This window comes from Saccoglossus kowalevskii, chromosome 1 (genome assembly GCF_978046115.1).
Source record: "Saccoglossus kowalevskii chromosome 1, keSacKowa6.1, whole genome shotgun sequence".
Taxonomy (NCBI): Eukaryota; Metazoa; Hemichordata; class Enteropneusta; family Harrimaniidae; genus Saccoglossus; species Saccoglossus kowalevskii.
Genome location: NC_140641.1, coordinates 24714127 through 24839808, shown reverse-complemented (window position 1 = coordinate 24839808; position 125682 = coordinate 24714127). Strand labels below are relative to the sequence as shown.

The 125682-nt window shown below is 36.7% G+C and overlaps 2 protein-coding genes and 1 long non-coding RNA gene across 8 annotated transcripts; 1 reads left to right on the top strand and 2 right to left on the bottom strand.

The window, feature by feature from the left end:
* Positions 1-4475: 4475 nt before the first annotated feature.
* LOC102802858 (myotubularin-related protein 13-like) lies at positions 4476-74351 on the bottom strand. 6 transcript variants are annotated; one of them, XM_085499921.1, is made up of 42 exons: positions 74215-74351; positions 50812-50897; positions 49882-50136; positions 49135-49248; positions 48279-48384; positions 46830-46962; positions 46218-46326; positions 44983-45096; positions 44190-44381; positions 43911-44039; positions 41306-41404; positions 40889-41029; positions 35552-35731; positions 35072-35221; positions 34900-34968; positions 34427-34582; positions 33896-34191; positions 33278-33444; positions 32937-33010; positions 32652-32847; positions 32058-32191; positions 29870-30048; positions 29508-29707; positions 27361-27453; positions 25717-25794; positions 24247-24279; positions 23344-23548; positions 22876-23075; positions 22122-22382; positions 20174-20373; positions 14529-14705; positions 14329-14433; positions 13205-13390; positions 12511-12637; positions 11872-12032; positions 10191-10418; positions 9165-9341; positions 8884-9007; positions 8422-8592; positions 7563-7711; positions 7098-7229; positions 4476-6856 (listed from the first exon to the last, which is right to left on the bottom strand). In XM_085499921.1, exons 1-42 carry the CDS (start codon positions 74267-74269, stop codon positions 6767-6769), a joined length of 6231 nt encoding a protein of 2076 aa, XP_085356047.1. In that variant the 5' UTR covers positions 74270-74351; the 3' UTR covers positions 4476-6766. The 6 variants fall into 6 exon arrangements, with proteins under 6 accessions (XP_085356047.1, XP_085356062.1, XP_085356052.1 ...); XM_085499936.1 differs by having other exon boundaries at positions 20174-20274; XM_085499926.1 differs by lacking the exon at positions 24247-24279.
* Positions 74352-75176: 825 nt separating this feature from the next.
* LOC100377373 (uncharacterized) lies at positions 75177-83495 on the bottom strand. The gene is made up of 4 exons (XM_002734534.3): positions 83102-83495; positions 78053-78210; positions 77213-77338; positions 75177-76479 (listed from the first exon to the last, which is right to left on the bottom strand). Exons 1-4 carry the CDS (start codon positions 83412-83414, stop codon positions 76237-76239), a joined length of 840 nt encoding a protein of 279 aa, XP_002734580.2. The 5' UTR covers positions 83415-83495; the 3' UTR covers positions 75177-76236.
* A 32513-nt stretch (positions 83496-116008) lies between these two features.
* On the top strand, positions 116009-116856 carry LOC146750472 (uncharacterized). Its single transcript, XR_014931338.1, has 2 exons — positions 116009-116187; positions 116683-116856. It is a non-coding gene; the product is annotated as an uncharacterized LOC146750472 (long non-coding RNA).
* The last annotated feature ends 8826 nt before the right edge of the window (positions 116857-125682 follow it).

The window sequence follows — 125682 nt, the reverse complement described above, 5'->3', positions numbered from 1 at the left end:
CTCTTTGGTCAAGACTTGTAGCCAAAGGGAATTTATGTCTCTTTGGTCAAGACTTGTAGCCAATGGGAATTTATGTCTCTTTGGTCAAGACTTGTAGCCAATTGGATTTTATGTCTCTTTGGTCAAGACTTATAGTCAATTGGATTTTATGTCTCTTTGGTCAAGACTTGTAGCCAATGGGAATTTATGTCTCTTTGGTCAAGACTTGTAGCCAATGGGAATTTATGTCTCTTTGGTCAAGACTTGTAGCCAATGGGAATTTATGTCTCTTTGGTCAAGACTTGTAGCCAATGGGAATTTATGTCTCTTTGGTCAAGACTTGTAGCCAATGGGAATTTATGTCTCTTCGGTCAAGACTTATAGTCAATTGGATTTTATGTCTCTTTGGTCAAGACTTGTAGCCAATGGGAATTTATGTCTCTTTGGTCAAGACTTGTAGCCAATGGGAATTTATGTCTCTTTGGTCAAGACTTGTAGCCAATGGGAATTTATGTCTCTTTGGTCAAGACTTGTAGCCAATAGGAATTTATGTCTCTTCGGTCAAGACTTGTAGCCAATTGGATTTTATGTCTCTTTGGTCAAGACTTGTAGCCAAAGGGAATTTATGTCTCTTTGGTCAAGACTTGTAGCCAATGGGAATTTATGTCTTTTTGGTCAAGACTTGTAGCCAATGGGAATTTATGTCTCTTTGGTCAAGACTTGTAGCCAATGGGAATTTATGTCTCTTTGGTCAAGACTTGTAGCCAATGGGAATTTATGTCTCTTTGGTCAAGACTTGTAGCCAATGGGAATTTATGTCTCTTTTGTCAAGACTTATAGCCAATGGGAATTTATGTCTCTTTGGTCAAGACTTGTAGCCAATGGGAATTTATGTCTCTTTTGTCAAGACTTATAGCCAATGGGAATTTATGTCTCTTTGGTCAAGACTTGTAGCCAATGAGAATTTATGTCTCTTTCGTCAAGACTTGTAGCCAATGGGAATTTATGTCTCTTTCATCAAGACTTGTAGCCAATGAGATTTTGTGTCTCTTTCGTCAAGACTTGTAGCCAATGGGAATTTATGTCTCTTTCATCAAGACTTGTAGCCAATGGGAATTTGTGTCTCTCTGGGTCTAAATCACCTTAAAAATACATATGAACATTGCACCAACATTTAAGTGGAAAGAACCACATTATTTTTTTTTTATACATGTACCATGTGCAATAATGGATGCTGAAAACCCATGTACAAAATGGTGAATGTATTTGTCTACAAACCAAATCTACCATAAAGTAGATTACAGTTACAGCAGTGGTGGATCCAGGCATACACCTACTGGGTCCATGTGGTATTTCAGATTCACCAGGAAGTATCGAAAATGACATAACATTAGCAGAGTCAAAATCTAGTTATGTTACTGTTGAAAAGTTGTACTGCATAGAGATAAAGGAAGTGTGACATGGATTTACTCTCAGTGCAACAAAGGCATTCCATTCATGTTTATTATATATTTATAAATTTCACAATTCAATCTGAAATAAAGGGTTTTCATTAACTGATAGAATAACATTGGAATGTTTTCAAATGATGTTGCACACTGTGCTCATTCATTGGCTTGTTGTATTTAGCGTTGAAATTTATAAATATTTATAAAGATGAAGGGAATGCCTTTGTTGTGCTGAGACTACTTGCAATCATTTTCATTTTAAAATCACAAAAGTTTAACATGTTCTCAACTGATTTCTTTGAAACTTGGTATCAACATCAAACATGGTGGGTTACTGATGTAAGATGATTAGTTTCATGGCTTAATTCAAAATGGCTGACATGATTTAATTTCTCTGAATATATACTGCACCAATTTGAGACAAAGTCAATACATAATAGTTTTCATATATATGCCAGTTTGTCTTCTGTCTCGAGATTTTCTTGATACTGTTCCCCTGTTTGTGTTCAATTCAGCCATAGACCAACAGGGACTATGTCATTATATGGTATAATGCCTTGAAAGGTGCACTTTTCAAAGTACGAATTATATTGAAATATTAACTGAAAACAATGAAATATAGATAGTAAATACCTAAAATGTTTTTAAAGCCAAAACAACTGAAATACATTGTACTCTACTGCACATGTAATTTGAGATTTTGTTCTCAGTGAAGATTAGTAAAAAATGGATCAATCTTAATTTAGAATAATAGTTAATTTTTATCATATTTTGATGAAGTGTGCCTGGCAACGATTTTCGGCAATATTAGATGTAGTCAGTAACACCTGTAGTGTTTTTTCACTTTTGCAGCTGACATGAAAATATTCATTTTTGGTTTTGTCAAACTGACAAATTAATTGTAGTACATTGTAGTATTTGAGATATGGTGTTTTGTGAGTAATTTATGTACCTCCATTGGCAGTTTGCATTGATCCATTTTCATGAGCCAATGTCGCCTTATTCGGTTATCAGCTCACCATGTCTTGGCAGATCCTATTCAGCAAGTGTGTATCTAAGTGCGCCCTCTTTGGCGATTAGAAATTTTGTTATCATGCAATGTACTTTGCAAACCCCAATTTGGCACTTGTTTTACAAGCTTAACTAATCAGAATTATGTATTTTACCGAAATAAATTTCCGTGAGCGATCTCGGGGGGCGGAGAAGTTTACATGAAGTTCGGAAAACTGTGGGATTTGATGGATAATATTGGTTGGGCACCTCCAATGAAAATCTGTATTGCTGGTGCAGCACAAATGAAGATCTGTATTGCTTTCAATAGAAATACTTAATAATAACAAAATGGAAACGTATTAGAAAAATTATTCACTTTATGAATCAGAATTCCATATAAAAGCTCAGTTTAAATATTTTTTTTTATTAATCAATCAATTTGAGGGACACAAATTGATTGATCAGAGAATATTAAAAACATGTACGTTATTTTATAAAATCTTTTTAAAAAATTTGTGAAGTTCCATGCTTTGTTTTCATTCAAATTGAAATATAGTATTATGATTGGTTCATGTCAAGCCCAGAAATATAGAGAATAGTTGCTAAAACGTCTACACCACACCCTACACCAAAGTCATAGGCCCTATACTTATTTCATGTTGGGTGTTGTCATTGGAAAACAGAGAAATAAATTACATCACAAAATGTGTGAGCTGTAAATGTACCATGTAAAAAAATTGTATAGCTAACAAAATCAAGTATGACGACACCGGTTTAGGTCAAAGGTTACATTCATGAGTGGGTGATGTGGCTTCAAATACTAAAGATTCTGATTCAAACAAATGACTTGTATTTATAGAATCTAAGATATAAGAAATGAAGGTTCTTTTTATTAGTAACATGCCCAGAATAAAACATTTTTTTAAATTGTCTTGATAGATAACTTCTGTGTTCTGTGTCGACCTTGGGAAGCTTGATTGTTTATATATAGAGATGATGTTCACTTGTTTAAATTGTTAACGCCATCACTGGATTGCTCAATAAATATTCTAACTATTGTGAATTTATAATACATATGCAACATCAATACTTTTTTTTCATCACTATATTAGCTGTTCAGCGTTTTATTTAAAAAAAATGTTTATTTTCCTGTAATTTATGACAATTCTAAGACTACCAATTTGGATTTGTTAATTTCTTAAATACATGCATATTTATTAATAATTAATTATTGTATTCAAATTTGAGAAAATATGTCTTGATTATACCCATGATTGTTGTACCGTAGTTTCAATTCATATACATATATGTATTACTTTGTGTTGTCTTTTTAACCATTTGCCGTTTTAATTAAAAAACATTTGCCTCATCAATTGTTTACCAGCATAGAATTTTAGCAAAATCCAGCATTTCTGCCCCCGAAAAGGAATGTCGACATAGTGAACATAGTAGTTTAGGCATGTATGTGTATGTACAAAATTCGAGGGGGCCCTATGATGCCCATGTGCTCTCTTTGGCATTACTGTTGACAAAGGCTCAATTTGTTACAAGGAGCATAAACATTCCATTCCATCTAGCTGTGTCACTTTATCTAGACGTGTCCAATTGAGAATTACACACACACACCTCGATGTACAAACTTATCACGATGTTGGGTTTGATAATTGCATTTATCACTGTGAACATAGCCGACTCACTGCATTCATCCCAGTATGATCTGATGTGGTTTGAGTGCAAGTGTTCAAATAGTTTTACTACATTATGATTTCAATATCACTATGAATACTTATTGTTTAATATGGTATATTCCATCCTAGGTTGATAGTTCTTTTTTGTCCAATTAAGAACACAACCTAAAGTGAGTAAGAGTACTGATTACTTAATCAGCTGTTACCCGGAAAACCAATTAAATAAACCCAATTTTTCTATATTTGAATAATGGACGAATTCATAATTGGTGAAAAAACACTGTGTGCAATAAATTTGCAAGGTGCGGCTATGGAGTTGTGTATGTACATATCGTTGCAAGCACATAGTAGAAATAAAAACACTATATACAGAAAAAAATTAATATTTTAATATCTTTATGTAATGTTCCAAAAATGACCATGTGATTAAAAGAGCTCTGTGACTGGTTGTTGTTTTTAAAATACTAAGCAGGTCACATGACTTTGAAAAGCTACATGCCGATAATTTACATCCAGAATGAGGTCAAATAATAATTATTCAATGTCAAAGTTCACATGCACCAACGGGATTAAAATCACTTCCTGTAACCTGTGATGAAAATATTCAACCAACCAGTACTTCAAGGGTGACTTGTGTTTTGTTGAATAATAAAAAATACACAATACTGTACAAACTAACAATAAATATGTCAAATAGGGGTTCCTCAAATTTAGGGAGGATCCTAGAATTTTATACAAAATTTACAAACTGCACAAAATTGAAAACTACAGAATGCACATGTAATCTAGTGACATTATCCAAAACGACAACTGCTCATCTAACACTATAGAAAATGTAATTTAATTTAAAAAAAAAAAAAAAGAATCCTAACAAGGACAACCAACCAGCCTCAGGGGAAATACTCTCTTGTGATAAACAAACACTGAGTTTTAAAAAGAATAAAATATTGTTTCTTTCTTATAACTATCCCCAATTGTTTTATTCTGCTGTAAAATTAATTATTAACGACATGCACCAGTCCCTGGATTAAGAGACTTGCAAATAAATTCATCACAGAGAAAATGCATATTTTCCAAGCTCTGGCACAACCAGTTCACTAGAAATGAGTTGCATGTCCATTGAGCTTAAATATACTAAATTAATTTATTCACGATTGCAGGTTGTGGTTTAAAAAAAAAAAAAAGTTCAGTAACTTAAAATATTAACAATTGCAGGCTACGACTGAAATTAATACAATTTGAACTTACTACACTGATTTCATTATGGCAAATTTGATTTTTTTCAAATGGAAAATACTGGGTCAAAAAAACCCATACTGCGTTGACAAATTGTTAAGCTATCTAGAAATATTAAAAGAAAACATTGCACATGAGATTCAGCCGTGGCATAGGGTATAGGCATTTTTTTTTAAATAAAATTCTCGTAAAATATAACGGCAAGCAAGTGTGTGAAATTTCGGCATTATGTGTGACACCAATGATATACCACTACGTTTCCATAATGTAGTTAAAACCGACTGACGTTGTTACCTGACGATATGATGTCAAGGCGAGATAATCCAAAGGTGCATTTCACTTTATCTTGTCGTGATGAACTTTGAACTACGTCAAATATTATGTAAATGTCAGTGATGTGATATTAATGTGATTGTCAAATGCAATGTAACAAACTTCTATAACGCAAAGATGTGTAATCTGATTATAAATATAAACTGTATAAACTAACAGTATGAACCATGTATCCATGCTGGTTGCCTTCATTAGTACCTGTGTGCGCGTGATAATCAACACGTCTTTGACCTTACGCAGTAGAGATGGGTTGGTGATAGACGAAATTGTGGCGTTCATACTACAGTTAGATCAAGTTTAAGAAGTCGAGAAAGTGAAGCCGGTTGTGATACAGTTCGTGTTGTGATAATCCCAGGCAACCAGGAGATGATACATATATTGAAACATCATATGTAAATAAGCGTCGTTGTTTGCATATAAATGCATTTAAACTCAAACCATGGAGTGTGTAGTGTAAACAATTGGAAAGTTAAAATCATTGTTCATTTCATAACCACGTTCATATTTGTGTATAATGTTGTAATCTAAATGTAATCATCATCAGAATGCACTGCAGCCCTTTGGATTATCCAACCCTTGATGTGGTTAAAAAAATCAATAAATAAGCAAAACAAGTGTTGTTCAATTTCCCCCCACAGTTGGGAATATCGCTCTTGTAGGTTAAAATATCCTCCCTGTATCTAGGCAGCCTGATTGGTATAAGGATAATATCTAAAGATATGAATGGGGTAAGTATGATGTGTATCAAGGGCTGATGACAAGACTTTTCTGTCAGTATGTGAGTACCAACCACGATACCCAGGGGAGGCTCAACAGTCTAAAATAACAAATTCACTGGAGAGTAAAGTAATCTAATGATTCCAGCTGTAGGGGGTCAGGGCGTCAAAGGTCAAACATCACGTGTGAGGTCAAAGGTTTGCTGCACCTCCATTTTCAGGAAACATGATACACATAATAAAATTTATGTAATTAATAGTTATATTAAATATGTACATAAGTTGTGGCGAATTAACCCTGAAAATGGAAGATTCCCCCGTGATACTGAATTTGTGTTGATATCAAGGCCTTGCAAGCAATAGCGCCGTACATTCAGAGGCATTCTTGAATCTTGTTGATCCATTCATCCGCAGCGTCTTTGGAGTCTGCTAGAAAATTGTAAACTCTTCTGATGGTTTTAAGCTGCAGGATAAGACAAGAAGAAGGGTATACATTCAATATGGGAACAATGTTTACTCAGCTTTCTCTCAAAGAAAACATACAGCAAATCTTGATTGCTTCATCTTACAACATATCTAAATCTCGCACAGTTAACAATTGGAACGCCGAGCATGGCAAGGACAGACGTACTACACTCGTGTACGTTAATACACTATGTACAAGGTTAAATGAATGATATAAGGAACGGGAGAAGGATACTTACATCAAAGAATGCTGAATTGTCTGCTTTCTTGGGTGCTCCAGGTAACGACGTGGCAGGTTGTAATGATTCAATTTCTGATAAATCTATGAAGCCTTTACAATGTGTGTCTTCTTTGGATTCATAGTAACGCAGCTGAAGACAAACAATAGTGACTATAAGTCTACGGACTTCACATACTGCAAAACCATTTATTTTCACTGACATTTATTTTTACTATTTTGTTGTTTTGAGCATATTTAATGTGTTTTAATTTCACGAATTTGTCAAGGAAACAGTTTTATTGTTATTTTACATGTTCACATAGATTTAATTCAGCATATTTTACTTATCAGCGAAAATAGCAAAATTAAAACCCAGTGAATGAATAATTAATGCATTTACAGTACAATATAATAGATCAGTAAAAATTTTATTTTGAGTGCTAAATTACAGTGACGCAAGACTTGGTGGTTTATACTAACTAACCTGGTGTTTTGTAGAATCCAGTACAAACCATCTCTGCTTCCATCCCTTCAACAGAGCACCTCGTTTGAAGAGATATCCTTCATGTGTCCTAGTTTCGGCCACACGAGCTGAATGCCAGGACTGGTCATAATAGCCCGTGCCTGTCTGACCTGTATGAGTGGAAATAAAATTTTAATGTCAAGGCAGAATATTTAACAGATTTATTTTACTTTACCAAGGTATGAACCCCTTTTGTGATGTGCCGTTATGACTGTTCAAGTGATATATTGTATTATAGGATTGCGGAAGAATGTATCTGCCATGGGAGAGTGTATCTGTCATGAGAGAGTGCATCTGTCACGGGAGAGTATCTGTCATGAGAGAGTGTATCTGTCATGGGAGTGTATCTGCCATGGGAGAGTGTATCTGTCATGGGAGAGTGTATCTACCACGGGAGAGTGTATCTACCATGGGAGAGTGTATCTACCACGGGAGAGTGTAGCTACCATAGGAGAGTGTATCTACCACAGGAGAGTGTATCTACCATAGGAGAGTGAATCTACCATGGGAGAGTGTATCTACCATGGGAGAGTGTATCTACCATGGGAGAGTGTATCTACCATAGGCGAGTGTATCTACCATAAGAGAGTGTATCTGGCCCCCATGCCTCACAATTTACATACAGTTTGTCACGTGTTGATTCCTCATGTCCTTCTACATGTACATACCGGTACTAATCAATGTGAAATGGAAAGTTTATCTTAAAGTTGCATTGTTGGAAATATGTGTCATATAAATGACTAGGTTTATCTGATAAAGATTGAAATCATCAATCAAGAAATATACTATCTTTATACTATCTGTATAAAGATCTACTTACCTCCTGATAACATTGGCGTGTTTTGCGGTGTCACCCTGATGACCTCTTCCATTGATGTTTGTGATTGCCTGAAAGAAGACTCTCGACTCATTTTAACCTTGCCGCATTGCTTTGGTACAAGGTGCTGGCATTTGTCATGGCAGTTGTAGCCACACTCGCGGCAATTCATACCTGGATGAAAACAAAGCAGAGAACTCTTAAAATCAACAACCTGAATTTATTGGAAAAAAATATTATAGAAGAAAAAAAAAAAAAAACAGGTTTAGGTTTCCCTGCTAGAAATTTCCCCGACTTCATGATACTCAGTGATACCCAAGTAAAATTTTAACTGCTACAAATTGACCAATTTTAACAAAAAATGTGTGTCACAAAACTACAGCTGTTTACAGTATCAAAATTTTAATCATTGTTCAGACATTTTCTGAGTTGTGTTTCTTTGACAGCCAACTCATGACCTCTCACCTTTATATCCTTGTTTGACGATGCCCCATAGTATTCGTTGGCAGTAATCACAGTACGTTGGGGTGACATAACTATGAGGCTCAAAATTATGTGGCTGTGTGTGGGATTTTCCACCTTCTTTTGCCTGTGAGTAAAACAAAAAACAAATTTGTTAAAGCTCATTTGAAAAAGTCTCATTTAACCAAATAAGTATCCATGGCAACCAAAATATATGTGAAATTTTTAGTATAAACACACATAAATTTTGAACAATGTACAACAGTATAAGAGGTCGTCATTACCTTTGTAAGTATTTCAATAGTCGATTTCTTGTGTATAGCCGCTCCGTGCTGTTTGACGAGCTCCGTAGCTAAGGAAGCTCTCCGGTTCTGCATTTCTGCAGGACTCTCCAGTTTATCCCACACAAACTTCCACCTGTTTGGGAGGTGACCCAGGTCAGATTCCAAGTGGCTCATTTCCTGTTGGATAAAACAGTTGGAAACTTGTTATTAAAATTGGATCATCATAAATTGAATTACGTTTCCTTAATTAACCAGCTTTAAGGTAGCGAGGGTGTTATTTGCATACATACATTCATCTTATGATTGCGACTAAATGGCAACGAAAAGACCCAGTAAATTATTTATTTTTCATCTGTATTTGTGACACATGATACGCTGACATAAAATATTCCTTCTTCCAAAAACAAAAAAGCATTTTTTCATACATTTCCTGGTAGTTTAGTAGTCTCAATTCAGTTGTATAAATTCGCCATGTTTTTAGAAGTAGTATGCTGAATTCTAAGATTCAGTTTTAGTCGCATTGAACCCAACTAAACTATCACACATTGAAAAATAATCAATGAAATAGTTTGCCTGAATGCATTCAAGTTCCTCTCAATGTCACTTTAAAGCTGTGTAAATTTGGTTTTAATCTGACGGCACTAAAGCATACGTTATTTTATTACTCCTAGAAAATGTTGATGAAGTTACAGCAATGATTTTCAAGCCTGTTTATCGATGCCAGCGGGTTGTTTTCATGTGAAAATCTGTACAGGCATCAAAAGACAGAAAGCTATTGGAAACAAGTGAATTAAAGGAATGGGCTAGCTATAATTTGGTTAAATTTGCAGATGAAAATGCCAAAATCGCTCGTTTCCATAGTGGTATTGATATGCAATTGAGTGATCAAAGGAACATTTCAAGCAGAGGGTTACCTCACTCTAAGTTAAATATCTAACTTTTGGCCATAAATCACAAATTATGCTCATTTAGATGAGATTAGATTTGGATTAAACTGGAACTTTAAACTAGAATAAAGTAGCATACCTCCAAGAGCCATTGGAACATGTCCAGCTGAGCTTCAGGAATGTTGTCATAACAGACGTTCAGTATTCTCCTGTCTGATGGTAAAAGTGGTCCTTCTTCATTCTCCTCATTGGGTTCTGTCGCCTTGATGACAACCTCCCTGTCGTAAGTCGATCCAGTCCTCAAGTCCTCGCTAATATAGTACTCCCATATCCGGAGACTGGCAATGTTAGAGTAAGGTCTCAACACCTGCAGTAAAGTAGAAACACAAATATTAAAAACAAGAGTGGGTACATGCTTAAGTTTAAGATGAAGCATAGGAGGAAGACCTTCACACTCCAGGGCCTTGCACATGTTGAAAAAATAAGAAATATTGTATTTGCACTTTAGATGTACATTTCCAATAAAAGCACACATCAACTAAAAATTGCATTTATTTTTATGCTGGGTCTTCAATCGAAATACAACCCATTTTGACAATAGACACACCTCTGTTATTTAAGTAAGTGTCTGTGTTTAATAGGGAGATACTCAAAATCAACCTGCTTTGAGGAGCTACTTCGTCATCTGGTGAGCTTTGAGGAGCTCTGTGCTATATGTGAATTGTCTGCAAGAATACTCATGAGCTGAAAATTCAATGCGGTACCTCCTTATTGTCTGCAGACTAGAGTGATGGAAAACACATTGTTTTAGTTCAATAAAATGTAAATTGCTGTTAAATAGGACAACTTAAACACAAATAAAAAATTCCTGGAAGCGCAAGGGTTTAGCACGACCTACATATAATTCTTGGCATCGTGTAAATAACGTGTTTGCTTATTCATCAATCAATGTGTTGTTCCCCAATAAAAGCTTACTATAGTGGATCACACTAAAATAAGAAATCATACTTTGCTGACAAACTACTATGCAACTGTATATCATCTAGGTCAGAAGATTAAATATGTGTCAGTGACATTTTCCCAATCACGTAATAACAAACTGTTTTAATGAACGCCTTTGCGTAGATTTCACAAAAGTAAAACATTGGCCAACAAAACAGAACTACCATGTCCCACTTACGTGTAAATCTAAGTCAGAAATTCAAATTACGTGAATATTATTATAGTCACAAGATGTGTTCACTGACTTTGACGCACTGGCATTAAAACAAATGGAAAATGGCTCCTTGAACTTTGAACAAATTTCCCTTAATGCCTTGTGTCTGGTACATGTAGTTACTCTTTCTATAAATTGATCAGTTGAACTTGTTTGTTATCCAGCGGACCTCATTAAGGGCTAATTAGTGAAATCAGTGGAGCTCTTCTGAGCCTTGTTCTCCTGATCACATACCTTACTCGGAGAACAAATAAGATATACAAGAGCCTGTGCATATATTACATGAAACAATAAAAAAACATTACGTCATTGCAGTATCATAACACTTCTGATGCATCATGTTTGATATGGTATTTGTATCGATATTCAGCGAATATAGCAGTAAAATAAGTTGTTTTGATAATGCAAGATTTGAACATGCATGATTGCCATTGACAAGTCATTTTACTATGATGATAAGAGAACAAAGAGATCTACTTGTCTTGGCTGGTCACCTATTCCTGTGACAAAATGCGCAACATTTCCATAATATTTCCATCAACTGAAACCTCTAAGAGAAAATTATTCTTTTAATCCAAGTTTATGGACAATGTCAATCACGTACCGAATCTCGGACCGGTGCATACTGGAAGTTGTAGAACAGCGGAGATTTTGAATGGATTCGGTCAATGTATTCCCATAGCGATTTGATCTGAGTTGGTTTTGTACCGCTATTACCAACACAACCCTCGTCCAGCTTCACTGATTTGGTCCTATCATTTATTCCTACAAAAGAATGATCCACTGTATTACATCACTGACACACATACACGAATACATGTGGCTTTGAAAATAAAAAATCAATAAAAACAATAGGCAATATTTAATTTCAAAGTACAACCTGTGAGGGCACCCTTCAAACATTAGTTCAATGTTCAGTAGTGTCATGCTTATGGATCAATAATTCAATACACAATGTATGTAACATGAAATTATAATTTAACAGAATCCACGCATGGTGAATAGAATACGCACACCAAATAAAAAAACAAAAAAACATTTTATCAAGGTTAGGTCTGCATGAGTGGTAGTAATTTTGTTACATTCTATATTATCCCTGCGTCCAATGATTACAATGAAACTTTCAAAAATAATGTAAAATTTAACACACTATCCAACACATCCAAATGCATCCCTAAAACTTTCAAACATGGTTAAAATCTATTGTACTCACTTTCATATAATACGATTACAATTCACTTACCGTGTTCAAATCTTTCACATTCTGAGTCTAAGATAAAAGTGCGAAATCTAGCAGAGGTGTAATGATATGCAATAAATTTTAAGAAGTATTGGTTGAACTCAAAGGAGAGTGGAAACTGACTGTGAACCTAAAAAAAAAATGAATAGAATGAATATTGAATTCAGCTTGTTTACTGCTAAACATTGTCGTCTTCTTGGCAAATATGATTAATGAGAGCAAGAGCAACTAACAATGGATTTCTGAAATCAGTTGGCAAAAAAAAATGGAGATGCTGATTTGTTTGAGTAACACATTTAAAACAACAAATTACAAAGATGAACATGCCCACATTTTGCAAAAACTACACCCAAATTGTAACTCAGTGTTCAATTACCACTTAACAGAAATTCAAGTTAAGGGCATATACATTTTTGTTTAGATGAAAGTCCACATTTATTAACTCGAACTTTAATTAATTAACAGTTGACCGAATTTAAAGTCATCAGCAGCATAAATTTTTTGTTTTGTTTAATGTTCAAAATTAGTAACCCGAACTTTAACTAACAATTAATTGAACTTTGAGTACGGGCAACATACAACGTTAAACCCCCTCCAAAAAACGTTGCCCTTCAAATCCATGTTCGGTCAACTTTAAAATAAAGGCTTGAGTTTCAAAATTTTGTTAACAGTTAATTAATTCTTAACATGAAGTTACCTGATGAACGGCGTCTAAAAACTGTAAAAATATTGGCGCAAATCCACTTCCTTGATGAGCTACCGTGTGATTGCTACGATGTGTAAATCGATGACCAAATGCTAACCACTCTTTCTCAACCAGCACATGAAATCCTTCTATCGTCCTGTAATGGGGATCAAGTAAGATCTGCACCAAAGAGATCACCTGAAATTTACAAAGTCAGATATTAGCTATAATTAGAAAATTTATGTAATAAAATGATGGTTGGTCGCTATGAAAATCAAAGAAAGATTAGAAAGAACTCTTGTGTACTGAAGGTATTGGAGGCATGAAGTACGAATACGGAATACTGTGTTTTAGAGCAAATACAGCATTTAAAAATATAACTGCAAGCAATGATCAGGTTGCTTCAAGTTGCTATGGTTCAACAGTTATAAATATTTAATGAAATAATGACCATATATGATGACTTGATACATTGGTCGCATGTCTTGTCAGACAACAAAACATACCACTAGTTGCAACAGTACTTAAGATATTTCTATCAGAATGGAGGGACTGACTGGAATAAATTTGTAGAACTAAAGAACAGCTTTTTGAAAGATCTTTTCAAGGTCCAGATATTATACCAAAGGGGGGTGAGGGTAAATGTATTCAGCAAACTCAAATCCATGTTAATTTTTTTACAGATTCAAGTGTGAATTTTGTGGTTGTTGACAACTTTTGTGATATTGATCAAATTTTTCCTCAGAATTACAATACATAAAGTCATTTGTTACTTTGTGAAAATAGTAATTAGTGACAGCAGATGTGCTGCAGATTAACATGGAAAATCTCAATAACAGAAATAGAATAAGGGGGAAGTTCCAGACACAAAATTAGCTACTCATTTCGACAAGGATGCTTTGACTTTTTACATGCACTGAAGACAGGAACAGCAGACTGGACCGACAATTTTATGCTGCCTCCTACTGAATGCCAGACTCGCAACCTTGACAATTTTGACAATATGTATTGTTTTTCGGCTGAGAAGGGCAGCTGAACCTAAAACCTCTCTGATGTTTGGCAGCCACACTAACCACTAAGAACCACATGCACATCAGGTCTTAAAACACTAAATAGAGAGATAAAGAGCAAGATACCTGTGTGGTAAAATCACCTCCATCTTCCATACTAATCATCACAGAGGAACCTTGAATGTCCATCAAATCCACAGCAGCACCCGCCAACTGCATAATATTCTGAATCTGAATGGTAGAAAAAATTGAGTTAATATTCATTCATTAAACACACTCACACAAACACACACTCACTCTGGACTCGCTTGTTCACATTTTCTCACCTGCGGAAGCCACTCTGCATCTTCCACTAACTTGTGAAACGAGACTTCAGGATCAGTCAACGTTGTACTCGGAACGCACGCTCTCATCAACTTCTTCAGACTAGCCTTGGCATGCCTCACTTCGTAGAATTCAAAAGGGATGAAATCACATTTCGGAAAGTTGTCGCTCTTTATGGCCTGAAGGGAACAAGAAATGAAATCTATAATCAGATTGTGCAAGTTATAATCACTATTAAAGTAATCAGAAAGATACCACACATTAGTTGCATTCCAGTCTTTCCAAGCTTTATTCATTGAATATGGATAAAATGTTTTGAGCAATGATCCAGGTTCACTAGATAGTGAGAACAGCTTTTTAAATTTGAGGTTAAAATATCACCCCAAAAATATCATGTAATCATGTATCTAAATCAAGTACTGTGAAACAAGTGGTACCACTCTCACAACTCACTTCAGTAAATCCAACGAATGGTACCACCATCATGACCCACACTCACTTCAGAAAACCCAACAAGTGACACCACCATCACAACTCACCCTGTCCCACTCCCTTTAGGAAACCCAACCAGTGACACCGCCAACACAACCCATGCACTCACTTCAGAAAACCCAACCAGTGACACCACCATCACAACCCATACACTCATTTCAAGAACCCAAACAGTGACACCACCATCACAACCCATGCACTCACTTCAGGAAACCTAACCAGTGACACCACCATCACAACCCATGCACTCACTTCAGGAAACCTAATATGTGACACCACTATCACAACCCACTCACACCCTTCAGGAAACCCAACCACTGACACCACAATCACAACCCATGCACTCACTTCAGGAACCCAAACAGTAACATCACCATCACAACCCACTCACTCTCTTCAGGAAACCCAACCAATGGGCCACCACCATAACTCATGCATTTACTTCAGGAAACCCAACCAGTGGCACCACCATTACAACCCATGCACTCACTTCAGGAAACCCAACCACTGATACCACCATCATAACCCATGCACTTACTTCAGAAAACTCAACCAGTGACACCACCATCACAACCCATACACTCATTTCAAGAACCCAAACAGTGACACCACCATCACAACCCATGCACTCACTTCAGGAAACCTAACCAGTGACACCACCATCACAACCCATGCACTCACTTCAGGAAACCTAATATGTGACACCACTATCACAACCCACTCACACCCTTCAGGAAACCCAACCACTGACACCACAATCACAACCCATGCACTCACTTCAGGAACCCAAACAGTAACATCACCATCACAACCCACTCACTCTCTTCAGGAAACCCAACCAATGGGCCATCACCATAACTCATGCATTTACTTCAGGAAACCCAACCAGTGGCACCACCATTACAACCCATGCACTCACTTCAGGAAACCCAACCACTGATACCACCATCATAACCCATGCACTTACTTCAGAAAATTCAACCAGTGACACCACCATCACAACCCATGCACTCACTTCAAAAAACCCAACCAGCGACACCACCATCACAACCCATGCACTCACTTCAGAAAACCCAACCAGTGACACCACCATCACAACCCAATCACTCACTTCAGAAAACCCAACCAGTGACACCACCATCATAACCCATGCACTCACTTCAGGAAACCCAAACAGTGACACCACCATCATAACCCATGCACTCACTTCAGGAACCCAAACAGTGACACCACCATCACAACCCATGCACACCCTTCAGGAAACCCAACCAGTGACACCACCATCATAACCCATGCACTCACTTCAGGAAACCCAAACAGTGACACCACCATCATAACCCATTCACTCACTTCAGGAACCCAAACAGTGACACCACCATCACAACCAATGCACTCACTTCAGGAAACCCAAACAGTGACACCACCATCACAACCCATGCACACCCTTCAGGAAACCCAACCAGTGACACCACCATCATAACCCATGCACTCACTTCAGGAAACCCAAACAGTGACACCACCATCATAACCCATGCACTCACTTCAGGAACCCAAACAGTGACACCACCATCACAACCCATGCACACCCTTCAGGAAACCCAACCAGTGACACCACCATCACAACCAATGCACTCACTTCAGGAAACCCAACCAGTGGCACCACCATTACAACCCATGCACTCACTTCAGGAAACCCAACCACTGATACCACCATCATAGCCCGTGCACTTACTTCAGAAAACTCAACCAGTGACACCACCATCACAACCAATGCACTCACTTCAGGAAACCCAACCACTGATACCACCATCATAACCCATGCACTCACTTCAGAAAACCCAACCAGTGACACCACCATCACAACCCATGCACACCCTTCAGGAAACCCAACCAGTGACACCACCATCATAACCCATGCACTCACTTCAGGAAACCCAAACAGTGACACCACCATCATAACCCATGCACTCACTTCAGGAACCCAAACAGTGACACCACCATCACAACCCATGCACACCCTTCAGGAAACCCAACCAGTGACACCACCATCACAACCAATGCACTCACTTCAGGAAACCCAACCAGTGGCACCACCATTACAACCAATGCACTCACTTCAGGAAACCCAACCACTGATACCACCATCATAACCCATGCACTCACTTCAGAAAACCCAACCAGTGACAGCACCATCATAACCAATGCACTCACTTCAGGAAACCCAAAAAGTGACACCACCATCATAACCCATGCACTCACTTCAGGAACCCAAACAGTGACACCACCATCACAACCCATGCACACCCTTCAGGAAACCCAACCAGTGACACCACCATCACAACCAATGCACTCACTTCAGGAAACCCAAAGTGACACTACCATCACAACCCACTCACTCCCTTCAGGAAACCCAACCACTGATACCACCATCATAACCCATGCACTCACTTCAGAAAACCCAACCAGTGACAGCACCATCACAACCCATACACTCATTTCAAGAACCCAAACAGTGACACCACCATCATAACCCATGCATTTACTTCAGGAAACCCAACCAGTGTTACCACTATTATAACCCATGCACTCACTTCAGGAAACCTAACCAGTGTTACCACTATTATAACCCATGCACTCACTTCAGGAAACCTAACCAATGGGCCACCATCATAACCATGGACTCACTTCAGGAAACCCAACAAATGACAACACCATCACAAACCATGTTCTAACTTCAGGAACCCAAACAGTGACACCACCATCACAACCCACTCATTCCTTTCAGGAAACCTAACATGTGACACCACCATCACAACCCACTCACTCCCTTCAGGAAACCCAACCAGAGACACCACAACCCATGCACACCCTTCAGGAAACCCAACCAGTGACACCACCATCACAACACATGCACTCACTTCAAGAAACCGAAACAGTGACACCACCATCACAACCCATGCACTCACTTCAGGAAACCTAATCAATGGGCCACCATCATAACCCATGCATTTACTTCAGGAAACCCAACCAGTGACACCACCATCACAGCCCATGAACTCACTTCAGGAAACCCAAACAGTGACACCACCATCATAACCCATTCACTCACTTCAGGAACCCAAACAGTGACACCACCATCACAACCCATGAACTCACTTTAGGAAACCCAAACAGTGACACCACCATCACAACCCACTCATTCCTTTCAGGAAACCTAACATGTGACACCACCATCACAACCCACACACTCACTTCAGGAAACCCAACCACTGATAACCCCATCATAACCATGCACTCACTTCAGGAAATCCAACCACTGATAACACCATCACAACCCACATATTCACTTCTGAAAACCAAACTACTGATACCACCATCATAACCACTCACTCACTTCAGGAAATCCAACCAGTGACACCACCATCACAACCAATGCACTCACTTCAGGAAACCCAAACAGTGACACTACCATCACAACCCACACACTCACTTCAGGAAACCCAACCAGTGACACCACCATCACAACCCACTCACTCACTTCAGGAAACCCAACCAGTGACACCACCATCACAACCCACTCACTCCCTTCAGGAAACCCAACCACTGATACCACCATCATAACCCATGCACTCACTTCAGAAAACCCAACCAGTGACAGCACCATCACAACCCATACACTCATTTCAAGAACCCAAACAGTGACACCACCATCATAACCCATGCATTTACTTCAGGAAACCCAACCAGTGTTACCACTATTATAACCCATGCACTCACTTCAGGAAACCTAACCAATGGGCCACCATCGTAACCATGGACTCACTTCAGGAAACCCAACAAATGACAACACCATCACAAACCATGTTCTAACTTCAGGAACCCAAACAGTGACACCACCATCACAACCCACTCACTCCTTTCAGGAAACCTAAAACATGTGACACCACTATAACAACCCACTCACTCCCTTCAGGAAACCCAACCACTGATACCACCATCATAACAATGCACTCACTTCAGGAACCCAAACAGTGACACCAGAACCCAAACAGTGACACCACCATCACAACCCACACACTCACTTCAGAAAACCAAACCAGAGACACCACAACCCATGCACACCCTTCAGGAAACCCAACCAGTGACACCACCATCACAACCCATGCACTCACTTCAAGAAACCCAAACAGTGACACCACCATCACAACCCATGCACTCACTTCAGGAAACCTAATCAATGGGCCACCATCATAACCCATGCATTTACTTCAGGAAACCCAACCAGTGTTACCACCATTATAACCTATGCACTCACTTCAGGAAACCCAAACAGTGACACCACCATCACAACCCGCACACTCACTTACTTCAGGAACCCAAACAGTGACACCACCATCACAACCCATGCACTCACTTCAGGAAACCTAACATGTGACACCACCATCACAACCCACACACTCACTTCAGGAAATCCAACCACTGATAACACCATCACAACCCACATACTCACTTCTGAAAACCAAACTACTGATACCACCATAATAACCACTCACTCACTTCAGGAAATCCAACCACTGATAACACCATCACAACCCACATACTCACTTCTGGAAACCCCAACTACTGATACCACCATCATAACCACTCACTCGCTTCAGGAAACCCAACCACTGATACCACAATCATAACCATGCACTCACTTCAGGAATTCCAACCAGTGACACCACCATCATAACCCACACACTCACTTCAGGAAATCCAACCACTGATACCACCATCATAACCCACACACTCACTTCAGGAAATCCAACCACTGATACCACCATCACAACCCACACACTCACTTCAGGAAATCCAACCAGTGACACTACCATCACAACCCACACACTCACTTCAGGAAATCCAACCAGTGACACCACCATCACAACCCATGCACTCACTCCAGGAAACCCAACCAGTGACACCACAATGACAACCCACACACTCACTACAGGAAACCCAACCAGTGACACCACCATTATAACCCATGCACTCACTTCATGAAACCCAACAAATGACACCACCATCACAACTCACTTCAGGAATCCAGTGCCTCAATGTTTCATCAATGAAAATCTTTTGTTTTTATTTATTTTAATTGTTTCATGATACATACCTTCATCTGTGACTTCTCTCCAAAGACATAGAGTGCTGCTTTCCTGGCTGCTATTGGTATGAGACCACCATCCTTGCTATCTGCTCCGTTTTCTCCGGCTCCTATTTTTTGTGCGAGACGAGCACCAACATCGGTATTTAAAGTTCCACTATTCATTTGGCCGCTACTTGAGATCCTCAAGCTGCCCCATTTAGTGAAACCTACATATGTAATATGGTGCGAAAACAAAATACACCAAAGCAGCCCAAGTCAACCATTGCGGGAGGGTAAAAATAAAAGTGAAAAGGAAAGAAAGAAAATAAAAAAACACACACATAACAAATTTTAAACTTAAAAATTAATTGAGTGCATTCAGGCATGACCAATACAACTTTAATACCAGATACAAAAATCGACAAAAGAATTATTGAAACTTTCTATTTGAACATTAGACAGGTCAAAATACAGGAATGAAACACTGAATTCAGTTTAATTTGATAAAATGACAAATATTGTAAATAGAGAGAATAGTTAACTATTATTGATTTTCAATGAAACAAACCTTCTCTTTTCATCAAATTTTTAGTTTTCTTTAAATTTATTCAATTTAATGTTGATTTGAAGAACAAAACACAGAGTATGTAAGATTCTGACTGAAGAATTGAAAATTTTGATTATATGTTTCATTGTAATAGGGACTTTTGGTGAAAGGTTACTTAGATTGGGAAGAGTAGTGAAGAAGTTAGAAAAATTAATTACGTAATCCTTGGATATTGTTTTGCACTAACAACAAATGTAAATTTTGAGTTATAAATAAACATCCCAAATTTTAGGTATACTATGCAGGTGTCAGACTTCAAATTGAATGTCAAATACTATTTCCATGAACCACATTACAGTTTAAATTCACCCAGGAAAAAAAAGATATTTCTAAAGGGAACATAAACAAAATACACACAAAAATAAAAAAAAACAATAGATAGCATAAGACAAGACAAAGCAAAGAATAGTTGCGAAATATCATGCAAGGAATTGAATCTTTACCACCAGAGTCAAAGCAGAGCGGTTGCTATGGTGTAGGCCAGTGTCAGCCATTTTGTTTTCATTTTCATAAGGTAATAGAAATTGGATCACCTGAGAAAGTTTCGGAGGTTCCACATAAGGTTAGTGCACATACTACATATAGGAGGTTTCAATGGGTCAGCTGGCTACTCTTAAATATGTTAATCAGAACCATGCATATTTATGACCTTCATGCAAATCTGGCTATGTCGCTACATAGTAACAAAGCACTCTCCTGTCTGGGATGTTCATTACAACTCAGGGTATTTATATGTACAAATTGCACAGTTGGGAGAATCCACAATATTCCTTTCAATTCTGAGTCCATAGAGCATGTTATTATCAAATTATTTCATATAATGAACATCCCAGTGACAGAAACTTCGCTTAGATTTTAAAGATTTATAAATGCAAAGCAATCCATAATAGTAAGGTTTGCAATATAAAAGTAAGTTCTACATGAGTTAGTAGACTCAGCAAAGATAATCAGCATTGCATTGAAATTCCCAATTCTGTTAAGTATGATCATTTTTACCTCCCCAGCCTCACTCTATTTTAGTAAATTTGGGCATTCAGACAATACCATGTGAATCATGGAAAAGCAAGGAAAATGGTCTTAAATACCTCACCCCAAAAAAAAATGAAATCAACATTATAACCATTTTTTGTGTGTATTTTCATCAATTTTTAGAGAAACACGCTACACTGAGTCAAAGTAACAAGAACCAGATTTGCATGGTCAAAGGTCATGTAAAAAGAAGTCTGCTATAAAGTCACTATCACTGCAGAAAGGAAGAGGTGTATTTTAACATAGAAATAATAATAGTTACTACATATTCATCAGTGTAAATAAATAAAGGGGTTGCCTTTACAGTTTTCTTTCTTGCAATATTGGGGAAAATGTTACCTTTGAGCGTATTTCCAGCTTTCCCACCACTCCCTCTAATTCCAGTCATTGCTCGGTAGATGGCATTCGGACCATGATGCACTCTGCGCGGGCTCTCATGACCTTGTGGCGGTGAGCCCGATGTCTCGGATGTAGGAGTAAGGACGGAATTTAAACTAACCAATGAATCGGTGTTGTGGTGGCTACCGACTGGTGTATTGGCTACCACAGCATGGAAGAACTTCTCTTGTTCAACGCTGCGGCTGGTTTCAGTTGAAGTGCCTATTGGAGGGGACAGGAGAAGAATGCTCAGATTGTAATAGAAATATAAGTAGTCAAATTTTAGAAGTAAAATCAAGAATTCACTATGTTCACGTAAATACCATCATTTAGGAAAGGGTTCAGTACATTTAAAAGATAGGCCTCTCGGAATTCGTTTCTTGAAAAAGGAAACTGGAAACTTTACTCATGAGTATGACATTAAACCAGGGCACCGGCGTTGCATCTTAATGCATGGAGATTTTTTCTACAATATACAATCATGAATATATACAGAATATGCTTTAAATGTTAGTTTACAAGTAGGGCAAAATTTATGAGGTAATTCTGATTTAAAAGTTGACAGAAGGCATGTTTTAAATAGCTATGAGAAAGATAAAAACAACTGTCAATCCAAACTGCAAGATCTTAGCACACAAGATTTACACCTTGGGTTTGCATGCATAGCAATACCCCTCAATAAAATGGCATGACCCAGGAAACCAGTGAAATATACCTGTAGATGTGTTTTGTACAGATGACTTCATCATTCCCATCACTCCTTTGCCATGGAAACCACTACACCTTAGTAACAAGGCTTTTGTTCTTGGGTGTCTCCAGCAAATTGCCGGGAATCGGTTTTGACGGTGACACTTCGCCAACTTGCGTATACTATCATCGGTCATATTCGATGGCACAACAATCAGAGCCGGGTAACTGGGAAAGAATTGCATATTGTGATAAAAAGCTGAATCAAACAATCCAATCAATGCATGAAATAGACAAGAAAAGATATGTACTTGAACATCAGTTTATATAAAAGTAGTGTTCTCTCTTTATAATTAATAAACTGACACATGAAATGTAACATTAGATACTTATATGGCAATCGCAGATTATAACAATAAACTGTACATATGCAGGTTGTTCTGGACAGATTATCGAAGAATATGGAAGTGGTGGAATGACTGAAATTAGACCTCACCTTCTACACACTGCATATTTTAGATTGATATCAGAAATCCGGAACGGTTCAGTCGTTTTTTGTCTGCTTCCGGCTCCCGGAGTTCCTAAACCAAGCCTCTGATAATCTTGAACATAAGGCCGATCCATCATTTTATCGGCAGTCATCTGGTCTGGTGGTTTCAACGTGTTTGTCTGGATCTCAATTTCAGATTCATCTATGGCAGCTACAAATGAAGAACGTACACTAGATTTACTTGTCAATATACCAACAGATTTGATGTATGCTGACTGATAGACGTTGATTTCAATTTTGACGCATTCTGTGAGTAATTTAAAGACAGCAGATTTCTTCAGACAAAGCAATGTTTTAAATAATCATTTTCACAAAACAATTCAATGCTATAAATGAATTAAGATCAGGTTCAAGACACACAACATTCAGCATGGGATAAAAAATGTGCTTTTACATCAATGTTTGATGCATGGATGTACTTAAACAATGTGTCAATTACAGGAAATACACTACGACCAGATGCAAACAATTATAGACTTGACAGAAAGGGGAGGGAAAGGGGGGCTGGGGAAACAGACTGGCAACGATGCAACACAGACTTTTAATTTTTAAACACTGATATGATTAGCTGCACATTTCACTCTAGATATATATGAGCTGGGAAAACCAGAAACTGAAAATATTTTCAGAATTTCACAAGTTTCCTATACATATGGCATGCTAAAACATTAATTAGAAAACAGTGTTCTGAGCAGATCCGACCTCTATGTTCTAGAGTACTCCAATTAAATTTGATTAAAAATTGATCTATCATTTGAATAATTGGCTGTTAATTTATTGCTTGCATAATAATGATGACAATGGAGGTGATGTGAACAGAGTTTAAGGTTAATTGGAACAATAGTCAACCTTCTGGCGGCGGTAGAGTTGCATATCCTAGATCTGGTGAGGAGGAAAATGGATTAAAGCAAAAAATAACAAGAAATTAGTATGTTAGTTTTTTAGTACGGGATATTTAGGATCGCTTTAAGAGAGGAGACTGCGATCGCTGCAAAACGGCATACTAGTTAGCAACACAACTTCCAAGCACCTCCCTATAATACAGTCAGTGCATTCTTTAATTAAGAGATGACAGATTGACAAGGTATGAACTAATTATTTAGAATAAAGTACTACATGCGAGTTGCAATTGACACGATTCCTGGAAGAAAATAGACAATATGATTTTAGACGACAGTTTGTATACCTACACCAGGTCAATGTAAACAAGTAGTCGACACTCGCTAATCGCACACCTTCAAAATGCAAGATGAAGTAATCTACAACCACATCATCTGTGGGGTTGGAATGATTTTCATTAATTATGAAACACCATGCGAGAGATTGAAATAAAAAATTTGGTATACGGTATATATATTTTATTAAACCCATAGTGATTAGTAATTTGAATAATAACGATAATATACATCACCCACCAGCTTGCACTGAAGTGCCCAAAACAAATAAAAAATAAACAAACTTACAACATAAGTTTGATCAATGCAGGTCAAAATTGCATTGACTATACTAAATTTCCTTTTTATTTAATACACGTCCTTTTTGGGGTGAAGTGAACATGAAAAAAAATACATGTAATACACTATGTTTTTCATGATCACTACACCCTTTTACGATCAGTCCACCACTTTTATTTTTTATATTTTTGAAAATGGCGACTTGTAAGAAAGTCTAATCAATTTTAGTTCAACCAACATGTGATTTGGAAGTTCATTTTTTTTCTCAATTACAGCAAATAATTTTACATTTGTGTGTATTTCAAAATTAGTGTTTAATGATATACCAGTACTGCTAAATTAAAGTGCTAATTTAGTAGTTCCATGCAAATTTTTAAAACACAACGAAACGAGCGGAAAAATTCATTGAATAACAATGAAGACACGAGAATGATCGGATACGTTATGATATTAAAGTACTATACCCTGATCCAAACAACGTACTACTTTTGGCATCTATGAAACCATGCATAATTAAGATGAAACATCACAGCAAAACTTACAAACCACACTCTATATGTACCGGTATGTTCAAATTAGTTTTAACACCAGTAAACACCTAATCCACAGAATGTGACAACGATGCCGAAGACGCTTCTAAAAAGTAGGAACCTCCTTAAAAAAAGCGACTGCTTTAAATCTTGAAATGTGTTCATGTTCTTTATAAATCAAAATTGGAATGGGATCAGTTAAACTAGGCCTTCCACATGCAAACTAAAAATTATCAAGCAGATACAAAAAACACCCCCCAAAAAACCCATGCAATGTGTGTTTTTAATAATAATAATAATAATAACTAAACTCAGGAAAAAGATAAAATACCGACCTCTCTTGCTGTTCGCTTTCATAGTTGGGAGAGTATGAGTCAGGGTTAAATCAGTGAAATCAAAATGGACGACAGGAGCTAAGAAGTACGGGAGGAAAGAAAACAAAATAAAAACAGAAAAAGAAGGATCTAAAATTAGACAGCAATAAAAACAAATTCACAGTGCTATGAATGCAATGATGGTGGATTCTAATATTCGAACAGTCAGTTAGCAAAATGACTTGCAACTTTGCAAAACACTTTGGTCTTTGCCCAATCTAGACTTGTCCGTGCCACTTGATTGACGGGCGCGTGGTTTAGGATTGCTATTTCAGAGGGGTTGTCGGCAAGGTGAATTTGCGTCCATGTATCCCTGACGTACTCTCCTACCTCAGAATAAAATTTGAATGTGATAGATAATGCACCAGTAATGTAAAAACAACTTTTAGTTTAGCTCAAAACTGTTCAGCGCGTCCAATGCTAAGAAACTTCACTTTGAGCCTTTCCGCCAACGACGAGCTCATTAATACCAGGGGTTACTCAACACTCAGGAGTTGTTTGGTAAATTGCGCTATGTCAGGTGGACTCAGCTGGTTATAACAATTTAAAATAACACTTTGAATGCATACAACATATAACCTGTTAATGTATGGTAACTAGCACGTGTTGTTTTGAAAACAGCGTTTTACCCGCATCTAACAAGATAATGGAATGACCACAACTGTGGGCGTGCCAATACAACAGCGCGATCAAGTCTAGATTGGAAAAGACCAACGTGTTTTGCAAAGTTCCAAGATATATTGCTAACTGACTGTCCGAATAATCCTCAGAACGGCTGTAAAACCACCAATTACAGGGTGGTTTCAAGGGAGGTTCTCAATATTTCATGAAGGATAAAATCAGAAGTCTGATGGTTCCAATCGAAAAAAAACAAACAGATTTAAATCTACCAACACACTGCGCACAGTATTAAATTCTCTATACACCTGCTAAGAAGTTGAAGATGGTGAAGGAGAAAAATAAGAACTAAACCGAGGTCATCATGCGTTGCAATCTCATTGCTAAAACAACACAAACCATGCAATAAATAAAAGTAAGAATTATGATAAGAATGAGAAAACCATGCTGTTACGGATACATCTAATTTCATCAAACGTTTTACAATGTTCCAAGTGTATGTGGCATCAGTGTATAACTGAATGCAATAGAATGAAGACAAGATCAAGGGTAAACATACTATTTCTTTCTACTAAACAGGCCAGCACTGACTGAGGAAGAAATGCTTCAAGTACATTGATTAGTAAATGATGTTAAACATTAATAAGGAAGAGAGAGCAATAATTTTATCTGTTAAAACAAGGACAGTATATAATGCAACTTGTGCAAATCTATTTTGTTAAAATTACTGCTTCAGCATGTATATGGCAATGTGGCAAGAGATGAGATGTTGTTATCTGTCACTATAACCAATTAGAAAAGAAACAGTGTTAGTAAACAGAGGTACCTTCAGTAGTGTCAAGTTGAATATGTGTGGGAGCGGAGAGTGAAATTGACAAACATTTCAAGACATTCGGTTTTGTTACAATTAGATTCTGGGATGGGTGTGTGGCATTCAAGCATGACAATACTGTTGGGCAGTCGGTGTATATAATGCGGTATAAGCACCTGGCCTTTCATCATAGTCGGATATGATTCTTCTTCTGCCAAACGTTGGAGTATTAAGACTTGGAGTGGAACCGGAAGGAAAGTCTATCATACCTACAAGATAAAGTCTTGTTAGTATTAGCGAAGAGTTTTTGTATTAGGGTTTTCTTTTCACTGCTGTCAGTTTTTGCTGGAAATTGTTGGGATCTTTGAGCTTTTTGTTCAAGGTTTTGAGCTGCCTCAGACACCAGAGAGAACTTGCATAAAGGATGGGGCTAGAGGTGGCAAACTGTTGACTTTTAAATTTTCAAGAGATAATAATGGAGCAAAAGTTGATTACAAGGATTTTTTACTATAAAATATTCAAAATGAAAACGCTTTTTAGTGAATTAGATAACATTTCCTAATACTTAAACGATAAATATGATTGACAATTTGGTTAAAAACTGACTGGAGTGAAAGGGTAAAAAGTATGAATATGTAAAACCTTAATAACAACCACCTTTTAATTTGTGATATTACAAGGAACAAAGAAAGAGAATAGAGTTTCATCGTTCAAGAGTATATGGATGATAAAAACCTAAAATAAATAGAATATGAGTAAAAAATGGAAGATTATGGACTTTGCGGGTGTATGTTGTATATAGACATGATAGAATCACATGCACATGGAAAATTCACCGTCTGGATCAGATGCCTGAAATGTATACCAGGGTAAAAGATAGGCATGTCATGTGATCAGAGAGTTCATGTGCAAATAAAGAACTGACACTAACGCCTTTACATGTACAGAAGTACTGACACATACACAAAATGTGCACAGAAAATACCAACATATGCAGTTCATGTGCACAGAAAATACTAACATATGCATGTCATGTGCACAAAAAGTACTGACATATGCATTTCATGTGCACAAAAAGTACTGACATATGCATGTCATGTGCACAAAAAGTACTGACATATGCATTTCATGTGCACAGAAAGTAGTGATATATGCATGTCATGTGCACAAAAAGTACTGACATATGCATGTCATGTGCACAGAAAGTACTGGCATATGCATTTCATGCAAAGAAAATGCTGACAATACCGGAAAAGTAATTTTGCTACCAGTGACAGCTTTCTATCATGAAATATACACTGAAAGTACATACTTTGATGTGCACAAAAAGTATGGACATGCACATACAAAGGCTAATATTCATATTTTAAAATTTCCTTAGCACCCCGAATTTGCAAACAAAATGACTGAACATATGATGCTATGTAAAGCAAGCATGTGTACACCACAACAAATGATAGTGTCTACGTACACGCTGCATTTATAAGACCACATTCGTTGTACACCATACTGCATTCAGACTCCACTGTTTACATTTCAAACAAAGCAAAAACAAGGACAAAAAAATAAATGAATGCCGAGCAGAGTGACACAAAAATGTGGAGATACCAAAGTTAGGAGGTGAACAGTTGTGGCAGTAGATAACACAAGTTTCTTGAAGACATTTACAATGACTTTTGAAAATAGTTTACGATGTAATGAGACAAGGCTGCTGTATACAAACAGAGAGAGACACAGGTAGTAGTTGATTTATTTTACACAACAAAACATGGTGAACTGGTATAAAAGCATGTTGTATTTGGCACGGTGAACAAGGTGAGATAACTAATGGATATATACATTGTTTTACATAATATATTGTCGATGTGTCAATTTTGAAACCCTATCACATGCCAGAGATATCAGTATTTACAACATAATGTAATGTAGAGTTTTTAATCTAAACACAAAAACAATGTGATATGTAACACAATTTTGTATGGTTATAATCATTAGGAATGGGTGCAGACACATTATTAAAGACATTTTAATTCAGTCATGTTTAGGGTGAGGTTACAATGAAAACAACTCGACTGTCGGGCATACTGGACCTTGTGTATTTAGGTGTAACACTGTGTAAGGTCAAAGAATGAAACAAAATCAGACACTGTTTGTCGAAACAATATCCTTGAATTGCAAAACACAGGATCTAAACTAATAGTTCCTGTTCCGTGGTAACAAAAAGCATTTAATACACATATCAATTTGTAACTATGACAACAGTGGCTGTTTTAAAGTGGATAGTTGCTATCTTAGAATGCTTAGGTCAAGTGAAATAACTCACTTATATCATCATCATCTTCATATAGCAAACTGTTAGGGCGACTATCACCCTGAGTGCCATCTATTGGCTTGGGCAATGTGGCTCTCCTCGGCACAAGGGGCTCCACTGGCAAGACATATTTCTGTTTCCTTGTGAGTTGCTTGTTTTTCACTCCAGGTTTTCGTGAGGCTGGTCGGAGGAAAGTTTTGGATGCCAGCTTCCTGTGAAACAAAAAATAAGAGATTTCATTTCAAAACAGACTTTTAATTATCAGCAGATACATGCTCTTTAAGTTGCTGAAAATAAACATGTGTGTATTGGTCACTTAGATCAAGATATTAGCGAATTTGATAGCAAACAAAAATTTTATAATACTCACTCACCTTAGAGTGGCAGTTTTATCTTTTTGTTTATGTGTTTGTAACATTGTCGCCGTTGCCACGATGCCATTAAATGCAAACATGTGAAAGATGGACTGTGGATATCGATACTTATTACACATTTTTCGGAACATTTCAATCCTTTCCTGATTGACTTCTTCATCAAATGCAATCTTCATCAACTGTTGACAAAATGTAATACATAAATACATCTTTTTTTAGTGTTTTATCGCATTAAAGACAAATAATACAGCACATTAGTACATAACATAATAGACTGACACAGACTTGTTGTTGTAAAGTATTACAGATGAAATCATTTATGTCAATCCACATTGCTGTCCGAACAATACATTATTGATAACAATTATTGATTGATTCTACTTAGGCCAAGATAAAAAAATAAATCAGGGTTCTCCCCAGAAAAAATGCATAGCGCCGGGGCTAATTTGCATAATAATTTGCATATCATTTACATATCTTTCCTTCATTGATTAACAGAACTTATTTACAATTATGAATATTAGTGAGCTCAGTCACAGGGCAAATATTTTTTTTAATGGAATCAACACATTATGTTTCACAATTTAGAAGAGTTTGAAACATTCTCGAAATACAAATGCTGCAGACTAAAAACAAACACAAAATAAATTATTGTTGCAATTTAATTGTTTTGTAAAACGTTGAAGGAAACGCATTCAAAATGTTAAGCCAGATTTATGTTCACGAATCTCATAATTTTATTCACTCCAAAAACATTCTCCTTCAAAAAATCGATCACGTAATTAATTGACGTATTGTTGTAATTTATTATTCGTACCATCAACTTCTAAAACGTTTACAGTTACAGTAATGAGCGAACAAATAAAGCTTCAAAACGATCATCAAAGTTACGACGTGACATAACTTACTTGGCCATGTTATACACCAGTTATAGCAATAATTCCTCAACAAATTTTACTTTTTTTTTTTTTTTTTTGATATGAAATGTAAGTAAAATCAGACTTATTTTTATCGGGAGCGATTATTTTTGATCACTTGATCGCTTCGGTAAAAAAAACCAGACCCGCCATGATGTTTGTGAAACATTAGCATGTGTCCTTTGACCCGATGGGTCAAGAATGCCATTAACCAATCAAAATGCCGCATGGTAATGCCGGTAGAACCCGAAGTTTTCCGAATGGTAGTGATCATAAAGATTACATTGCGGAAGTAAAGCGATGTCGTAGCACGGTGTGTTGGCATCGATTTCAATTGACAACTGCATGATAGCTTTCGAAATAGGTGATTTGCAGTTTTTAAAAGGTAAATTAAGTCTTGAAAGAAGAGTTTTTACATGATTCGCAATGATAACAGTTCGAATGTATTTTACCAAATTACGCAATAAACACGTTGTTTTTTTCTTGAGTAGCGTGAACTGATCGTGAACTCCGATTTGACCATGTTATATCGAGGTGGAATTGATTTTGAAATAATTTTAGCTTTCAATCTAAAGACTGTGTCTATCGCAGAAAGTATTTACTTACAAACAAAGAGGTGCTAATTCCACAAACTTGACTAGCCGCTACCATGGAGGTAATATCTCTTTTCTACCTCCATGCCGCTACGTATCGTGCAACTAGGTCTATTGTTTATAAATTATAATCCACGACTGACAGGATGCGTGTCGGTCGGTACGTAATTATACTAACAATCAGACAATAGTCCTCGTCGGAAGCATTTCCGTGGTGGTCACTAATTTTGAGTGACGGTCGGGGCCGACCGACGTGGCGAACAAAGATTTTTCACATCTGATATTGGCATGTCAAATATGAAATCAAGCGCCGAGGTGGGAACACATAGCGCCGAGGTCCCAAGTGAAGCGCCGAGATTCACAGGTATAGCGCCGTGGACCTCGGCGCTAAAAAGCCCTGGGGAGAACCCTGTAAATAGATGAAATTGTTTTCTAAAAATCAATGTGGAAGATTGTTTTTTTTATCTCTATTATAAAATTGGGCTTTAATTTTTCATGAAAACTGGATTTTTCTTCTTTTTTTTTTTAAACACAAAAACCTAAAAGAACAGATGCAATGCACATGAATATTTATTTTATCAAACGTATTTCAAATCTTGTTCAACTGACTGCAAATTAAGCTAGAAGTGAATTGTGAACAGCTTTCTAGAAGGTAACACGGTCTTCAACATATCTCACCTGAAACGTGGCTGCTCTTAACTGCAACGCCTCAGATAGATATTGCTCTATGTGTGGCATGCTACTAATACTAACTTTCTTCTCTTTGATCAATGAGGCGATTGGAAAGCTACGAATCACCACCTGCTCACAAGCTGTGAAAACAGAAACCACAAAATAGAAGTATTAATATCGAGTATAATACATTTGTATTTACACTCAAAAGATATTGCCATGACGTTTGTGCAAGGTAAGATCAATTCTTGAGTCCTTGAATTACGACAAAACCCTGAGTCATTTGAGAATGTTGAAACATAAATTTTTACGTTTTGAGGTTTTTATGGCATTTAAGGACAAAATGTCATATACGCCACTGACACTTTGTGTCTTAGGACCACAGAGAAATTATCACTCTTACTCGCAAAATTCATGAAAATGTTTCTCATGAAATTTACATTAAAATAACATTTAAATTTACAGTAATTATTTGTATATCCAGCATCAACATCAACAAATTTTTATTTGCATTTATTCAAAATGATTTAAATTTGTCTCTTGTTCCAGATTATTTTTGTAAAGAGACAGAAAAACATGCGAAGTTGAATAAATGTGTACCTTGTATATCGCATGGTGTGCCTTTAAAGACAACTCTATATGTTGTGAGAAAAAGAGCGCCCTCTGCAGGTAGAAGTTGCGGACCCCCTAAGTTGATGCCACTTCCTTCTTCTCTGCCATCTTGTATGAGGTAACCTCTCAGGCCATCTAGAACCAGCTCCTCTCCTGGCAGCAATGATGGTTTTAAGATCTTCGGCTGAGAAAGAAGTGAAAGAAAAATAAAGTAAGATAGTATACAGACACATAGTACAAATTTATCTTAACTTGAAATTAATCATCACATACCTTCTTGATCGGTGGCAGTCGTTTGCTTTCTTTGTTCACGGCTTCTAATGTTTCAATGTGCATAGCAACAACACCTATGAGGTAAACGAAAACAAAAATTAAACCCACAAACAGCAAAATGCTGCACATGCCACCAACTATATACAAGTCACACAGCTTGAGTGAAATCAGCCCAGGGAATGATCAAGAACAGATTTTGGATTTTGAACAAACCGGCTTCCAGTCAAACATACACTGTTGTATATTAAATCATATTAAATCATAAAACCAAATACAAAACGACATGCATTTGCTATCTACTGCATACAACAGTTCATGGGTATAAGTTTATATTTTTTTACCTGGTATCATTTGATGAAGTGATTTCTGATGTTCCGGCGTGACTTCGCCTTCACTGCATACTTTATCTACAAACTTTGATATGAAGCGCACTACACTACCAGCTGGGTCGGTATTATCCCCTTCTTCAAAACCGCTCTCTCCTTCCAGACTGTCGCTGCCACCAATACTTTAAATCAGAATCAACGTTGAAAATTTAGAGAGCAATCACACAATATCATGTGGGTAACGTGGTATACATAATAAAAATACACAACTGTTGCTTAGAGTCCATGCTTCACTCCGCCACCATACACCCCTGCATGTCACTAGCGCCCCAAAACAAAGCTAGTAATATCTCATTATCCATTCAGATTTATGCAAACGACATGCAGATGTCTATGGCGATCTTGGGAAATAAAGTATTTGTTGCACAGATGATTGATTGACAATTTTATGTTACTGGAATTTTCAACAACCAATCAAATTCATGATCTACAGCTGCCCGTGATGAGATATTCCTAGCATTGTACCTCGGCATTAGTGGATTGGCGAATAGTAAGTGAAACATCGCGTACGATCTCAGCTTACAGAAAGTGGAGAGATATAAATAAATGTCCCAACCTCTTGAATGATCTTACCTATGTGACACATTACTGCTGCCACTCTCCCCTTCGTGGCTGAACATGTTTTTAAGTCCTTTACTTATATCGAGCGGTACTCTCATGAACACCATTCTATTTGCATAGTGTATGGCTTGACTATAAACCGTGCTTTCTTCATTACTTATCATCTCAAGCTTTTTACTCTTGGGTTGATTAGGCCACTGCCTGATCTGCTCGGCTGCGATCTCCAATGCCGACTTTTCCAGTGAAACATAACCCTCTGTTGTTTTCCGCGACGACTCCGGACTTGCAGTAAATGCTTCGTCTAAATCCTAATAATGTATAAGCAGTAGACACAATGTTTGAATTGCATTCACATTTCATACCATGAATTGGGTCTGTGGAATATAGTTGTACAGAAAGTATCTTTCCAACAGCACTGGAATTTATTGTCAATGCAACAAAACCTTGTTTTAGTAATGATCAATTCACTATCAGAATCTTATTTAATATATACAAATATTCTGAAAACAATATCATATGATGAACAGACTAATTTTCACATACCAAGTTTTCTTTATGTTCATCGTGAGGTACATACAGGGACCGAATGTCTTTCTGTACATCAGAGTAGAATGTGGCCTGCCAGAACTGCATACTGGCCCAGACAGGATGGTCTTGCACACATGTGTAGGCAAACTGTATTACTCCAGTACATAATTTCTGTAAAGTAAAAAACAGAAAGTTTTAGTAACCAATGGCACTATAATAAACATACCAATGTGCACCTGTAGTCCATTATGACTTGTCTGTGTACCAACTTCGAACAAAACTAGTCTAGGCCCCAGGAATGATGTCAGATGCATACACGCAGACAGACAGACAGACATGGACAGACGGAATCCAAAACACAAGTCCTTGGGAGATTTAAAAAAAAACAGTCTCAAAAAATATGTACACACATTTATCAGCTTGAGCGAAGCAGTCGTCTCGTAGAGAGACAATATTTCATTTGCATAATGTGATGAACGTTAACTTACTCGGCAAAATGATCCTGTGAGCGGCAGCAAGGCAGTAGAAACGGAGTGTTCTTCAGTACATGCGTCCTCCTACAAGAATATGGAAATACAAAAATGGAATTTATAGCAGTATGAAATTTAAAATTACTTTTAGAGAACAGTTTTCAAGGACATGGCCTTTGTTCTTACTCACCTGTAAAGCGCAATTCATGAGTCTTACGATCAGGTCGAACTGTTGACTCTCAAGCATGGCTCGGTTCTGTGACGCATGTAAGGTCAACTCTTTGGTCAGAGCATTGCGTACAACTCGACTCTTGAGAGACCTCAGAACCGCCGGGAATGTCTGTGAATTAAAAAAATACAGAGCAAATAACTGCTTATTAATATTACATGGGAAGTTTAATCTATGTTGTTTTGTTTTTGCTAATTAGTGTGAAACATTGAACTATGAAACATATCCCAATAACATTGCGAATATAATCGATAAAGCCTACAAGATCATCTATTTGAGCAACTCAAAAAAAGCAGCAGTTGTCACGGCTGTGTGTGTTCAAAGATTGAGTAAATAAATGAATTTGACTTGTACATACTATGTGTAGTATGGGACCCATATCAAACACACAGGGTTGTCATGACCACCATACTGTAATATTTTCAATGAAATTGCACTTACCTTTCTTGCATCAAGTATTTTATTTTCAAATATATTTGTAACACACGTCCTCAGGACTTCCAGTCTCCGTGCGTTGTTATTGATTATGTTCATCTTAGCTGTAAGGTTTCCAGGCGAGGGCCCATGTGGTACAAATTGTGGTTTTGGTTGTCGCATATTCTGCAGCTGGGCTTTTAAATTCTGGTTGAGTAGAGAAAATAAAGTTCACTTCACAGATTTTTGAAATAAATACCAATGTATGCATATATGAATTGAAACAATATGCAGAGTTACAGTTTTCATCGTACTCTCATGCATACAACACCTGCGGTTAAGCAACTCCTGATAGAGTTATGGTTTTCCAACATACTATCACGCATATGTACACTTACTGACTTAACAACTCGCTATGGAGCTAGGATGTTTGCCATACTATCACACATACAACACTTACTGACTTATCAACTCTCTATGGAGCTAAGATGTTTGCCATACTATCACACATACAACACTTACTGTCTTATCAACTCTCTATGGAGCTAGGATTTTTGCCATACTATCACACATACAACACTTACTGACTTATCAACTCTCTATGGAGCTAGGATGTTTGCCATACTATCACACATACAACACTTACTGACTTATCAACTCTCTATGGAGCTAGGATGTTTGCCATACTGTCACACATACAACACTTACTGACTTATCAACTCTCTATGGAGCTACAGTACAGTTCTCGCGGAAGCTTTGGTTTTTGTGGCATCATTGTCGCCTACGCATGGCTTCATTGTCGCCTCAGCATCGCATCATTGTGGCATCAGCTTCGCGTCATTGAAAATTGAAGCTGTGTTCGCCTCGCTATTTTGTGGCATCATCGTGGCCTCAGCTTCGCAGTCTCATGGCATCAACATGGCATCAGCTTCAACTTATTGTGACATGAGTATGACCTCATTATTTGCACGCAGAAGGGCAGTAGACAGAACATGTACAGAAGTTCGATATGTAATCGATTTGAAATTCAAGGCGAATAAAATAATATGATCAAGAGTAAAATGACATTTTAAAAAGATATCTTGTTTAATTATTTTAGTGTTGCGAGTATTGGGCACCAAAAACTTTGCCAAGTACATTACAATCGGCAAGGTGACGAGTTTCATATTGACTGGAAGGAAAATCGTGATAAATTCAAATCACACGATGGAATCGTCGTTCTGATACAACACAATTTGCTGTATACGAAGTGAAACTGTTCTTGTTATAAAATTTACCTTTTTTCGCTCATTTTATTTGCTGCTAGAAGAGCAGATTCCTCATTTCAGTGGTATTTTTCTGTGTTTCGTTTAGTTTTAGCCGAGTACGACCCATGCCCGGACTACTAAAACATGCAATACACACGTACGCCGCCTGGTGCGTCGGCGCCAGTCATCTTGATACAAAGTTCCAAAACAAGTGCGTACATTTCCAACATATGATTGGATGGTTGTGGTGGCGTCGGTCTGGTAAAATTTGACAACCAATTCTCAAAATTATGTCACGATCAGTGATCTGAGCTCGATCTATACGTACTTTAAAATTATTCTCACAAACATATTTTCGAATGAAAACGAGCCACATGCCCTGTAAAAAATCGAATAGTGCTTGACATGCAGAAATAATTTATTGGGCTTCAGAAAAAAAACGTGTCCATTTAGTGTGGCCGTAAATATTTGGTCACCAGCCGATGAACAATTTGAAAATCATGATTCACACGGAAGTCCTTCGATACTGAAAATCATCGACCCCAGTCTGGTTTACCTTATTTCCCAACTTGCAAAACTGATTTGTATCTCAGCCCTGTTTTTTATTCTTTCTTTTTTTGAACTGAGGTAAAATCCCATCAGTTTGTTAAAATATACCGATGTTTTTCAGTGAATAATTGCGAAGCCTGTCACAGCACAAAAAAAACTTTGTGAATCGACGATGGAGATTGGATGGTACGACGACCCTTCAATTTGCGTTAAATATGTTTTGTTACAACATCATTGATTGGCTGAGAGTCACCTGATCGGAGCACGACCTGGGTCACAGAACCATATTAGTCCGTATTATCAACGGGACTTTGCGAGAAAACCACACCCACATTTTCAACCATTTTAGCGCGGAAGTTGCCAACAAATGTCGAAAACTCGTGAATTTTATGAATTCAAATAAAATAAAACTAGCGATTCGTAAGACTGGTTAATAATATATCCCCCGATGCTCTTCGATTTTTTTATTTCAAGGTGAGAAATGGATACTAGTAGTTGAAGTTCCATCGATTTCAAGGCGACTATTTAACCGCGACAACTCTACGCTCTGTTGTTGTTTCGCGAGGTAAAACAAAAATACAATAAATAGTACTTGTTTAATTATTTGGTTGTACAGCCCGCAGATTACGGGACATGATCCCCATGAATTGCGATAAATAAATGCTGATTGTGTTGAATGACGGACGTCGGGACCGTTTGAAGAAACAAATTACGGTCGGTAGACATTTTAAACAAATGAAATTATTAACGAAAGACGAGATTTTTCTAGGTATTTACGATCATACGGTCATACCAAATATATACAAAATTGACAAATACACAAAGAGGTGTAATAGTACCGGTAGGTCATTTTTATTTTAGCCTTAGAAATATTTTCTTTCACTCAGTCCACGTCCATGCGTGGGAATTCTATTTAGCTTCATGGTCCTTCAGCTTGTCTTCTGCTTGGGGGGAAATAACAATAATTATACAAATCGTAAACTCAACACAATCAGGAAAAGAAACCCAGACAACCATGTTGTACTTCTGTTGAATACATTTTGTAGCAGTGTGTCACGTCGGAATATTGTCTAAAATAAAATATTCAATCCCAGCCAAATCTAGGTCAAAGGGTCAGATTGCGTGCATATAATTATAGATAGTTAAAACAAAAAGTATTTGAACTTTTGAGGTTGTTCAACATCTATGCACGGTTACTAAACTAGTAACCGTGATCTATGAAAACCAGAAAATTTTTAGTAGTCCGAATTGTTGCACGGTCGAAAATAAAACGGAAATTGACCAGTCAAAAGCGGTAGCGGTCAAGAAGTTTGGGGGAAATGAATACAGTACTTCTTTGTTTGATGAAGCGATGCTGATGCCACATTGTCGCCATAATGAGGCCACAATGAAGCGAAGCGATAATCGCCTAACTTTTTAATGTCGCGACATTGAAGCGATGCTGAAGCCATAACAATGCCATAATGATGCGATGCTGGAGCGAAGCTGACGCTGAAGTGAAGCCAAAGCTTCCGCGAGAACTGTACTGTAGGATGTTTGCCTAACTATCACACATACAACACTTACTGACTTATCAACTCTCTATGGAGCTAGGATGTTTGCCTAACTATCACACATACAACACTTACTGACTTATCAACTCCCTATGGAGCTAGGATGTTTGCCATACTATCACACATACAACACTTACTGACTTATCAACTCTCTATGGAGCTAGGATGTTTGCCATACTATCACACATACAACACTTACTGACTTATCAACTCTCTATGGAGCTAAGATTTTTGCCATACTATCACACATACAACACTTACTGACTTATCAACTCTATGGAGCTAGGATGTTTGCCATACTATCACACATACAACACTTACTGACTTATCAACTCTCTATGGAGCTAGGATGTTTGCCTAACTATCACACATACAACACTTACTGACTTATCAACTCTCTATGGAGCTAGGATGTTTGCCATACTGTCACACATACAACACTTACTGGCTTATCAACTCTCTATGGAGCTAGGATGTTTGCCTAACTATCACACATACAACACTTACTGACTTATCAACTCTCTATGGAGCTAGGATGTTTGCCTAACTATCACACACACAACACTTACTGACTTATCAACTCTCTATGGAGCTAGGATTTTTGCCATACTATCACACATACAACACTTACTGACTTATCAACTCTCTATGGAGCTAGGATGTTTGCCATACTATCACACATACAACACTTACTGACTTATCAACTCTCTAGGGAGCTAGGATGTTTGCCATACTATCACACATACAACACTTACTGACTTATCAACTCTATGGAGCTAAGATTTTTGCCATACTACTGTAAAATGACTAATTTTCACTGGGTTTAAATTTCACTGATTTACCATTTCAGGCATATTCAGTGGGTTTTAAATTCACGGTTTCATCATTTAGATAATGTGTTCTATGCTAAATTTTACATATTCACTGTGTTTTAATTTAGCGCATTTTTCCAGTCAGCGAAATAAGCTAAATTAAAACCCAGTGAATAATTAACCCCTTTACAGTATCACACATACAACACTTACTGACTTATCAACTCCCTATGGAGCTAGGATTTTTGCCATACTATCACACATACAACACTTACTGACTTATCAACTCTATGGAGCTAGGATGTTTGCCATACTATCACACATACAACACTTACTGACTTATCAACTCTCTATGGAGCTAGGATGTTTGCCACACTATCACACATACAACACTTACTGACTTATCAACTCTCTATGGAGCTAGGATTTTTGCCGTACTATCACGCATACAACACTTACTGACTTATCAACTCTCTATGGAGCTAGAATGTTTGCCTAACTATCCCACATACAACACTTACTGACTTATCAACTCTCTATGGAGCTAGGATTTTTGCCATACTATCACACATACAACACTTACTGACTTATCAACTCTCTATGGAGCTAGGATTTTTGCCATACTATCACACATACAACACTTACTGACTTATCAACTCTCTATGGAGCTAGGATGTTTGCCATACTATCACACATACAACACTTACTGACTTATCAACTCTCTATGGAGCTAAGATGTTTGCCATACTATCACACATACAACACTTACTGACTTATCAACTCTCTATGGAGCTAGGATGTTTGCCATACTATCACACATACAACACTTACTGACTTATCAACTCTCTATGGAGCTAGGATTTTTGCCATACTATTACACATACAACACTTACTGACTTATCAACTCTCTATGGAGCTAGGATGTTTGCCATACTATCACACATACAACACTTACTGACTTATCAACTCTCTATGGAGCTAGGATGTTTGCCATACTATCACACATACAACACTTACTGACTTATCAACTCTCTATGGAGCTAGGATGTTTGCCATACTATCACACATACAACACTTACTGACTTATCAACTCTCTATGGAGCTAGGATGTTTGCCATACTATCACACATACAACACTTACTGACTTATCAACTCTCTATGGAGCTAGGATGTTTGCCATACTATCACACATACAACACTTACCGCTTTAGCGACTCCTTCATTGATCTTCTCCTTCACCCTGACAGGATCTAATCCACGGAATACTGGGATATGGATTCTGGAATAAGCACCGTCACAGGGTTTGGGAATTTTCTGACTGTATGGCTGTGAATTGGGATTTTCCTAAAGCACAAAACAAATAAATGAAACATTAAAAGTAACAATACACTGCTAGCTTATCCTTCTAAGATCAATCATTCCCACTCCTACCCCCACCAGACATGTGTATAAAAAAAAAGAAAAAAAAAATTTTTTTTGAAAGCGAAAAATGTAGTTAAAACCCTGGGTCCAAGACTGAACTACTCTACTGTAAAAATTGTTACTGCTTTTAGCTCATCTTTTAAGCTATTATAAAGTACATTACTTATTATTCAGAACAAACATGTAAAACTCGCTTACATTTATGTACATGTGTTTGGCTATTTCCTGGATACTGTGCAACATTCGATCTGGTTTTCTATTTTCTTGTAGCAGTGTTTCCTGGATATTTGCTGACACCTGAATCGCATGAAATGGTAAATAAAACAATGATACCGTTAAAGTCCTAATATAAACCGCATACGTAATAGTAACCGCACCCCAATTCCGGCTTCGGGGTTAAAGAGTTCTCAACAAAAATTGAAAACTTGAAAAGTACCTATTACTAACCGCACCCCCAATTCAACAAGACCGTGACTGACTTCATTGTTTCAACCAGCTGTTCCAAAACGGCATTGTTCCTAATCCTATTCATTTGTTTCGACAACATGCCTAAAAATATTCACACCTATTTATTGTTCAGCGGTGATAAGATGTCAGACCACAGGCGGTCAGACAGGCAATGAAACTGCTTTTGTTCTGGCGGCGACCTCTGTCAATACTCTTTCTGAATACGCCTGTGTTTCGTAAGTTTTAGACAATGAGCTTTTATCAGCGTAAAAGTGTTAAACTGAGCATTGAAGAATAATTTATCTTTCGAAAACAAATAATTTCTTGATTTAAAAAAAAAAATCATGCCGTTTTCCCATGGAAATCAAAGGCAAAAGGTCGCGCTACATTATCGGTAAATCTCTTCCGTGTTGCGTTCACCATGAAGTCGCTGAACTGTCATTAACATATTCAAATGAGCTATGTAATTTAGACACGTGGGCACCCTCCAGCATTTTGATTGGTTTATTAGCGACTTGACCTATCCGGTCAATAATACGTCACGTGAGCATTCAAAAACATGCTGGATATCGTATCGGCTGTTTACATGTGACTGAAATCATTCGCTTACGGGGAAACTAAGTTGAATTTTACTTGCATTTTATAAAAATTCAACAAATTTATTATTCGTGCGTTATTGTAATCACTACTAAATAATAATCACCAATATCTACACTTCGAAAACAAGTAAGTTATTCACTTGTGACCCGCAGCATGGCCGGATCGAGCTACCGTTATGTGATCATTTGCTACTACCGTAAGCAGTGCATTTGTGTTTTTATTTGAAACTTCTGTTAGAATATACTTTTTGTTACCAAGAAAATTAAAAATGCATATTACATTAAAAATACTGAGTATTTTTTGTATCATGTGGAATTTTTTTTTGATTGACTGTAATTTTTCAACATTTCGTAACGCCTATTTTAGAACCAAAATAAGGCCTTTCACTCTTCCCCGACGCCTATTCAAGAGATTGTACGGTGTATTGTTTGTTTTGTGCATGTGTTGTGGACAAAAAATGACCACGCCCATTTAGTGATTGCAATATGTACGTAATAGAAACCGCACCCCGAACTTGAGCTTTTCATCCCAATTTTTAAATTGATACATTGTAATATAAACCGCGGTTTATAATAGGACTTTAACGGTAATAACAAATGCAGGTCTTTTGTCCAGCAATGTACTATTTACTTCGTTTATCCTGTGATTAAAATTAAATTACCGGATTCCGCCGTAAATTCGCCCAGGGCCGTTAAAACGGCAGTTCGGGTTTTTAAAAATATAAAATGGGACCAAGAAACCACCCAGGGAGATTTTTCTGCAGTTTTTTAAGGTGTTATTTTAATCTTTTCTGATGCCTAAAAGTTTCGCCTATTCAAGAGTATTGATGTTTATTGGGTTAGCTCCGTTTCGACAATGAGCTGTTATCACTGTAAACAATGTTAAATTATTTTTCAAATGCTTAATTTATCTTTTGAAAACAACTAATTTTTTTATTTAAAAAACAAATCATGGCGCTTTCCCATCAAAATCCAAGCCAAAAGATCATGCAACAACATTGGCAAATCACTTCTGTGCTGCGTTCAATAACATTAACATATTTAAATGAGCTATGGTAATTTGAACATGTTGGCATCATCCATCGTTTTCATTGGTTAATTATTGATTTGACCTATTAGGTCAAAGAACACCATTTCACGTCAAAACATGGCAGATATTCATTTCTACAGAATCGAGCGTTGAAAATGCAATTGGAATCATTCGCTTACAATGAAATAAGTTGAAATTTATTTGCATTTTATAACAATTCAACGAATTTATTTTTTGTATGTTATTATAATCATTACTAGGTAATAATCAACAATTGTGAAACGCAGCATGACCGGATTGCGCTACTGCGATCATTTGCTACTAAGCAATGCAGTTGTGTTTGTTGTTATATGAAACTTTTTTTAGAATATACTTTCGTTACTAATAAAATGAAACAAAATAATTGTATTTGGCGCACGAGGTTCGTTAATGTGATTTTTTTAGAGAAAGATGCACGGTCTACTTTTCAATCCAGCTAGAAAAAAATGTATACAATTTTAGATTAGCTTCTGCAATAATTTCATTCGTTTTGGGTGGTCCAACTGCCGATGTTGAAAATCGGCGTAGGTGGATTTTTCAATGAAAATATAAGCCCCCTAAAAATATTTGATGATAATTTTTTGAAAATTTTAACCCCAATAAGGGCCCACCAGCCGTGAAACCGTGATTTTTCAGATGGGCGAATTTACGGCAGAATCCGGTACTAACTGGTAATTCAAAAGCTCACCTCGTCAAAGATGTCGCAAATCCTGAATGGCGGCCCCCTCTCTTGTACAAAGGTATTAAATGACATGCCGCTCAATACCTTTTGTAGAAGATCATCTCCTGCCAGGCCTCGCTCGAAGAGAAAAAGTCCCTATTAAAGTAGCAGCAATGAAGAAGAGAAGAATCAATTATTAGTAAATAAGAAAAAATAGAAATTGACCAACAAATTTGTTTCCGGTCAAGATCTTTAGTTTGTTGTTACTCTTAATCTAGATAAAGTCAAGGTGTGAAGTAAAAATACCTTATGAAATGTGATCACTGGCTCGGGATGGATTCGAATGATTGTCAAACACGACCTGTAACCCATGAATAATTCGGCAAACAATCGAACAAAAATGGCGCGTATTTCCTTATCTAGCATTTGTTGAATTGATTGTGACTGCGATGGCGGTGGGAAAGCGTGGTCTGCATTCTGCAGGTCTGGACTCAATACCTTTGTGGGAGTGAATAAGTTTGTTTGGTTAATATGTCTCCTGGCATAGAAAAACTTAAGTATGTAATACTAAAGCTACAAAAAGTGATCAGAATTGAAATTAGACCATACAATGAACAGTTTGTATAAATCATAGATGTGTTTTCAGTTCCAAGTATGTTTCCTGGTAGCCATGTTAATGAGCGTTCGCAACAGAAATGGAATCAATTTTATAAATGGTCATCCAGGAGGTTTGTTTCAGTTTTTAACAAATTTAACAGACATGCTTGTATGTATTCTCCAGAATAACTTACAAAAGTAGGTATGGATTCCAAGACATTGTAAATGTCATTTTTTGTCTTTGCATTGTGTGTGTGTATGAATGTAAAACATGTTTTCTAGAATATATGAAAAGTTTGTAAATTTTCAAAGGTAACGTGGATCAGAATTGAAATTAGCCTACAAAAAAGAATCAAAATGTTCAGAACAAAATCGAAGGTAAATCACATATGCTTATTACATAATTTGAAAAAGTTCACAGGGATACAAAGCTCGCAAACGTCACAGTATCAAATTGTTTTCTCAGACTCAAAAAAAACATTTGTCTTTCATTAAAACTTACCATTGTTAGCTCTTGATGTACTCGATTATAAATATGATCTGGCAGCAGCGGAAGGTTCTGATGTTCTGGTATAGATATATATCCACCATCAAGATCAGCCACGATCACATCCAACTTTAAAAAAAAAAAATAAAAAAAAAAATAAAAAAAAAATTATCATTAGCATAGACATTTGCTATTTGGATAAAAAAAATTTGCGAATACAAGTCTTGGAGTGAATGAATAAATTTGGATTTGGTTGAGGCACATCTTTGTTGATGACATGGGAACTAAAAAACAGGTCAAGTTAAAGAAAGTAATACAAACAAGCAAAATTACTCGGTAATAAATTCCTGTGTTATTTAACATCCTCTAGATGCATTCACCATGGTTTGTATGTATTAAACAGAGGATCTGGCAGGTTTTTTTTCATTTAAACAAAATAGGCATTTCACTCCAGTACTTGCATGCTTCAAAGCATGAATACTATTACTCAGTGAAATATTGGAAGACATTATGCGCCATGTGATTACTATATTATTGAGCACAAAACAAGTCTCTGAACTCAAAACTGTACTGTATGGGAAATATAATTTGAATGTCCCGCCAATTGTTAGCTATGTTTTACCTGATATTTTAATAGAACATGTATATGCTAACATCTTATGTTCACCATTGTCTGCCTTGAAAGAATACATTGTCAGTTTGAATTAATAAACCAGTGATTGACAGACAATTTGAAGCATTTCATGTCTGTTTAAAAATGCCTTCTCATCAACTTTTAAATGAGAATCACACCTAATTAAACAAACGACAAAGCCATACTCTACAAATATACATGATTGTAAGTGATTGTATAAAAAACGCATTCTGATAATCGAAAAGATAGATTTCACCGAGAACTTCGACCAGACGCACCACAATCCAGTGTGATTTGCATACTGAAATTTGGTCGCCATCTTTGCTTTTATACATGTCGTAGTATGCTACTATCTAATTATGGTTTGTGCTGCGTCCAACTTTAAATTAGGCAAAGAATGGAAATAAAATGTAGTTATCAAAACCTGATATGCTCAGTTCAGTTATTCCATGAAAAGCTTTTTTAGAATCAACCATCAAATCTTGCTTCACATGTCTAAGCATAGACAGATTTCGTAAAATACACCAGGGCCAGTGGATAGTGTAAACCACCTGATAACTTGATGACATCACAGACCACTCAAATGTGGCAAAATCATGTGAATAATATTACTCACCAATTCTTGTATTTCACTTTTATTTGAGGAATGAACACCCATGATAAATGGTGTTGGCGTACTTAATACTTCCAACAAAGCATTTGGCAGTACAGGAATATATACATAACTGTGTGAGAAAAAAGAATCCTATGTATCAGTCTGAAAGAACGATAATAACTGTATTTGAACTTCTAGTACTGAATGACAGAGGTGTGTCTATGGGCAAACTAAGTCACATATTAAATGATTCAGTTTGCAGTAAATGCAATGTTTTGTTAATGCATGCTTCTATTCCACACACACTTCTAATACTCTATAAGCAAATACGGTATTATGAAAAAGACAATATATGATTTAGGATATTTAAATTAGGTATAATAATTAAATTGTCACTTTGATTGGTTATTAGCCAATTACCGTAAAATCTGTATTAGAAGTCGCATTTTTAATAGAAGTCACACACATTCTTTTTGAACAATTGTATGTGTAGATGCTCTAATAGAAGCTGCATCCCTTCCGATGCCTTGTACCATTTTAATAGTATCCACGGCTTTCAATACAGATTTTACAGTAATTGACAATACTGACAAAGTTCGCATTACATTCAATACTACCGTATAATTTACATACCTATACTTCAATGGAAATAAGATTGCCAACAACGCTGTACTAGCATCTGTGAGTCTGGAGTAACTACTTGATAGAAATAAAACCTTGCTGTCTGTCATTGCTGCACAGAATAGACATAGCACATTGTGGATACCTGCAATCAAACAGACAAATCAACTTCACAGGAAAAAGATGTACCGGTAATATCACCACCTTCCATTTGCTCATAAATCTACAATAGTGACATTCAATGTATAGAAATGCCACCTCGTGCAAAAATTTTTTTTAGGCAATAAACTAATTTGTTGAACTTTCAACTTTGTTTTGTGTTCAATAGTAATGACATATATAATTTTTATTGTTAAAATGGCAGTGCAACTTTTTTTTTTATTCTGACTGAACGAAATCTTGGTCACATTACCAGGAATTGGATGAACAAAAGTAATTGTTAATGACACAGTCCCCGTTCAAAATTTTGTGATCTGACATATCAATTTGATGCTGATGAAGTCATTGAGATTAGATTGAAACCATTAATAGGAGATGGATTTGTGAAAAAAAATATTATTTAGTGCTTTTACATGAGAATTGGACATTGGGCAGTCATTTTGAATAATGTTCATGTTGATGTATCTATTGGTATACTATCTTTGTACAAAATTTAAAGAGAAACATTCATTGCATTCAAGAGAAAGTTGCATGGGTATCATGAAAAACAAAATGTCTGCCAGTCAGTCATATTTGTTCGAATCACGAAAAAAATATGACATGCACCTATAACCCAATATGTATGATCAACACATCAACTTTGATCTAAATTGGCCTAGTCATCTCTGAGAAACAGCTCCAGACATGTAAAATATGACGATTTAACACTTTTACAGGAAATTTGGGCATCAGCCAGCCATATCGAATCAAATCACAAAAATAATAATGGTGTAGTTGTAATTCTTGGTATACTATATTTGTACAAAATTTAAACAGAAATGTTCATGGCATTCAAGATAAAGTAGCATGGGTACCATGAAAAACAAGATGGCCACCAGTCGACCATATTTGTTTGAATCGTGTGAAAATATGACGTGCACCTATAACCCAATATGTATGATCATCATACCAACTTTGATCCAAATCAGCACAGTCATCTCCGAGATACTGCTGGGGACACGTTTAGGTATCAGAAATAGCAAATTTTACATCCAAAATGGTCGCCAGTTGGCCATTTTTTTCTCCGATCATAAAGTAGCTTGACGCGCATATGTAAGACATTATGCATTGTCTCCATGTAAAGTTTGAATAAAATTCATCAATAGGTGGCCGAGATATAGCTCCGGACGCACGCACGTACGTACGGACGGACTGGTCCGACAGAACAAACCCAAATTAATAGTCCCTGTTTTCGAACTTCGTCCGAACGGGAACTAATAATACATATACTTCAGAGTATAACCTAAGTTTGTAATTTCTTACCTAATTGCTTAAATAACATTGCTACAGTACTTCTTGATATGGGCATGGTGGCACAAAGAGGAGGCTGTAAACTCTGTCGGTCACCCGCACCAATGGAAAAACGAACCTAAGAAATGGGAAAATAAAAACAAATGTACAAAGGGCTAAAATGTAAACTGTATTGATGCAATTCATACTGTGAAGTGGATGACAATACAATGAAGAGAACCAGGTGGGACTGCGTATGATCATAATAGGTTACACCAGAGGTTCATTACTTGGGGTTTGCAACGCGCACAGTACTGTATGGTGACATCATGTCAAGATCCCATTCAAGTCTCATCTCGTAGATAGCGAGACTGATGTTACAACCTTCTGACATGACATATATCAATGTTCAAGGTTTGTAATAAAACAATAAAACATGTCTCACCACTATCATAGTGAAAAAATATAATACATCGAAAGTGTACAGAACATATAGTTATCGTAATCCGTCATATTATGTGCAGCTATTTTGATCCACTTCAACTTCCCAGTATCCGAGTTACCTTGGGTATGCGCATTGAGTCGGGAAAGCATATGCGAGAGTGAGATTGAAACGGAATCTTGGTATCATGTCACGCTACTTGCAAACCCAAAGTAATGTACCTCTGGTTACACGTATAATACATGGCAGGCACACTCACAATACTCAAGTATGACGTGCAAGAACATGTGTGCATGCAATATTCAGGATTGATCTCTGATTTAACAATCATTTGATGTAACAGAATAGTGAGCGTTATTTCTGCAATGGCTCACTAAACACATAGCATTGTGACTTGGAATCAATTTAGATGTGTAGGCTTAATTATACAAATGAGAGTAAACTTACCTGTGGCCCTCCCGGTGGAGGCACATATACACTGCCTAATATATTAGCAACTAAGGTTTCAATTTCTACGTTCATTGATTCTATATACACAGTATAAATTATTCCTAAACAATTCTGTAAAAAAAAGAAATCAAAATATTTAAATATTCTTCTATAGATGGAGGCATGATAAATAATTTTGATACTTTTTTATTTATTAGAAGTGTATCTTGGGGTTCTATTGTGTGCATGAAGTCATTAACTTAAAGACAGTTTGAGTCAAATTCAATTTTGAATTGTATGCTAATAATAGGTTAAAGCGTGGTGGTCATCGCCCACGCATGTGCAAGATGTCTCATATAAACAAAGATGGCGACTTTGACTGTTGCGCACACCAACAAGTACAAACTGAACAGTTACCAAGCTTCAATTAGGTAATCTTTTTTGGTAATTGGAAGGTATCGAAAAAGTCGCCGGCGGTAATTAGTACAAGTGACGCCCAGGTCAAAACTCGTACTCAAGATTTCATTAGAAAAGCACATTGGATTGTGGAAAAATCAATGTTTATTAACACAAATGTTGCACACATGCGGCGCTACAACTACCACCCTTTAATGATGATGTACAACACGAATATCAGGACGTTCATAACTAACGTTGGAACAGTGAAAATGGTAAATATCAGTACAATGTGTCAATAACATTTCTGCACAAATTCTGATCAAGGTTGTTGCACTTATCGATTAATCACGGATTTCATATCCTTACCCTAAAATGTTCAAAGTAATCTAATCTTGAAATTAATGCTATACTCTTGGGTTGAAACATCAACGTATGCTGCACGAGTGCTCCATCTTCCTCAGACTCCACGTCGTCTGGTTTCTTGGGTGTCATGCTAACAGTCTCGTGGAAAGTGAGACAAGCGCAATAATGTCTATCAGCCTCAATGTCCGTAAGAACAGATACAAAGAATGTCGGTTGTGTCCGCTGTGATGATAGGTCCCAACCTCCCGGTTGACAAAACTGAAAAATGAAAATGATGGTCAGCTGATAACACAGTATGTAGTACGTACATGTACGGTGTTCATAATGATTTGAAATTCAGGAGAATGTGCATAAGCTTGAACACTACAAGTTTTCCTGTCAATTTGTTGGTGCAGCATTTTGCACATTTTTACCAAAATTTCTATAATGCCATACTTGGTCTATTAAAAGCACATATAAAGAATATAAACATGAAAGAATTGAGTTGCATATTGAATAATTAACATACAATTTATTTTCCACTACGAACACACCTGTAATGAACATAAAACATGTGCACTACTAATTGAGCAAATACAGTAGACATAATTTTTCATAACATGTACCAGTCTTGACCAAAGTTTTTTTTGGAAAAAATTCGTAAAAAAATTGTACATATTTATTTTGAGAAAGATGACAAAAATTAACTATGGCATTCTGATAAAGTGATAAACCAGTGCTGATCTTAAAACCAAAAACAGATCAATAATACTGTCAGTTACTGATCGCAGTTTCTCCATACCACATATGCAGAAACTATTGTCAGTAGCTTTTTACATACATGTAGATGCCTTCCCATTCTAAGATAGATTACCAATATAAACACGACCAAATGCTGAATTTAAAGTTGTCGGATTTAAGCTGTTTATAACGGCTCACATTAAACACACTTACCAATTCCAAGCCTTGGTGGAATGGTACATCTTCCCAGTCTTTCTCTGGAAATCTCTGTAGTATTTTACCATTACCAGAACCACTCCCTGGAGGAGAAAAAGAGACAAACAACAATGATTAAATAAGTACCACAGCATACAACAGGACACCTGTAGATTTTAAACTTAAGGTTTCCCTCAAAAGTCTCATTCATATGAAGTGACTGAATGTTGACCTGTGACATATTAACTCAACCCCCTAGAAGGTGTGCAGCCACAGGTAGAATTTGAATTTACTAATGAGTGACTGGGTTGGTACAACTACCACAATGCTACCAGTGATTCTGAGTCACCATCATTCTGATTTTGTAAATGTACATGCAGCCAGCCAATCACCAAAGTAAATGTACATGTAGCCAGCCAATCACCAATGTAGCCAGCCAATCACCAACGTACATGTACATGTAGCCAGCCAATCACCAATGTAGCCAGCCAATCACCAACGTACATGTACATGTAGCCAGCTAATCACCAATGTAGCCAGCTAATCACCAATGTAGCCAGCCAATCACCAACGTACATGTAGCCAGCTAATCACCAATGTAGCCAGCCAATCACCAATGTAGCCAGCCAATCACCAATGTAGCCAGCCAATCACCAATGTAGCCAGCCAATCACCAATGTAGCCAGCCAATCACCAATGCAGCCAGCCAATCACCAAAGTAAATGTGCATGTACATGTAGCCATCCAATCACCAATGCAGCCATCCAATCACCAATGTAGCCAGCTAATCACCAATGTAGCCAGCCAATCACCAATGTAGCCAGCCAATCACCAATGTAGCCAGCCAATCACCAATGTAGCCAGCCAATCACCAATGTAGCCAGCCAATCACCAATGTAGCCAGCCAATCACCAATGCAGCCAGCCAATCACCAAAGTAAATGTGCATGTACATGTAGCCATCCAATCACCAATGCAGCCATCCAATCACCAATGTAGCCAGCCAATCACCAATGTAGCCAGCCAATCGCCAATGTAGCCAGCCAATCACCAATGTAGCCAGCCAATCACCAATGTAGCCAGCCAATCACCAATGTAGCCAGCCAATCACCAATGTAGCCAGCCAATCACCAATGTAGCCAGCCAATCACCAATGTAGCCAGCCAATCACCAATGTAGCCAGCCAACATTTTCTGCTTTCAAAAATCACTATTTCTAGTTACGTCATTTGAAATCTTCTTGCGTCAGTGACATATCAAAATTGTTTAGAAGGCAGACTGTTGCTCTGTTAGTAGTACATAATACGCTTATATAAATGTCAGAGGTGTGCTAATGGTTAAACTAATCTTAAGATAAATTTTAATAATTCAGTATAAGTTCATAAAATGAGTTTATGTCTACTTCTATTACAGATCTTGTGCTTCAAATAGAGTATAAACTTTGAAAAAAGTATAAATACTCAATAATAAAAATATATATTTAATCCGAATTTTGAAACAAGTATTAATTTAATTTACAACTGTGACTATCATAGTACTGATTGTATGACTAATTTATAGTGGTTACTTGCACCTGTGTTTCAAGATTTCTTTAAAAAGCAATGGTAGATAAACTACCTTTAGTTAATTATTTATAATAAACAGACTTGCTATATTTATGTAAAGATTTTCAAACATTAGCAGACTGTGTGTTAGTACCCTGAATTTGAATTGCCATGCCTCAACGCCCTCCAGCCATGCACTGCCAGTGAAAGTTCCATGGTGAATCGCAAATACTACAGACAATTTACCAATCAACAAGGGGTGGGTGGGAGAGTTGGATGTGATGTGGGGAGGGTTGGGTTGTAAATGGTTACTCATAAGAAAAAATATATTACAGATAGGATAGGATTTTTATTGAATTTCTCGATAAAAATAATGTGTATGATGACAATCAAACTAGACGTGAATATTATATGAAATAAATGCAGCATTGTACTTCAGTTTACTGTTGAGTACAGCTACTTTTTCAAAATCAAAGAAGCTATAAATCAAGAAGGAATGCGTACAGGAATGTATTGGCAATAAACCAATAAGTAGGTCACCTGTGCAATGAATGGAATGGCACTTCACACTGTATAGTGAGATTGAACTATTATGGCTGTCTACTTAAAGGTTAAAAGTAATTTAAAGCTTTAATTTAATACAGTTGAAAAGCCAGCTATGGAGAATCAAGTCACAGTGATATACAAGATTGTAACTGATTGGCTACACAACATTATCACCCTAAACCAATCAGAAAGCTGCTTGTTTGTTGACAGTTTTTTTCAATTAATATCTTGTAAGTTTCGACTCAACTTGCTATAAACAGTGTAGCTTGTCATACTAAAACCATGTCAAACCTCTCAGGGTAGAGGTAAATTTCAAATAGTTGATAGTATGGATTGGACAATATCAAAATTTGAATACTGAAAGTTTGACTACATCAAGGGTGATGTACTTCACTGAGGCATCTAAGGCAATAGGTGAATTTTTACAGTGCGACATCTTACATAATTAACGCATTGTCAAGGTAACACAAAATGACAAAAATTGTACTCAATAGCCGGCCAGAACAAAAGATTTTATTTTAATCACATTGGGGTGCTCTATTTCTTTTTGTAATTTATTTGATTCAAGGTTTCACTGAGCAAAACGGTAATGCTTTTAAAATTGCCAGCATTTTTACTAGTTAGTACATGTAAAATACATCCTTAAAGATCCAGTTGATCAATCAATTTGAGATACCAAAGCAACGGATTAAGACATGTGCAAGTAATAGCTACCAGGAAGCCAATGAAAGATGCAACATTGATGTACCAATTACACCAACTATTCAAACAGCATAACAAGTCACCCCTGGGAATGAATTTAGGAAATTGAAACAATTCCGCAATCGTCAATCAAATCGAAGTATGCTGAGCACTTACATGGGGTCAAAGAGATATTTCTTGCCTTCAAATCATGTGCTAGACGAGCCAAGCAGCAGTGTACTTTTCTATGGTGACTCGCTAGGTCTAAAACGTTATGCAGAAGTGGGGAGGGTAGTTCTTATTTTCGCCTTAACAGCATGATTTTAAATTAAAACACAATACTGTCGAATATACTTTATTTTCGCTACTTACGCTGAAAGAATGATTCAGTGAAAATAATATTATAGTTTTCTGAAGAGAATATCAAAATAATTTCATGTAACTAACACTAATTTAATAAATTGAACCAACACAGTACACATGTACCACAAATCAGTTAACAACAAATTCTGCCTTCTGAACAAGTACATTTGCCAACCACAATTTTTCACACAATCTGGCATTCGGCTGTGATAGAGAAACAAACAATGAATTCACTATTTCTCAACATTTTATTACGACTCACAGCTAACTACGTATATGTACACTGAAAAACAAACATAACCAAACGCTGAATGGAACGGTTCATCACACAAGGCAGTCTGGGTTACAGTGTGGTTGCTATTCACAGGTTATGGTTGTGCATATGCACAATACGAGATTACGAGATCTTACTAAAAATAAAAAAAATTACGTAATGATAGAATGCAGAACAGCGTGTGAAACAGATCATAGCGTGGACAATATGCGTAAGCGCTAACAACATTTTCAACGCCAACTGCGTTATTTGAATGTGACTTTTCTATGATTTGTAATTAATCCAAAGGTAGTCTTATTGTTTTTCTAAAGCCCAAATTTGTCTCAGATGCCTTCATGCGTAATTAATTTTATTACCTTATGATGTCATTTGAAGCAAACACTATTACAGATATAAACTAATTTTATTCCACTTCCTTAATTTTGTCCTTGACATTTTCCAATACATATACAATGTAGCTTGTTGACCCTCACTGGACAGCACCAAAACACGATATTAGACATATAATGTAGTACTGCACTTGACACTAGTCAGTAGGCAGACTTTTGTTCACCGACATAAAGATGACTCCCCAGATGTACATACATGTTTACAGTATACTGTAGAATACTTTATTTTCGCTGAAGGGATGATTCCGTGAAAATAGAATCCAGCGAATATACTTTTGTTCCTATATTTCACATTAAACTCATCAAAAATCAGTGAAAATAAATTCCATACAAAACGCCCAAAAAGGTTTTTCAGCGATAATGAATTCCAGTGAAAATAAAGTATTCCACAGTAACACAAATACATGCACAAAGCATGGCAGCCATGACAGCGAGGAAAAAAAAATGACAAATATGACCACATGTACATTACATGTATTAATATTTAAACGCATGGGAAATTGAATACTGTGGAATACTTTATTTTTGCTGGAATTAATTTTCGCTGAAAAGGCTTTTTGGGCATTTTGTATGGAATTTATTTTCACTGATTTTTGATGAGTTTAATGTGAAATATAGGAAAAAAAGTATATTTGCTGGATTTTATTTTCACGGAATCATCCTTTGAGCGAAAATAGCGAAAATAAATTCCAAGCGAAAATAAAGTATTCTACAGTACTCCAAGATAGGAGATAATTTTAGGGTTTACACATGTAGAATGTAATCTATAATTCAAAACATGGCACTGCGGGTCAGAGGTGAACAATTTTGAGAAAGAATCAAGAATTAAGTTTCCATGGTGACAAGCATTTAATTTCAGTGTCACCACACGTCCATTGTATGCTATATTTGTCTGCAGGTTTTGAAATGTACTGGTAAATGTAGTACACCAAACCCATACTGTGTTGATTTATTTATTTGTTCACATGACTTTATACAGTTTATTACAGTTTAACGACCTGTACTATAAGTCTTTCCTTTGATGACAGCCAATATTGCGAACATACATGCACATAAATCTGTTCTCACTCAACTGTTTTTGTATGAGAATATTTACATCAATGGTAATCTCAAACATTGTTGGCATGTGTTCATGTACATCACTATCATTATATGTCAAACCATGTTTAACAAGCCATGCATGGCACAGTCCCCGTTAGTTATCAAATTCTTAGATATATAGTTTTGTTTATAGTAATATAGCTGGAATATAACTATGTCAGGAATATGATTTTGATGATTTTTTAGCACAAAAATGGCCACCATTCGGCCATTTTTAATAGAATCGTCAAACCAATATATCTGTATATCTATGACATGATCTATAATGAATATTTAAAATTTGAACATAATCAGTCAAAGCAAGTCAGAGATATGGCACTAGAACCACATTCATTAAAACAAAATGGCCACCAGTCGACCATTTTGAATCTTATCTGAAAAACAAAATGATGTGCATCAAGGTCCTATAATGTGTAACGTATATACCAATTTTGAACAAAATCCATCTGTAAACAGCCGAAAAATGCTTGATTTCGATGATTTTTAGCACAAAAATGGCCGCCATTAGGCCATCTTGAATCAGGTCGAGAAACAAATTGACATGCATACGTATAATATCATGTATGATGTATGTGTAAAGTTTGATTGTGATTGGTCCAGGCATTTCTAAGATACAGGTCCGGACGCACGCACGGACATATGCGTGCATGCACAGACACACAGAGGTCAAAACATAAGTCCCCGTTTTCGGACTGCGAAATGAGGATAGGGATTAATGGGCAGGACAGCACAGTACAGACATTTCTTTAGAGGTCAATGAATTACTATATTTATATTTACAAACAGGAATTTCATATTAAAATTGTAATGTAACCCCCTCCCTCCTCACCCAGTAATTAACCTCTCCTGAAAGTGATGTAGTTTGTTTAATCGGTGATGAAAATAAACACACTCAAACATTTAATATAGAGTATAATAATATGTACTAAATCTTAAAATGTATTAAAATCAATTAAAATTAATGAGATGTAATACATTTTCAAGAGAGGAAAAATTAAGCACTAACATAAATTTTACTGGCATTCATTTACAGTGACAGTAAAAAAAAAAAAAAAATGAAATCTACATGTATCTAAAGTGATCCCATTTTCAACTTCATCACTGTACACTCTTATAAATAGAACAAGCCTTAAATAAAACAAAATATTCTCAGTGCTTTTGGCACACTGCTAGCTACATGTATACAATCTCTATAGATTTATATATACATGGAGGAATGATTTGTGCGTATATGTACGTTCAACATGTACCTCGCCAGGACAGACAGACAGACATGTGCTCAGTCAGCCATGCACTTAACATAAATATTGGGTTAGTGATTGTTACACATAATATGGAAAAAAATACCAAACAAGTGTTGGGATCAGATCTGTATCTTACTTTACTATAGAACAAACTATTCAAAGAAGCTAGAATGTAAATAGACCTTCTCGTACCTAGATGACATTATTTTAGTTTAAACCAGGGTTTTACCAAGATATCATAGGAGTACGAGCAGTATATACGGGTAGTACAGTTCAAAACTTGATTACAAAATGGTAGCCTTGCATTAATGTACGTTTGCACATGGAGCTAAAATAAGCTCCATGGTTTGCACAATACTAGCTCAGCTTAACACAAGGCTAGCAATTGTTAGCGCACAGCAAACAAGTCAGGGCATTAGAATATTCAGCGTTAATTGCCATGACTTTGAATCTATTGTTCATATTCAAATTAGTTTCACAGTGCTCTACAACAGTCATATTTTTGAGATTTTGTACAGTATGTTTAAAAATATTATGTTAAAAACAGTTTCAGGAACGCTGCAGAAAAAGTTACACAAGTAAGCTGCATATATGTACCAAACTGAACATGTATCAGTATTCTTCTAGGGTGGGCCACAGCTTTTAACAATCCTTATTGGACAGAAAAATAAACCACTCCACCCCTTTTTTTCGTAAGCATGCTTGGACCATGATTTGAATTTTGTGTTGTATTGTTTTATTCAGATGGCTCCCAATGTTATAGTTCAAAACACAATACGTATACGTGTACAAGTATATATAAACAAATACTGTAAAGGGAGTAATTATTCACTGGGTTTTAATTTAGCTTATTTCGCTGACTGGAAAACTGAATGCGCTAAATTAAAACCCAGTGAATATGTAAAATTTAGCATAGAACACATTGTCTAAATAATAAAACAGTGAATTTAAAACCCACTGAATATGCCTGAAATGGTAAATCAGCGAAATTTTAACCCAGTGAAAATTAGTCATTTTACAGTATATAGTGTACATGTACATTTGAAAGGACACAAACTTAGGTCATATCCAGGAAACAACCAATTAATTTAGCATAATAATTAACATGTGCTTCCATACCATAATTTTCTTGTTACATTGAAATATTTTCTGGCTGAACACTACTGGAGAGGAGTTTCGATACAGTTGGAGGAATTGTTGTATACCGGTATATGGTATGTACATGTATAGCACAGATAAAGAGATAATTCTCATCTTAACCTTTTCCCCACCAGTATACCTAAATTTGTCTGCACTATTTTGATATATTCTTCAATATTTCCTTGTGGCATGTTGATCAAAATAGACTTTACATATTTTTTAGAATTATTCTCTGAAATTTCAGAGCTCTATCATAAATGGAACATGCTTGAAACAGCTTTTAAAATTAACAACCAGCATTGTTGTAATGACTAAGTTTGCATGTATTTAAAATACCAGTAATTAATAAATCATCATGCAGTCAGGTATGAAATAATTTTGAAACATCTTTAGATTCTTTTTAATCATCTACAGTTCATTTCATTTCAAATGAACAAAACAAACAATCTTTGTGAAAAATCAAATAATTTAAAAAACATTTAAAAGAAAAAAAAAAGTCGCTGTTCTGTTGTGTTTTATTCTACATTTTTCAAACAAAATTAATTGGTATTCTTTTTATTTCTTCAGAGTACTCATTTGTATCTCCAATGATGGATTTATGTACTTAGCAGTCAGCTGACCACATGAAGGTTGCATCTAACCACGGTTTTAGAAACTGTGATCTAACGTAACATCAATTTTTATTTAGTGTTTTCATAAAATATATAAGTTTTATATGGTTTAAGCGAATTTTTTATGAAAATAATCAGTGTGAATTTTACTTCCTGAAAACATCTACTTTATCCTTAACAGGTAAAACGAGTAAAAAACTAATCTAGTAAAAGAAAAAAAAAGCAGGCAATGAATAAGCCAGCGGCAGCAAGCCTACTGTAATGTAAAATTACTTTGAAGCGATAGTGACAACGATTAAAAATAATACTGAAATGTCTGCATTCAGTGAATGTAGAGATGTCTTGTAAAGTAATCAATAACAACCCTGGCAAGCATACAGCCATACAAATCAGAACAATATGAAGGGCGTTCCAGACGCTTTCTCATTACAGATAGATTGTACATTGAAGATTATTGTAAAGATTTTCTTTTTATCCAAATAGTTTGAAAAATGCAAGTCTTGTAAATTTTTGCTCAGAGAATAAATCTTTTCCACTTCACATACACATTTTTTATTGATGAACAAAACGGAAATGTATTTTAAAATTGTATTTTAAAAATTTTACTAGCACCAAACTGCTATGTAGTGTAGGTAGTTTTTTCAGGTGACAAACATGCATGACAACATGTAGCTATTGTCATCACGAAAGAATAGGGCATGCATCCACAATCTAACACTACCTAATACTTTGTGATCCAAGACAATATGGGTGACGAGATATACAGTTTATATCTTTCTGTGGACGGCATAGAGAATTATACAAGCTGTGCTGGACATGTTGAATGATTAGAATACACATGGTACTTATAGTAATACTAGGCTATTTCATGACAATTATTTATGTTATACTATTGACGCAGTCAATGTGAAAACAACATCAATATTATTCAATACATTGCAAAATAAAATCTGGTTATCATCCTTTCAGAAACAAAACAAAAAACAATAAATTATGTACATATAGTACTTTCAAATAATCTGACAAATATCAATCACGGAACCAGCACACCTAATTTAGACACTGCCTATTCCTAGGAGTGGAGCTGTACATCACAGATCCCACTACATTGCTAAGGATATGCACCACTGTACCGTCTTATTTCTATGGGCTCTGTATGAGCTGCTGTGGAACACTGGCTGAAGAGTCAGTGAAAACAGCTAAAGTCAAGCAACAAGACAAACTCAACTTGAAGTAATTCTGAGCAACCAAATGTATAAATGTTGTACATGCAGGGCTAGCGTAATCTTGTTACACCAACAAGTACAGTTTTCTGAGTTTTCGGCCTTTGTTTTCAAAATACCTCAAGAGGCAAGATGGTATATACATGTACTCTATACTGAATAGGCTATTTTGCAATGACACACAATTCACACTTCGTTCAAATGTAAGAGCTTAGAAATAAAAACAAATATCAATAAATTTCTTATGGACATATTCGGTGAATGGTCTTTTAACAAATGCTACGTTCACGTTATGGGATTTCGACAAGTCGTGAAATTGTTAATCATTTGTGTTTGCAGAGGGATTACAGCAGTTGCGCTCGTGTTAGTCGAAGACCACTTAGAATCCACTCGGCTTGTGACGAAATCATGCGCTCATTCTTAGAACTGTTATTCGACCCAAACATAGAAAACGATATGCATAAGATGATAATAATAATTGCTATATTGAAATTATATCCATTTGCTTTTATGGTATTTATTACGAGTCACCGTGCACATGAATGGCAAAGAAGATTCGGAAAACAATTATTTTTTCGTGTCGATGTAGCATTGAAAGAAAAAAATCAGTACATAAATATGCGTCGCTGATGACGGTTTGTATTCATTTCATTCATTACTCCAGCAACCGACCACATCTAGCACATCAAACTTCTCTCCATGGTCATGTCATACTAGTATAAATCAGTATATGTTCTCTTAAATTCCTCACAAGGATTTGATTTCTGTTTGTGCCGCGCATTCAGGCAGCAAATCTTGGCACGTGTTGACTCGGTCTCGACCATTCACACACAAACACACATTTCGCCACTATCTCTAAGGTGAACACCACTATACTTACACATAATGAGAAAAATAGTGAGATCAAAAGATGGATTCATTGTCAATAATATTTTAAGATGTCACGAACGATAAAGTTTATCCTTATAATTATCACAGTTTAATGTTTTGTTATTAGCTACAGGCTACTTTGTTCATAGTTAACATTCCTTGACCAGGAGAAGATGTACTGTACCGTGCAGGGTTTGTGCTAGTGTCTTGGCAAGACGAGTCCCACTTACAAAATTTTAAGAAATAGAAATTTGACCTTGGATAACTTTATTAGAGATTGGACCCCAGCTTGCCTAAAAACTGGGTCCCTCTTCAATAATTGGAGTCCGGGAAGCAAAATATGGGGTTAACGTAATCCCTGGCTTATGAATACATTAATTCAAATGAAATCAAATCATTCTAGTGTATGTACGATATACCTATACCGATATACTGACATACCTAGTCAGCTACACTGTACTGGCATATTATTTCTGAGTACTGCCAAAGAAACAGATACCAAGGTCAGACAAATTCCCATGGAAACCAACCAGGATACAATCATCTGCTTTTCATCAATACCATTTAAACCCCCTAGTAAAGTGATGGATGTTAAAGTCATCATCCTTACAGACAAGACATTCCAATAAATCATAGAATGGACCAACAAGCTGTCCTATTTTTAGGTCAATGAAAAAAAAAAAGGCAGTCTGCTTATTTTTAAATGGGCGAGATATGGGTCTCATATCAACAGAGATGGCAACTTTGACTGACCATGCAAAAGTTACCAAGCATTTAATATGATGATTTTATTTTATTTTAGGTGATTGTTAGGTATTGAAGGAGTCACCAGCAGTAATTAGTACATGTCATGTCCAGATCAAAACTCATACCTGTGACTTCTATTAGAAGAGCGCATTGGATTGTGGGAAAATCAATGTTTCTTATTTAACACAAATGTTACACAAGCTTTCAATGGCAACATTCATATTTTAAAATTTGCAACCTTCCCTGCATCCCTTATTGTTTACTATTGGTATTACTGCACTATAATACATGTACAAAAAACAAACATGTACTTTTATTAATTTTAACTGTTTATTTTTAATGACTCCCTATTAATGTTTGGCAAAATATGATAATGGGCTGGTCTTTATTCAAGTTTATTGACATTCACAGTAGGGAGCATCCATTATGGAGAATGATAGAGCTTGACCTCAATATTGAGGTGAAACCAGAGACTACAAGAACAGTACAATATATCCATGACAGCTGTGTCAATGACAGGCAGGCGGCCTCACAAGACATTCCAGTGACTTACACTGAACTGAAGACATTTTATTTTACTACCAGTATTTGTTTACATCAAGGAACACCTACCCTTGTTGTGATGAATTTAAGGCTATGTAATTACACTTGTGTATGCATATTCATAGGGGGTAAACCACTTTCCCAGCGATAGCCATATCTCAGTGTTTAGTTTGGGTCACTAAAAATATCAATTGCAGAAGACAGAATTGAAACTGCTGCTCAGAACCCAGAGAGGATGTACAAGGTCAACTAGGTCACCAAAGAGCGAAGCTACTATTTGATTACATGGGAACATGTTACCTCTTAGTACTATTACAGATATTGTAGAATGAAATGTGTCAACACACAGAGAAGCCACTCCTACCTAAATAGTCGTAATAAAGATTCTGTTGAGACTTATACTCGGTAATACCTAAAATACTACCAGTGAAAATTGTACTCCAGTCTATCAGGCTCAGTGTTTACCATTTTGATAGTACATAGTGCAGTAGCCATTGCATGAATGTATATATAAATATACATGTATATATATATATATATATATATATAACTTGTCAAATAGAAGCAATGATTGGTTAAATAACATCCATTGTTATACACCATATGATGTGATTTTCTGTGACTGGAATGACTAATTAGGGAATGGGACAAGAAAGCAGGGTTGTTTTTAAATTGGGTATGTATGTGTACATTGTAATAGGATAATTGTGTGTCACAGGCCTTCTCTTTGTACTACTCCATAGTTTATCGTACTCTAGTTGCCGAGTTGAATGAGACTGGTTCGATAACGCACCAGCAGGGATGATGGCCAATTAATTGTAGAGTAGGGTTCAGTTAGGGCACTCTCAGCGCAAGCTTTCATTGAAGTGATATGTTTTGATGTCATTTCTTAAGCAGAAATACACTACAGAAACCTAGCAAGCATGACGAGGAAGATGATTCTCCATGGAAGAAAGAGATTCCCTTAGTAGTATATCATACAGGTGATACATTTCCCTATTTTGCCTGATACATATTAAGGTGGTCTATTGAAAAAAAGAGGAAATAACTGTGCCATACCTCGTAACCTGTCTCTGAGAAATGTTTATGCACGTGTTCAATTGTTAGATATTATAGTAATGTTTAACCTGAATAGACCATTATGGGCAGACAGACATTATTAAAAAAAAGTTTGATTGAAATAGACCGAGTCATCTTTGAGAAGTGGTTGCATATTAGGAGCTAGCAAATTTGACTACAACCCATCAAAATATCCAAGCAACTTTAACATTAGGAATTGTCTACCACATTATCTGTCTACAAAGGTTACTGTGCTAACTTCAAACAAAGAAGATGGCAAAACGAAACGAGAAAAGACTCTTTAGTTTAGATGGTAAGCGGCTTATGGAGGACACATATCACTAGCACAATAGACTTAATTCATTCGGTGAATACCACCCCTCCGGCATAAATTATACAGATGTATGAGTCATCAGTAGCTAAACCTACCAGATGCTACAACACAATAAATAACGTGACAAAAGTAACAGTGGAAAATGGATACTCCCAGGAAAAAAATGCCGGTACTATGAGCTAAACAGCTTGTTTCAGCTCTAATACCAGTAAATGTTGAACCCAGACAAATAAATGGCCACGTATTGAATGATAAGTACTTGAGTCATTCAATGTAACAGCAAGGCAACATTTCAACTAACTACATTAAAGCTGCGATGTGGAACAATTAATAGTTTCATTTACACACATAAAATGATAATATGTGTCAATCAGATGTGAGTGCCCCAGAGAGAGAGAGAGATAGATGGCCCATATGAGTTTCAGTGCAACCACAGATGACAGATTACACTAACCTTGTCTATTACTATCTCACTCCTTGAGTTGTTAGTGTTCCATTCATGTGATTATTGACATGTAGGAGATAGAGAATACTATAAAGTATAGAATGTACATGTTGTAAGTGCATCTACATTACCATGTACCGTATTTGCTCTATTAGTAGCACTTTATGTACCTGTACATATATGTTGACAGAGATGCACATGTCCACTGTCAATCTACTGTAAAATACTTTATTTTAGCTAGAATTAATTTTTGCTGAAAAGACTTTTTGGGTGTTTTTTACGACATTTATCTTCCCTGATTTTTGAAAAGTTGAATGTACAATATAGGAAAAAGGCTATATTCGCTGGACTTTATTTTTTACTGATTTATTCATTTTGCAAAAAAAAAATAGCGAAAAATAATTCCAAGCGAAAAAAAAAGTATTTTACAGTAAGTTAAATTATTACAATAATCCATACATGTTATGTTTGGTGCTTCTGTTTGGAGACACATGTATGCATGAAATAGAGCAAAGTCAGTACTGGACTTCCGCTGTAGGTCAATACATATACCGGTACATGCTAAAATAGTAGTTATTATAACACAGCATATTCAGATTCTGTGCCATGATTGGTTAATACATGGTCACATGGAGTTAAATAGAATTACGCTATCGCTCGGACAACATGAACTAAATTAAAATTATGTCATTTTGGGGATGAGTTTGAAGGACAACATGTATATTTTAAGATGGGAATAAATAACAAATATTTTCAGTTTTGAGTCATGTGATCACAAAACTAGCACCACATAGATGATCACTATGTCCATGCAGTGGTGGGCGCAATGAGCAATTGGTAAAAGTGGTCACTGACACTAACACAGGTCCACCTAGTATAAGGTAAATAAATGTGATAGCATAATGTTTTACACATAAGCATTGGACACAGACAACTTTAGAGATTAAAGCGTGGTAGTCGTCAATAAACAATGTATTTTACACGCGTTGTATACGTCGCTATGAGTCCCATATCGAACGGGACGCGGCACGACGACTGCCACCCTTTAATCTACTATAACCTGAATGCATATCGGTATACAAAGAGAAGTCGTCAGGAAACGAACCTGTAATCTTGATACGGCTAACAGAACTATCTTCAATTGAAATAATTATCTATTCCTAGCATACGTGTGCAGTCGAATGTCAATTATCCAAACACTGATTATTCAGAATACACTGCCGTTCAGTAATTAATCGATTAATTGTGATTGATTATCTGCACCATTAAATATTCAAAAGAATATAGCAGTGTCCGTAGATGTCAGATAACTGAGGCTCAACCGTATACACGAATGTAAAAACCGTTAACATTAAAACAATGAATCTGTTAATAAAATATTCACACTATTGCCAGAAAATAACATTTTTCATTAACAGTAACAAGTCATGTCAAGGAAATGTACACAGATATGAATTCTATTATCTATGCAAATTTACCCACTTATTCTAGCAGTCCCTGCAGTGTTTATTTCAATTGGTGAGCCTTGGTTGTGTATGGCATGTTTAGAAGCCCAGCTTTTAACAGAATGATAATCAACACTACGTTTATACACTGCTTGTAATGATATTACAAAGATGCCCCCTAGGTGAAGAGTGAGTTGTATATTCTGTATACCGTGACGCATGTCTCCACTACTGAATAATGCAGGACTGATACCTTTCATATGTATGAAGTAACGTCTGACCTAAAAAAGCTTGTACAAGGGAATACCCAAATAGCTTTGTATTTCAAATAAATGAATCTATTGGTCCCTTATGATCACATGGATACAATAGACGTAGACAAACAGCTCAACTGACACTACATGTATACAATCACAGGTACGAAGGCTAGAGAGTGATGCCAAGCTCTGAAAATAATCAGGAATTATATACATACTGTATACATATATTGTACAAAAGATGTGCACACACACACATGTACAATAATTCGTCTATTTAATAAACACAATGACATCCCTCATTTTTCACCTTTATTGCACTCTTGCATGTACCAAATCTATAACAGTTCGCATCCTGAGACACATGGAGGACCACGCTGGACAATAAAGGCATTTAAGCACACTTGATTGTGTTGTCACTATAAACAGAACCCTATCTACTGATTTGTCCATATAAAATTATACCTTTTACAAATACAATGTATTGCATCAAGTAACATCTTGATTATTCATTTCTACAAGCGTATGCATTCAGGAGACAGACCTTAATATTTTACATGCACGCAGCGTACTTGCCCGAAAGTGCATGGATTGTTGCAAGTTGTAGCGATACATGTGAAGTTAAATTGGATGTGTCTGAAAAAGACATCTAGTATCGCTCTACTGCAATGTTGTTAATGATAGTCTTTCTTAAGCAAACTCCTTATCAGGCCTCTAGCAGAAATCTAAACCATTAATATAATACAAGGAGTGTCTAGCCACATCTCACTGTCAAAACAATACATTAGAGGTCATCCATCCATCCATCACTCAGTTTGCATGAATTTACTGTAACATAACAGCAACATTTTTTTTAGAGTCAATTCTTGCCATGGTAACATCATTATTGGTTCTTAAAACTGAAAACCATTTTCATCAAACAACTAACTGTGACATCAATATAAACTAAATCAATATACGAGAAAAAAATCATAATTTTTTTCATACATGTACATCATTACATGTATCAAATTAATCAGCAATACACAACATATACATGTATGTACAATAACTAACAGAGATGAGACTGAGCTGGAAGAGATGAGACTGAGCTGGAAGAGAGGTGAGTGAGCATAGGGACTATTTTAAGAACAGTTAATAGGGCAACTAGGCAGATGAGACACTTGACCTGTAGGATCAACGCTACCGAGATCGGATGAAATTCAATCTAATTTAAAGGAGAATTCCAAACATTTTTACTTGGCAGTAAACAGAAATATTCTCTGTTCAGACTGTAAGAATCACACAAAGGACTAGTGACAATCATGCCAACCAACCAGTAGTGACTTGTGGTTATTTTCTTATCCAGGTGTAAAATTTATGTCATTGAACACTGACATGCAATCCTCCTCCAACACTTTGTACCAGGACCAGCCCATACCGGTACATTGCATCTTCACTCCCACCTTCCAAACCTTTCACTTTCACCTATCTTACCAAACTGAATGCCCTTACCCCCTTCTCCATAAGTAAACTCTAAAGTATCAATTAAAATTCCTCTCATTTTTATTATCTGGTTTGTCTTGTTCTTAACTTACATACTGAGAGCAGCTGTTCTATAAATATTAGGGTTACTGTGTGCTATTGCTAACACAAAATAAACACATTTAAAATCTCTGCTTTCATACATGTATGTTTATATAAAGTGCTAAGTTCATGTACATACACCTGGTTGGACCAGGTTAGTTCTATGGTACATTATGAAACCATCATTGAACCAGGTTTTCTATATATATACATCTGGTTCTATGGTACGGTGTGTAACCATCATTGGACCGGGTTAACCATACACCAGAACATACAACTGGTTCCAAGGTATGGTGAGTCATACATGAAGGAGCAGGTTAATCATGTATCGGTACATACATCTGGTTCTGTGGTACGGTGTGTAACCATCATTAGACCAGGTTAGCTGTATACATACTTCTTGTTCTATGTTCCAGTATGTAACACACAATGGACCAGGTTGGTCATAAATCGGTACATACATCTGGTTCTATGTTACCGTGTGTAACCATCATTGTACATGGTTTATAAAACGAACTACTAGTACCATACTACTACTTTGTAAGTAGACAATGAAATAAAACAGCATAGCACTAAAGCAATGATTAACAATCCTAATTAGTGGCACATGTGAGCATGCCTGCTGGTGTGTTGATAGGTTTGAGTGTGCACAGTGTGCATGCAATTTAGACAACACATACAATTACAACAACTAAAACATGCACAGGAGCCACATCATCTACTTTGATAATTTTACTGTTCTACAAAATTAAAACCACTCGGATCAAAACAAATAAACATTTTATTACATTACAGTATTTAAAAACATTGAAATGTAATGTACATCATGTCATTGATGGGGAGGGGGGGGGTCTCACAAATTTGACGAGAGACATTAATTACCAGTGTTATATAGTGGCTATTAGAAACAGACAGACAGACTGTTGATTGGTTTACATCTATGTACTATGAAACAATTATTCACAGAGGCACTGTAATAGGCATTCTAAAAACACATACAAACAATTCTATTATTAGTATTTCATGCTATGGCATGGCATGCACATGAGACAAGCTACACTCTGAGTAGCTGTTTGTGGGAAATATGCAGAACATTTTTTGGGAAAGGTACTATGAAAAACGCTTTAATTCTCAAAAGACAAGTCGTGGTAACTTCATGTAATTAATGAATTTCATTGGATTATAATTACGAACATTTCAGGCAGCAACATAACGTTTTTATGTAAATATCATTCAAGATGCCTCTCCACCCCCCCACCCCCACCCCACACACACACACACGAGCTGAAAAAAAAAATTATCATCCAAGGTATGGGTTGCTGATAAGCCCTATCTCTGGAAGGCACTTCAAATCGAGTACTGGTCATTTCCTCAGTTATATATATCTACAGTATAGAGTGAATAGATAAACCAATGACACACAGAGACAGGATTGCTATGGTAACTACATACTAATAAGGTGCCACAAATGTTACAGTTATAATGTCAAAGTCAAAGAAGCCATTTTATTTTTCGTTTTTTTTTTTTTTTTGAGCGCTCAAGCAGCAAAGACATTGCATGCCATCAATGAGTTCAGCGACTGGGTAATAAATCGAGTCAAATTTACGAGCATCTGAAGTCCCATATTAGAAAAAGCGTATATACATAAGAGGAAATGCAGAGACAATAACGTAAACTACAGTGACCTCAAGTGAACTTTCACCTTTCACAGTGACCTCTAAGCATCTCTGAAGATGTACAGCTAATAAATAAGCATCAACACCATATACATGTACACTGGAAAAATGCTTAATTTGAAATTGAGTACATTCCGCTCGTTGACTTTAAAGGTTTGGTAAATCATGCTAAGCCCAATTAGCATCGCAAGTTTGCTAATCATATGTTTTCACGATCACTGGAGTGGAGTTTCGAAATGTTGGGAGTCCTGCCTGGGGGTGCCAGTCTGTAAACCTGGGGCGCTGGTCTGTCAATGTCTTCCTAGTCTTCATTATTTTCTTTTATGCATTCTGCACACAAAATTGCTAGGTTTGCAAAAAGTCAGATTGAATAATACCCATTGAAAATGCCAGGGGGTTTGCAGTCCAACGTCAGATTTCGTAGCACACTATCAAATACCTGTATACAGGGCAAATGACACAAGCCCACAACATCTATGTATGTACACTGTGGCTAGCTGCTACAACAGACGCAGAGTGCTGCTGATAACGTGTATAAATAAAATGGATATTCAGGGAGGATACTTGGCAACCGCTACATGTATCATTGTGAGAGGTCAGGAGAAGGACAGGCACTGACAAACAAACAGTACAGGGTGTGGCGTGAACACAACCTACAATGTATATGTACAGTACTTCCTGCTCCGACACCATAAAAAGTATACGTTGTAGATTATGATTCATTGCAACATACATCGCGAATCTCAAAACATAAATTTACAACATAACGAGTGAATACCGAGGCAGATATGCGAACATTTTAAATATTACTGTTAGGTGTTATTTATTATAATTATACATTCCCTCACTGGACTATATAAAATATAAAACACAACACTCCCAATGGGAATATGTCAATGCACTACATGTATTTATGTTTTTAATTTATTCATTACTATTTTTTCCTTGATATTTTAAAGTCATGAAGAATGCTGACAATTAATGTTGTGTGTCATCCATGTCACATTTTTAGATGATTATACACATGGTTGGCTGAGGTATTTATGAGCCAGGACACATGGTGCAAATACATTGAAATTAGTGAATGGGGATATCACACATGCCTCACCACCATTAGAAATGTTTAATTCACCCAGATCAAAATTACTGTGTTTGCTCTACTAGAAGCATATCTTCAATAGAAGCACATGTAAATTAAAAATCCATTTGTTGTATATTGAAACAATTGAATCATTAAACTATTACTTATGTTTACCATGATAAAAACAACTCAGTAATTTACCTAAGCATTACAAATAATGCAGTATTGATGAAATACCATGCCAAACATAAATTGATCAGTATCGTTTTGGAATTGTTGACAACGACAAATGTAACAGGAAATTACCAAGTACATATGTTTCTGTAGAAGAATGGTTTCCTTGTTACCGTGGCCAATTCAAATACCTTGAGGAAACCACCTTGGACCTGCGCATTTCACAGTTTACCAGCCCTAGCTGTAAGCACATGTAAGCAGTGGCATGTGTGAAATACTGCAGCTACCTGCAGGACTGTTACTGCGTTGTTGTAGAGGTCAGATGACTTTATTCCCCTCACAATTTGCTTGTTTTAAAACCCTAATTCAACATCACCACCCTCAATGTCCATAATTCTTTCTCCTATTTACTCATGGTAGAACACATAATCCTCAACCCTTAACATTACAACAGCTGTGATGAAGCTAAATGGATACCAAGGACTGTTTCAAAGTGAATAAATCAACACACATGAACTGTTCCTTATTGATGACACTGACAATTACTTCTGGCAAGTTTTAGCTTCAGGCACAATATAGATCATGGATACAGACAGCTGTATTCAATTATTGCGAAAACCAACCGTAACAATTCAATATTTGTAGCCTTTGGGTGTTTCATTTTGCCTCAAAGCATCCAGAAAAAAAATCCACTACAGACAAACGTGCCAATTAGCACTAAATTACACGCCTGATAAACATATTTTGTTTAACCCGTTAAAACTAGACGTATCGCTCACCAAATTTTTTTTAAATGTTGCACCAAGACCTAAACTCAATGGGAAATTATAGAAAAATAAATAAAAATGCCTGTAATTTTGCATCAAGTTTATCGCATTCTGAGGATTCTAAATTATACGGCAAATATGCGGATGTTTTGGATAGGTCCACCAAACAAAAGAATCATGACCCACAGGAATTCAGGATGTAACTTGTAAGTGTGTTTCTGGGTAGATGTGTGTATGTGCCATTTATTAAAATAAAACTATGTTAATAATCTTCCCATCATCAAACTGGCAAGCATTAAAAATTAATACAATATCAAAACACAATGAATATAAATAGAAAATGAAAATGACAGCAAAAATGAATGAATCTGTTCTTGTGTACTTTTATTTTTGACTGCGTTTATGAAGGGGATCTCAGTTGAAATAACCCAGCCATACTCTAATTTGTTTGTTGATAAAAACAGTGGGTATATTTAGTGGGAATTAATTATTCATGACATCAATGTCAACTAGTCCAATCAGAATAATAAAAACCATTAGGTGATGAGCAAATTTACATAACACTATAAATCATTTGCATAATATTCAATCAGATATTTTTAACGCAACTGTTCTGGTGCGAAGGTGAGAGCAAGACTGTCCTTTCATCGAGCACCCTTAACGAAAGGTACTGCTTTCTACGTTCTAGCAAGTAGACAACAGAAGATGAAACGACTTGAAATAATTCATTAACTGAAGCTTTTCCCAGAATTCTCATTGTATTATATCCGCCACAATAGATTCATTACAATATACACGATATCAGTCAATGACCTTTTTACAGCGTACATGTAGCTATTAATGTACCCATGATCTCATCCGTCTGCATTGTTGATATTCATATTTATTGGAATAGTATGATCATATTGGCAGGTTTTCCTGGAGATACGATGTCATGACGATATTTAAATCTATATGTATTGAGTTATTTTTGTTGCTATACGCAGCAGCTAGCATTGATGCATTCCAAGATGTTATCCCACCCAGGAATTGTTGTTGTTGGAAACTCTGGTTTGTGAATAAAGTAATAGAGGTAAATATTGCCTTGGTTCATTACAGAATAGAACCCTGGCTTGACAGGAATAGTTTGGAGTTCACTTGTTGCCACGTTACGAAGTGTGTACCAGGACAGAAAAGGGTGAGGTGATTTTATAACCAGTCATTCAAAAAGTTGCCTCAGTTTTTCACAAGTTGAATAGACATAAGGGCATGTTGCTTTTAAAAAATATCTTACTAAAATAAGTATGAATGTTATAAATTAGATTTCGCCCAACTTCATTGTTCATATTTTCAATAAATTTATGAACATTTCATGAACTTTCAAAAGATAATATTAACACCTACGTGTACAATATGAATCAACATGTTTGGTATAAAAAGTGAAACTGGTTTTTTACACATGTAGTATTGTAAAATACCTAGTACAGAATTTAAATTAAGTTTAGGAATAAAATAGCAAACATACTTTATGTTATACGACCTGCATATAAAAAGATCATGCTTGTATTAAATTACAATATTTCAATGTAGCCCATAGAAAGGTACAATGTAACTGATATCATCAATTCAAAGAAATTCTATCAATTTATAAATGGCCCAATGTGAAATTGCTTTAATTGGTAACAATTATATAATTAACATTACATGTACTACAATGCGAAAACAAAATTAAAAGACAGGAAATATAAATTTTGAATTTTATCGTGTGTTGCATTTTTTGGGAGGTGGGGGGTGGGGGGTGGGGGTGGGGGGTGGTGGTGGGTTATCAGTGCCAGATAAAATTGATACTAGTATTACATAAGTGTGACAGTGAGATAACCCGTGTATGTCAGTCTAAGTAGTGTTAACAAAATGTAGTCAAGTTATTATTAATGCCAGTATGATATCTCATTCTGTAATCTATGACTGTCACAATATATGACTTTCAGATAAAGCAAAAGATAATAGCAGCTTTACTGAGACAATTAATTCTAGAGAAAATATCAAAACCGTACTGAGTATGTATGTCTGAAAACGTCAATTGTCTTCGCGCACAAATTACAATTCGTAATCATCTTGACATCAATGGTCAGAAAGTTCTATAAATAGCCTTCAAGGCCACCTTCATATAATAAATCCCTGTGTTGTTAAAAGCTATGGACATTCAAGTTATCATTTGCTGGGTGGTTTAATAATTCCTTTTTATGGATTCAGTTCACTGCATACCATTCTCAAATAAAGCATATGGCTTCTGATTCTGACGTCTGCGAAATCATACGTATCTTGCTATCAAATAATACTTCTATTTTAATGAATCAAAACAAAATATAGAAATGACTGTGAAAACTTTAATTTCACATAGAATTTTTTTTTACAGATTTCACTGGGATCCTTAAATAGAAGCAGTCAATCTCAGGGATTTCACCATCGGAATATCCAGGGATCATTGTTCATGCTCTATTTTTGTTTTTAGTTGTTAATTTAACCTAGTGAGTAAATTTTAGCAAAAAAACATGCACAATACAATGGTATGGCATGGCACTATACCAGTAATGATCTGTTCTTCCTCTGAGATTAAGAGTTGTTATATATAATAATCAAAACTTCCTAAATATTTTATTAACGTTCTTATTTATTTATCTCCTTATTTATTTACGGTCTTAGGTGAATGACTTCCTCTATATTCTGTATTGGGAGGTAACCTTTAATGTGTGTTGTATTGTTTTAGAAAACAAAACGACGTGGGTTTTTTTGTGTTTCCTGGATATTTACTAGCTTCCCAAACCCAAACAATTACAACAATGACACGCGACAGTCTGTCCTTACCCGCCCGACCTTTAAAATGTCATCAGTCAATTTCAGTAGGTACAATAGTTGAAATGTTGGGAAGGGTGAGTAGTATTCAATAATTGGTAGACTTTATGGAAGATCCAGTAAATTTTATGATGAGCAAAATATATAGAGAGTGCTACTACTGCCGTCTGTACCGGTTAGATCTAACAATGACACCACGACCAACCACGGAACCAGCTGATTTCAACGACAGTAATAGGGGCCGGGGGAATTTTACGTGCTGTTCTCGGTGTGTTATTATGAATATAAATCGTCCTCGGAACACAATATCAACTCTACGAGATGCATACTACACTTGGCACGATGCGCACAGAGATATCGGGAATTGGACACCCGCAATGTGGTGATACTGGTCAATGTGATGTTATTCTAAACCAAACGATAGAATGACTGCGAGTCCGAGGAGGGGCCTCAAAACATTCTAGAAAACAAGCAAACATACTGTAGGATCTGTTGAATAACCTATACTCACGTTCTTTGTCGTGGTCATATCCCACAATAACGAAGTAGTCTGCCAGGCGGGACATCTTAATACCGTATATTTCCACAGGACATTTTCTAACGAGTTTCAATTCCTACATTTTACACGGCCGCCATTTTGGATTCCAGGATATCCTCAACTGCGCAGTGTTGTGCGCATATCCCGACCTGCTTCACGCCTCAAAAACTTTTCCCATACTTGATAATTGTATTTGTTGACTACATAAGTCTGATGTAAGCAGCATTGAGACAATAACACAGTATTTTATTATATATTCACGGAAATGAGCCTTTTCGAGGATTACATCAACCAGTTAGCAAATGCCTTTAGACGACGTGACGCATTCTTTGAGCCGCCCCACTGAGCGAGCTGACAACAATGCTCCGTCGTGTTAGTACTACTGAGACTAGCGGACAAAGCAATATTGAAGAACGATAGAGATTCACGTAGCAGCGTTTTGCAGAGGTATGTCGTACTTCATATTTTAGTGATACCTCGCGAATATTTACCAAGATCAACTCAATATGTTAAAAAAACGATATTTTAAAAATAAAATAAAGTAGTCTAGTTTTTTTTTTTTTTTCATATACTATGTTTGTATTCATTTTACATCTCTGTTTGAATTGAATTAACTTTATTTTAATATAGCGTAATAAAGGTATTATTTTTAATTATTTGTTGGTATGATATATGTCCTCGCATGTATTTCAATATTTTGTTCCCACCCGGATATAATGACGCTTCTTTTATTTCCCCGTATAGATGTATACGTAATAGTTTCTATAAAACCGGATTTCAAAGAGGTCACACATGCCATAAAAGTACACTCTTCACTCTATCATAATGCATCAGATGTATCCACAACATTGAAGATATAAATAACAACAAATTCACAATTGTATCAACTTACATCATATCTATATAGCTAACATGTAAAGAAGATACAAATCCACTTTTACAAATTTAATATTTATATTGACGTTAAATAATAATAATAAATAATAATAATAATAATAATAATAATAATAATAATAATAATAATAATAATAATAAGCATATCATCACATGACACTGTAAAGTAAATAAACAATAAGTTGTACTATTACATTTCACAACGAAACAGGCAGCCGATCGACTGGTGTAAACACTTTGAGGTATTGTGCAGTTCTATTTGTTTTATTTTATATATTTTTATGTTTACGATATTTTCAATTACATTTATTTTTTTGTTTTATAACTAATATATATATATAATAATTAAACACATATTTCAATAATAAACAAAATAAAAATGTTTGGTTTATATTTGAATCAACTTATCGATCAACAAATATCGATTTAGTTGCCAAGAATTTATAATAATATAAAAGACTTAATTTTAATCAATTTGTTTATATCATATAATGTGATTTTTCTTTCATGAATTCCTGGTTTAAACCATAGACCTTAAAAATACATATGTATTATGCTTAAACCTCGTGCAATACCAAAATTTACTTTACTTGAGCCATTGATTCACAAGCGATACCGATACAGAAAGAGCTAAAAATGAACTGAAACTGATGAAATAGACAATAGATCAGTGAATTCAAACCTAGTGAATGTCCTTGCAATATCAAATCCGTTAATAGTAAACCTAGTGAATATTTCACTCTTTAGTAGTGCGATGTGGCCTACATTATGGCGCATCTCAGACCATGGAAAGGTACTAACGTTAGCACCTTCCATGCTCAGACTTAGTAATATTTTGTTAATCCCCTAATTGTCTGAGTGTGTATCAAATACAATATTACGAAATAAACAATAGATCAGTGAAGCCAAACCTAGTTAATATTCCTGCAATATCAAATCCGTTAATAGTAAACAAAGTGATTATTTCACTCTTCAGTAGTGCGATTTGGTCTACATTATGACGTATCTCAGGCTTATCTACTTGTCTGAGTGCGTATCAAATACCATATTATAAAATAAATATTTTCGTCCATATTGAACTTTTAATAAATACACAACATTTTATAACACTTCTTTTGTTTCCATCATCATTGAAAGCGTTACGGTGTGCTCCGTGTTTTCTGATTCTTCGGAGGGGTTCTCACAGTCCATGTTATCGTCAATGTTCGGGATCGAATTCAGATTTTCGTAAGTTGTTCCGGCAGATAGGCGCCCTCTGTTGGAGCACGACAAGAAAGGACGAACAGCCGGTGAGGGCGGTAGTAACGGAAAGGAACTGTAAAGCGGCTGCAGAAACGACGCACTCTGAAATGTACAATTGAAATAGACACATGTTTCGTGGTTAATACAAAAGTGCAGCTACCCACCACATTCAGATGAAAGTGTAACAAATATTCAGTAGAATATGAAAAAATCATTCTGTTTAAGATCTAAATCAAGGCATATTGCACTTTCTATATAAATGACAAGGAAAATTTCATATCGTTTTGTGTGGGATTTGAATTCATGACATTCAGTATACGGGACTGGCAATGGAGCAAACCGGGATGCATGCGAAGACTACATAGTCATTGTACTCTCGTGCATACACATTGTTATATCCTGCCTGCCACGACCCTAGATGGCGTACTTGGCGCCTTTCCGATGTCCCGTTGGATAACACAACTAACGAATTACTAGTATGCAAATTACTCCAATAGAAATAAATTTAGCATCTATGTGAGTGACAAATGACATATTTCAAGTCACCCAGTGTATTTTTATAACAATGTAATTTGCAGTTTAACGTAAGCAGTACGTGAATAGGTCACGTGGCATCGTGCTTAAACTAAAATAAGGTGTTATATACTGCAAGACATTATTTTACCTGAACGTGTCATTGGAGCTAATTTAGATGTAGCTAAGTCAGCGAAACTGTCAGCGAAACACTATACAGGGCAACCCAAACAACCCCCCCCCACCTCGACTCAGCGATCTTAGTCTGACCACTAACGAGATAGTGCTAAATATAACATATATAAATGGTGTACTTATATACCGGTATGAGAGTAGGTGTATGCAAGCCTGTTGGTAAATAAGGGTATGATTTCCCCTGACACTCGAGCAGATAGTGGAAGTGCTGTTCCTTCTTTCGCCATTTTGCTCGACGGTTCTGGAACCAAACCTGCAACAAGAATCGAATATTTGAGGTTGTCTTATTATCATGTCACGTGATTAAATTGGAAGTGTGGTAAGGCTCAAAGAGAAATTTAGAATATCATATTAAATTCGAATCATTCACTGGGTATCTGGGAGGTAGATAAATAGTGTGCAAATATTGGTCAGCACAATTTTACAAGTGAGCAGAATCAATTAAGGAATAAATCTTATACTTAGGTGAACAAAGTTTACCTTTGAAATAGATTAGGGCACACACTTTGAATTAAATAAGTGTGGATAGGAAAATTGAACTATTATTTAATATAATATTTAAGAGTCAGTGACCTGCCAATGAAATACACATTACGCTATATTGAAACAAACAACAATTTCCGGATACATGTGTACGGGCAAAAGACTCCCTCTGGATTTTAAATGGTCAAACCTTTTGCCCATAGGATTCCATACATGATGTTGTAAGCAAAATTTGGCTCGGTGAATTTTGCTCATTACATATCAAACCTCGTATATGTCCTAACCCATGCGCACAGGGCTGTGAGCCCGTACATTGATGGATAAATATCTTATTTGTGGCGATGTTTCATGTGACATAAACAAAAGGTTGTATTTTATAGTCACTATATCTATAGGATGATAGGGTGAGCCAAGCGCTAACACGTGTCGAGATGGGTTTCAACTGCCATAGTCACTCGGTGATTGGTTACAGCGCGCAACATACCTGTACACGTGATTCCGGTAAGCCAATCCGACGAGCCAATCGTTCACGCGTGAACATGTCGGGATAATGAGTACGACGAAACGCCCTCTCCAGTTCTTGTAGTTGGCGACTAGAGAAAGTTGTTCTGCTTCTTTTAGGTTTACCTTTCTTGTGCTCTTCTAATAAAAACAAACAGATGAAACGTTTTCGTGATAGAGGGCGAAAGATCAAATGTTTACCAAGGACACCATCGATGTATCTTTGCAATAAACGAAGAGCTTTGTGACGGAGACGCAAATGAACGAGAAAAGCGTGTGGTTTCAACTACATTGCTTACATCAAACTACTCATTTTTGACGTCATTTCGCCACTAAAGGGCACGTCCAATAGGAAATGTGTATTTTCATCATTGTGGTGCACACTTTGGGTTTTTAGTTCATAACCAACTAACCCCACAACGACTTCCTATATAATACGATGTTTAGTAAATTCTTGGTCATTCCAGAATGAATCAATAATTTTGATTAGGTTGACGTCATTATTTAAAAAAAAAAACATAATTTTTTTAATCATGCTTGTTTTATGCCTGCGTTTTCATAAAATTTTACAAAATGACTAAAATATGAGTGAGAAATTACTATTTACATGCCGCTAGCTGAAAACTACAAATTGTTTTGAAGACATGAATATTTATACATGGCATGATTCTTGTGATTGTCAATCGTGATCAATCAAGATCTTATTAAGTAATCATTATCCTGATTGGACACGACAAACGCGCCCGGTGCTATGACTACCACACATTGGAACAAACTCACAGTTACCACCACCCACAGTAGAGAGTTTAAGATTTGCGTACGTAACGGGAACGTAACGTGTTGTTCTAATTTCGTTTGCGTTACGTTCTCAGGTGTCAGAAAACGATTAAGTACAAGCGCCCACGACGGGACCGTAACTGAAACAAAACCACGTCAATCCGTCTGTCACTGGGCAACCATAATATTATAACTATCCAATAAAATTTGTTAAGTCATTTCACGTCCGGAATCTGAATTAGTAGTTAGTTCCCAGACATTTGGCAGAGCTCTCGCTAATAGAGACAATAGAGAGTTTAAGATTTGCGTACGTAACGGGAACGTAACGTGATGTTCTAATTTCGTTTGCGTTACGTTCTCGGGTGTCAGAAAACGATTAAGTACAAGCGCCCATAACGGGAACGTAACTGAAACCAGAACCATGTCAATCCGTCTCATTGGGCAACAATAACTACCTAATAACATTTGTTATGTCATTTCTCATCCGGAATCTGAATTAGTAGTTAGTTCACAGACATTTGACAGAGCTCTCGCTATTTCCATCCACTCTGCTGAGGTCCCAGGCCTGTTTGCCGAATCCTCTTTCAGCAGATCAATATCATGCGTTTTCAGTGGGTATAAATGTCAGTTAAATGCATCCAATATTTCTTATTTCATCATAAATATTCAAAAACACTCTAATATAAAACGTTTTATCAATGTCAATGAAAATTATTCAAAATTGACAGCGAGAAAAGCTCTCGGAAATCAACTACGAGTCAGTCACCTTGATCACGTTCAAAACGACTGCCGAACGACCAGGCAACCGATGACGTCATTGGTTCGCGCGGAGGTCATGCACAAAGCAGTGACGTATCCGTTCTCGTTCCGTTCTCGTATGCGCATCTTAATGTCTCTATTAAGATGCGCATACGAGAACGGAACGAGAACGGACACGTCACTGCTTTGTGCATGACCTCCGCGCGAACCAATGACGTCATCGGTTGCCTGGTCGTTCGGCAGTCGTTTTGAACGTGATCAAGGTGGCTGACTCGTAGTTGATTTCCGAGAGCTTTTCTCGTTGTCAATTTTGAATAATTTTCATTGACATTGATAAAACGTTTTATATTAGAGTGTTTTTGAATATTTATGATGAAATAAGAAATATTGGATGCATTTTAGCTGACATTTATACCTACTGAAAACGCATGACATTGATCTGCTGAAAGAGGATTCGGCAAACAGGCCTAGGACCTCAGCAGAGTGGATGGAAATAGTGAGAGCTCTGTCAAATGTCTGTGAACTAATTACTAATTCTGACTCCGAACGTGAAATGACATAACAAATTTTATTAGGTAGTTATTGTTGCCCAATGAGAGACTGATTGACATGGTTCTGGTTTCAGTTACGTTCCCGTTGTGGGCGCTTGTACTTAATCGTTTTCTGACACCCGAGAACGTAACGCAAACGCAATTAGAACATCACGTTACGTTCCCGTTACGTACGCAAATCTTAAACTCTCTATTTCCATCCACTCTGCTGAGGTCCCAGGCCTGTTTGCCGAATCCTCTTTCAGCAAATCAATGTCATGCGTTTTCAGTGGGTATAAATATCAGCTAAAATGCATCCAATATTTGTTATTTCATCATAAATATACAAAATCAATCTAATATAAAACATGTTATCAATGTCAGTGAAAATTAATCAAAATTGACAGCGAGAAAAGCTCTCGGAAATCAACTACGAGACAGTCACCTTCATTACGTTCAAAACGAATGCCGTACGACCAGGCAACCGATGACGTCATTGGTTCACGCGGAGGTCATGCACAAAGCAGTGACGTATCCGTTCTCGTTCCGTTCTCGTATGCGCATCTTAATGTCTCTAGTATATAGAAGATATATATGCAAATATGCCTAATTCTAGAAAGTTGTACTCATCTGCTTTTCAAATGAGAGTTGGCGACTGAGACACAATAGTAGTGTTTTCTAGGGATCTCATCATCAGCCGCGAGATCTTCTTTCATGCGTCACTGATTTTCACTAACCACGCCCTCTATAGTTGAAACTGCACTCAAGTTGTAATAATCCTTCAGAATACAAAGTACGTTTATGTATAGGCCCTATAATCTAATGTAACCTGGTTTATACTACATGTGTGTATGCCACGGAAATTAATTACTAGTATTTACATCATGTATTGTTAACCGTAGCTATAAAAACTCTTCCCATTGTTTGGACAACCAACTGACAAATCAAACGCTATTGCGCATGCGCTTCGAAGTATTAGTAGTCTAGTTAGTCGTTTTTATTTTATGATAAATCATTCCCTTCTGTAACATCAAACACAAATATTTAAATATGGGCAACAATAGTTAAAATTAACCACGTAGTACCTTTTTTCAATTACCTCCGTCCCACTATCTATATCTTATCTATACTCGTACATATATAATGGGAAAAATCGAACTTAAAACAATAAAGATACCATTCTGCATTTTGCATGGGGGCGAGATCTACTCACCATCCTTCTGAATCGTTATTTCCTGCATTTTGAGGTGTAAATTTTGCTGACACAAAGGGTTCCAACTTGATTGGGGGGGCGAACTCCCCCCCCCCCACATGTTTTCGGGGCGCCCCGGTGCCGCCGCTATTGTTCAGGTTTTGTTTTGTTGTTTTGTTAACAGACATTCAAAGTAAGAGTACGAGTAAAGCTATCTTTTCATAGTCCCACTATTATACTTGACTTACTAAAGTGATAACGAGATGGCTGGGACATGTTGTAAGAATGGCTGGTGACAGAATACCTAAGGTTGCCCTGAGATGAACACCACCGGGAAAGAGAAATCGGGGAAGACCAAAGACAACCTGGTGTAGGACTGTCAGAGCTGTATCGGAGGAGATGGGTCTCTCAAAGGGCGAAGCACAGACCAAAAGCTAAGGACACAATACAGTGGCAAGGTTTTATTGCAACCTTATAACCCACCGGGGATGCACAGATTTGAAGTGAAGCGAAAGAGATAATATATCAGGACGACATACCAGTATGAAGATGATTGTGTTGGGGCCCAAGGCGAGATAATGTATTAGATTTAACTGATCAAATATGAATATGATTTTCGATCAGACATTTAAAAAATGTTGGCGTCAGATGCAATCCGATCGTGCAAAAATACACTGTCTGTTACTAGTCAGATTTTCGAAAAATCGAACGTGTTCAATTTCACAGTTAATAGGATCAGATTATACGTCCGCATAGCAAAGATTGTAATAACAAGAAATAGGTTGATTTATACTACAGTGTACTAGTACAACTCGTGTATATGAATTGTTATAGCAAACTGATATATAATTTTAGTCCCGAGTCACGTGTTGTTTACTACGTGAACACGTGGTTATGTATTACACATATATGTGACCCAATCTAATGAGAAAAGAAAGTCTGATTTAACACCTTCTATAGTCGTACATAGAAGGCAACAAACAATACACACCCGAACACGTCAGTTGGAAACAGTAATCACTGAAACATTGTAAGTCACGTGAATCAATTGTCTTGATCGTGAATATATTTCTGTAACTTTAGAAAGTGCGTAAACGCGCAAAAGGCAATTATCTTAAATGGCTAAAATATCAGAGATTTTCTGCACTTAAGAGCATATGCAACAAATGTCGCGAGTTGTGGCAATCATGCAGTAGAATTACAAGTTTGCAAAATACGGATAAATTTAAGTTATGGTATGAATGCTCATCATGGAAAGATACAGGTAGATATTTTGCTTCTGAGATCGTAATACCGTGTGACATACGAAGCAAAAATTATAATTCGTTCTCAACCAAGCCAAAATTACAAAGTTTACATATTCTCATATTCTTCGGGATATGGAACTTCCGATCCGATTTAAACCCGAAGGTTGTGTGATGATGATCTCAACTGACAAAGTATAGGCATTAGTATATCGTTTTCAATCAGAGATATTTTTTCACATGATTGTGTTGATTATTTTGCCACATTGTATGTACTCTCGGTTACTAGAAGCGTGGTATGATATGCAAATGAACATGTTTCAGTAGCATCAATTCAGCGAAGTAGCGATTTATTTCGCGTTTTTGTCGGCTTGTTGTTGCGTAATTCGTCACTCGCAACGATAGTAACCATGATATTTTACAGCAACAAACAAGACCACCAAATTAAGTTGTGATGTTACACTGAAACACATAGTTACTCGTGCGATTGGATACAATTTTTTTTCTGAATAAACATACTAGTATCTTACCATTCAATGTGTTCATGGCGGTCGGATTAACTTCATTGACTTCATTCGGGTTATTGCCTTCTTTGAAAAGATCCAACAAGTTGTTGATAGAATACCTGTGGCAAAATCCACCCTGTGATTGATGGATCGATGCGTCTTTGCTCGGATTACTTGTTGCACGATAATCGTACACGTCGGATGCGTCGTGAGTTCGATTCCTTTCGGCACGAGCCGGCAACTCTTGCCGCTGGATTCCGAGATCGGTTTTCTCGGTGGAGTATGGACCATCTCCACGATATAGAGGTTGTACGCATTCTGGGAAAGGATCGTTCATTTTAAATAACTCGAATTACACACTTCTTGAAACTGTTTGAAAAAATACTGTTGTTTAGAGAAATTGATAACGAAACTTGACATGCACACGCAAAGCACAATCGAGCAACACTCGACTGATTGATTGATTTTATACCTGTTTTCACACACAACCAATCTAAAGGTGAAATCGATTGAAGCTTTACTATGTTTTCATTTCTCAAGGCATGACCGGATTACAAGGTATTTTATATTGATTTGATGCTGTGTTTTTAGCATTCATCTACCGGGGAGGGGAGTGAAGTGTGGGTTATATAAAGTGTTCGGCCGTTGAATTTAATACGAACACTCCCTAAAGATATGTTGCAAAAACAACTTTGAATTAAGTAAGGCGATGATTTAGCTGAATTTGTTGACATGTTGATTTAAATTAGACGACATGTTGACTGATGTAAGGCAATATGTTGAACCATGGACATGTTGACTGATGTAAGGAATATGTTGGACATGTTGACTGATGTAAGGCAATATGTTGAATTATGGACATGTTGACTGATGTAAGGCAATATGTTGTACTATGGACATGTTGGCTGATGTAAGGCAATATGTTGAACTATGGACATGTTGACTGATGTATGGCAATATGTTGAACTATGGACGTGTTGGCTGATATAAGGCAATATGTTGAACTATGGACATATATGTTGGCTGATATAAGGCAATATGTTGAACTATGAACACGTTGACTGATGTAAGGCAAGATGTTGAACTATGGACATGTTGACTGATGTAAGGCAATATGTTGAACTATGGACATGTTGACTGATGTAAGGCAATATGTTGAACTATGGACACGTTGACTGATGTAAGGCAAGATGTTGAACTGTGGACATGTTGACTGATGTAAGGCAATATGTTGAACTATGGACATGTTGACTGATACAGTGCGACATGGTAAGTGATGCTGGGTGACTTATTGACGTTGGACGATATGTTGGTTAATACGGGGAAACATATTGGTTGACATTGGATGGAAGGTTAGGGACTGGTAATTTTCTCCGGCTTGGGGGGGGGGGGTGCCGGGGGAAAACAGGGGGACCAAGCTATTTTGAAATTGAATGGGCGGTGCCTATTTCCCCCATTGCCTTAGCGGGGCAATCAATTTTGTTATGTGCAGAAAAAAATACATAGTTTGGACAGACACAATATTTACATTAATGATTATTGAAAATCTTTATTGCACAAAAATATTCAAGTTTTATTTTTATAATATAAAGTTTATTGTATTTTTTAATTTGTAATAAACAACCAATGCATGCACCCAAATAGTTTTTTTCTTTGGATAACTCAACTCATTTTAATGTACAATACCAAAGAAGATAGCAAAAATGAGTATGATATATTTGAAATAACATTTATCATTAATAAAACATATCAATCCAACAGTATATAACATAGCCTAGTACATGAACTATTTGTAACTCTTAAAATGTCAACACTTTCATGGATGCCATCGTCACCACTGTCATGAACAACACTTTCATGGATGCCATCATCACCACTGTCATAGATAACACTTTCATGGATGCCATCATCACCACTGTCATGGACAACACTTTCATGGATGACATCGTCACCACTGTCATGAACAACACTTTCATGGATGCCATAATCACCACTGTCATGGACAACACTTTCGTGGATGCCATCGTCACCACTGTCATAGACAACACTTTCATGGATGCCATAATCACCACTGTCATAGACAACACTTTCGTGGATGCCATCGTCACCACTGTCATGGACAACACTTTCATGGATGACATCATCACCACTGTCATGAACAACACTTTCATGGATGCCATCATCACCACTGTCATGGACAACACTTTCATGGATGCCATCGTCACCACTGTCATGAACAACACTTTCATGGATGCCATCGTCACCACTGTCATAGACAACACTTTCATGGATGCCATCGTCACCACTGTCATAGACAACACTTTCATGGATGCCATAATCACCACTGTCATGGACAACACTTTCATGGATTACATCGTCACCACTGTCATGAACAACACTTTCATGGATGCCATCGTCACCACTGTCATAGACAACACTTTCATGGATGCCATAATCACCACTGTCATGGACAACACTTTCATGGATGCCATCATCACCACTGTCATGGACAACACTTTCATGGATGCCATCATCACCACTGTCATGGACAACACTTTCATGGATGCCATCATCACCACTGTCATGGACAACACTTTCATGGATGACATCATCACCACTGTCATGGACAACACTTTCATGGATTACATCGTCACCACTGTCATAGACAACACTTTCATGGATGCCATCATCACCACTGTCATGGACAACACTTTCATGGATGACATCATCACCACTGTCATGGACAACACTTTCATGGATTACATCGTCACCACTGTCATAGACAACACTTTCATGGATGCCATCATCACCACTGTCATGAACAACACTTTCATGGATGCCATAATCACCACTGTCATGGACAACACTTTCATGGATGCCATCGTCACCACTGTCATAGACAACACTTTCATGGATGCCATAATCACCACTGTCATAGACAACACTTTCGTGGATGCCATCGTCACCACTGTCATGGACAACACTTTCATGGATGACATCATCACCACTGTCATGAACAACACTTTCATGGATGCCATCATCACCACTGTCATGGACAACACTTTCATGGATGCCATCGTCACCACTGTCATGAACAACACTTTCATGGATGCCATCGTCACCACTGTCATAGACAACACTTTCATGGATGCCATCGTCACCACTGTCATAGACAACACTTTCATGGATGCCATAATCACCACTGTCATGGACAACACTTTCATGGATTACATCGTCACCACTGTCATGAACAACACTTTCATGGATGCCATCATCACCACTGTCATGGACAACACTTTCATGGATTACATCGTCACCACTGTCATGGACAACACTTTCATGGATGACATCATCACCACTGTCATGGAAACACTTTCATGGATTACATCATCACCACTGTCATGAACAACACTTTCATGGATGCCATCGTCACCACTGTCATGAACAACACTTTCATGGATGCCATCATCACCACTGTCATGAACAACACTTTCATGGATGCCATCATCACCACTGTCATGGACAACACTTTCATGGATGCCATCGTCACCACTGTCATGAACAACACTTTCATGGATTACATCGTCACCACTGTCATGAACAACACTTTCATGGATGCCATCGTCACCACTGTCATGAACAACACTTTCATGGATGCCATCATCACCACTGTCATGGACAACACTTTCATGGATGCCATCGTCACCACTGTCATGAACAACACTTTCATGGATGCCATCGTCACCACTGTCATGGACAACACTTTCATGGATGCCATCATCACCACTGTCATGGAAACACTTTCATGGATGTCATCATCACCACTGTCATAGACAACACTTTCATGGATGCCATCATCACCACTGTCATGGACAACACTTTCATGGATGCCATCATCACCACTGTCATGGACAACACTTTCATGGATGCCATCGTCACCACTGTCATGGAAACACTTTCATGGATGCCATCGTCACCACTGTCATGGAAACACTTTCATGGATGCCATCATCACCACTGTCATAGACAACACTTTCATGGATACCATCATCACCACTGTCATGGACAACACTTTCATGGATGCCATCATCACCACTGTCATGGACAACACTTTCATGGATGCCATCGTCACCACTGTCATGAACAACACTTTCATGGATGCCATCGTCACCACTGTCATGGACAACACTTTCATGGATGCCATCATCACCACTGCCATAGACAACACTTTCATGGATGCCATCGTCACCACTGTCATGAACAACACTTTCATGGATGCCATCGTCACCACTGTCATGAACAACACTTTCATGGATGCCATCGTCACCACTGTCATGAACAACACTTTCATGGATGCCATCGTCACCACTGTCATGGACAACACTTTCATGGATTCCATCGTCACTACTGTCATGGAAACACTTTCATGGATTCCATCGTCACTACTGTCATAGACAACACTTTCATGGATGTCATCGTCACCACTGTCATGGACAACACTTTCATGGATGCCATCATCACCACTGTCATAGACAACACTTTCATGGATGCCATCGTCACCACTGTCATGGAAACACTTTCATGGATTCCATCGTCACTACTGTCAAAGACAACACTTTCATGGATGTCATCGTCACCACTGTCATGGACAACACTTTCATGGATGCCATCATCACCACTGTCATAGACAACACTTTCATGGATGCCATCATCACCACTGTCATGAACAACACTTTCGTGGATGCCATCGTCACCACTGTCATGAACAACACTTTCATGGATGCCATCATCACCACTGTCATGAACAACACTTTCATGGATGCCATCATCACCACTGTCATGGACAACACTTTCGTGGATGCTATCGTCACCACTGTCATGAACAACACTTCCATGGATGCCATCGTCACCACTGTCATAGACAACACTTTCATGGATGCAATCATCACCACTGTCATGGACAACACGTTCATGGATGCCATCATCATCACTGTCATAGACAACACTTTCATGGATTCCATCGTCACCACTGTCATGGACAACACTTTCATGGATGCCATCGTCACTACTGTCATAAACAACACTTTCATGGATGACATCGTTACCACTGTCATGGTCAACACTTTCATGGATGTCTTCGTCACCACTGTCATAGACAACACTTTCATGGATGCCATCGTCACCACTGTCATAGATAACACTTTCATGGATGCCATCGTCACCACTGTCATGGACAACACCCACATGGATCACATAATCATCACTGCCATGACTGACAACATAGTCATGAACGGCATCATCACCTTATACTAAAATATGTTTGGATATTTAGAGTATTAAACAATTTTCACTTCCGGTCAAGTTATTTTATACTTATGAATATTTACATTTGAGATACAATTTTTGATGTGTGTTGGTTCTTGGATACTTAAGTTTCCTTGTCCTGTACTTCGTTTAGTAATTGGTACTTCCCAGATTGAGTAAAAACGGATAGTTCGTGATTTTGACACGGGAAATGCCTGTGGTAAATTATATAACATAAACACGGTTTTCACCCTCGCTTATTATAACACCCTTAAAAAGCGAGTGATTCTAGTTTTCCTCGAGGGTAAACAATGGTTAATTCGTGTTTTGTATTACAATTTTAAACAGTTTTGAGTGCTTCACTTGTTCACTTCATTTGCCTTGAACAGTGTCTTGGGGTTCATCAATGCCGTCACTGGAATCTTACCGATATCGATTAAGTTGAAATTTCCGTAGCCGTCGCCATTAATTCACAAAAAGAAACCTTGTGGTGAAATAGTAATTAGCATATTTTTTTTTTTCATTATTGTCGTCATTATCGTCGCCACCATAGACGTAATTAAAAGCCATTTTGCCATTCTGTGTATTGTTTGACAAATATATTAAACAAAACAATAAATACCTCTACTTCACTAGAATCTGAAACGAACATTATTTGGGTCAAAATATCGGCTAGTATGTTTCAGGAGAATTGTTTCTTTTCTCTTAGCATCCTGTCATATAACGCGTTTTTTAAGATGCACATTTACACTTCCACAAGTATTTCAAATATACTTTGGACAACCTCTAACAAGTTGATACTCACTGGCACGTCAATCAGTTCTTCGATTGTGTTATGCATTCACGGAATGCAATGCGAGAAACACGGCGAAAACGTTCAAAAATCGCGCGCATTCGTATTCGAGGTACTGCTAACGTCGAACAATGTAAACCAATCACAATTCTAAGTACATTCCACGTGTCGTCCACGTAATTCCTGCTTTCCACCTTTCCAGTGAGTCGCGCCCTCTGTCGGCGGTACGCTTCTATGACGTAAAATAATGCAGATGGAAGCAGGTCGTCCATATTGATAACTTTTTTTGATTGTGTAGCCAGTCCTTTATAATTTAGAATATATTTTTCTGCATCTCAAAAATAAATGCCTCTTTCACCCACCTATGTCACAAAACACTTCACCACTGGAGAGCGGGTTTTATTTTGAAAAAGCTCATTCTTTATTAAAAATCAACGCAGTCTTGAACGACAATATCAATAACAAACTAGACAAAGTTATTTACTGTAAACAAACAATTTGTGATGTTGTTCTTTCAGTCTGACTGGCTATAGGTATTCCTGACTTGACAATGTCAATATAACAGTTAAATAATCAGAACGAAAAAAGTATTTATGCAAATTATTATCATATTCTACCTACACTATACCGATTGTATAGTATTTTTTCCGGGAAATACCGCGTCACCACAAATAAATGAACACATTCGTTCAACAGGTTGTTGAGACATCAATTCCTTAACCATGGAAGAATAAAGCCGACTTATCGTAAATTTTTTGTGTGTAGAATTGTGAATCGTAGAACATACTCAAAAAAAATGTTAAAATATAGAATGCTTAGCAAGATTTAGCAAGGCTGTACATAAATAATAAAAAAGAAACATGATGAAAAAAAGAAATGACGGGATCTCCATATCATGCACTATGTTTAACTTTTAACAAAACGATAATACATTTAAATTTGGAACTATTACAGCCATTTTAATTATGAGCATTAGCAAACTTCTTATTGAGTGAATTGTTATGCAAATTAGCAATTATCTCAGCTTCGTTTTAGTGCACATCCCAGAACTTTTAAAACAAATAGCTCCTAGACGTTTGACCTTTTGTTTTGAAATTTTCACAAATGATTGACAAAGTGTTTATCTTCAAAACGCCGTCGAGCATTGTTTTTGCTTGAACAGTGTTACAGCAATCGTACGGACAACTAGCCTGGGTGTTAATTTATGCATAAACATGAAGTAGTTAAATTTGAGCTGCTGCCCTGCAAAATTGACAACTACTAGACAGTTTTCAAGACGGCACTTTCTTCATAGTAAACAGATGTATCCAATAAACCAATTTTGACAGAAAACAGAAACATGGTTTAGAAGCTATTTTTTTAAAATCACTTTTGACCAAAAAAGCACATTCTTGTGCATATTTCAAACTACAGTTTCCATAAAAAAATACTAACAAAATTTTAAAATTCATACAATAAGCTTTCCGAAAATATATAGTTTTGTGGACAAGGGAGGTCATCTTGGTTTCCTAATTAACTAATTAAAATACCTGTCCGCTAAACTGCATCTCTACTAGTACCTTAAATACTCGTGTTCAATAGATACACAAAATGGAAATGTGTTTATCGTAAACGAAAATAGTAATGCTTTGATGAAATCATGGGTTACGATATTGGGCATTAGTGTGTACCTGAAATTCGAGTACATTGAAATTTAAGTATATTTCGTTGAATGAAAACTAATTTATGGCCAAAACAATCGTTACAACTACTGTAAGTAAAAAACAGTGTGTACACTAATGTCTCATAAACTGTTTTATTTCGAAATAATGTCGAAAACAGGTATTAAAAAGCGTATATAATCGCCTCACAGCAGGACTTATCAGCAGTTTCACAGTCTTCAAAATGTGGGAGGATTGGCGTTAGATTGGAACAGCCACGAGGCATGCAATCATTTGCGTGATTGACCGAAACCCAATAAATATGTAATTTTGAAATGACTTTCGCGCAGTTCAGTTATTATGGGAGGCAATTTGTGATTTGATACACTCTAAAACTCGATTATTGGGTGTTAATCGTCACAACAGAACTAAAAAGAAACCCCATTAAGAAAACATCACCTCGAGTGGAAAGGTGCTATAAGACATTCCATGATTTTAACTCACCCATGTGGGATTCCGGTTTATTCTGGCTGTACAATGTACTGTTACTAATTCATTTCATCTCACTGCCTCTACATTTGTGGAGAAGGATGAACGGATATAAAACAGTGCTAGCGGACGATGATTTCTTTTAGATTTTAGCTAATCATTTAAGCATCCGGTTACAGGTTTACTGTTATATTAAAAGCTGTCTGAAAAATAACGGTTCTTTGCACAGGTACTGTAGATGATATGACTTTCGCTTCTGAAACCAGGTTTCGGTAATGAATATTTTTATTTTCCTTGCCTAATGAGTCGAGGCTTCACAACCAGCAATTGGAAAGCAATATACGCAGCTAGTCTAGATGGAGAATTGGGAGTCAGTGATATGACACAGCTCAAGTAATACTACTAATAAACGAATTCGTTTCGTAGGCACGTCCCTACAGTTGGTCGCATCAACAAACAAACTCAACAATTTTGGTTATAGAAATCCCGTACAGCAGCCATAAACTATCTGGTGCAAGAAATCTGATTTATATTAAGAATGTTATGGTTTAATTGTCCCGCTGCGCAGTGTGCTGATTGTGAATTTTGACCAGGGTGGCTTACGTGTAGCAGCAGTTTTTTAACTTTCACTACTAATTCCTCTTTTCATCACAAATTTACAAAATAGTCCCACATACAGTAAGCACCTTTCTTCAGAAGACTGAAACCAAAATAACCAGAGTCTTGAGTAAAAACTGAAAATCGACTCAAATTTTCTCTGTTGGCTCCAAAATTAGGTTTCATTTCCAAAAATATTCCAGAATATAAGGAAAAAAGTGCAGAAAAATCTGGGAATGAAAAGGTTAACATAATGGGGGACTGGAATTAAAATTACAACGTAACTTTTCCACAATTGCATACAGTACAAGAAGTCTTGATTGTTACGTAACCATTTTAGAAAACTGGCCATATATCCCCAAAACACAGTCCTCAAAAAAACTGTTGGATGTGGCATTTGATTGAGGGATTGTTTGGATACCTGGACTTAATTCTATCAAGTAAATGTTTATGCTACAGCAGACCGAAACCGTGCGATTCGGGCGATGACCATTGAACATCTAAGGGCGGTAGTCGTCGCGTCACGCATGCGTGAGATATATGGGTTTCATATAAACAAAGATGGCGACTTTGACTGTTGAGCAGATCCACAAACTGAGATGTTACTAAGCTTCAATTAGGTATTGTTTTAGGTTTTTGGAACGCATCGAAAGTGTCACCGGCGGTAATTAAGTCGGTCGCGCCCATGTCAAACATCATATTTGTGATTTCCATTAGAAGAGCGCATTGAGTTGTGGGAAAATCAATGTCTATCAACACAAATGTCGCACATGCGCAGCGCAACTACTACCGCCCTTTAAACACACTTATACACACATACGCACGTAGATGATTTAAAAGGCGGAGTCGTCGCGCCACGCATGTGCGAGATTTGCGTTGACAATCATAATCGCACAATCCACTGCGCTTTACTAACAATCCATTACTGCGGCAAGTACTAAATGAAATGCGTTGGGTCCAAAATAATTGAATTCAAGGTGCTTTAAAATATACGTTCACTGAGTTTATTTCGATTTGGTACAAATCAAAGACATAACGGTGTGAATATGTTTGTGTTAGATTCAATGTCTATGTAGGTTTCTCCTCTGATATCAGTTCGGGGCAGTGGCAAGTCTGACGACTTGTCAATGTAGAAACTGGAAATTCATGACCGGAACAAGCAAGGTGGACTGGGCCACTTCAATGGCATATTGTATCGGCCTTTGATCAGACGAAATTTATATTTTCAAAAATGGAGATGGATATCGTTCACAAGTTAAAGAGGGTCGACAAGGGGTATTTTCGTAAGCTGTAATCAATTGTTTTTATTTACGTAATAATGTAATTTAAATAACTAAAAAACGTAAAGTCGTAGACATGGGCAAGGTGTAAATTGTAATCAGCTATTTTATTCGTTCGTTATTTGAACAAGGATATTATTTTTTGTAAGCGTATAAAGCATTTTCCGAATTAAATGTCGTAATTCGTGTGCAATTTCCAATTTTGATTCTTAAACACAAATTATCAAAAATATTAAAAAAAATGTAATGAGGAATTTGCTTTATCTGTAAAGTGTAAAAACCTATTTTTACTGTAAATGGAACTTTCATTTTTTTCCTGTAAAAACGTAAAATGCTGTTTTTATTTCCCGTAACCTGTACCAGCTACCCCCCTTGCCCCCCTCGTTAAAGGGTTATCCATTTTATTTGCACGCCGTCAGTTGCAGTCTAAACCCCGGTCTAAACCTGGCCACTTCGAGTACACCTACAGTCGCTCGTAACGAAAATAACATTCAAACGTATTTTATTTTAATGTAAGCGGACCGATTAAGTTTAATAATCCTGTTAAGCTTTACGTGCATGGGTTGTTACTTATAATATATTGATGTTATCCTTTTGGATGGTCGCTTCCGAGATTTTACGAAACAATATGATACTCGCGCGTTGGTGGCGCGCTTCCCTATCAAAAGGCGCTGAACCAATGGGATACGCGCGCGTACACAATACACGTTCGAACGCCAGAACGCGGCAGTGTTGTAGTAACTTGGAATCTCTCGTTTGTCATATTCGTGTACAGCTGCAACTGGTGAGTAGGTTTATTCGGTGTCTCAGTTATATGTAATCATATAGACTATTATAGATGAAAGTGACAAATCGGTGGATGTGGTAGATCCCGATGTGTTTATTGCTGTGAAAGTTCACGGAAGAGTACGGGATGAGAATGACATTGTGCATGAAAACAACAAGGGCACTGACAAAGAGCTTACTCTCAATCTCTGCCGTGATTTCCCTAAAGCACGTGTAACGACACGTATATCTGCTGAGGTTGAAGAGGTGACGAATCGTGACAATGTTTCAGAACTTCTGAAGGTGCTTTTCGGGGTCAACATAGATATAATCCGGAAAAAGAAAGAGAAAATAGGAGGATATATAAAGGCGGGTGACAAGATGGACGTCGATACTGTAGGGGAAACAGAAGACAGGGCTGACACAGTTATGGATAAGATAAAGATGGCAAGGGAAACTGTGTTACTGTTCGCTGACGTTAATGTCAAAGGACTTGATGGAAATAATGATTCTTGTCACAGAGACAGTCTTGTGCTTATTGGAGGAGTGTACGTACCAGTGGAGGAACTGTATCAACTATGTGACAATTCTAGAGTGATTGATGATGGTGAGTTTGGTGCGAGAGTGAGAGTCTTCTCTGATGACAGAGATGGGAGTGGCCAGACAAAACTTGTTTTAAAAGTTGATGTAACAGCCATTGAATTGACGCAGAGTGAGAATGCGGAGATTGGTGAGACTGGTAATGAAGATGAAGAACACTACAAGGTGAGTCATGGATTTTTGGTACTTGTTCAATTATTCCAAAAAACAATGTGTATGTTTGACATTATAAATCACAACTTTAATATCTTGATTATTTTATTTTACAGATCACACTGGACAACATAATTGGTTAATGGACAGTAATGGAGGAAGTATTATATGATCTGATATTAATAATTCAATAATTTTTAAAATAAATAAATGAATTTGAATATTAAAATACACAGTGTTTTTTTATTGTAAGCATTGTCTTCAAGTTTTTACAGAATGTTTGTGAAATATCAAAACATATTTATACTGCCTTTTTGAGAGTGGGCGAAAGATAAAGCAATGGTTATCCTGAATTTGTTAGGACTCTATAGAATTTCTAAATAATTTTAGTTCAAGAAGACAAACTTACTAAAAGTCCCTCGCACGCAAACGCTGTTCCTATATATAGCGCCCTATAGCGACGAGGCTTTCAAGTTGTCTGGAAACAAAATGACGTTGGTGGGTGTTTGCAATGTTGTTAAGATAGAAAATCCTGTTTTGTTGCGAAGTCGTTCGTCTTTTGTAATACTAATAACCGACCTTTAGGAAAACAATTTTTTTTTCATTGAAGGTCGACTATAGATCGAAACAATATGAAACTGTGAAACAATGTGCGTCCAATCGCGGTCATTGTGGGAGAGTCCAGTATTAATTAAGAATCTGCGCTCGAAGGGCAGACTAAGGTTTCGTGACAAGGAAAAGGATGGGACTTTGATGAGTGATTTAACAAAACAGGCGCACTTCTATTCGACGAAGTAACTCTGTATCAATCAGACAAAATGTTAAACAGTTTGTAATAGTCTAATGATTGATAAATTACTTTTAGCTTCTAATATTCTATGCATACAAATCAGATAATATGCATACTAATTGTTTTATCACGTGTTTTGCTATAATGAATTGAAACAAATTACGTGTATACTATTCGTGTAGATAAATGTCTGATACTGTAAAATACTTTATTTTCGCTTAGAATTAATTTTCGCTATTATCGCTGCAGGAACGATTAAGTGAAAATCAAATCCAGCGAATATACCTGTTTTCCTTTATTTTACATTCAACTTGTAAACAAATCAGTGAAAATAAATTCCATAAAAAATACCCATAATGTCTTTTCAGCGAAAATTAATTCCAGCTAAAATAAAGTATTCTACAGTAATATACATTTGTCGTCCAAAATGGTTGTTACTGGCCGAAGCCTAAAGTTGAAGTCAATAATACGCGAGGGAGGGTTCTCCCATAGTTATTTAGATGTATGGGTATGCGCCGCTGTCGTGACTCCTATTTTGACGGTCGAACAGATATTCTTGAACCCGAATTGAAAGAATTTCAGCCATTTTAACAAAACTTAATTTTTTGAGAGAAAACGCAATTTCTTAAGCAACAAAGCGCCCTCAACGTCGATCCTTTTTCACTCTCGTTTTAAACTGGTTGCGATAATTATTTACATCGAGCCAATGGCAATAACCGTTTTATTACCTCAGAGAAGAGCAACGAGGCAGTTAGCCCCTATTTAATATTAGTTAAAATTAAAATTAGCCCTCAGTGGAGAAACGCACCATATTACCGTCTACAACAATATAAGTGACATGACATGACCACTAAAACACATTCAGAGGCTAGGAATACGATGGGATAAGTCAATATCAATATTTATCAAATGATCATGCGACCGTTTTTGACCAATAACACACTGTTTCATACTATTAATATTAGTTATTTGGTTAAATAAATATAACCTAATTAATACATGTTGTTTGGGTTAGAAACATGACTGATGTTACAATAGTCTGTACATGTAACTCACTGCTTCGGCGTTTTTGCTGTGAAGCGTACGAATTAAAGATTCGTGTCCATAACAAAATAAAACAATATCAAAAAATATATATCTTGAACAGAAACAACTATTGCGTTGGAAAGGTCCTTAAATATTAGTTTTGAACTATTTGGTCCAAAACACACATTATTAATTGAACATACAGAGTAATTTCAGTTTATGTCTGGTACTGTGATTCATTTCCCAGACACACAATCACTTATTTTGTTTAAGTTTGGCACACAGGCAAGACGTAGTGGATTGCATGTTCTTTTCAGTTATTTTTGAAATTTTGATGAGACATTTAGTCTTGGTCAATGTTATTCGAACTTGCACATCACACGCAATGAGTTACTAATGTGATTGAGATTTGACGGTGGCCAAATTTTGTTTCAATTTGTGGCAAAGTCAAGACATAGTGATGTCAATGGGAATATTTGTTGTGTTAGATTCAATGTCTAAGTAGGTTTCTCATCTTATATCAGTTCAGTGCAGTGACAACTCTGAAATAGAAACTGGAAATTCATGCCATGAACATACAAATTAAACATGCAACGCATGAAATAAAGAAACGTGACGTCATTTGGCCGTGAACACAAACCGGAAGAGGTCGATACACATCATCTTTTCTGTAAATCACACTCCGTGTACAACACTTGTACTCAGGGAAAGCTCTGGTATACTACAATTCTCTCCCTTATCATCAACTACAAGTTAAAGGGATACCAATTTTATTTACACTTGTCTGACGACATTCTTGTTCCAAAGTCTTTATACATTATGCAGTCGTCGTTCAAATATTTTGTTTTATTTCACTTCATCGACACGTCTTCTACGCAACTCTCCAGCCCCGGTCCCTATCCCAACTTTTCAAACACTTTGGAATCGATTGCATCACTAAATATTGTGCCATCAGTTGTAGCCTAAATATAGCCACTTCGCGACGAAAACAATATTCAACCGGTTCCATGAACCTTCATTTCCAATGTAAACAGACTGCCTAAGTGAAATTTTAGCGACTGTGGTGCACCTACAAATGGCTCTGCAATTCCGGTTTCCAGTCGACGTCAGTTTATACACATTTTACATTATAACCTTTACAATGTACGTGTATGGATTGTTATTTATACAATACTGACTTCCTTATCTTTCATTTCACATTTTACCTTTTTGTGAGGTTGTACAGCGCGGTCAAATTCAAAGATATCAAGGCTGTTAGCGGGGCTTCCGAGATTCAGGACAAAACAATAGAATTCGCGCGCGTTGGTGGCGCCCTTTCCTTTCGAACGACGCCGGAAGTCGACATCAAATGCGTCCAATGGGATACGCTCGCGTACACAATACACGTTCGAATGTCGGAACGCGGCTGTGTTGTAGTAACATGGAATCTCGTTTTTGTCAGATTCGTGTACAGCTACAACTGGTCAGTTTGTTTTATTTTGTGTCCCTGATATTTTCAACTATGTGCACTTTTTATTGGATTATAGCTAGATTTAATCGTTAATGACAGTATACTAATTCATTCTCAGATCGGCGTGTTTTCAGGAATCGAAAATACTGCGTTGGCTCGTCAGTAAATTAATAGAAATAAAATCGATCTGATAGAAAGTTTTACTACTAAGAAACTTTTACGCGAGGTAGAACTCTTGTGCACATTTGTATTTATCATTCTGACAATGTGTCGCTGTTCTCAAGTTCTGCAAACATGTCTAATGTGCTCGCATTCGAACAAAAACATACTCTGCACGGCGCCACAACAACTAAAAACTCAATAATCGACTGCTTTGCTTCGAACTCGACCGAAAAAATGGGCTGTATTGTTCATTCGGACGAAAAACGCCATACAATTTGGTTCTTGTTTGTGGTATGTTTTACACTGGGCTAATTTATTAATGTTTGTTGTTCATATTTATTTTCAGAATTGAGTTCTACTTTAAGTGAACTGTAGACGTATTCCCCCACATCATGAGGAAGGCAACTTGTGCACTCGTAACTACTTTGACGGTTGCTGCTGGTGGAGCACTGTATTATTTATACTGTAAGCGAAGACGCAGTTTGGATGCTCAGAAGAAGATAGACGATGGCATTGTAGATGAAAGTGACAAATCGGTGGACGTGGTAGATCCCGATGTGTTCATTGCTGTGAAAGTTCACGGAAGAGTACGGGATGAGGATGACATTGTGCATGAAAACAACAAGGATACTGACAAAGAGCTTACTCTCAATCTCTGCCATGATTTCCCTAAAGCACGTGTAACGACACGTATATCTGCTGAGGTTGAAGAGGTGACGAATCGTGACAATGTTTCAGAACTTCTGAAGGTGCTTTTCGGGGTCAACATAGATATAATGCGAAAAAAGAAAGAGAAAATAGGAGGATATATAGAGGCGGGTGACGAGATGGACGTTGATACATTAGGACAAACAGAAGACAGGGTTGACACAGTTATGGATAAGATAAAGATGGCAAGGGAAACTGTGTTACTGTTCGCTGACGTTAATGTCAAAGGACTTGATGGAAATAATGATTCTTGTCACAGAGACAGCCTCGTGCTTGTTGGGGGAGTATACGTACCAGTGGAGGAACTGTATCAACTATGTGACAATTCTAGAGTGATTGATGATGGCGAGTTTGGTGCGAGAGTGAGAGTCTTCTCTGATGACAGAGATGGAAGTGGCCAGACAAAACTTGTTCTAAAAGTGGATGTAACAGCCATTGTATTGACGCAGAGTGAGAATGCGGAGATTGGTGTGACTGGTGATGAAGATGAAGAACACTACAAGGTGAGTCATGGATTTTTGGTACTTGTTCAATTATTCCAAAAAACAATGTGTATGTTTGACTTTATAAATCACAATTTTAATATCTTGATTATTTTATTTTACAGATCACACTGGACAACATAATTGGTTAATGGACAGTAATGGAGGAAGTATTGTATGATCTGATATTATTAATTCAATAATTTTTAAAATAAATAAATGAATTTGAATATTAAAATACACAGTGTTTTTTTATTGTAGGCATTGTCTTCAAGTTTTTACAGAATGTTTGTGAAATATCAAAACATATTTATACTGCCTTTTTTAGAGTGGGCGAAAGATAAAGCAATGGTTATCCTGAATTTGTTAGGACTCTATAGAATTTCTAAATAATTTTAGTTCAGGAAGACAAACTTACTAAAAGTCCCTCGCACGCAAAGGCTGTTCCTATATATAGCGCCCTATAGCGACGAGGCTTTCAAGTTGTCTGGAAACAAAATGACGTTGGTGGGTGTTTGCAATGTTGTTAAGATAGAAAATCCTGTTTTGTTGCGAAGTCGTTCGTCTTTTGTAATACTAATAACCGACCTCTAGGAAAACAATTTTTTTTCATGGAAGGTCGACCATAGATCGAAACAATATGAAACTGTGAAACAATGTGCGTCCAATCGCGGTCATTGTGGGAGAGTCCAGTATTAATTAAGAATCTGCGCTCGAAGGGCAGACTAAGGTTTCGTGACATGGAAAAGGATGGGACTCTGATGAGTGATTTAACAAAACAGGCGCACTTCTATTCGACGAAGTAACTCTGTATCAATCAGACAAAATGTTAAACAGTTTGTAATAGTCTAATGACTGATAAATTACTATTAGCTTCTAATATTCTATGCATACGAATCAGATAATATGCATACTAATTGTTTTATCACGTGTTTTGCTATAATGAATTGAAACAAATTACGTGTATACTATTCGTGTAGATAAATGTCTGATACTGTAAAATACTTTATTTTCGCTTAGAATTAATTTTCGCTATTATCGCTGCAGGAATGATCAAGTGAAAATCAAATCCAGCGAATATACCCGTTTTCCTTTATTTTACATTCAACTTGTAAATAAATCAGTGAAAATAAATTCCATAAAAAATACCCATAATGTCTTTTCAGCGAAAATTAATTCCAGCTAAAATAAAGTATTCTACAGTAATATACATTTGTCGTCCAAAATGGTTGTTACTGGCCGAAGCCTAAAGTTGAAGTCAATAATACGGGAGGGAGTGTTCTCCCATATTTATTTAGATGTATGGGTATGCGCCGCTGTCGTGACTCCTATTTTGACGGTCGAACAGATCTTCTTGAACCCGAATTGAAAGAATTTTAGCCATTTTAACAAAACTTAATTTTTTTAGGGAAAACGCAATTTCTTAAGCAACAAAGCGCCCTCAACGTCGATCCTTTTTCACTCTCGTTTTAAACTGGTTGCGATAATTATTTACATCGAGCCAATGGCAATAACTGTTTTATTACCTCAGAGAAGAGCAACGAGGCAGTTAGCCCCTAGTTAATATTAGTTAAAATTAAAATTAGCCCTCAGTGGAGAAACGCACCATATTACCGTCTACAACAATATAAGTGACATGAAATGACCACTAAAACACATTCAGAGGCTAGGAATACGATGGGATAAGTCAATATCAATATTTATCAAATGATCATGCGACCGATCAATGAGTGTGACAGGAGATAATGACAAAAAACAGATCAACGTGAGTCATAGATTTTATGTATATGTTCCATTTTTTCCGATACAATTGTGCTACACTAAGTAAATGACGAAGCATTGAAGTATAAAACATGTTAAACTTTACATATCACAACTTTTATATTTTTGTTATTTCTCAGATTGCATTGCACCGCATAATTGGTTAATGGACAGTAATAGAAGAATTGTGAAATATCCGATATTTATAATACGTTTTGTAATTCAATCATTTTTCAAATAACACACACAATTTGAATATTAAAAAAAAAACGGACAGAACAATTACAACGTCTTTCTGTGATTTTGTTTTTCATCCAGAGGGGTATGATAACGTGCTTCTAGCAGTGGAATGATATGATGTCATCACGCAGTATTTCGATGTTTTTATCGTTTTTATCACATATTAACAAAATATTCGCTTGTAAGATGGACAAGTGGCGAAGCATAAATGCACATCAATTTACAGCGAAATAGCATTTCAGAAATTATTATATATTAGATTTTGACATTTTCTTTTTCCCATGAAAGCTTCTCGGAAATTTCTACATGCTGGCAATTCTAGTTCATTTTGAAGAAGAACTTCACATAATAGCCTGAATCACGGAAACGCATTGATAACTTCGTCCAATATACCGCGCCCTCCAGTGTCGAAGCGCTTCTGTGACGTCAGAATGACGTATGTGTCGTTGAACTCTATTTGTGAAGTGGTTCGTCCTGGTATATAGGCAATCGCTATTTTACCTTAATAACCAAACCCAAATGCCGCATTTGTCTAAGCACGTTATATTTTTTAGCTTATTTTAAAATGCGTTCCGCTTCCTCTATATTGCAGACGAAGTACTATTGTCATCATTTTTTAACCAACGCAACTGATATTGTGACTTTTTTGGCAGACATGTTTTTCTATTCTGACTGTGTAAAATCAGACCATGATACATGTGAGAACTCGCGTAATACAGGCAATGAAGTAATCTATGGGTAAAACGCCCGTATATAAAAACACACACACTCACTTTTGCCACTTTTATTTACGTTGTAAGTTGCCCAGAACTCGAAGTTCATTTAACTTTTAATTAAAGTCCGAGTTACTAAATTCGAAAAAAACAATCTATGTTGCCCTTAATTCGAAGTTCTTGTAGCTGAACATCGAGTTACAATTTGAGCGTGGTTTCGCAAAAGTGGTTTCTTATGTATGGACTTTTTTATAACTCGATGTTTTCGTAACTCCATAACTCGAACAATTCAGTCTCTCTTGTTTGCTATTGGTTTCATTGATGTTGCTAATTGACCTAGGGGGTCTTAAAGCCAGCAACTTATCTCTTCTCGTTTAAAATAGTGCCTGCATATTTAATGGTTTGTTCCGATACCTTATATATGCCTTAATTGACAGATTTGATTGGCTTTCTTTTAATACCCATTATGTGTTCCTATAAAAGTCTTTGTGAGAGTCCACTGAAGTACAAACGAGCTGTCATCTAAGCCCTATAATTGAGTGCTTTGATGCTAGTTCATCATGAACTTTGGTCTCGCTGATGTGTGATGGCTAGATTAGATTCCCTGTGGTTGATTCTGGAAGGCCTGACAGAATCATAGCCGGCCGTCACGCTTGTTTATGTTTTGCGCGCATGCCTACGCGTGCGCAGCGACTGCCAGAGGTTAGTAAAAATAAACATGAAAACAACTTGCAGATCGCAACCTATGGCTGATTGGTAAGCGATATTTGTTATCAGACATTTGCATGCTGGTTGGCAAAAATGTAAACATATGATGTCGCCTATACTCAAAACGTGGTTGTAGTTTTGACCATAAGGGACTGGACAAAAAGTACAGTTGGGTAGGCCGGTGTTTTTGAAAGTCGCGTACATAAAAATATACGACTCTTCACAAGAACAAGCATTCCCCCCTTGAATGTTGCATGAAAAATTGTGACCCTGCCTTCTTCTAAGTGTAAGGATAGTACATGTATTAAAATTATATCTACACACTGATTGAAGTATCGAGACGCCTTTTTATCCAAAGCGTGTTGGAAGACTTGCCCATCACACAGTATAAATATGTTAATGAGAAAAGGAATCTTATTCACCAAATCATTTTAAGTGTGTTTCTCTCTTGAATCAGAGGGATGTTGAATGAAATAAGATATATGGTTCAAAAATAACTTAAACAATAAACCTATAAAATGCTCACGATACCATGATATAAGTTGGGGCAATCGGGAACTGCTAGCTTTATTAGTCCCCGTTCGAACAAAGTTCGAAACGAGGACTCTGTCCGTCCTTCCGTCCAGAGTCATATTTCAGAACCCTCAGCTGTTATCCAATTCTGTTCATTCTTTGCATGTGCCTAGTACTTTACTGATTCAATTCAATATGTCTGACTGGCAGCCATTTTGTTTTTGAAAATTTGGTATCTTAAATACGAACACCTAATTACATGAAGAACATAAAACACTTTCCTGGGGTATTTGAAACCAAACATTTTCATTCCATCTCAGTCAGATGACAATTTCGGTGTCAAATATCCCAGGAAAGTGTTCTATGTTCTACGTGTAATTAGGTGTTCGTATGCAAGGGATTTTTCCACACAAAAACGCCGAATTCAGCCGAATTTTGTTATCGGTTGGCTTAATATAACCCCAACGGATCGCATTTTTGTGAAAGATTGGTATTTTTGTCCAGATTTGTAGGAATCTGAAAAACGCGTTTCACAACTTGTCTCTTATTTAGTTTTATGCTGAATTCAAGATGGCGGCCCCCATATAGTAAATATCGTATTTATTTTATTATCATGTGTGCACCAGCTGACTGTGGTATGTATGCTTTGTCAGTTTTTAGTCAAGTTTGGCACATACATTATACATGTTAGGATAGATGTCTATGACAATTTGTTTTATGATCGGATCAAAGATGGCCGACTGGCAGCCATTTTGTTTTTTGAAAATGTGGTATCTTATGCATGCTTTGTCAGTGTTGGTACATGCATTGTACGTTTCAGATTACATGTCCACACAAATTTGTTTTACAATCGGATTAAAGATAGCCGACTAGTGGCCATCTTGCTTTTTTACCATGGAACTATATCCCCGAGGCTTTTGGACCATTTTCATTCATGTTTGGCACATACATCATAAATATAGGAATACATGTTCATAACAGTTTGTTCCATAATCAGACCAAAAAAAATCCGACTGGCATCCATCTTTTTGTGGTTACTTCGACAGGATTTGTCGTTGTTTGTTCAAATTTGATACAAACATTGTTTATGTTGAGATACATGCCTTGAGGATTTGTTTCGTGTTCGAATCCAGAATAATAAACTGGCAGCCATCTTGTTTTTTTCAAAATGTATTGTTGACATGTTTTTGTTTTTTCTCTTCAAATGATTACATGTTACATGTCCATGACAATTAGTTTCACAATCGGATCAAAGATGGTTGACTGCCTGTAGTCATGGTTTTTGACCATACTACTATATATCTGCACATAAGCCCAGACAAAGGAAATTTAGTTTGGATACGAAAATGCATGAATAGCTTATCCTGTTTAATGTCTGACCATATATTTCGATTTTGGAAGAGTAATTTAATACATCTAATTTCTATTGACATTAGACCAGCCATTTATTCACCTTTAACTATACTTACTATACTTTTGATCCGCAACTTTATTTTTGACATGAATAACATTTCCCCTAATTTCACGGGGACTACGTCATTCACAATGACTTGTTAAATAGGTAGGTTTGTGGCTGCATGCCAGCACAGCCACCATACCAACAAAAGTTGCCCCTAGCTTGGGATAAATACATCCCTGTGAAGAAAATTCTACAATCATACTATAAAACCTACACTGAAAAGATAAAAATTACAACAAAGAAGGCCAAATATACTATATAAGGGTGGATGGGGAAGAAAGGTCTGTCTTGTAGCCAAATATTTCAGTGGAATGAAAAAGGAGAACCACAGGTAACTGGTTGTACCTTTATAGTGGAAAGGTGCCTCTACATAATCATGGCTTAGGATAATTACATATTAAAGATCACATTTGAATAATCAGGGTAATAAGTACTGTAGTGTAAAAGTTGCATTTGCATATTATCTGCTGAAATACATGTAAACAAACAGTGGCTATTGGTATTGTAAACACATATTATATCATAATATCACACTACAATAAATACGTGTCGGCTGGAAACTTTCATTTCCAGTGTCCGATGATTCATTATTAGAATCATCAGACAGTGGGTCCTCATTATAGCTCTGAATATAACTTAATTTTTTAACATGTCATTCAATGTAAATACAACTGCTGAATGAGTAATAAGAATAGGTGTGTGTTGCATAAGATCTCGGCTACGTCCACTGTGGTGTCATGAGGTCAATGCACAACAAAATTGCGACTCTCTCCCTTATGCCTGCACAGATTACTTTAACCCTCCCCTCAACACTTACACAAAAATCAGTGATCCACCAACCCCGCCCCAAAACACCGACCTATCCCCTTCTGTACTTTCTGCCTAGTCCCAAGGTTTACGTGGCACATAAATCCACATACAAAAATAAAGTGACATTTATCTAGATTATAGTATACCGACAACATCACATTTAACGTCAACGTCTCCAGAGCGAATGTAACCCATCACAGAGCATGCGATTTCCCGGAAATCTCGTGCTCTGAAGAGAAACTGGCTTGTGCATTTGTTTTTTCCCAAAATCAACTACAACAGCGCCCCCTACTAACATATTATAATAATGGGTACAAATAGATCATACTCCATCGGACACTTTGTTAAAGCGGGGGAGTCGTCACCTGCGCATGCGTCAGATGGTCATAGCGTGTCATTGTTTACAAACAAGCGTCTACCCATGAGCCTTTGCGTTTTTAGCGTGTGTTGTTATCGTCGCTTGGGACTCAATTCCAGCGTGCGCAGGTGACGACCCTCCCACTTTAACCAACATGTACAAATACGAGCATTTATAAATGTACGTAATACTAGTAGTTCGCACAATTTTCTAGGCAACATATTCGTTACGGGTGGATCATGCCGGTGCCTTGTTCGTTAATATGTTCGACAAAGTGAACAAATGCGAAAAAAAATGGTTACTCACACAATTTATAATTGACAATAATTCATTCCATAATAACAAAATTCAATATCTACGGCTTAGGTACTACGATCGTTGTGACGATTTTCACTTCCATTGTTTTTATTTTGTCTAAATTGTGTGATGGCGCTGTTACATATTAGCAGTAACCGCTCCGGGGTTGAACATTCAAGTTATAAGAATACGACTCAAAACAGACCGTACTTTCAAAATCTGGCTATTTGATACGTCAGAAAACGTATAACTACTATGTTGGAGTCAGGAAAAACCGAGACAGACATGGTTGGTGACGAAACGCACACATTGCGGAGATCGTTTATTTTAGCTTTCATTTACACAGCTAGATATTATGTTGACAAATTCAGCCGCAAATTTCCGCCGGAAATGAATAAAATGCTTTATAGTTTATGTACATGGCAACTATTTGTTTTTTTGTGACCACACTGGCAATGTGACACATGACGTAAGCGTCCTGAATTTTCGTTCTGACAAAAATGAGTAAAAACATCACAGTAGATATCTGTGTGAACGTAATATAGTATAAATATCAATCGCATGACTTCATTAAGTGAATCGATCGACGTTACATTCAAATAATTACGTGTCATCGGAAAAGTGTGACCAAATACCGATGACGTCACGACTTACTAGTGACAACGAGGCGGTCATACGCGCGCCACTATCGACACAGAACACCTACACGCTATGATTACAGTGACGTTGACGGTGTAGTAAAACAGGTACCAATAACACATCCATATATGGAGAGTCTAGTCACGGAAATCATTTATGGTTTATCTCAATCTTGTAGCAAAATGTCAATAGATGAGATGAGTATTCTTAGTCTTTGGAGCATTTACTGCGCTGTATTCGGATATAACTCGGGGGGGGATTTTTAAAAATAATCACGATTTTTACAAGTTCACAATTTCTTGTCATCACTGCCTCCGTCTAACGAACTCAAAGTAACTAACTGACTACACATATGTGTTGATCAGTGTACCGTTGCAAGGGAAACAATATGCAGTCCCATTCTCCGTCACTTTAAAGGCTTTAAGGGAAATTTTCACTTTTTTCTTGAGTTTTCAAAAATTGATAAAACGGTTACTTTAGACCTTGATACATCACCCCAGGTTTACAAAAGATCGAAATTGCGAAATAACGTTGCTCAAATTAGTGTTTTAAAACACTAGCAGAAAAGACTGCAACTGGCGTTTCGTGGATATTTGCATAATGTTTATCTTTGAAAGGGTTTAAATGATAACATCTTATCTGTATACTCTGTTGTTGACGATTCTGATATAACGGGTGATAAGCTTCCAGTTGCAAACAATGCGTGTTTATCTAACGTCCATTGTCAGCATTATTGTCAGTCGAGACATAAAACTATAACAAGTAACCTGTAGAATACTGTGTGGGTAATATTTTTTATATTGATTTTTGTTGCATTTGCAGCAAATAGTTACCAAACAATGAGAAATCTATAGGATTGAATATACCCCACAGCTGGCTTCACATGCATTGTTCATAGTTCATATGGTGCTTACACCAGGATTTAATTACAGCACCTAGGCGGTATGTGGTTACAGCTTAATGTTCGAGTAATCGCAAGAAATTGACATGACAATAGAAATTCATTAAAGACTGCCACTCCCATGCAATTAACAGCGAGTGAAATTCCTGGGATTGAAACATATATTTTGAAGTCACTGATGTAGGCAACGAATAACTGCAAGTTGACATAAAGACGAGGTAGTTTATTTAATCAGTGGTCAACTAGAGGCTGAAATTATAATTAATTTGTTTATTTCAATTTCTCCTGACGTCAAATAGAATACACTGGTGAAACACGGTAGTAACTGTGGGTGAAAGGATGTTTTGGGGTGTAGTTTACATTGTATATGGAGTGGTAGGGTCGGGTGTAATGTGTTCGTTTCCAACTATTATGAAGTCACGTAGAATTTCACTTAATTTATTTTTGCTGACATGTTTTCAAGCATTACATGTGAATCTAATTTTCACTGCGCTGTGTCTCAGTATAGTATGAGGGAAATGGCATATTCACTGGAATTTATTTCAGGGGAAAAATGTTTTCAGTGATAATGAAGTATTATGACAGATACCCTCCCCGTGGCTTTCATTGCGTATGGAAGTTATTTTCACGAGTGATGCGGTGTATCCTGCTGCCGGACTTTCACGAGCGAAGCCACGGGGAGGGTGTGGGGTTCTGTTATTATACACATGTCCCATATTTGATTATTTCATATTAAAAAAAGAACGTGCAACAAACCGGGATAGAAATTTAGATCGGGGAACCCAATTGCCCATTAATATGCTCCAAGACAGTGCTGCGACCTAGCAACGCTTCAGTGTCAGTGTAGAACGCGTGTCGCTGTACGTGTGAAAATAAAATAATCAGACGTCTAATTTAAGTCATTGTCCGAATAAATAACTCGTCGATGTTTAAGCGCGGTGGTCGTAGCACAGCGCGTGTTCGAATTTCATGTAAATAAACAATGTATTTTACACGCGTTGTATACGTCGCTATGAGTCCCATATCGAACAGGACGCGACACGACGACTGTCGCCCTTTAGTTGGGACCACGAAAGAACCAGAACTTAAACTGGGCGACTACGATACACGGTTGATGTTGAAGTTAAAAGTTCCTCCACAGATCTGTACATTGGCAAACATGCCGTGCAACTGCGGTACTCCACTGACGGAATGACTTTCGTTGAAATCGGTCGTCGCTGACTCGTGAGCTGCACACTACAACCTCGTTTGTGATGTTGCTTGCTTGTCGTGGATAGACTGAGTCTTGGTTACCGGTTAAATTTTGCTAATTTGGCGTTGGTAATCTTTATTTGGAACTGAGTAACGCCGCAACGTCGCCAGCAGAAACCTCATGGTATATCGATGTTGATGGTTGCGGCTCCATATTAATCGGAGATTTTACTGCGGGTCCAGGCAGCGGGTGGATCTTCCGAGAGCCCTTCAAGATTTATAAAACTCAGATTCCAGGTGGTCAACAAACATTAAGTTCTCCCAATCCTAGTATTCTATGTGATGTACATCTAACATGCCAAAAATGCTGGTGAACGATTTGAACCTGACAAAAATACTTGAAATAGATACCAGGAAAGGGAGGGGGGTAAAAGAAAAGTTATATAACATTTTATTATTCAATAATTTATTAAAATACACAAGTTTGTCCAACTCCCTGTGATACAACATCTCAGACATAGCTCATTGTGCTCGGCTGGAGTGTGGGCAAAAAGTTACTATTTGAATTTTTGATATCTTTTTTCATTAATGAGAAAGTTGACCCCGAAGTTAGAGTAACTGTTCAGCAGGAATGGCTTTTTAACTCTTCTGTGATTTTTTTTTTTGGCTTGGCTGATTTTGTCACGGTTCATACTTGACAGGCAGGTCGTACCATCACTAATTGGAAAAACAATCCTGACCCACCGCTACCATGGCAACAGCCAAAGTCTTGTAATAGCAGTGCCCAAATGATCATGCCTTTTATTTTGGCTACGTTGCGCACTGGTAAGAGATCACCGGCGCCGACATTGTTACCACTGTCAACGGAATCCCAACGCAGCTTTGAACTTTGAATAAAATGTAAATGCTGCTTCCAATCTAGAAAATACTATCGCAAAACGATTGGAAATTATACATTTAACGGCTGAATACGTCCTAACAATAAAATAAAGTGACTTCTAATGACTGCCATGTTATTTTGCAAACCTCGTATAAGGTGCCCGGTTTTAGTTGTAAACAGACGTTAGCTTCACGTTCATGTCCATGATAACAGCCGAAAACATATTGCTTGTTTTTTACCGTTTTTCATTGGCAACCGAAGTATTTTTATTTTGTAAACAAATTTTCGTCTGCTATTTTTATTCAGTTCAAATCGTTCAGCAACATTTTTGGCATATTAGGTGTACATCACATGGAATACTACGATTGAGAGAACTTGATGTATGTTGACTGATTTTTATCATAGTACGAAGTACCAGGAAGTTACTCAGTTCCAAATAAAGATTACCAACGTCAAATGAGCAACATTTGACTGGTAATCAAGATTCATGTAATCCATGGCTAACAAGCAACATCACAAGCGAAGTTGTAGCATGCAGTAAGTCATCCCGTCAGTGAGTACCGCAGTAACACGGCATGTTTGCCATCAGCATTGTATTCAAACGAATCACTAGGTGTGCCGTTCTCGTTCAAACCCGGGATTCGATCAATAGGGGAGTCCCATTAAAAAAACACATTGCAAATCATGCAAGTTCAACATTTTCAAACCAATATACTAAAACAGAAATGCTCAGAGATGTAAATGAAGGATAGATATTACTTTTCACTATACACATCTCTGTTGATACTATCCCTCACATATTCTACTCCCAATTACTCCTGCGTAAAATGGACTAGCCTCTTCATGTTGACATTCAGACTAAAATCACGTGACAGGCTGTTAATATTGGCTGTTGCATACTCTTTCGCCGGTCTGGAAAATGTGTTTAATTAACTCACATTCAAGCAACAATGCAGATTTCCCAGTGGGAGTGAGACTATTCAAACTCTGCCACTAAAAAATAGGGGTGTTTTCAGCAAAAAACGAATAACCCTGGAATACATACAATATACTGAATTTCGGAACAAATCGTGCATTACTTACAGCAGCAGAATGCCACAGAAATATCAGACGAAACATGAAAACACTATATATTGTATTTCAGCCTGAACCCTCTATATTGCAATTCAAGGAATTAACCCCATATGTGCATCTATTTCCCACCTTGGTATCACCCACCCCTGAAAACAAACTCTTAATACCACGCTGAAGCGTTTGGTAATAATTCCATGGTCGGAGAAACATGGTCATACAGTACTCATTTCGCCCAACCTTCCGCTTTTACATCGACCGCTTATCGCTTAATTTCCGACCACGCGATCTTGTCCGACCGGAAACCGACCGCATTTTAATCGCGTTTTTTTTTTCCGCTCGCTCGCTCATTGAAAACATTGACCGCTCGCCCAAACACTGAAAACTGGCACATGGGTGGTCGAAATGGTGGTTTTGATAGTAAAGTGTGAACATACAACTAGTATTAACTATTATTAAATTCTGTACGACACTTCAAATCTAGTAGTTGTATGACACTTGCAAGTATCGTGAAAGCAACTGAACTGGGACCTCTTGTTACGTGTTTTGGGTGCTTGTTCTAGATGTAATATTTTTTTTTATTTTAATGAGACAGTTACGTGAAAAAAGCCTAAGTAACTCCTTTTGACAGAGCAGAGAAACGAGGAAATGTTAGTGATTAATTCCAAAAATAACGATACCGAATCCACATCGGTCCACGTCTGGTAAAATTTGACATTAAATTTTTAAAATTAAGTCACGATCATTGAATGAGCTCGGTCTATACCGTATACGTACCGCAAAAGTGTTCCCACAAAAAATATTTTCGACTAAAAACGACCACATGCGATGAAAAAATCGAACAGAGCTTGACATGTATGAATAATTTATTGGGCTTAAAAGAAAAACGTGTCAAATTTAGTTATAGCCATAACTATTTGGTGGCCAGTCGATGAACAATTCAAAACTCAGGATTCACACGGAAGTCCTTCAGGGCTGAAAATAATCGACGCTACTCTGGTTTACTTTATTTCACAACTTGCAGAGAAAACTGATTCGCGTGAACTCTAATGTATCTTAGTCTAGTATTTTCTTTTTGAACTAAGGTCAAATTCCATCAGTTTGTCAAAATATATGTTTTTCAGCGAATAATTTTGAAGCCTGTCACAGCACAAAAAACTATGTGAATCGACGCCGGTGATTGGATTGTACGACGACCCTTCAATTAGCGTCAAATATGCTTTGTTACAACATCATTGATTGGCTGAGAGTCACCTGATCGGAGCACGACCTGGGTCACAGAACCATATTTGTCCGTATTATCAACAGGACTTTGCAAATTAACCACACCCACATTTTCAATCTTTTTTAGCGCGGAAGTTGCCAACAATGTTAAAAAAAAGCGATTGATAAGGATGATTATTAATATTTTCCCCGATGCTCTTCGAATTTTTATTTTTTTTATTTCAAGGTAAGAAATGGCTAGTTGAAGTTGCATCGTCTTCAATGCAACAACTTTAGCTCTGTTTTGGGCATGGTTTAGTTTTGCGATGTAAAATAAAATATATATTAAAATAATAATACTTGATTAATTATTTGGGGTTTCAGCCCACAAATTACGGACATGATCCCCATGAATTACGGTCAATGTTTGTCTTCTCTTGGATGATTGTCACGGTGTTGATCGACGCCCTTCCTAAACTCAGTATGGAGAAACCAACGGGGATCGACATTCCAAACAAACAATCGAAATTATCAACGAAAGACGAGATTTTTCTAGATATTTACAAACATATTGTCATGACAAACATATGTAAAATTAACAAATACACAAAGAGGTGTAATATTAGGTTTTATTTTAGGCTTAGAAATATTTCCTTTCACTCAGCTCATGCATGTAACTGCCATTTAGCTTTACGGTCCTTCAGCATCGGGGGAAAACAACAATAATTATACAAAACACGTTGCGAAGACTCAACAATCAGGAAAGAAACCCCAGACAACCATGTCGTACTTGTGTTGAAATACATTTTGTATTTCACGTCAGAATATTGTTTAAAATAAAATATTCAGTCCAAGCCAAATGCGTGCGTGCATATAATTATATATAGTTAAAACAAAAAGTATTTGAACTTTTGTCAGCTGTTCAACATCTATAAAAACCAGAAAGACAATTATAAGACAATGTGAACCTCGGAAATTATTCTGTTAGTCTGAATTTTAAATGCGCGCGAGCGAGCAGATGGGCGGAGACATTTCGAGGTTTGTGCGGTCGAAAACAAAGCGGAAATTGTCCGGTCGAATTCAACAAGCGGTCGCAAAAGCGAGAAAAAGGTGATTGGAAAGCGGAAGCGGGCGGGAGGTTGTGCGAAAGGAGTACTGTAACTTTGCACAACTTTCTTTTAAATCGTTTTATTTTCCAAGTCAATATTCCATTTTACTAATACATTTTTTTCTAACGCAATGGCGAAGAAAAGAAAGAAAGCGTTGACAGACGAGGCAAAGAAAAATCTGCCACTCAGTGTCGCACTCTGACACAGCAATTTTTTTTCAAACATCGGCCATTTTGTTTCACCATGAAAACCGTTTTTAGATGTCTTATCAGAGACACTTGAAGGATTAGCTTGTTTGTAAACTGTCAGCGTGTACAGTGGGACAGTAATGTTTGTCAGAGGATTATCCCTCGTTGCATAACAATGGAAAAAACCGAACGTTCCTGGAGTACGGACTCAAATGCCAGCAGTTTTCTTCATTTTTCACGCTCGAGCTTGAAATTATTCATTATCTGACACTCTTTATGAGTTCTATGATATCAGTGGTTAATATGTTTGGCCATTTTTAGTGTATATTTATAATAATGTAGCAAATCAGTGTTTTATTAACCAAAACTGTTTTTCGCGTTTTTCTCGAGTTGAAGTTTTGATCGAGAACGACTCATTGGGACCGCCGCCAAATCAAGTGCGTTCGGACTAGGACATTCAAACTCGCAGTTATCGTTCAAAAGATAATGATGGTGCGAAATATTTCTGGGTTTTTAAAGAAAATACTTTGTCACAGAATAATAGTCTGTTAAAGGTGCCAAGTATGAAATAATTTGGGGACAAAAAAACAAACCTGCATAGAAATCGGAATAATAGGTCTTTTGATTATCGGAGACGCATTTCAATGGACTTGATTACGGACAATGCATGACGTAAATTTCACCTGGAAATTCCGCAGTGTGCTCTCGCAATCGCGGACTTAGTCATTTTTACAAGGTTCGCCATTTTTGATGTCACGTGATAATTATGTAAACAATGTCTGTCCAGTTTGTGCGAACTTGCACCTCTATACTTAGTCTTTTGATATATATAACCTAAATTACTGTTCTGAACAAGACAACAGACAGAGAGTGTTTTATTTAAAAACGTCACCAAACCTTCTCGCTACCTTAAGTACATTTTACTAAAAGCATTTTCGGCGCCAAAACCACGATGTTCGTGCCATGACCCATTAATTTGGTCTATTTCTATCATTTCAAAATAGGATCATAATATCTAGATGTGAGCAATTTATCAAGTAGTGCTGTTTTTTTCTTTTTTTAGTAATATTCAATCTACATCAAAGATTATGATAACATGAATAATTTATCGCGCCAAAGAGCTTGATCACTTGAACACTATGATAATTAGAGTAGTGACAAAAGGTGCTACGAAAAGAATGATAGATTTAATTTTGAAACGACACACGTAAAATATGCCGCATTTGATACACGTGCATGCGTGTCCGGATTACAAATAGTTACAAATAGACAATGGACCACGTGATCAATAGTGGTATAAATAAGCATCCCAATAACTCGTATCATATATAGACTTCACACGCCTTCGCTCTCAGTACTACTTAACCTTGAGCGGCAGTGATACCCAAATTCACCCCAGCAACCTTCTATCTTCGACAATCGTAGCAACATCCACTTAGATACACTTATCCGTATCCGCTATTAATGCCCGGAATTTCCTTTCTCGTCCCTAGTGATGGTAGATTTAGCCACGCCCTAAATTGCTGTGGCTATTTCTAGCAACACGATCGTGTGAACAATCACCATGACGATATGACGTTTCCTATCCTGGTACACTTCACGTCTCATCTTCGTTATCCATTCTTTACAACTTTTATTGAAATAAACCATTATGACTTCTAATTACCCATACCATTATCATTGATGACTTTTGTTATAATGATGCAAAAGTGAATACAAAGTATTAAATTCACAACAGTATATGTAACAAATGAGGACATATTCATGAATATTTAATGGTAAAATATCCATAAAAGTAAGTGTTTCCCCCCGAAAAACAGTAAAATGTATAATACGCAAAACATGACGGGAAGTGTAACGGTTTCTGCTGTCACTAATTTTCGATACATATTTTTTTTCCATGCAATAAAAATCTTTTTTCATTCAGGCCCGAAACGCAACTAAGACACAACCACACGAATAAATATAAAGTACAATGCGTTCTTCACATTTCTGTCAAAATATAAAAATTATAATTATGTTTTTTTTTTATGTTTTCGGACGTGTTTGTGTTGAATGTTTTGTCTATTGGGTTCGTTCATGGTTGCGTGACACGCACGTCCAGTCTCGTACGTACATACATAGTTACATACATACAAACAAATTAACAAAGGCAACGTTTCAAAATTTCACGTTGTTTGAAATAAAATATCTGCCGGGAAGTGCCTTATAGTAGTGATAGAACGAGAACGATAACGAGACTACGAAACAGCGAATCTACTTTTGAAATATATCGGTTCTAATAATCAGAGTCATCACACAAATGATTGAATTTCATTTAGCGTAATTCACCAGTCAATTGGGGCTTTGTATATTTGGGATGAGTAGAATTTCATTTTCAGAATAAGTCTAACACATCCTAAAATCCTTTAATAAAAAACACATATATTTGCCAAAAAAAATTGAATATTTTTTGAAAAGCTCAGAATGCCTCAATCTGATTAAAATCTGATGTAGTGTACGGGCTTTAATTATTTTGGCTATAAACATATTTTAATTTTATTTTTTATTACTTTTGTTATTAATGTCCTTTTATTTTATTTTATTTTATTATTTTACTTTGATTTTGATTTTGTGATTTTTTTTTAATTCCACCCTACCTACATCTGACCCGATGCCTATGTAACGAGATTTCAACGAGACCCACTATCGACGATTTTAGTCAACGAATCACATACCTCCTTCTATAGCGCACATGATGACGTCACCGGGCGGAGTCGGGTGGCAAACACACTCAAATAAAATGGCGGATTACACCGACGTTAGCGACCGAGAATAACACGGCTTTTCGGTAAATTTATCATTGTCAAATGCAACGAACGTCATTTTTATGTTAACATTGTGGCTCGAATGGTTCGACTTTAGATCGTTATTTTGCATAGTTATTCTGGGAGTGACGATTTTGTTTCCACCGGTTCGACCGAACACCAGTGTCTTTTTCCATTCGCCTGCCCTGGAGACGGGTGATGTTTTGTTGAAGATCGGGCCAACATCGTCTACGGTATTGAAGCCGTAGCTGTAAATATTCATCAAGTTGTATCAACATTTTGTACATTATACAATAACTCTTTATTAAAGTAATTGAGCTGATTTGGACTAGAATAAAAATATGTTTTATTGGAACACATCGCAATTGATCAGGAAATATTTGTTTGCTCCAATTTTATGCGTCGATGCCGTGGGCCGATGACCGTTGTACAATTTAAAATCAGTTTGCATTGTTTGCTATAGCTGTTTACAGCGTTCTAATCATTACGATTTACTTATTTTTTTGCTTCCATTCTAGATAATTATGCTCAGTGATGTAAAATTGAAGCGATGACTGAATGAACGAACCTTGGCTGGCGAAGATGTATCTGGAAGTGTACACATTTGTTGGAAATGAAAAAAATATTCAATGTAATGACAACAATTGTAAAATGCTGTGGAATTTCTTTTGCAAATAAAAATATACTAGCAATTTTCTATTAATGGTTTATTCAAGTGGGCAAAATATAATGTACAGAAAGATTGCCCGTAGAGTATCGCTACACTGAAAAGTAAGCAACCGACAGCCTGTATAAAAGGGGGGCTGTGATTGGCTGTTATTTACGCGAGATTTGAACGGGACTTACATAGGCGTCGGATCAGATGTAGGTAGGGCGGAATTAAAAAAAAAATCACAAAATCAAAATCAAAGTGAAATAATAAAATAAAAGGGCATTAATAACAAAAGTAATAAAAAATAAAATGAATAAGTTTATAGCCAAAATAATTAAAGCCCGTACAGTACATCAGATTTTAATCAGATTGAGAATGCCTACACATCACTACAATTGTAATTTTATTCAAATTTACCTAAAGTGTATGGTATTATTATGAGATTATACTCTTTCTCGAATCGGAAAGAAACGCGGGTACATAAAGAAGCTAAGACAATAAACTGGTTTAGAAGACACGTTTCACAGTACATGTTTGCCTCGTTTTAATATATGTCTTACATATGCAAATGCAACATTTTAAATTCTATGTGCATTCTTACACACCCGGGCATTTCCACCGCCTGACAATCACCACGGTGACAATAAAAGCTGAAAACTCTCTGAAAACTGTACTTTGGAATAGTTTATGAGAGTATTCTGAACAGTGTAACATGGTTACCTCTACATGTGCAACATATATAAATTTTGTTGCTTCAAAGTTAAATTTGTATTGTTTTTTCGATTTAAGATGTTTTCACTGGCTCTTCGACCAGCGTTCCACAGCAGCTTGCACAGAGCCCATAGAAATACACGGTACGGTAGTGCGCGTCGTAGCAACGTAAAACGTTCTGTGACGTAGCTCCGCCCCGAGAATATTGGTTGTTATATGCTGAGCTTATTTCATTTGCATATTGCATTTGCGTTGAATTCAAAATCAATGAACAATTATCACCGTTACCTGTTGTCAACAGCAACAACAACATTGATGATGATGGCGGTGACCAATACGTTAAAATGGAGTTCCATTCGGCAATTATTGTGAATTTATAAATGACGTTTGTGAATTTTCCATTTTAAATTTGACAACTGAAAAGTTACAATTGAATACAGTCATACAGTTGAACTATTTGAATTTGAACAATAAGTAATTGCTTCAACAATGACATATACGCTTCTCTTTGGATTTAAATTATTAATGGACAGTGACTGATGTGGGCGTACGAACGTCATGGCTGCTAATAACCCATGACAAAACAAGATCGCGGTGAGTAGAGTACGTGTAACTGGTGGGTTCAATGCCCGGGTTCCACTGTGGAGAATAGTTGTCACTGAGTGATTGCGTTGGAGAATGTGTTTACTGATGTTGTTGGTTTTACAAGTAAATTAAACACAAACTGATGTATATGCTAAAACCACACACCCAGGGATAATTTGCATAATTGCCAATCAAAATACACACCCGGAGTCTCGTGGGGGCGCCTGTGTGTCAATGAAAAGGGACATAGACGAGAATGATTGGCACTGGAAATCCATAATTAAAACAGCACTCACAATAATTAGAGAGCTGCTACTGTATACAATATAAATATAAATACGGTGTTAATGTCCACCTACAGCCAGTGGGTCATGATTCAGTGTACCAAATGGGTTACGGGAATTGGAGAATTATTCTGACTTGCAGGTAAACAGTACGCATGCGTAGTTTATGCACCAGTGCCAATATATATTTAATTCTACCAATCCAGTAATGCACAACTTGCAATATGAAGGATATTTCGTTTTTTAAGTCTACTTTTTATTGAAAAAGACAAAAAAGCTGCCATGTAATATACGAAAAATAAACAACCTCTTTCACAGTGTTTTTGTTCGTTCGACAATAATGAACATGCGATCGTCAGTCTTGTAGTATATCTTAGCATCAAAGAGAGCGGTGAGAAACAATACATAAGCTAGTATACATTTTTAAAACCAACATTTTGAGATACTCTCAGTTCACTTAATTTCAACGGTAAATACATGTATCATAAAACCGACAAAATCCTTCTTTTCAGCCCACATTGTACCTCATTTTTCCCCGTAAAATTGTACCCCCAGGGCTGCATTACACTTCCTTGTTATATTAAATGACACATCTGCGAAAATACTCGAAATAACATCATTAAAGTCGTAGATCGGAAATAATATGATTCCCGGAACTGCGCATGCGTTATGGCGATACTATACCCTCTTACGATAGTACAATCTTAGGAATTGTCAAGAACATGTTCTAAGAAAACTGTCGAAATCTTCGGATATTTAGGAAGCTCTAAACAAGTTTGTTAACGGTCCGGCCCGCCCATTGTGTTGGCCATTTTAAAATATATTGTACAGTTGCGAAGAGTAGAAATATCTGTCAACCACAATTTGTTCTAATTTAAAGAAATAAAGTACGAAAAAATGCAGTTACTTCAGCTGTGTTCGTACTGGTGTCACTATTATGTAGGTATTGCATGAAACATGTTTTAATTATACAGTTTAAAAAAATATATTATTGTCTGAAATGACAAGAGAAAACATTTTGTTTTTAGATATAGCGTTGGATGCGACACGTCCCAGGGGCCCATGAAGCGGCGCCACTGTTTATGTTATTTCCTGTTTGATATGTTATTGTCAGTAAGCCATTGTGCTTTGGTCGCATGTCGGTCTATTATCAAGTTCGCCGCAATGATTGATCTAATTCCAAATGTTTGCCTGCAAAGTACGTGTCACTGTCACATGACCTTGACGGCCAACGCCTGGAGCAATATGTCAAATGGGTAATGCAATACATTAGCATAAATAACGTCATATAAAAGATCTACGCATGTCACAACTGCCATTGTTAATATCTAACAATAAACACGGATTGGCATCTCCGAGGAATCCTACCAATACGATCACTGTAACTCCCTAGGTTATTGTTTTTTTATTCTAGCGAAAACGTTCACACAGAGCCTTTGCTAATTTTGCTTGATCAGTTATTAAGTGGGTACATTAATTTGCATAACATAATTAACGACATGTTAAAATTTTCATGCAGCAAAAATAAACAGGTAAAAAAACAATAACTAAAAATGCAAAATAAATGAAATCGAAACAAATAATCAGAGCATTATTTTTCATTTCACCGACGCTCAAGCACGTACAACGCTTCGTACATAGTGGACGTAGTTGCGCATCACCGTACCGCCGATGACGCAAGCACGCCGTGCCCTGACGCAGACATAACTAATAAACGAATTTCTAATACTAATAAAAAAGTAGAAAAAGAAATAAAGTTAACGATGACTTAACCAAGGGAGAAGTGCAGTGCTTCAATGTTAAGGAGATATAAATTTCGGATCACATTTAAGACAGATAGTCAATCGAAAGATTTAAAACTAATTATTAACACATTTTTTCCCAGAAGACGTAATACTTGTCAAAATGCACGATGGATATATTAACTCATTTCCATACCTAAAGGCGAAATGCCCCGTGGCCCTCATAAACACGCCATTACGCCCGGTATCACTAAAACATTTTTATAACTCTGGGTTATCCTGCAGTTACATCTATGTTGGCCTTTCACCTAGTACTCTGTGAACAGCGTGGACGTTTTAAAGAGTTTGTAGTTTATTCAATTCGCACACGAAATACTCTCGCCGAAAGCATTTTGTTTAAATACCTATACAACTTCATTATAGTTCAAATGTTTTACGGCTTCTCCCCGAGTAAATCTGCGTTTGTTCGCAACGCACGGTGGCTGGTTACACGAATTAGAAGAAAAAAATGTCTTTCTTTGATTCATTCGTATATGAGTTATACAACATGTTGAGAACTTGATCTCAGTGTAATATTATTTTATTTCAAAACGCAGTGATTTTCTATTTTGTGAACAGTGATCGTTAATGTGTGGTAACAGCATACATGTTTATATATACCGCAATGATTAAACGATTCCGACAACCAACAATTAAATAATTCATTAGTTGATGAATTATAATTTCAATTCATCTAATCATCTATTCATGAACTAACAGGCTGCAGCACAAAAGGTGCGTTTAAAATGAACAATTGAATGGGAAGCTTAAAACAATATACATTGTTCGAACCCGCTGCAAATCGTTGAAATAAATTTGAACGTTAATAATATATTTCCCATAACAGTCAAATTAGTTCCAAGTTAAAGCTCTATTAATACATAAGTCTAAGTGTGTATGTTACATATACATCGTGACGTGTCGTGTTCTGTATGGGTCCCATGCAACGTCAGCAACGGGTGTAAACTATATTGTTACTGTTCACGATTTTCAAACGGGCGATGCGCCAAGAGCGTGATGCCTACAATATTTGTGGGAGGAGGGGGCAATTATACATATAAAATTATCCAGTTATTAGTTAGGTTTCCTCATCACATGTGCGCAAATATGGAAATTGTCATCCCACACAACTGCGAACGTTGGGCACTAATGAACATTGACATCCTTCGTATTAACAGACAGACATGAGCAGCTTCTTGCTCTCGTGCCTGTAAGTTGGGTTATTTATATGTTGATAAAAAAAACGAAATGAAGAAAAACATAAATAAAACAGGCGTATTCCAGAAATATTGTAGAAACGTTGTAGCATATAATATTTAATGATGTTTTGTGAGCACTTTTAAGATTTCATTTGCGGATGTGTGTCTGGAACCACTTGTTTGAATTTAGCGACTGAAGACGTAGATGCAGCTGGATGGTAAACACTATAAATCGAACTCGGCAAATATTACACAGCGTTCCCATACAATAAATATTAATCATATGACCTTGAACTATGACTGATGACAGTAGCTAGCGGCTGTATATTTTGTAAATCCATTAACTGTGAAATATTCACATACTTGTGACATGACATGTTTAATTTCACTTGTCGTGTTCGTTTTTGAAACCATATTTTTAGAAGAACGCATACATGTTACGGATGATTTGCACATATAATTGTTAATATTTAATGTCCAGATTGATGCATTCCCATGGTTACTACATAATAGCGGATATCTAGTTAATGACGATTTGTTTAGTTTCAACGTGAATATGCGTAGTAATTGACTCACTCCATTACAGTGTTGGTTACGTCATTCAAAACATATCAATTGAAGAAAAGATGTGTTGAATAATTTATTATGAAAATAATAAGTACTTTCTTCGATATGTCATGATGCACAAGTGCTTATTGTAAGATGATATCATCGTGTCATATAAGCTCTTGCTGTTCCATGCAATTTACCAGTTTCGTTACATACATGCACGTTGTTGCCATCTAAAGTACTTTAGAATGACTAATTTTCACAGGGTTTAAATTTCTCTGATTAAGCATTTCAGACATATTCAATGGGTTTTTAATTCACGGTTTGACATTTTACAACCACTGGCTACATACATCTTTCATGCATTGAAACTTAGGAACGAGATATGTAATTTTATTTAAATATTCTGTAAATTATTTTTATTTTTCGAATATTCCTCTTGTACGTGTAAATACTTTTATGGGCCGATGGCCTTAAATTTGTGAATAAAGACCATATATATATATAAATTCACGGTTTTATCATATAGGTGATGTGTTCCATGCTAATTTTTACATATTCACTGGGTTTTAATTTAGCGCATTTTCAAGTTAGTGAAATAAGCAAAATTAAAATCCAGTGAATAATTTACCCTTTTACGATATCTTGGATAATTATTGGGCGGACATAATTATGACAATGATGATTAGAATTGGTTCAATACTAGTAGTTTATTTGATTCCGCGAGTACCCATGAGTCAGTCAATGTCAATCAAAAATAACTTGCCGTACTATAAAAAGTACGTACACAACGAAACCAATTACTTGGTGCAATTAACCCACGACTCCTACGCGTTTGTCTTCTCATCAGCGACAAATCGATATTTATGATAGCTTGTTTTTAACATTGACCAAGCCAAGTATATCACATGAAATGCGTGTTTGAACAGATTGCTGCCATACATCCAGCAGCTGAACAAGGTACGCGACGTGTTGCAAAAATATTGATTAGGGAGCGAGAGAGGGGGGGTTGTATTATGTCACAATAAAAATCACTTCCTATCCATTTTTTATATTATTGACTTTTATGGGGGTTGATGAAGTATGAATTCCTTCATATCCAAATTCAGAACGAAGAAACATTGTGACCGCAGACCAAGATCGACGAATGAGGCGTAATTCTGATTTGAAAGCACCAACAGGTTCACGTAATGCCTACCGAGCACACACTGAGCTCACGCAAATCATGTTTCAACAAGCCATGCATGGCACAGTTCCCGTTAGTTATCAAATTTAAGATATATAGTTTTGTTTATAGTAATATAGCTGGAATATAACCATGTCAGGGATATGATTTTTAACATTTACATACAAATACATGTATATATAACATGATGTATAACTAATATATAAAATTTGAATATAATCAGTCAAAGCATTTAAGAGATATGGCTCTAGAAGCCCAATCATTAAAACAAAATGGCCACCAGAAAGCCATTCGAATTCGATCTGAAAAATAAATGATGTGCATCAGGAACCTGTAATGTCTAACATATGTACCAAGTTTGAATGAAATCCATATATAAATGCTTGATATTTGATGATTTTTTAGCACAAAAATGGCCACCATTTGGCCATTTTGAATAGGATCGTCAAACCAATATATCTGTCTATCTATGACATGACGTATAATGAATATTTAAAATTTGAACATAATCAGTGAAAGCAAGTCAGAAATATGGCACGAGAACCACATTCATTAAAACAAAATGGCCGCCAGTCGGCCATTTTGAATCTTATCTAAAAAACAAAATGATGTGCGTCAAGGTCCTATAATGTCTAATGTATATACCAAGTTTGAACAAAATCCATCTGTTAACAGCTGAGAAATGCTTGTTTTTGATGATTTTTAGCACAAAAATGGCCGCCATTCGGCCATCTTGAATCAGATCGTGAAACAAATTGACGTGCATATGTATACTATCATGTATGATGTATGTGTGAAGTTTGATTGTGATTGGTCTAGGCATTTCTAAGATACAGGTCCGGACGCACGCACAGACGCACGCACGCACGCACGCACACACACACGCACGCACGCACGCACGCACGCACGCACGCACGGAGGTCAAAACATAAGTCCCCGTTTTCGGACTGCGTCCGAACGGGGACTAATTACTAACAGTATATTCTTCTTGTAAACGTTTACCAGACTGTATGTACGTAGAACAAGGTAAACGGCAGAACGAAGAAACATTGTGACCGCAGACCAAGAATGACGAATGAGGCGTAATTCTGATTTGAAAAGCACCAACTGGTTCACGTAATGCCTACCGAGCACACACTGAGCTCACGCAAATCATGTTTCAATTACTAACAGTATATTCTTCTTGTAAACGTTCACCAGACTGTATGTACGTAGAACAAGGTAAACGGCAGAAATGAAACAAACTGTAATCTTTAACGAACGCTTGCAAAAATGAGAATATTACCACCTGTGTTACGAACCTACATATGACAAATTTGTCGTGAATTTAATTTTACACACATAGCGATTATTCAAATTAGACTCCGGCTGCCTCCATGGGAATATTCAAGGAGGTTCATGAAGTTGTTAGATAACTAATCCATATGGCATCATTGCATTTCATTCTGTTTCGTTAGATTTCCACGAAACGTAAGAAAACACCCACAAAAATAACACATTTTAATACGTACTTTGAAATTGCTATATTCGTTCATGCACTGGAATGATTAATTTGTCGTTATATCTTAACCGCTTTTTTTACTCCTCTGACGATGAAAAGTTTAAACCACTGTCAGATATTCAATTGCATAAACAGTATCATGTAAGAATGTTCAACATATTTTAACAAACTGTGATAAAAATAACCCTGAACTATACAGATAATTAGCATTGGAATTGGAATTGGACAAGGCCGGACAGATAGACAGACAGACCGGATAGACAGACAGACATACTGACATACTTCGGTACGAACTTGAAGTATTTCCCGCGTGACTTTGCTCAGATTATGGTAATACAGAAGCACGAAAACAGGATGTGACCGAGAACCAGCCTCTGTGGAGGAGCTTGTATCTGCGTGTTTCTCGTCGACATTTATTATCACGACGAATAATTCCACTCTTTGGACGGCAATGTTCACGCACGAGATGATTTAACAGTCTTACGAGACTCGCTCCGATACGTAGTTGAGATTATGATCAACGCCGGTAATAAGCCGAGAGGTCCCACATATCCTCGTTCACAAACACAATACAATTCACTGAGCATATATGTTATATGTGGTTTATTGGTAGAGTTACTAGAAGCGATTGTATGATCGTCAATTTTCAACAACCCATACGGTGGGATGGGGCGGGGGCACACGATACATATGTCATAGAAGAATTATCAGTTCTCGATGTGGTGGAACAAATTTCAATTATTCCCCGTGCACATTAATATGTACTTCAGTACTAAACGTCAACAGTGATTCGTATGCGTCTTCAACTGATACCGCTATATACACACGGGTGTACGCGTGTACGGGCAAGTCAGTGTATCCATGTGAGATAGTGTTCCCATGATTTGTAGACGTTTCTAATAATACTTCCGGTAATAATGTTATGCGCATTTTCCTTGGTTGAAAGGGTCATGGAAGTCGATGAACGCATTATAATCTATGTCTATACATTCAACTGTTGCGACCCCTTCTTAAAATAATTCAACAGAAGGAAACAACATATTTATATCTTTCAAGCAATGTTAACTGAG

Coding starts and splice junctions, on each gene's coding strand:
- LOC102802858 (XM_085499921.1), bottom strand. CDS start 74,269: ATGTCCCGCCTGGCAGACTACTTCGTTATTGTGGGATATGACCACGAC. Junction 49,249..49,881: donor ATTACTTTGAACATTTTAGG/GTAAGGATATGA, acceptor TTTTTTTTACAG/AATTGTTTAGGAATAATTTA. Junction 32,848..32,936: donor GACTGCCACCGATCAAGAAG/GTATGTGATGAT, acceptor CTTCTTTCTCAG/CCGAAGATCTTAAAACCATC.
- LOC100377373 (XM_002734534.3), bottom strand. CDS start 83,414: ATGAACGATCCTTTCCCAGAATGCGTACAACCTCTATATCGTGGAGAT. Junction 77,339..78,052: donor TACCGGAATCACGTGTACAG/GTATGTTGCGCG, acceptor TTCTTGTTGCAG/GTTTGGTTCCAGAACCGTCG. Junction 76,480..77,212: donor ATACACCTACTCTCATACCG/GTATATAAGTAC, acceptor TGTACATTTCAG/AGTGCGTCGTTTCTGCAGCC.